We start from the raw sequence: 121,401 nt of genomic DNA, 5'->3' as shown, positions 1-121,401 counted from the left end.
GTGTTGATAAGATGATTGGAGGGATGATCATATAAAAATTATATTGTATGCGATAAAAAAATGTTTTCATGCTTAAGTCAGAATTAAAAATTAAGAGAGTTATTATTTTTTTATGATTCCCTTAATGCACCCAGTAGACTTTTTACAATATATCAGTTAAATCAAGATCAAGAATATTTATTTAAGTTATCCTATTATTATTGATCATGAAGTGTTTATTGAATCCATATTATAATCGTGAAGTAGTTGTTTGTGTTAATATTAGGGGACACTAATTACCATAACTTATAACATTCTACTCCTAGTTCTACTCATATTACATATACATAACTAAAGTAAAATATCTTATTTCAATTTTTATTAATACTATCCATATGAGTGTAACGAAAAGTAAATAATCTTAAAATTAAAATGTGCTAACTTAGTAAATAAAATAATAAGGTTTCCCTATACATAGTATTTTTAATACTTGTATATAATTATATCTAATCAAATAAAAATATAAACATTAAATGTTTAAAATTTATACACGTAAAATGCCCACATGTCATCATTTATATTTGTGTTGGCATGCAAGTACTTGCTCACTTCCCTACCCAATCACTTAGGTATGATACTAGTATCCTTACTAATAAAATAATATCTATAATGAGTAATCACTCAATAAACATAAGTCTTTATAACTTTATTCAAATAAGCTGCATGTCATGTATACAATATTTTAAAATTATGAGCATAAGACATTTAATGGTAAATACTTCATCATATAATTTTTTTAACAAACATAATCCTATAACATAGCATATACAAAATAAAGGGATAAAATTCTATGTCAAAAAATTGAAAAGTTTTTTGACAATACTTATCTACATATGTAAGAAATATACACTTCTATTTCTCATATCATAATAAGTACATACAACTTCACACCGAGTCATAATATATACATGTATATAAAATATTTTATCATAATTTATATAATTTATACTTACAAAATATATACAGTCATATTAGCTCGCGACAATCATACAAATATACTTTCTAAAATATATTATAAACATGATAACCTATATGACCACTATTTTACAGTAAATTAGACTTAAAATTATGTATTTAGACTTAAATATGAAGATGTTAATGAAAGATCACATTCCTTAATGATCAAATTACACCGGAGTGTTCGGTCATTTGATGTTTTAATTAAGAATCCTATCTTTTGAATTATTGATTCATAATAACTAATAGCAATGATTCATAGAAAATATTTGATAAAATCCATAATAAATTAGACTATATTCAACCAAAAAAATTATCTAAATTTCATCATTAAGAATTAATCAAATCATCTGAAGAAATTTTCCTTCACTATTTTAACTAATTAAATGATCTTGAATTATCATAAAATTTTATTAAAAAACTATTAGACATATAAAACTAAATACACGTCAAATTTTAGCTTAAGACAAAATCATTTAGAGGCTAAACTACTCTCCTGATCCATTATCAATACCTATTTTATTCTACTAGAACTAGGTTGGGACTATTTAAATTTATAAACCTATACAAATTCAATCAATTCTAATTCTTATAGGACACTAAAAGAAACTTTTAAAATATATCAAAGGGATAGAGCTTAATCATATCCATAAGAAGATCAATCAACTCGAATAATAATCCTTAAAAAACTAAGTGATTGTGAGTATCTTAGATTAGGATAGTAATAACTGATCTCAAATTAAAGTTATACCAAAGGCCTTAGAATCATAATAGATTTATATAAAATATATCTAAAAATTAAATATTAATTTAAAGTTTAGGTTACTCAAAAGTAGTTAAAAAAATTAGTCTACAATATATAAAACTAAAATTTTACATATAATGAGGTAAGAATTGGGTTTTTCTTACGTTAATCTTTCTTAGAGATGCGGTTTCCTAGTTTCTATGATAAAAAGTAAGAGAATGAGAAAAAGTAAGAGAATGACTTAAGATGTAGGATTCAATCCCATTATATTATTTTTTATTTTTATTTTATAATATAATTCTAATATTATAGTAACTTCAATTGAGTCAAATTTAGTTTAGCAAATATGTTTTTTTTTTTTTGTATAAACTCATTTTCCTTCTATCTCACTTATGTAAATCAATATTTTTAGTATAACACTCCTATTTGATTTATATTTTTATTTTTTTATTACTTTATTTATGCCTAAATAGCTTATTATTTTTCATATATATGAGGCCTACAATTTAAACTTCGTTACTTTAATCATATTCAAACTCATTAGGCTTTGAGATTCACTTATGATATATTACTTTGACTTTGTATAATGCTTAAAGTAAATAATAATACTTATGCATCTTCGACCAATATTTCATATAATATTAAGAAAACTACTTTTTGAAAGCATAAACTTTAATTTTAAAAGTTAAAAACATGAGTATGTCATTTATCATATTTATAAAGCATATATATCATAACTTATATTATTAAATGAGAATTATATATATATATATATATATATATATATTATTTGTGCTTCTTTTACTATACTAGTTATAATTAAATGTGCTAGTCATTAGTACCATGCAAACCAATCATGTGAGTGATGACACATCTAATATGATATGTACTCTTTTTACTTATTATTATTATTATGTCATTTTATCACTTTATATTGTTTGATGCATAAGTATGTTGTGATGTCCATAGATCTATGCAATGAGAATCGAATCATGATGAGATCATGATAATGAGACAAATTTACTTTTAAACACATACCCTAAATAATCCTGGTCATATATTACTGGAGAGGGACATCGAGATAATCGGACAAACTGATGTGTTATATATCCATCCATATGATGAAGGCGACTGATATCATAGCTGCTCGTGTAGGAACACTAGGACTATAATGTATGTACTCATTGGAGAATAAGTTCACTAATTGATCTGCTCACAGAATACTGGATGGTTGATGATACCTCATTGTCAAACAACGATTCCGTCATCCCAATGGTATACTTGGTCCTTAGACTTGAGACATTACTAATGTCATGTATGAGATAATCGGACAAACTGATGTGTTGCATATCTATCCAAATGATGAAGGCGATTGATATCATAGCTGCTCGTGTAGGAATACTAGGGCTATAATGTATGTACTCATTGGAGAATAAGTTCGCTAATTGATCTGCTCACAGAATACTGGATGGTTGATGATATCTCATTGTCAAACAATGATTTCGTCGTCCCAATGATATACTTGGTCCTTAGACTTGAGACATTATTGATGTCATGTATGAGTACTTCATTCTTTGATACTAGACTTATATGTTTAGAAGTTCCAAATCTAGCACAATCGATCATCGAGAGTGATAGCCAATCTTACGAGGGTTATTGAGTATTGATAGAGGATCATTCACTCTCGGTATTATAAAAATAATATCTCATATATTTTTTGCTTAGACAAATCCTTGGACAAAGTCATTCGGATTAAAAAAGAAAGAGTTATTCGGGAGAATTCGACTAGAGCGAGACTTTAAGAGAAATTATATTGGCTTGATAGCACCATGCCCAATATACGATTTCTTTGATATTAAATAGATGAAGGACTATATGTACACGGTAACTAAGGACAAATAAGTCCAAATGATTGGATTCCCTTGTATCATTTGGGGACTGTAGCATAGTGGCCTAGCATATCCGTAATTGATGAGTCAAGTGAATTATTATAAAGATACTATTTTATTGAGCCAGAATGAGTTCTAATAAGTATGACTCATGGCCAACTCAATATTGAGCATAGAGGGTCATGCACATATAGTAGGTGTTACGACGAGTAGAGGTTCGAATATGAGATATTCGCCGGAGTTCCTATCTTATTAGATATTCATTAAGCCCATGAATTATTGGATCCTATATATATGATCCAATAAGAGATTATTTAGTAAAGACTCACTAATCTAAGATATTTGAGTAATTAGATAAGATCAAATTCCTAATAGGATATGATCCATTATGGTTAAGTTGACATAGGGCCTTTGTAAATAGGAGGGAACCAAAGAGTTGAGTTCTTTTTGGCTGTCATATATTCTCCTCTCTCTCTCTTTCTCTCTCTCCTCCTTAACCTGCAGCCCCTATTTGAGGCATGTGGATAGTAAAAAGAGGTAGTCCCTTCTTAATTGCATAATGCACACTGCGAGGAGGATTATATAATAATTTGAGGAGCGTCTTCGTAGCCCCTATCATGTGGATCACCGCTAGAGATGAGGATAGTTAATCTCATTCATCCTCTCATATAGATATGTAGGAATTTAGTGATATACGATCTCCTTAGGTCTTATAATCTCCTATGTACGTGTAGTTTTTCGGTTTCATAGGTTTTTACGTACCAATCTTTGTACGTTGATAAGAAATCTTTTTCTATATGAAATTTAATTTTTTTTTTATTTCTGTTCTTTTGCTGCGCGTATGATGTTGTCCTATATTTCCCAACATAATATATGTGAAACTCGAGCATTACAATCCTCTCATTCTAATAAAAATTTCATCCTTGAAATTTTTTTTCTGAGTAACTCTGAATATTTCTCTCACATCTTTTTTTTTTCCCAAGTTACTTTCTCCGTTACGTGATTCTTTTATAGTACTTTGACTAAAGTGATCTTCTTATTATGAAGTTGTTTTTATTTTTTACATAAGAGTTATCTAAAATATCCTATTATGTACCTTCATAAATGCAAGAAGTAAGATTAGTTTGCAAGTCACATTATCAATTTTATCAAAAATTTATTTTGTATGATCCTATGTTGATGATTTAACATATCTTTCTTCCTAAACCTCATAACTTCTTTCATTGGAGCTCCTTAATAAAAGATTCATTCGCTTAACTTTTTACCATATGGTGCATAAGCCCTATTTGTAAAGAAAAAAGATGAAACCATGCGATTGTGCATAAATTACATAGAGTTAAATAAAGTGAATGTTAAGAATAAATACTGACTCTCCAAAATTGATGACTTATTTGATCAATTGTAAGGTGCATCGATATTTTTCAAAATTGATTTGAGAGTATGGTTTAAAAATTGATTTGAGGATATTCTCGAGATTGCTTTTAGGATTAGATATAGACACTTTGAATTTCTAGTGATATTATTTGGTACGACAAATGCACCGATCATCTTTATAAACTGAATGAACAAAGTATTTAAGGAGTATCTAAATAGATTTGTGATAATTTTTATTGATGATATTATGATATACTCACACATTAAGGAAGAACACAAAACATTTAAGAACGATCTTAAGTATCTTTAAAGAAAAATAATTATATTAAAAATTTAAGAAATATAAATTTTGACTAGAGAAAATAACATTCATTAGATATAATGTATACAATGAAGGAATCTCAATAGATCTAGCTAAGATGAAAACAATTAGTTACTAACCCAAGCCAACTATTATAATTAAGGTAAAGAGTATTTTTGGAATGACAAGTTATTATAGACATTTTATAAAACGATTCTCGAAGATAACATTACCTCTCACCCAATTAACAAGAAAAAAAATTAAATTTGAATAGAATGAGGCTTGTAAAAATAGTTTTTGAGAACTAAAAGGGAGATTGATTTCTGCTCCAATTCTTGTAATACCATTTAGATCAAGAGGATTCATGGCATTTAGTGATGCATCAAAAAAATGATCTAGAATGTGTTTTGATGTAAAATAACATAGTTATAGCTTATGCCTCAAGATAACTAAAATAAGATGAGAAGAAATATTTGACTCATGATTTAGAGTTGGCAATAGTGGTATTTGCCCTAAAAATTTGGTGACATTAACTATTGTGAAACTTGGGCAACATCATATGCGCTACGGAAGAACAGAAAAAATAAAACTGGTTTCCTAAAAATTTAATATTGTATTGTCATTTGAAGATTGGTGCGTAAAAATCGTAAAACTGAAAAAATTGTATAACACTTGTGAGATGATTTACTTAGGGGAGATCGTATCTCCCAAAAATATAGAACGAGTATAAATGAAGATGGTCATATGTCCTCCTCTCTAGCGGTGATCTACACGACAAATAGCGGAATAATGCTTCTCCTTTCGTAGCGTGATCTTTCCTCTTCTTGCGCACCACAAGACTACATCAAGACCCTTCTTGTTGTTCACATGCCTCAAATAGGGCTATCGGTTAAGGAGGAGAGGAAGGGAAAAGAATAGGAGGCGACAACCAAAAGTAATCTAGCATATAACCCCTTTGATTCTCTCATATTTAAAGAGATTCATATTAACTTAACCCTAATAGATCATGTCATATTGGGTACCCAATCTCTATCCAACGACCCAAGCCTCTTGGATTAATGGATCTTTATCTAATAATCACTAATCATTCTCATTGGGTCTCACCTAAAAAATCTAATAATTTATGGGCTTATTGGACATCTAATAAGAAAAGGGCTCGATAGATATTTTATATTTAAACCTCTACTCATCCTAATATCTACCACATGTATGTCACCCTCTAGGCCCAATACCGAGTTGATCGTGAGTCGCACCTATTAGAGCTCCTTCTAACTTAGTAAATTATTATATACATAATAATTCACTCGACTCATCGACCATAAACGTACTAGGCTACTACGCCATATTCCCTAGATGATATAGGGGTATCCAATCAATTGGACATGTCTACCCTCAGTTACCATGTATCTATAGTCCTTCATCTATCTAATATCCTAAAAATTGTGTTGGGAAATCATAAGGGGGCGACATCATATGCGCAGCGGAAGAACAAGAAAACAAAAATCCCCGATTCCCAAAAAGATGTTCATCGTCGTGCGAAGATTGGTGCGCAAAATCCGCAAAAACACAAAACTGCGTATAGAGATTGTGTTACCTAGGGAGATCGTATATCCCTGTTTCCTTGCAGATCCTTAGGAGAGGGTAAAGGAGGTCAAGCGTCCTCCTCTCTAGCGGTGATCCACACAGCAGGGTTGCGACGACGCTCCTCAAAACTCCAGGCCTACTCTGAGTGGAGAGGGAGAGGAGAATAGGAAGGGCAAGCAAAGACTCTAGCCTATGAGGCTGTGAATCCCTCCTATTTATAGAGATCCCGTGTCAAAACCCTAATGGGTCCTTTCCCTAGTGGGTATTGGATCTGCATCCAATAAGACAAGGGCTCCGTCGGATATCTCATATCCGAACCTCTACTCATCGCAATGCCTACCATATGTGTGTGACCCTCTAGGCCCAATATCGAGCTGGCCGTGAGTCATACCTGTCAGAACTCCTTCTAACTAAGTGAATTATTATCTCTGTAATAATTCACTCGACTCATCGACTACGGAAGTACTAGGCCACTACGCCGTAGTCCCCAGACGATACAGGGGAATCCAATCCATTGGACCTGTCTGTCCTCAGTTACCATGTACCTATAGTCCCTCATCCATCTAATATCCCAGAGACCGTATATCGAGCATGGTGCTGTCAGACCCATACGGTTTCTACTCGAGTCTCGCTCTAATCGGATTCTCCCGGAGAACTCTTTCTCTCTCAACCCGAATGACCCTGGCCAGGGATTTGTCTGAGCAAGAACACATGGGATATTCCTCTCATGATACCGAGAGTGGATGATCCTCTATCGACACTCAATAGCCCTCGTAAGGTCGACTACCACTCCCAATGACCAGTTGTACTAGATCTGGGAACAGCCAAACCTATAAGTCTGGTATCAAAGAGTGGAGCACTCATACAGGACATCCTTGGTGTCTCAAGTCTAAGAACCAGATACACCACTAGGACTACGGAATTGTTGTCTGACAATAAGGCATCATCAACCATCCAGCATTCCGTAAGCGGATCAATCAGTGAACTCATTCTCCAATGAGCACCTGTACTGTATCCCTAGTGTCCCTACACGAGCAGCTATGAGACCAGCTGCATCCATCATATGGACGGGTATACAGCACACCAGTCTATCCGGTTATCACGATGTCCCTCTCGAGTAACCTATGACCGGGATTATTTAGGATATGTGTTTAAAGGTGAATCGATCTCATTATCGTGATCTCATCACGATCCGATTCCCATTGCACAAATCCAAGGACATCACAATATATATGCATTTATGCAATAGTTATAAAGTGATATACGCCAAAATATAATAAGCAAAAAGATTCTGTATCAAGTCACACGTGCCATCACTCACGTGATTGGCTTGCTGGGCACTTATGACTAGCAATCTCCCATTTGACCTAAAGCCAATCACCTATGTGTCTGATCCCCATCAGACCCCTGTGACGCTCAAAGACAATCTGAGACAATGGCTTTGTTAGTGGATCTGCAATGTTATCTTCGGATGGAACTCTTTCCACTGCTACATCTCCTCGGGTCACGATCTCTCTGATAAGGTGGAACCTCCTCAGAACATGCTTAGATTTCTGATGAGACCTAGGTTCCTTCGCTTGAGCAATTGCCCCGTTGTTGTCGCAATATAGGGAAATCGGCTCCTCACTATCCGGCACGACTCCCAAATCTGTGATGAACTTCTTCAACCAGACTCCCTCCTTTGCTGCATCTGATGCAGCAATGTACTCCGCCTCTGTGGTCGAGTCAGCAGTGGTATCTTGCTTGGAACTCTTCCAGCACACTGCTCCTCCATTCAAGGTGTACACATACCCTGAATTCGACTTGCTATCATCGACATCAGACTGAAAACTTGAGTCAGTGTAGCCTTCAACCTTAAGGCTATTACCTCCATATACTAGTAAAAGATCCTTAGTCCTTCTCAAGTACTTAAGGATACACTTTACTGCTTTCCAGTGCTCCAAGCCTGGATCCGCCTGATACCTGCTCGTGACACTCAGAGCATGCGCTATATCAGGCCTAGTACATAGCATGGCATACATGATAGACCCTATTGCTGAGGCATAAGGTATCATATCCATGTTCGCCCTTTCTTCTGGAGTCTTTGGGGACATACTCGTAGAAAGCGATATCCCATGTCTCATCGGTATGAGACCTCTTTTGGAATTTTCCATGCCAAACCTTTTGACAATAGTTTCTATGTACCTGGACTGGGACAAGCCAAGCATCCTTTTGGATCTATCTCTATAGATTCTAATCCCCAAGATATAAGATGCTTCTCCTAAGTCCTTCATGGATAAGTGTCTAGATAACCAAGCCTTTATTGTGGATAGCATTCCTATGTCATTCCCAATGATGAGGATGTCATCCACATATAACACCAAAAAGCTAATAGCGCTCCCACTTACCTTTCTGTATACACAAGGCTCATCTTCGTTCTTAACGAAGTCATAAGATCTGATTGCCTCATCAAATCTTATGTTCCAACTTCGGGAAGCTTGCTTTAGTCCATAAATGGATCTAAGCAACCTACACACCTTATCTGGGCAGTTCTTGGACACGAATCCCTCAGGTTGCATCATATACACCTCCTCCTCCAAGTTCTCGTTGAGGAATGCGGTTTTCACATCCATCTGCCAGATCTCATAATCATAGTGTGCTGCAATAGCCAATAGAATTCTGATGGATTTTAGCATTGCTACGGGTGAGAAAGTTTCGTCGTAGTCAACACCTTGCCTTTGACGATACCCCTTAGCCACTAGCCTTGCTTTATAGATCTCTACCTTTCCATCTACTCCGATCTTTTTCTTAAAGATCCACTTGCAACCGATGGGTACAATACCTTCGGGTGCATCAACTAGGTTCCAAACCTTATTGGAGTACATAGAATCCATCTCAGAATTCATGGCTTCTTTCCACTTCCCGGAGTCTATACTCATAATAGCCTCCTCGTAGGTCTGAGGATCAATATCCTCTACATCCTCTGCTCTAATATGTCCCACATATCTCTCAGGAGGATGGGATACTCTATCAGACCTGCGTAAAGTTGAAACTTGTGTATTAGATACCTGAACAGACTCGGGCTGTAGAGTGGTGCTTGAGCTTGGTTCCCTAACTTCGCTCAACTCTATCATTCTCCCACTGTCTCCGCCAAGAATGTGTTCCTTCTCAAGGAACACTGCTCTCTTAGCTACAAAGACCTTTTGGTCCTCGAGATGATAGAAGTAATACCCACAAGTTTCCTTGGGGTATCCCACAAATTTACATCGCCCTGTCCTTGATTCTAACTTATCGGGGTTGTGTCTTTTAACATGGGCAGAGCAGCCCCAAATCTTAACAACCTTAAGATCAGGCTTCTTCCCTTTCCATATCTCATATGGTGTAGACACTACCGACTTAGTTAGAACTCTGTTCAGAAGGTAAGCTGCGGTTTCTAGGTCATATCCCTAGAATAAGATGGGTAGGTCAGCGAAACTCATCATGGACCGTACCATATCTAATAATGTACGATTTCTCCTTTCAGAGACACCATTGAGCTGAGGTGTATAAGGAGGTGTCCATTGGGATAATATCCCATGGTCCTTGAGGAAGTGAGTAAACTCTGTACTTAAGTACTCACCTCCTCGATCTGATCGAAGAGTTTTGATACTCTTTCCAGTCTGGTTCTCCACCTCATTCTTATACTCTCTGAATTTCTCAAAGGCCTCGGACTTGTACTTCATTAAGTACACATATCCATACCTTGAGAAATCATCAGTAAATGTAATGAAGTAGGAGTAACCTCCAATGGCATGAGTTGACATGGGTCCACATACATCACTATGTATGAGTTCCAACAACTCAGTGGCTCTCTCTCCAATTCCACTAAATGGAGAGTTGGTCAGTTTTCCACGAATGCAAGGCTCACAAGTTGCATATGACACATAGTCGAATGGATCTAGATATCCATCATTTAGCAACTTTTGAATCCTTCTTTCATGGATGTGACCTAGCCTACAATGCCACAGGTATGCACTGTTCAACTCATCTCGTTTCCTTTTGGACACATTTATATTCATGATATGTGGAGTGGTGTCTAACATAAATAAACCATCATGCAATGTTCCTTTCGTGATGATCTTATCATCTAATAATATCGAACAACCATTGTTCTCAAAAACAAATTTATATCCACTAACTGTTAAACATGAAATGGAGATAATGTTTTTGATAATAGAAGGAACAAAATAACATGCATCTAATGCAATAAAAGCTCCACTAGGCAGATATAGGGCGACCTCGCCAACAGCTAATACAGCAACTTTTGCTCCATTACCCATCTTGAGGTCCATCTCGCCTCTCTCTAGTCTCCTAGGCCTTGCCAGAACCTGCTAGTCATAAGTGCCCAGCAAGCCAATCACGTGAGTGATGGCACGTGTGACTTGATACAAAATCTTTTTGCTTATTATATTTTTGGCGTATATCACTTTATAACTATTACATAAATGCATATGTATTGTGATGTCCTTGGATTTGTGCAATGGGAATCGGATTGTGATGAGATCACGATAATGAGATCGATTCACCTTTAAACACATATCCTAAATAATCCCGGTCATAGGTTACTCGAGAGGGACATCGTGATAACCGGATAGACTGGTGTGCTGTATACCCGTCCATATGATGGATGCAGCTGGTCTCATAGCTGCTCGTGTAGGGACACTAGGGATACAGTACAGGTGCTCATTGAAGAATGAGTTCACTGATTGATCCGCTTACGGAATGCTGGATGGTTGATGATGCCTTATTGTCAGACAACGATTCCGTAGTCCTAGTGGTGTATCTGGTTCTTAGACTTGAGACACCAAGGATGTCCTGTATGAGTGCTCCACTCTTTGATACCAGACTTATAGATTTGGCTGTTCCCAGATCTAGTACAGCTGGTCATTGGGAGTGGTAGTCGACCTTACGAGGGCTATTGAGTGTCGATAGAGGATCATCCACTCTCGGTATCATGAGAGGAATATCCCATGTGTTCTTGCTTAGACAAATCCCTGGCCAGGGTCATTCGGGTTGAGAGAGAAAGAGTTCTCCGGGAGAATCCGATTAGAGCGAGACTCAAGTAGAAACCGTATGGGTCTGACAGCACCATGCTCGATATACGGTCTCTGGGATATTAGATGGATGAGGGACTATAGGTACATGGTAACTGAGGACAGACAGGTCCAATGGATTGGATTCCCCTGTATCGTCTGGGGACTACGGCGTAGTGGCCTAGTACTTCCGTAGTCGATGAGTCGAGTGAATTATTACAGAGATAATAATTCACTTAGTTAGAAGGAGTTCTGACAGGTATGACTCACGGCCAGCTCGATATTGGGCCTAGAGGGTCACACACATATGGTAGGCATTGCGATGAGTAGAGGTTCGGATATGAGATATCCGACGGAGCCCTTGTCTTATTGGATGCAGATCCAATACCCACTAGGGAAAGGACCCATTAGGGTTTTGACACGGGATCTCTATAAATAGGAGGGATTCGCAGCCTCATAGGCTAGAGTCTTTGCTTGCCCTTCCTATTCTCCTCTCCCTCTCCACCTCAGAGTAGGCCTGGAGTTTTGAGTAGCGTCGTCGCAACCCTACTGTGTGGATCACCGCTAGAGAGGAGGACGCTTGACCTCCTTCACCCTCTCCTGAGGATCTGCAAGGAAACAGGGATATACGATCTCCCTAGGTAACACAATCTCTATACGCAGTTTTGTGTTTTGCGGATTTTGCGCACCAATCTTCGCACGACGACGAACATCTTTTTGGGAATCGGGGATTTTTGTTTTCTTGTTCTTCCGCTGCGCATATGATGTCGCCCCCCATGTTTTCCCAACAGTGGTATCAGAGCCAGGTTGTTCGTGCGAATGATTGGTTTTGAACTGCGTGTGTTGTGTTGAGGAAGATTTTTGACGTCAAAATCATTGACGCAAAAGCGAGGAAGGGCAGCAACTGTTGCTGCCCTCGATCTGCATGCATGCAGCCACCTGCAGCGGCAGCCGCAGCCGCAGCCGCAGCCAGGCAGCACAGCGCCGGCGCATGCGCAAGCGCTGTGCCTGCAGCAGCCGGCCGGCGGCCTGCTTGCAGCAGGCTTGCTGCCGGCGGGGCTGGCAACCCACGGGCAGAGGCGCCGCAGGGCAGCGGCGCCTGCCGCCGAAAGGAAGCGGCGCCTGCCGCCGCAGGGCAGCGACGCGCGACGCCTGCCGCCGCTACTCCCGCGGGCGAAACCCCCCCCACAGGGGCGGCCGCCCGGCGGGACAGCACCGCCTGCGGAGGCAGCGACGCCCGAAGGGGGAGCCCACCTGCAGCGACGCCTGCCGCCGCTACTCCCGCGGGCGAAACCCCCCTCACAGGGGCGGCCGCCTGGCGGGACAGCACCGCCTGCGGAGGCAGCGGCGCCCGAAGGGGGCGCCCACCCGCAGCGGCGTCGCCGCCAGCGGGCGTGCCGCCTGCAGGCGAGGGCAGTGCCCTCGCCCCGCCGCACAGGCGCCGCCGGCAGGGTGGCGGCGGCGGCAGCAGCAGAGGGGGTATTAGGGTTTTCTGCGCAAAAGACAGTTTTGCCCCTCGGAATTTGAGAAATTCCAGTTTCTGTCTTTTGTCCAAATTACGAAAATACCCTTAGGAATTGAGAAATTCCCTATATATCCCTGATTTCAGAAAATATTAATTAATTAAAAGGTTTAGTTGATTATTATTTTTATTATTATCTAGTAGTCCTACATGATGATGATTATTTATACATGTGATGTATGATGAGTGGACGGATGATCATGGACCGTGTGATGTGTGTACTTGTGATTATTATTATTGAGGTCTGCGAACCTCCATTATATTTCTCGTTTATTATCGGGCCTGCGTGCCTATGATTAAGTTGTAATCACATGAGGAGGCGCAGCGGGAGCGTGGAAGCCATAGCGGGACCCACGAGACGGACGATCGTGATGCATGGAGATGCATCAAGATGTCGACGGAACCGACGAGGACGAGATGGACGATCACAAGGCATGGAGATGCACCGTTGCACACATAGATCTTGATGTGAGTGATTAGGCCTACTGGCTCGGGCCTAATCATATTAGGTTGTGGTCCATGATCATCTGGTGTGATTGCTTATACACATACTAGATATGTATATATATTTGCATGCGATGTAGATATATATTAAATATGTATATGTGTGACATGTCATATTAGGAGACCAAATCATAGAAACATCTCTCGATAATATTAAGTCGGTAAACGTGAGGCAATTAGATTGACCCACGTGGCCTTCCATCGTTATGAGTAGGAACCGAATCCCGGTGTAGGTTGAGTTGGTCGAGTCCCTCGAGACTCACCTATATCGCGATTCGCTATCTTGCTTACGACATAGAGATGTCACCGGTGACCTGAGGGCATGATATGCTTGGTCGAGTCCCTCGAGGGTATATCATCAAATCAGACTCATCTTGTAACGAAGGTGTTGACTTAACCGAGCATCATGGTTGGTCAAGTCCCTCGAGGCCATGGTGATTCGGAGGCCGAACAGGACGGGAATCACAAGGAGTTGTGATCGGCAAGAGTTGTCTACCTTTTAGGCTTAGTGTGATTGGTCGAGTCCCTCGAGGTTACACTAAGACGCTGATTGGATCCTGATCCCCACTAGAAGTCTGCCGGAGACTTCCGTTTCACGTGCTGAGGGTGTCGCGTGACTCGTTAGTAAAATAGTGGGAGCATATTAAGATAGAAGTCTATATCTTGATAGTTTATTTCTTGCAAAATCTGCATGTTATTCATTTTTGCTACATCTTTATTTTCAGAAAATGTCGCTTTCAAATCCCTTACGTGGCATACTTGATGTCAACCGCCTCACTGGTCCAAATTATACGGATTGGCTCCGTAACTTGAGAATTGTTCTCACAGCGGAGAAAATCGTGTACGTCCTTGATACAGTGATGCCTACGCCCGAAGAAGGGGCAAGCGAGGATGAGATCGCTCGCTACGTGAAGTACATTTATGACTCCACTCTTGCTCAGTGCTATATGTTGGGCTCTATGACTCCAGAGTTACAGAGACAACATGAAAAGATGGATGCCAGATCCATTCTCCTACATGTCCGTAAATTGTTTGAGGAACAGGGAAGGACTCAACGATATGAGATATCCAAGAGCCTTTTCCGCGCTAGGATGACTGAGGGGACACCGGTTCAGAACCATGTCCTAAAGATGATTGAGTGGATAGAGAAACTCACAGGTCTAGGAATGGTCCTAGAGGATAACTTGTGTGTGGACATTGTGCTTCAGTCCCTACCAGATTCCTTTTCACAGTTCATAATGAACTTTAATATGAACAAGCTTGAGGTGACTCTCCCAGAGCTCCTCAATATGTTGAGGGAGGCAGAGAGTACTATTAAGAAAGAGAAGCCAGTTCTCTACACTGGTGAGACCAGAAAGAAAAGGAAAGCAGAAAGGTCCCTTAAGAAGGGAAAGGGCAAGGGCAAATAAGGTAAAGCAAATGTTGCTAAGAAAGACCCAACAAAGGACAAAGGCCAGTGCTTCCACTGTGGTAAAGATGGGCACTGGAAGAGAAACTGCAAAGAGTACCTTGCAGAAAGGGCGAAACAAAAGCTTGATGAAGCTTCAGGTACATTCATGATCAGTCTCCATTTGTCAGACTCTTATGATAACACATGGGTATTAGATACCGGTAGTGCTTATCATATATGCAATTCGTTGCAGGTTCTGGCAAGGCCTAGGAGACTAGAGAGAGGCGAGATGGACCTCAAGATGGGTAATGGAGCAAAAGTTGCTGTATTAGCTGTTGGCGAGGTCGCCCTACATCTGCCTAGTGGAGCTTTTATTGCATTAGATGCATGTTATTTTGTTCCTTCTATTATCAAAAACATTATCTCCATTTCATGTTTAACAGTTAGTGGATATAAATTTGTTTTTGAGAACAATGGTTGTTCGATATTATTAGATGATAAGATCATCACGAAAGGAACATTGCATAATGGTTTATTTATGTTAGACACCACTCCACATATCATGAATATAAATGTGTCCAAAAGGAAACGAGATGAGTTGAACAGTGCATACCTGTGGCATTGTAGGCTAGGTCACATCCATGAAAGAAGGATTCAAAAGTTGCTAAATGATGGATATCTAGATCCATTCGACTATGTGTCATATGCAACTTGTGAGCCTTGCATTCGTGGAAAACTGACCAACTCTCCATTTAGTGGAACTGGAGAGAGAGCCACTGAGTTGTTGGAACTCATACATAGTGATGTATGTGGACCCATGTCAACTCATGCCATTGGAGGTTACTCCTACTTCATTACATTTACTGATGATTTCTCAAGGTATGGATATGTGTACTTAATGAAGTACAAGTCCGAGGCCTTTGAGAAATTCAGAGAGTATAAGAATGAGGTGGAGAACCAGACTGGAAAGAGTATCAAAACTCTTCGATCAGATCGAGGAGGTGAGTACTTAAGTACAGAGTTTACTCACTTCCTCAAGGACCATGGGATATTATCCCAATGGACACCTCCTTATACACCTCAGCTCAATGGTGTCTCTGAAAGGAGAAATCGTACATTATTAGATATGGTACGGTCCATGATGAGTTTCGCTGACCTACCCATCTTATTCTAGGGATATGACCTAGAAACCGCAGCTTACCTTCTGAACAGAGTTCTAACTAAGTCGGTAGTGTCTACACCATATGAGATATGGAAAGGGAAGAAGCCTGATCTTAAGGTTGTTAAGATTTGGGGCTGCTCTGCCCATGTTAAAAGACACAACCCCGATAAGTTAGAATCAAGGACAGGGCGATGTAAATTTGTGGGATACCCCAAGGAAACTTGTGGGTATTACTTCTATCATCTCGAGGACCAAAAGGTCTTTGTAGCTAAGAGAGCAGTGTTCCTTGAGAAGGAACACATTCTTGGCGGAGACAATGGGAGAATGATAGAGTTGAGCGAAGTTAGGGAACCAAGCTCAAGCACCACTCTACAGCCCGAGTCTGTTCAGGTATCTAATACACAAGTTTCAACTTTACGCAGGTCTGATAGAGTATCCCATCCTCCTGAGAGATATGTGGGACATATTAGAGCAGAGGATGTAGAGGATATTGATCCTCAGACCTACGAGGAGGCTATTATGAGTATAGACTCCGGGAAGTGGAAAGAAGCCATGAATTCTGAGATGGATTCTATGTACTCCAATAAGGTTTGAAACCTAGTTGATGCGCCCGAAGGTATTGTACCCATCGATTGCAAATGGATCTTTAAGAAAAAGATCGGAGTAGATGGAAAGGTAGAGACCTATAAAGTAAGGCTAGTGGCTAAGGGGTATCGTCAAAGGCAAGGTGTTGACTACGACGAAACTTTCTCACCCGTAGCAATGCTAAAATCCATCAGAATTCTATTGGCTATTGCAGCACACTATGATTATGAGATCTGGCAGATGGATGTGAAAACCGCATTCCTCAACGGGAACCTGGAGGAGGAGGTGTATATGATGCAACCTGAGGGATTCGTGTCCAAGAACTGCCCAGATAAGCTGTGTAGGTTGCTTAGATCCATTTATGGACTAAAGCAAGCTTCCCGAAGTTGGAACATAAGATTTGATGAGGCAATCAGATCTTATGACTTCGTTAAGAACGAAGATGAGCCTTGTGTATACAGAAAGGTAAGTGGGAGCGCTATCACCTTTTTGGTGTTATATGTGGATGATATCCTCATCATTGGGAATGACGTAGGAATGCTATCCACAATAAAGACTTAGTTATCTAGACACTTCTCCATAAAGGACTTAGGGGAAGCATCCTATATCTTGGGAATTAGAATCTATAGAGATAGATTCAAGAGGATGCTTGGCTTGTCCCAGTCCAGGTACATAGAAACCATTGTCAAAAGGTTTGACATGGAAAACTACCAGAAGAAAGGGCAAACATAAACATGATACCTTATGCCTCAGCAATAGGGTCTATCATGTATGTCATGCTATGTACTAGGCCTGATATAGCGCATGCTCTGAGTGTCACGAGCAGGTATCAGGCGGATCCAGGCTTGGAGCACTGGAAAGAAGTAAAGTGTATCCTTAAGTACTTGAGAAGGACTAAGGATCTTTTACTAGTATATGGAGGTAATAGCCTTAAGGTTGAAGGCTACACTGACTCAAGTTTTCAGTCTGATGTCGATGATAGCAAGTCAAATTCAGGGTATGTGTACACCTTGAATGGAGGAGCAGTGTGCTGGAAGAGTTCCAAGCAAGATACCACTGCTGACTCGACCATAGAGGCGGAGTACATTGCTGCATCAGATGCAGCAAAGGAGGGAGTCTGGTTGAAGAAGTTCATCACAGATTTGGGAGTCGTGCCGGATAGTGAGGAGCCGATTTCCCTATATTGCGACAACAACGGGGCAATTGCTCAAGCGAAGGAACCTAGGTCTCATCAGAAATCTAAGCATGTTCTGAGGAGGTTCCACCTTATCAGAGAGATCGTGACCCGAGGAGATGTAGCAGTGGAAAGAGTTCCATCCGAAGATAACATTGCAGATCCACTAACAAAGCCATTGTCTCAGATTGTCTTTGAGCGTCACAGGGGTCTGATGGGGATCAGACACATAGGTGATTGGCTTTAGGTCAAGTGGGAGATTGCTAGTCATAAGTGCCCAGCAAGCCAATCACGTGAGTGATGGCACGTGTGACTTGATACAGAATCTTTTTGCTTATTATATTTTTGGCGTATATCACTTTATAACTATTGCATAAATGCATATGTATTGTGATGTCCTTGGATTTGTGCAATGGGAATCGGATCGTGATGAGATCACGATAATGAGATCGATTCACCTTTAAACACATATCCTAAATAATCCCGGTCATAGGTTACTCGAGAGGGATATCGTGATAACCGGATAGACTGGTGTGCTGTATACCCGTCCATATGATGGATGCAGCTGGTCTCATAGCTGCTCGTGTAGGGACACTAGGGATACAGTACAGGTGCTCATTGAAGAATGAGTTCACTGATTGATCCGCTTACGGAATGCTGGATGGTTGATGATGCCTTATTGTCAGACAACGATTCCGTAGTCCTAGTGGTGTATCTGGTTCTTAGACTTGAGACACCAAGGATGTCCTGTATGAGTGCTCCACTATTTGATACCAGACTTATAGATTTGGTTGTTCCCAGATCTAGTACAGCTGGTCATTGGGAGTGGTAGTCGACCTTACGAGGGCTATTGAGTGTCGATAGAGGATCATCCACTCTCGGTATCATGAGAGGAATATCCCATGTGTTCTTGCTCAGACAAATCCCTGGCCAGGGTCATTCGGGTTGAGAGAGAAAGAGTTCTCCGGGAGAATCCGATTAGAGCGAGACTCAAGTAGAAACCGTATGGGTCTGACAGCACCATGCTCGATATACGGTCTCTGGGATATTAGATGGATGAGGGACTATAGGTACATGGTAACTGAGGACAGACAGGTCCAATGGATTGGATTCCCCTGTATCGTCTGGGGACTACGGCGTAGTGGCCTAGTACTTCCGTAGTCGATGAGTCGAGTGAATTATTACAGAGATAATAATTCACTTAGTTAGAAGGAGTTCTGACAGGTATGACTCACGGCCAGCTCGATATTGGGCCTAGAGGGTCACACACATATGGTAGGCATTGCGATGAGTAGAGGTTCGGATATGAGATATCCGACGGAGCCCTTGTCTTATTGGATGCAGATCCAATACCCACTAGGGAAAGGACCCATTAGGGTTTTGACACGGGATCTCTATAAATAGGAGGGATTCGTAGCCTCATAGGCTAGAGTCTTTGCTTGCCCTTCCTATTCTCCTCTCCCTCTCCACCTCAGAGTAGGCCTGGAGTTTTGAGGAGCGTCGTCGCAACCCTGCTGTGTGGATCACCGCTAGAGAGGAGGACGCTTGACCTCCTTCACCCTCTCCTGAGGATCTGCAAGGAAACAGGGATATACGATCTCCCTAGGTAACACAATCTCTATACGCAGTTTTGTGTTTTGCGGATTTTGCGCACCAATCTTCGCACGACGACGAACATCTTTTTGGGAATCGGGGATTTTTGTTTTCTTGTTCTTCCGCTGCGCATATGATGTCGCCCCCCATGATTTCCCAACAGAACCTGCAACGAATTACATATATGATAAGCACTACCGGTATCTAATATCCATGTGTTATCATAAGAGTCTGACAAATGGAGACTGATCATGAATGTACCTGAAGCTTCATCAAGCTTTTGTTTCGCCCTTTCTGCAAGGTACTCTTTGCAGTTTCTCTTCCAGTGCCCATCTTTACCACAGTGGAAGCACTGGTCTTTGTCCTTTGTTGGGTCTTTCTTAGCAACCTTTGCTTTACCTTGTTTGCCCTTGCCCTTTCCCTTCTTAAGGGACCTTTCTGCTTTCCTTTTCTTTCTGGTCTCACCAGTGTAGAGAACTGGCTTCTCTTTCTTAATAGTACTCTCTGCCTCCCTCAACATATTGAGGAGCTCTGGGAGAGTCACCTCAAGCTTGTTCATATTAAAGTTCATTATGAACTGTGAAAAGGAATCTGGTAGGGACTGAAGCACAATGTCCACACACAAGTTATCCTCTAGGACCATTCCTAGACCTGTGAGTTTCTCTATCCACTCAATCATCTTTAGGACATGGTTCTGAACCGGTGTCACCTCAGTCATCCTAGCGCGGAAAAGGCTCTTGGATATCTCATATCGTTGAGTCCTTCCCTGTTCCTCAAACAATTTACGGACATGTAGGAGAATGGATCTGGCATCCATCTTTTCATGTTGTCTCTGTAACTCTGGAGTCATAGAGCCCAACATATAGCACTGAGCAAGAGTGGAGTCATAAATGTACTTCACGTAGCGAGCGATCTCATCCTCGCTTGCCCCTTCTTCGGGCGTAGGCATCACTGTATCAAGGACGTACACGATTTTCTCCGCTGTGAGAACAATTCTCAAGTTACGGAGCCAATCCGTATAATTTGGACCAGTGAGGCGGTTGACATCAAGTATGCCACGTAAGGGATTTGAAAGCGACATTTTCTGAAAATAAAGATGTAGCAAAAATGAATAACATGCAGATTTTGCAAGAAATAAACTATCAAGATATGGACTTCTATCTTAATATGCTCCCACTATTTTACTAACGAGTCACGCGACACCCTCAGCACGTGAAACGGAAGTCTCCGGCAGACTTCTAGTGGGGATCAAGATCCAATCAGCGTCTTAGTGTAACCTCGAGGGACTCGACCAATCACACTAAGCCTAAAAGGTAGACAACTCTTGCCGATCACAACTCCTTGTGATTCCCGTCCTGTTCGGCCTCCGAATCACCATGGCCTCGAGGGACTCGACCAACCATGATGCTCGGTTAAGTCAACACCTTCGTTACAAGATGAGTCTGATTTGATGATATACCCTCGAGGGACTCGACCAAGCATATCATGCCCTCAGGTCACCGGTGACATCTCTATGTCGTAAGCAAGATAGCGAATCGCGATATAGGTGAGTCTCGAGGGACTCGACCAACTCAACATACACCGGGATTCGGTTCCTACTCATAACGATGGAAGGCCACGTGGGTCAATCTAATTGCCTCACGTTTACCGACTTAATATTATCGAGAGATGTTTCTATGATTTGGTCTCCTAATATGACATGTCACACATATACATATTTAATATATATCTACATCGCATGCAAATATATATACATATCTAGTATGTGTATAAGCAATCACACCAGATGATCATGGACCACAACCTAATATGATTAGGCCCGAGCCAGTAGGCCTAATCACTCACATCAAGATCTATGTGTGCAACGGTGCATCTCCATGCCTTGTGATCGTCCATCTCGTCCTCGTCGGTTCCGTCGACATCTTGATGCATCTCCATGCATCACGATCGTCCGTCTCGTGGGTCCCGCTATGGCTTCCACGCTCCCGCTGCGCCTCCTCATGTGATTACAACTTAATCATAGGCACGCAGGCCCGACAATAAACGAGAAATATAATGGAGGTTCGCAGACCTCAATAATAATAATCACAAGTACACACATCACACGGTCCATGATCATCCGTCCACTCATCATACATCACATGTATAAATAATCATCATCATGTAGGACTACTAGATAATAATAAAAATAATAATCAACTAAACCTTTTAATTAATTAATATTTTCTGAAATCAGGGATATATAGGGAATTTCTCAATTCCTAAGGGTATTTTCGTAATTTGGACAAAAGACAGAAACTGGAATTTCTCAAATTCCGAGGGGCAAAACTGTCTTTTGCGCAGAAAACCCTAATACCCTTTCCCCTTTTCGCTGCTGCCGTCGCCGCCGCCGCCACCCTGCTGGCGGCGGCCTGTGCGGCGAGGGCGAGGGCACTGCCCTCGCCTGCAGGTGGCACGCCCGCTGGGGTCGCTGCCGCTGCAGGTGGGCGCCCTCTTCGGGCGCCGCCGCCTCCGCGGGCGGTTCTGCCCGCGAGTCAGCGCCCGCAGGTGGTGCTGCCTCGCTGGCGGCCGCCCCTGCGGGGTTTTTGCCCGTGGGAGCAGCGGCCACAGGCGCCGCTGCCCTGCGGTGCCTCAGCCCGCGCTGCTCAGTGGCCGCAGGCGCTTCTACCGAGCGGGCTGCCAGCCCCGCCGGCCGCAAGCCTGCTGCAAGCAGACCGCCGGCCGGCTGCTGCAGGCACAGCGCTTGCGCATGCGCCGGCGCTGTGCTGCCTGGCTGCGGCTGCGGCTGGCTGCAGGCATGCAGATCGAGGGCAGCAACTGTTGCTGCCCTTCCTTGCTTTTGCGTCAACGATTTTGACGTCAATATTCTTCCTAAACACAACACACGCAGTTCAAAAACCAATCATTCGCACGAACAACCTGGCTCTGATACCACTGTTGGGAAATCATAAGGGGGTGACATCATATGCGCAGCGGAAGAACAAGAAAACAAAAATCCCCGATTCCCAAAAAGATGTTCATCGTCGTGCGGAGATTGGTGCGCAAAATCCGCAAAAACACAAAACTGCGTATAGAGATTGTGTTACCTAGGGAGATCGTATATCCCTGTTTCCTTGCAGATCCTTAGGAGAGGGTAAAGGAGGTCAAGCGTCCTCCTCTCTAGCGGTGATCCACACAGCAGGGTTACGACGACGCTCCTCAAAACTCCAGGCCTACTCTGAGGTGGAGAGGGAGAGGAGAATAGGAAGGGCAAGCAAAGACTCTAGCCTATGAGGCTGTGAATCCCTCCTATTTATAGAGATCCCGTGTCAAAACCCTAATGGGTCCTTTCCCTAGTGGGTATTGGATCTGCATCCAATAAGACAAGGGCTCCGTCGGATATCTCATATCCGAACCTCTACTCATCGCAATGCCTACCATATGTGTGTGACCCTCTAGGCCCAATATCGAGCTGGCCGTAAGTCATACCTGTCAGAACTCCTTCTAACTAAGTGAATTATTCTCTCTGTAATAATTCACTCGACTCATCGACTACGGAAGAACTAGGCCACTACGCCGTAGTCCCCAGACGATACAGGGGAATCCAATCCATTGGACCTGTCTGTCCTCAGTTACCATGTACCTATAGTCCCTCATTCATCTAATATCCCAGAGACCGTATATCGAGCATGGTGCTGTCAGACCCATACGGTTTCTACTCGAGTCTCGCTCTAATCGGATTCTCCCGGAGAACTCTTTCTCTCTCAACCCGAATGACCCTGGCCAGGGATTTGTCTGAGCAAGAACACATGGGATATTCCTCTCATGATACCGAGAGTGGATGATCCTCTATTGACATTCAATAGCCCTCGTAAGGTCGACTACCACTCCCAATGACCAGCTGTACTAGATCTGGGAACAGCCAAACCTATAAGTCTGGTATCAAAGAGTGGAGCACTCATACAGGACATCCTTGGTGTCTCAAGTCTAAGAACCAGATACACCACTAGGACTACGGAATTGTTGTCTGACAATAAGGCATCATCAACCATCCAGCATTCCGTAAGCGGATCAATCAGTGAACTCATTCTCCAATGAGCACCTGTACTGTATCCCTAGTGTCCCTACACGAGCAGCTATGAGACCAGCTGCATCCATCATATGGACGAGTATACAGCACACCAGTCTATCTGGTTATCACGATGTCCCTCTCGAGTAACCTATGACCGGGATTATTTAGGATATGTGTTTAAAGGTGAATCGATCTCATTATCGTGATCTCATCACGATCCGATTCCCATTGCACAAATCCAAGGACATCACAATATATATGCATTTATGCAATAGTTATAAAGTGATATACGCCAAAATATAATAAGCAAAAAGATTCTGTATCAAGTCACACGTGCCATCACTCACGTGATTGGCTTGCTGGGCACTTATGACTAGCAAATTGTATATCAGGTATAGTACTATCAGACCCATATAGAATCTATTAGAGTTTCACTCTAATCAAATTCTCTTGGAGAACTATTTTCTGTCTTAATCTGAATGACCTTGGCTAGGGATTTGTCTAAGCGAGAACATATGAGATATTCCTCTCATGACATCAAGAGTGGATGATCATTTATCAATATTCAATTGCCCTCATAAGGTTGGCTATCACTCCCCATAACTAGTTGTGTTAGATTTGAAACTTCTAGACCTATAAATATGATATCAAACAGTAGAGAACTCATACAAGACATCCTTAGAATATTAAGTATAAGGACCAGATACACAATTGAGACTACATAATTGTTGTATAATAATAAGGTATCATTAACCATCTAGTATTCCGTGAGTAGATCAATCAGTGAACTCATTCTCCAATGAGCATATGCATTATACCCCTAATGTCCCACACAAGTAACTATGAGACTAGTTGCCTCCATCATATGGACATGTATATAATATACTAGTTTGTCCAACTATCTCGATGTCCCTCTTAAGTAACCTATGACTAGGAATATTTATGATCTATATTTATAGGTAAATTGGTCTCATTATCATGATCTCATCATGATCCAATTCTCATCGCACACCTCAAAAAATATCATAATATATGTAACATGCAACTGAGAAAATATCAATAATAATAATAAAAAGATTGTGTAGCGTATCTCATATGTCATCACTCACGTGATTTATTTGTAAGACATCTATAACTAACATTAACTTTATGTAGATAAATGAGAAATATATAAAGATTACAAGAGTTTAAATTTTTTTCTTACTTAAAAGGAATTGAATATGAGATAAAAGAGATAATTGGAATTAGTAAAAGATTATAGTAATGTGATCAATTATTATCCTGGGAAAATAAATGTGGTTGCTTATGCATTAATTAAAAATTTAGTCAATTTTATCCATAATTCAAAGATCTCTTTATATAGAAATACAAAAGTTTGAATCTAAGATAATCCTTAAAAGTTTAATTATAGTTAAAGGTTGATGATCCTTATTTGAATCAATTGAAGTTTGAGATTGAAAGTAGGAAAAAAAATTTTCACATTAATGGAGGGGTAATTAGATTTTGAGATAGATTATGTATACTAAAGGAGCCTAGCATAAAATAAAAAATCTTAACAAAGGCACACTCTCCTTATAACTCTAGAACAACTAAAATATACATAAATTTAAAAGAACACTATTGGTGGTGAAGAGATATATAATTTAATTTATTTATGAAGTGTTTTACATGTCAGTAAATCAAAATATAATATCAGAGGCCAATAGGTACATTAAATCCATTATAAATATCTCAATTAAAATGAGAAGAGATTAATATAGATTTTATCGTTGGTTTACTTAGGATCAATAAGGGACATGATGAGATTTGAGTCATTATAAGTAGATTAACTAAGATAACTCACTTTCTATCTATTTATGCTAATTATTCTATGTATTAATATATTTAATTATATTAAAAAATAATTAGGTTCCAAAGTGTGTCAATATCTATCGTGTTAGAGACTCAGATTCATATCAAAATTTTTGAAGAGTCTTCAAGAAGCGCTATGGATAAAATTAGCATTTAACATTACTTTTTATCATTAAATAGATGATTAATAAAAAAAAATCATTCAAATATTATAGGATATACTAAGAGCATGTATCATTGATTTAAGCGATTATGATGTCAAATATATACATGCATACATACATATATATATATATATATATATATATATATATATATATATATATATATATATATATATATAAGTTAACTATTTATATAGATATCCATTCGCTATAGTATAAGTTAACTATTACCCAAATCTCTAATCATCGTTAATATCCTTCATGTTAAAAATTAAAAATATTATTTATATTTCATAATTATATATCTTTCAACTTAAATAAACTAATATTGGCAATAATTAACCTATTTTTTTGGAATGATACATGTTGTAGTAAAAATATGTGTAATTTTAATATTTTCAAACACATATATCACATGCTTTAAAAAAAACTTGAACAATTCCTAAAGAACTTTGTAAGTTCTGATTTATTCCTAGCACCTCTTATTTTCTAAATAATAAGATTTTCCTTTGTCTTTGCCCCATCGATCGCCCCTTCGCCTTCATCTCTTGTCTACTACTATCGTCCTGTTCTCTTGCTTCTACCCACTATCCTCATCTTACTTTGTTTGTGTCTCATCTCATTCGTTGGATCTCAACTCCAATAGCTCCCCGGAGAGTTGTTTGCTATAGATGGAGAGAAAAACAGAGACGAGGGTGGTGGTAATCATATAGATGAAGAGATAAGAAAGGTAAGGATAGTGGAATGGAAGCGACAATGGCAATAAGTGACGAAGAGAGATAGTGGTGATTGAGATGATAGAAAGGAAGAGGAGAGAGGAGACGAGGGCAACGTGACAAAGATGACGATCAACGATGAGGGGTGATATCAATCATAACGATAAAGATGAAGATATAAAAGGAAGATGAGATAAGAGGGGAGGTGAAAGAAGATAGAGGTGATAAGAGATAGAGTTTAAAGGCAATCATATTTTTTTTTAAAATAAGAGGCGATACATAAGAATAAAAAAAAGGTGTTATATGAGAAAAAGTGAAAATTTGAATTTTTTTTCTAAATTTACCCAAAAATATAACGATAAATATGTTATTATTATTATATATATATATATATATATATATATATATATATATATACATACGTATATTTATTATATATAATATTTAACTTCTAGAAACACAAATAGTATTTATCTTATATTTAATGAAAAAATAGTTTTTAATAGGATGTGCTACTAAATCACACTCTTTATAGTAATGATTATATTCTTGGTGGACTTTGGATTCAAGTCAACATTGGGCTTTCTTGACTATTTATGTTTTCATACTTTTAATCTTACCATTGATTTGAGTTCAATTATTGAATCTTGAGACCCGGGATAGTTTCGGCATCTAACCACATCTGTTTGGCTCGAATCGAAACCTCGAAACGAACCAACCGAACTTGACTTGACCCAACTCGACTTTGAACCACGAGTCTTCGGCGTAGGTCGCCCCATTACACGCCTCCCGCTGGGTCTCCAATAAACTTGGGGCGTCTCCGCCCCATTGTTGGGGTGACACAGATTAAAGAATGGGCTACGAGGTTTCATGGCTGGGAAACGCCGGCGCCCCTCTCGCCACGTCGGCCCGACGTCGGCCCTTCAGTCGCCGCTTCTCCTTGAAGTCGATCTCCGCTAGCAGCGTCGACGGAGCGCCCGGGTCGGCGGCGCCCGTGGATCGACGCTGGTATAATCCAGACAGGAGGAAGAGAGAGTTTTATTCCCCTCCGAAACCCGTTCGGCGTTGGGTCCAAGCCGAGCACACGACGCTTCACGATTGCCCAAGCAAAGGTACCATTTCAGACCTCATCCACTTCAAAGTAGTCTTTGAGGTCAAAGATGTGCTTCCGCGTTCTTTCTTTTTGTAGAAAGCGAGAAACCGATGCTTTAGTTTTTGGCAATTGGAAAACCAATCCTAATTCTGGAAGCTGAATTCTGACATGGGTTTGTTTTCCTATGGTTTTGGCTACGTACTCCTGCCGTTGATACTCTCAGTTCGGGGACTAATTTGATCTCTTCTATTCTATATTTATATAGGACAGAATATCCCCATTTTTGCTTGCATCTAATATAAATGTTTCTTTGAAGGTCATTGATGAAATAAAAAAAAATCAAATCACAATTATTGAAGTTCCAAGAGAAATATGTGTTACAACTTTTAACAGGAGGATTGCTTTTTCTGCATATCATGTAAGGAACTTAGCTATTTGCCTAAATTCTGTGGAAGTGACGCGAACCTACTTGAAGATGATAACTAAGTGGAAGAAGAATCGATGGGGCAAATTTTGTCGAGGAAAGACTCCAAAACCTTCAAAGTCTACAAGACGATGTTTGTTAAGGCTCCAACAAACATCCACCTAGTTCAAGCAACATAAGATATTTTAGAGATTGGCGCACAACAAGGAAGGTCTTTTATGATTGCTTCAGGCTTATAAACGTAGGTTGCATGTAGACGCCATGTAGAGGAAAAACTGTCCAGAAACAGACCATATAGGTAATCATTTTTGGGGTTTTCTAGCTTTACAGAGTGGTGCAGAGTGTTAGCCAGTATAGCACCTAGGAGCTTCCCAGGTGGCACATGGCTGGATGGGCCTTTGGGATAATGTCTAGGGTTGGTTTGCTACGTTGTTCTATTGTAGTGTCATGTGGACACTCGAGGGGACTTTGGTTTGTGGCGAACCATCTTGGATCTTTTGTTGCATGATCGTTCAAAATCCATGTTTGTAATTTGCATTGTCTATCAAGTGTTTGCTGAAATAGTTACTTGTGTATCCCAAGATAAACGATTTATCGAACCCATATTATCTTTTGTAGGTCCTTAAGGGGCTATAAGAGGTTTTGGGGAGGTTGACCCTTTGCGAACAGACACGCAAGGGTGCTGCACGACTTAGACAAAACCAGCTAAGTTCGTGATAATATGGTACTAATTTTTGGATGCTATATCGACAATGGGGTGCATTTTAGTGTGCTTTGATGCTTATCAATGTGCTTGTGGGATTACAAAAAAAAAAGATGTAAAATATGAAAGCATGTTAAATGAAAATTTAATGTAGTGTTAAATGCATAAATGTAAGTTGTGTCCATGATTCCTTGAGAATAAATTGAGGGGTTTGAAGCTCCTAGATTCATACTGGAGTGCACAAAAAAAGAGTGCACTACCTCTCCTCCATTTTCATCGACAAAAATGTGAAGTGGAAAGCTCTATCTAGGGATTCATGATTCGTAATGAAGATGAAATTTTCATATATAGTGTTACCCTTGCTGATTTTCACATAGTCTTATGGATGTTGGTACAAATGTCTCGCAGTTTGAAGACTAATAAAGATCAAAACAATAATAAACTCTATTTTTTAAAACAACATGAGATAAAATAAAATAATAAAGGTGTTTGAGACGTCTATTCAACGACACTTCTTTGAATGACTTAAATTCATCTCCATAATGTAAGTGTTCCTGATAAATTAGTTCCCTAGGATTCAACAAGCCATTGACCTTTCAATTGACACTTGCTTAGCTCCTATTAAGCACTAATAATAGTAAATCTTTTCCTACTACTTTCGCACTCTGTTGCAGTGTTAGGGGCCATTATACAATTCACCTAAAAGGGTTCATAAAATATAACTGGATCAAAATTTCAATACTAATGAGTCTTATTTAGTATAGAAGTTTATTTTGTGTTTTTCTTTTCCAGACAGTTTTGTGCTTCTTTCATACAATATCTTGGGGGAATATAATGCTTCTAAACATCATGAGCTTTATTGGAATATTCCTTCTGATTTTATGAACTGGAACTCAAGGAAGAGGCTCATCTGCCATGAAATCAGAAGGTGGAATGCTGATTTACTTTGCCTTCAGGTGAGTTTGTTTCCTACAGCTGTATTTTTTAAGATTGTGCTTTGTGGTTCTTTATCTCATGCTTGCCTACCAAATTATAACTTGCATTGTACTTTTTGTTGTTTTGGTGTTTTCTGATGTTTCTAGGAAGTCGATAGGTATGAAGATATCTCTATATGTATAAGGGGAAAAGGTTATGTTGGCGGTTATAAGGTAAATATTTTCTGTGTGCAGTGAGCATTGACTCAGTTTTAGGTTCATGTTGTCTTGTTAATAAGATGAGAAGCAAATATATCTACTAGGGACGCACTGGAGGGGTTAAGGATGGATGTGCTTTATTCTGGAAAAAAGAACGGTACTGTTTTTTTATTCTTTATTTTCTGCTTCTTATGAACCCATTATGATGATGGTTGGTTACGTAACTCCAGGTTCAAATTACTTGAGGTGGATAACATTGAGTTTAGGTCTTTCGGTCTGCGTAATAATGTTGCTCAGCTCTTTGTACTTGAGGTACTGATGTTCAAATTTGAAACTTAAGTCTCTTCTATCGCTTTAGCATATTGTTTTTGTCTTTAGTCCTTTCCTTTTAGAAATGAAATCACAAAAAAGGCATGGGACAATTTTGGAAACATTGTTTCTGTCTTTTGTTTTAAGAAAACATCCAGTCTTTCTACAACTTTTGGTAACAACCTTAAGTTTAAGAAACAAAGGTTGTAAACAAGGTTAGGGCAGTGATCCCAACAAAATACATAATGAATAACAACTATCATAGCACAACACCATGGTTGTTGCCACAACCAACCTGTGCATCCACCAACATTGCTGTCCACCACTACTGTACTACTACTTGGCCTCTACCACCGCTACCATCATTGTAGCACCTATCTGCTACTACAATCACCAATATGATCTCTAACACTATTGTCGCTGCTGCCACCACTCTTCATTGTTATCAACACCATCACTTTCACCATCATCACTATTATCACTGTGATTACTATCGCTGCTGCTACCATAGCACCACTATCATCACTATCACTACTGCCACCACCATTGTCCCACCACCACTATGATATAATTGTTCCATCACCATTTTCATTTCTAACTAGAGAGACTAGGATTTGAGTCTAAAAAATGACCTCTGTAAATATAGAGATAATGTTGCATATTATGATCCTCCCTAAACCACGGCATTTTCCAGAGCCTTGTGCAACCTTTTTATATAATTAAACATTTTTTTTTCATTTTTCCATGGAGAATGAAATAGAAACAAATGTTGAAAAACAATGATGAAAGTTGGAATATGTTTCCTAGAAGTAAACATGCACTTAATCTTGATACTGAGGTCTTCAATTTTGCAGCCATAAAAATAGTTTTTTACCTAAGTCTATATGTTGGATAGTGGAGGAAGAATCTTTTACATAAATTATGTGCTATATGCTATCTTAATTATAGCTATGTAAAACCATCATGCTTGTTATGCAACTTTGGACTTTACTTGCTATGCTCATTTTCTTTTCATGGAGAATGAATTAGAAACAAATAATGAGAAACAAGGATGAAAGTTGGAATATGTTTTCTAGAAGTAAACACGCCCTTAATCTCTATACTGAGGTCTTCAATTTTGCAGCCATAAAAATTGTTTTTTCCCCAAGTCTATATGTTGGATAGTGGAGGAAGAATAATTTACATAATTATGTGCCATATATTATCTTTATTATAGCTATGTAAAACCATCATGCTTGCTATGCAACTCCGGACTTTACTTGCTATAGGCAGTTATCTGAAGATGATCAAAGGAGGGTAGTAGTTGGAAATATTCATGTACTATTTAATCCAAAGCGTGGAGATGTCAAGTTTGGACAGGTATGCTATTAAAAACTTTGATTTCCACTTGGCACACTTTCCGGCATATGGTATTTGGAGTCAAGAGAATATTATTTTCCATTCTTTATTTGTCACCATTATGCAACTAAGCACCTGAGTCTGTAAAGTTTTTTGGTTGTTTCCTTACAGTTTGGCTTGTTAGTATTTCTTTAGAAGATATGTAAATCACTTCATTGTTCTATTGAAAGGTACAAGGAAGTGAAGAAATAAAAAAAGAAAGAGTTGTTTCCACTTTCTAGCATTTTGTTCTTTCCATATCACAATGTTGAACTATTATTTTCATGATGTATTTGATTATGTACATCCTGAATCGTGGTATGATGGGCATTGGGATGTTTCATGTTACAATAATTCAATAGTTGGTTTGCTATTTTGGGTTGTGATACATTGAACGTTTACTCGTCTCACTTGCAACAATAGGTTAGATAATTCAGCTTTTCCAACCCATTTAATCATTTATATGACGAACAAACAATAGATGCTAGAAAGCCATGAAGATATGGATCTGATGATAGATTATGATTGTTTTGTGTTGTTTTGAACTTTTCTTCAGCTAAATCTAGAATAAGAACACTTCATATAGACTTCATTGGCATTTACTTGGTCACATTTGCAAAACCAAGAAATGTTTGTGGTTATATCCCCAATTTGTTTGATCTAGATCATCCACTCTACATTTTCTTTTTATAACTTAAAAGTTACATACTGTCAAGACATTTGTTTCTGAAATTGAAATTAAATTAGACTATTGGGTGAAATTTGTTATCGTTGTGTATTATATGAATCAAACCATTTTGATATATATCAAAAATTTCTAACTAGAGAGACAAGCTATCCTAGTATTATAGCTTATGAGTAAGCTTATACACCATTTTATCTTCTAAGAGTCATGCTACTATAAAGATCAGATTTCATGTTTATGACTACTGCACATCAAAACAAACCTGAAGTTTTCTTGCCCCAAGTCCAAGTATGAGTGAGGAGTGATCTGATCATGACTTTATAAGGTGTAAACTACAAAATCATGAAGCCTATGGAAACTTGTACATTTATTAATAAGAAGAGGAATAAATAACAACTATTGAGGTTGTCATGTTAGAGCAACTTTTTGTCTGAGACACAAAATAAATTATACCAGTAGCAATTCCTTTACATTATTAAATGAATAAAACAAAGACAAATAATTGTATCTAGCAAAAAACTTACTATTACAGCCAAAAGATCACTTCCTATGGTCCTTAATTTGAGAATTTGGGCACCATTTGGGTGCTTCATGTACAAATTTAAGATGTCACATCTTCAAATCTTAATTATTCATGGTGTGAGACAGGTGATTGGACACTGCCATGAACTGAAGAGGATCTTAACTCTTCTAATTGTAGAGATGATTTAAAAAAAAAAATCAGATTTAAGTACCTGATTACTTGCCAAGATATAGTTTTGTTGTATGAAGTTCTATAGCAAGATTACAAGACCTAAGATTAGGCTTTATTAGTGGAGTAATCCATTTTTTTTTGTAAACTATGGATATGTTTTTGTATTGTTGCCACTTTGCATAAACTGTTAGCTAATATGATTGAGATTCTCATGTTGTGAACCTATTTTGATCTCCATGCAGGTAAATGTGTGTATATGTGTGTGTTTGTGGGTGTGTTAACTGCTGCCTGTTTTTGTGTTAATGAAACTGTTCCTCGCAACTTACAACCCTGCTCAGATTAGTGGATTTCCTTCCGTCTATGGTTCAGCACAGTAGTTGCTCTTGCATTTCCAAAATCTCTGGTTGACAAAACTTTTATGTTTCAGTTATTGTATTTGATTGAAAATTGTTTTGTGCAACAGTAGTAAGTGATGATTTGGCATCATCTTCCTGATTTTTTTCTGAAACTCATTGCTGGCCACTTCTTGTTAAGTAGTGTCACTATATATCTGATACTAGATCAAATGGTTTATTTTTCCATTTTTTTCATGCGTGCAAATTCATAATATTAGCATGTACATTATTAGACTTAATTCTTCCTAAAGGTTTTGATTTTCCTCTTTAAGTTGCTCGAGCTTCTCTTCGTTTTCTCAGGTTCATAGACTATTGCTGAAGGCAAATGAGCTTTCAGAAAAATGGGGTGGAATTCCTGTTGTGCTTGCTGGTGATTTTAATAGTACACCGGAGGTATACCGGATCCCTTCACATATATATGGCATTCTGATGTTCCTTTTTGTTTAAGTATCTCTTTATTTTTTTTATTATATTCTCTTCATTAGAGCTAATGATATACTCAATATCGGTTGCAAGAAGAATTTAAGTAAATTCCATAAAAGTTGTTCCTAGCCCTGAGCTTTCCTCTTTCTGGTTCAGATCACCAATGGTACTTTCAATTACCAAACTGTTTGTGTAGTTTGTGTGAAATATGTGGCCATTATTCTGATTGGTGCTGACCTCCTTTAATTTATCATATGTACAGAGTGCAATCTATGAGTTTTTGTCAACATCTAAGGTGAATGAATCTGTTATCATGTTAGTTACATCTAATTTTCATCTTTGATAATTCTAATTGAGAAAATACATGATATTGTTTCTTACAGCTGAACATTGCTTTGCACGGCAGAAAAAAAGTATTTAGGCAGGATAAATGTCAGTTTGTCCTAGATGATCTGCCTTGGTAATTACAAAGCTCTGTTGTTTGGTAAAAGTGTGCTTGTTATCCTGTAGCTACAGTAGATTTCATCCTGATTTTTGTTCACTATCTGTGTTCCCTTGCAGTTTAATCAATGATTGGAATGGTGAAAATTTGACAAGGGCAATTGTGAATTCACACGATTCACTAATTACACATCCATTGCAGCTGAAAAGCTCTTATGCTAGTGTTCAGGTTTTTATTTCTTTTTAACCTCTGCAACATTTCCTGGATAATATCCAAAAGTAGTGCATGACTGGCAACGTCTTTGCAGAGAAATGCAAGTACAAGAAATTCTCAGGGTGAACCACTAGCAACCAGCTGCCACTCCAAGTTTCTTGGGACTGTTGACTATATCTGGTGATCTCCTCTCATTGTAGGCATTACTAGATCAATGGCTGCATATTTCTGACTTAGATGCTCTTATTGAAGGTACTCAACTGGACTTGCTTGTATCAGAGTTCTGGATACACTGCCCTTGGACACGCTAAGGAAGCTAGGTGGCCTACCTTGCAAGGTAAAACATTTTTGTCAATAGTGAATCACTTAATGGCTAATAACCTGCCAAACTGTATTATTGAGATTCTTGACTAGTGAAAGGGCTTTCGGAAAATAATACACTGATGACGATTATAATTTAGGTAAAGTGTTCCATAGTATACTAATACGGTGAATGTGTGATCGATCGAATTCTGCATGTATTGACATTATATCAATCATTTCTTCTTCTTTCAGGTTATTGGAAGTGATCACTTGGCTCTAGTAGCTGAGTTCAAATTCACAAGAGGCAATGAGTTACAACAGGATGGGAACTAAATTGATAAGAGCTAGAAGAGGAGGAATTGATACAAGAGCAGAAGCATTTCGATGTTGTCTTTGGATTAATTTAGCATCGTCATCCTTTTTTCATTGGACATTGCACTCCCAGATCAAGCATCTTTATGTGAAGGTCAGGATTGTGGCAAAAGCCACCATATTCCTCTGCAACATGGGAACAATTGAAAAAAATTGATGTACTCTATACTTGTTACACTAATATAATGTAAAGAGCTGTCTTGTACACACAACCAGGCGCCCTTAATTTCCTTGATCAATAAGCTCCCATGAAAAACTGCCAAAGATGAAAATAATTTGAACTTCTCAGGAACATTTTTTATTTAATTTTACTCTTTCCATTCAGGTAATGCATAATAATGTGTCTTATGACAGCTCTCCAACTCTTGATCTCATAACTCTGCAGCAGTAGTCTTCTCGAAGACAGAGGCAGCTTAATGAGTGTTGAAGTTTTTCACGTTGAAGGTGTAGTTAAATGATTGTTCAGTGGAGGCCAAACAATTAAAATAGGATGATTTTGATCACAGCCATCCGTTGCTTCATTGATTCATGTATTCTATGTGTTGACTCTGCATGGCAACATGGATGACATAGGGCTTTAGCCCAACACCTCAAGATCCCATCACCCAAATTCTTTTTATGTTTTATACTGATGTGACATGTTTAGTATACGTGATATGTTTTAGTAGACACTTAAGTTATGCAAGTGGGGACCCTTATAATATATGTTTAAAGATGATAGTATTATATTTTTGTCTTGAGCGAATGTATAGAATATATGTATTTTTTTGTCATAGGCAGATATATCATAAAAGGAAACTCTTTAGTTGCGTCCAGTGTTTTGAATTTTTTTTCCCAAACATATCATGTGTAACAGTGACGTTTTGATCATATTTGATGTTTCGGATACACACACACACACACACACATATATATATATATATATATATATATATATATATATATATATATATATATATATATATATATATATATATATATATATATATATATATATGCTTTTGGTCATATCATGCACTCGGAATGATTTATTATTTGATTTGAATGTATCATATAAAAGGGATATTTTGATCATATGCACATCAAATATTTTTTTAATACATAACACGTAAACGAGACATTTCACTCGCATGAGGTGCTTTGGATGGACAGGCACAACATGATATTATGGTTCTATCGAATGCTTTAAATATAAATATAAATATTACATGTATATATAAAAATATAATATAATATCACGGAGACATCACAGACTTTTTTTTTAATTTTTTTTCATCCGAACCATCTTACGTAAAGGTACGTTTTTTATTTTTATGTCCATCTATTACAAGTGGCCATTATAATCAGCTAAGCAGTCATCCAGAAAAATCGAAGTAACTCCCAGGGTGTAATAATCGATACCTCATTATACTAGGGGAAGAACACCTTTCACAAAAATTCATTGAATAGATCAATACACTCCGGTGATCGTTGTAATTGTTGTTTGTTTTTGTTCCCTTTTTTAGTTCCCCTCCATACTGTACTTTCCAGATTTATCGCACTTTTAAATGTCCTCCTCTCAAATTTAATCTAAATTTTTTACGAATAAAAAATTCATAATTTCGACATGCTAATCATTTTTATTGAATTTTTTTTAGTTTAAAGTAATATATGAATACAAATATGGCTGGGTCATAAAAAAGCTAATTTATAATTTCGAGCAATATATCAATCATGGAAGAATTGAACCAAAAATGCTATCGGCAAATAGTACGTATGGGTTAACGGTTATACGAAGCATTGACGTACATCGGTACTTCTATCATCAATTTATACTTGCAGTGTTATGATTTTATTTTTCAATAAGAAGTAGAAGATTTGGCGTGGAAGAAAGTATGTGCTTTAAGATTGGTGCACTTGCATCAGGTGTCATCCATTTGGCCTCCATCGTATCCTTCACGAAAGGGGTCGTATAGACTTTTTATCCAACATACCAGTCCATCTTTGTACCGCTTTCCTGATCCGCCGTTCAGTGGGGAACGGGTTCGCGTGTACTCGTAGAGGCCCCGTTACGCTTACAGATATATCGATCTGGAGCTCTCCTACTCGGGAACCTTGCCTTCTCCCCGTTTCCACCGCTTGCGGTCCGTCCCGTTGTCGCCGGCGGGCTCCAGCTCCACCTCTCCGCTGCCCATCGGGGAACGACGCTGCCCTACCTCCCTCCTCTTCTCCCCGAGCTTGTTCCAAGCGGATCCTTCAAACCCTAATTCTTGATCTGTCACCGGGGCGTCAGCGGCTTCGACACGACGTCGGAGGTCTATCCTTCCTTCGAACGTCGCAGCTGACGGATCTTCCCGACCCTCCACCGCAGGCTCGTCCTGTACCTCTGCAGGTAATCCTTGCCTTGTCTCTTCTTGTTGACTAAAAATGATCGAAGGAACATTCTTCATAGCATTTTTCGCATTCTATCATTATACGACATATACTTGTGTTTTATGTGTTTTTTGGTTTGCCATGTCTTAATTTTTTTGGTAGAAGAATTTTTTTTGTTCTAAGCACTATTTTAGTTACTTGGTGTCTAATCTTGTGGTCAATAAAAGTAAAAACCTACATGGACTTTTGTAATCAAAGTAGTCAATTCTTTTCTCATACTTGAATCATACTTATGGTTGGACTGTATTCCTTGATCAGTAATTTCTTTTGATAAGATAGTAAAATGGGTGATAATTGCACTCGAAATGATTTAAATTATTAAGGAAAGTATTTCTTGATACAATCTCTTGTTCTCAGTTTTATTTAGTTTCATGTATGGATAGATCAAAGCATAGCAAAGTCAGCGGGCTTCGAAGAAACCGTATTATTACTGTTATATAGGAGAGACGTTGCAAGTGTTGGCAAAAGTCCAACTTCCTCACATTGAACTTGTTATTTTGATTTATTTGTTTGGTTCACTTCTGTTCAACGGCAGGCATTTCAAGTGTTGGCTAACACATGATATGAGTGATGATTATGCTGAAGGTCTTGTTCAGATGTCATGACCCTAATGTATCCATTTGTTAGGCGTCACAGTGTTTTAGTTTTTTTTTCTTGCACAATTCTTTGTTTTCTACCCTTATTTGCACTGTTTCTGCAGTCTTTTTTTTTGGTTTAACTAAAGAATTTATACTTAGTAATTTTTTTTTGGATATCTTGTGTTGGTCCCGTCACTTATAAGCTTCTTGCTATTTTCTTGTAGTGGGCATCAATATGTGCAAATATATCATAGGCACGTTGAAATAGAAGCAGTGGAAAAATTTCCAAATTGAAGATTGCGATCACTAGGATATGTGGACAAATGTATTTAGAATCGTAAGTCCTCCACTTGTTGCTCTAAATCTGATTTCTTATGCACCTTTTGTCACCATGCAATTCAAATAAGGCCTTCAAGACTGTTCTAGAAAACTGTTTCTAAGGTCAGGATTTTATATGCACCTTTTGTCACTCATGCAATTTAAATTAGACATATTTTAGTCATTGCTTTAGTATTTAACACTTGGCAAGAGTTAACCTTCTATGTGGTGCATTCTCACATATCTGTATACCACCTGTCTGTTTTGACCTTGGAGCAATTCCTGATGTTGGGTGTTAGTGCTAGAAATTGAAGTGCTGCAGTTTGCGAAGGTTTGAACCATGGGATTGATTAGTAAAGCCAACCTGGGTATACCTTGGAGCAATCCTAGAGGATATACCACGTGTCTCTCTCTTCTTTTTCTTCTCCTTTTTTACCGTATGCCTACATCAGTATGATGGAAAACTATATCATGTCTCTGCACTTTCATTTTCTTTTCAAGTGCCTGATAATCGATGCACAATTATAGGTTCTCGTATTGTTTCTTCTGCATGAACACATGGGTGAAAAGGTCTAGATGATAGGTTGCACACTGGATGATGCAAATCTTTCATCTTCTTGCATCACTCCTGGATGTAAGGGACAATTATATAGAGTGCCAGGGCTGATTGCTTGACCCAAGAATAGACTCCATCTCTAAGTCTACCTTCTCTGGAGGCCACTTCTTTGGCACCTCAAAGCACTGACATGCATAACCAACAAATATCCTGCACCTTTTACACTATATTAATTATTTAGATAAACTAACTATATCTTCAAGGCTCTTTGATCATATGGTTGAAGGAACCCTGTAACATTCCATGCTTACCTTGTTAGGTGTTGTGTTTACCTTTATTGCATATGCCTTACTTTTTCTCAGCTAACATTGTTCAGGAATTTTTTTCGTCCATGTGGTAACATAAGAACAAAGAATTACAACCAAAGGATTTTAGAATAATATGCCATCTCTAGAATGAACACAGTGCTTGCACTGCCTATGCACTTTAAGTCAAGGACTTGAGTTTTACTTGGAAATGTTAATAATATGCCAATGCCATATCACAATAGCTTCATGATGGCTGACACACACTAAAAATGCAGGACAAGGCTTGTTAGCACATTTTCTCAATAGACATGTATCCTTCCACTGTTACCACTCTGATGTGACATGCCATTGCCGTCCCGATGCCCAATGCCTGGATCCTACTATCCTCATGATGCAACCATGAAGGCCTAGTTCAAGATGCTTGGTTATGGTTCAGGAAATGCTTGGAGTCAAGGACAAGATGGCCATACCATTAACTAAGCCAGAATTTGCAGGGACAGTCTTCTTAGTTGTTGGTTGAACATACTTCTGTTTTATGTGTTAGAAAAGATTTTTTGTCCAACCATACCAGCCTTACCGCGAATCAGTGTGGTATTGTACTAACTGTCCCAAGACATACCATACTGGTCTCTGTAGGTACATGTACATGGCCATGTGCTTTGTTGAAGGAACTTGCACTAATACCACAAACTTTCTTTCTTTTTTGCATCTTAGTTGGGCCTATATATAAGATAGATTATCATGTAATTTAAATGTAAGACACCTTGTCTAATATTTATCTTTTCTTTGCTAGCTTTTCTTTGGGTAAAACCTTGTCTAATGTTTATTTTCCATTTGTTAGCTTTGCTTTCTGCATCCAGAAGCTGGTTAATGTGATTCAATTGATTGATTGGATTCTCATGTTTTTAGATTGCTAATTCTAGTTTTTCTAGTGTAACACTCAGTATTTACTTTGTGCCTGGTCCCTTTGTTTTTTCTTTTCTCAAAGTTATGCTTCATTCTTTGTCCACCTATCGGGTCTTGAGTATACATGCTTCGGAGTTGGCATAGAACAAAGGTTTCAAATATTTGTTTGCTTATTTATTCAAGAGGAATTTCTCCTATATTGCAAAGATCGATAGGGTGCCAAGAAGATGCATTGAAGGGGAAGGTTCTTGTTTTATGCTTAATCGTGCTCTAGCTCTACACAGAATGGATATAGCTGAGCAACATATTATTTGTTGATTTATGACCCAGGAGGAGGTCAAGACATGCATTTTACTGGTAGAGCTAGGATACTAATGTGTTGAGTGACATGAAGTAGTTATCCACTTATATTGATAATGCTTAAGATTTTATATAACTTAGTAGCCAAATTGAAATCCATTTCTATGATAATGCTTTAGATTTTATAAAATTTGAATCCAAAATGATATCCTTGGATTATTTCATAATATGGTGGAGAATTCTAGATTATATTTTTGCATTAGTTACTCTGATTGCCTTTTCCCTTCTTCTCTGCAGGGAGAACTTCAAGCTGTCTCGTGGTTTCAGTTTTTCCCTTGTGAAGCTGATTCGAACTCTCTATCTGAGAAGAGGTATAACTTATGATGAAGTTGTTATTTCATTAACAGACTCCTCTAAATGGTTGTTCTAGTAACTGATGCGTATCTCCTTTTGCTGCTTTACATTACTTTTTCCAGATTGAAAGCAGAACAGAAAGATGCTGCGACTCATTTGGTACTTTCGGCTCACCTGCAGCTCCAGAATGAAGGCTTTCTCAGCACATGGACTAATTCCTTTGTTGGTCCATGGGATCCATCTCAGGGTGCACACAATCCTGGTGGGTGTCTAACCATCGTCTCACTTTTCATGTATACATCCTGGATTGCGTTTTAAGGTTTTATGATGGTTTACAAAGGAGTTACTTGTGAACAGATGAGAAAATAAAACTCTGGCTTTTCCTTCCGGGTCGCCATTCTTCAGTAGTTGAAACTGCTCATGCTGCAATATCCAGATTGAGAGGTTTTGCAATTTATAGAAACTTCCTCATGTTTTTCCAAGTATCTTTATTTATTTTTGTGAGGTAGAGGAATGCATCATCCTTTATTTTTATGGAACTGATCAGTTTCTTTTTTTTGTAATATGTTCCTGTTTTGCTTGATAGTTGTTGGAAGTGGGATTTGGTTGGCACCTGGAGATTCAGAAGAGGTTGGAGTAGCATTAGCTCAGGCTTTAAGGAACTCCTTAGAAAGGTTCTTTTTCATTCTTGCTAGTTTTGTTTATTAAGCAGATATGCTTGTCAATATCATCTGATCTGTATTTTATTGGATTTAATAGATCTCTGAGGGAGCTTTCTTATGTGAGGTTTGGAGATGTTTTCACAAGATGCCATCCTTTGACATCAAATGTTAGGTATGTTATCCAAATGGCTGTTCTCTTTGGTATTATGAAATGATGATGAATCCACCTGCTAATCCATTTGCAATTGAACTTCTACCATGTTGGAAAATTTCTGGAATACATGCAAAATTCTTTTACGAGGCTAATTATAAGAAAGAAGACTACTTTCCTCTGAAATGCATAAGTATCATTGTTCTTATCGGGAATCCTAATGGGTTTTGGTGCGTAACATGATCTTTCAAGAAAGAAGACTACTCACCCAAATTTTGTTTGGTCTGGTTGATGGCACCTATATGCTAATTTGAAGGCTTTTAAAGATAGCGAATCTTTTAAATACATGCTAATTTGGCCTATGAACTATGATTAATACTGAGATTGAAGCTTAAAGCACATGAACAAAGTGGGCTATATGATTTTTGGAGCATGTTTTGACTTTTGATGTTTTCAGATTTTCTTAAAAATGAGTGTACTCACAGCAAGTTTCTGTGGACTACTTTTACTTTATTTGTTTATATGTGAGCATTTCTGTTCTAAAAGGAGTAGAAGGTTACAAAGCAATTGATCAGATAGATCTTAGAAATGTAAAGTACTGTTTCATACCTTTTTTTTATCATTTAAGGTGGGTTTATCTTGTATAAGTATGTCCTGTGAGCTTCATGTAACATCATATGTTTTTAGCTTGTGATTTGTTTATAAGAACACTGAAAGAGCTGGAAGTTTGTTTAGGCTGGATATAATGCTGGTTTCTAATGCTGTATTCTCTCTAAGAATTTTTTTTCTTACAACTAACTTCTATATTAAGATGTTCATTACTTTTGTAGGAGACCACAGCCGACAATTGAGTTCACCTTTGCTGCTACTGAAGAAGCAATTTATGTTCATGCAGTAGTATCTGCAAAGTCTGTGAAATTCACAATATTATCATTTTGATTGATGATTTCCAGATTTCCTTTTTAGTTCTTATAAAGTTGGCGAAGGAACTTGTTTAATTTTTATCTGACGTGTTCTACAGGCATATTCGGGGGCTTTGCAGTAGTGACATGGAAAAATTGTTATGGCATTGCTCCTCTCACTCGATTAGAGATGGAATTCCAGGTACAATGTTTCTTCTGATGTGAAGCTTATGTGCTGTACCATCCCTATTTTATGAAATTGGCTGACCATGGATTTTATCATTTGATGGCTGATATCTTTTGAAAATCAACTCATCTTGGTGTGTAGGAAAAAAAGTTATACTAGAATTTTTTATGATTTTCACTATCATGTATGTGTCAGAGTCAACTGATCTTGGTCTGACGGTCAGACCATTATTATTATTAGTTTATGCATTTTAATTCTTGACTAATTATTTATTTATTTTGTGTTATTGATGGTCTTGCCATATCTACTTTTGCATTTTCTTTGAACGTAATGAAACATAAAAGACCATCTTAAACTTTTCCATGAAGAGTTGAAGACTACTTTTACCTAAGGACATCTCAATTATTTTGAGTTTTATGTTGTAGTTTTCTGAGTTGGGTTCAGCAAATCTTCGTCTGTTTTACCTTTGGCTAGGAGCTTTTATTAAAAGACAACTCTTGTGCAGATGAAAATATACTGATAGGTTAAAATTCATTTGTATTGGAAAGCTGTCCTGTCTAGTCCCGGGGTTTTTGTTTCAGCTTTTATGGTCAAGACAATAGAAGTGGTAGCCACATTATATCTGACCAATTGTCAAATATATTTTTTCCCCAAAAAGGAAGCTGTATATTACTGCAAATCTCTAGTAACAGTTACACCATGCTCCTCGTAGAACAAAAATGGGCCAACTCAGGTGGCTAATCTGACCTCCACAAACTAGAGGATTTAGAGCAAGGAGCAAAATGTGCTAACCATTTAGCACTATTGTTTCCCTCCCTAAACACATGGCAAAACACACATACTTGAAGTCTCAAAATAAGTCCAAATACATTTTAAACAGTTTAATAATCTCCATGGAGGAGGTTCATCCTTGTTAAGGAACTTGATAATCAACTCAGCATCAGATTCAATCACCATTTTGGAGTCCCCCTCCTCAATCACAAGCTCTATCTCACGCTTGATTGCAATCAACTCAGATTTCCAATATGTGCTTTCTGATAGATATTCTAGCCTACCATCATGCATGTCCCCACCCTCTTTCTAAGAAGGAACCCCTGCTCCACTATTGCCATCCTGCACATTAAATGCACCATCCAAATTAAGCTTAACCCATCCACACTTGGGTTTAGCCCAGGTTACAAGTAATTGATTTTGCCCCAAACATCCCTCAAACATAATTAAAGGCTTACATCATGACATAAGCACGAAAGCTTTGCACATGATGGAGAAAGATGATCCCTTAAGTCTATTGAAGGTGGCCTCACTGCAGGCCTTCCAAATCAACCAAATGCAATAGGCATCAAGGCTCTCAATAGCCAACGACTGGTTTTAGTATGGCTCTCCTGGTGGTAGGGAGCCTGCAATGAAGCAGCTTCCAAAAAAAACCTTGACTCTAGAGAGGATGGGAACCCTCCATAACCTCACCCAACACACCTCACTCTAACCAATGTCACTAGATGAACCCCTCAGAAACCTATAAGAAGATGTAACTGATGGTTGCCCTTTGAGGTTAGCCTTCCATATCCTTCTATCATCACAGGACTAAAAGAAATATTAATCCTTGTAACCAAAGGTCCAGTCCCTGACCCAAACAAGTGCAGTATCATATCCTTATCGCACGAGTAGTTTTTAGTCAAACTAGAAACCACAACATTTTCAAAATTGAAATCCATGTTTAAAAACGTTGGCTTCAATGAAATAGGAACATCAAACAACCAGTTATCATGCATCACATTAGTAGAAACACTGTCACAGATGATAAAAGAGTAACCCTCACGGAGAAAATGAACAGCTCGGAGAAACAGGCACCAACACTAACTAACGTGAGAAGAATTAACATGCTTCCAAGGGGAGATAATGCCGTATTTAGCAGGAACAACTTTGACCCAAAGATTGGACCCCCACCATAGAAACTCTTTTAATTTGAAGAGCAAGGCTAGTAGTGGCCAAATCATGAATACCTAAACCACCATCTTGTTTGGGGAGAGTAGCAGTGTCCCATGAAATCAGATGAAGGCCCTTAGTATTATCAAATTTCTGCCATAAGAGTCCTTAATACGCTGTTCCTCGCGGTGAAACACTTTCTTGGGCATCCAAGACACATTTAAAACATGAGAAGGGGTGACATTTAAAACAGAGTTTATGAAGGTGATCCTACCAGCCTGGGATAATTTAGAACCATTCCAAGAACCAATCTTACCATTAAGGCTTTGAGACTTACCATCAAAGGTCGATATGGGAATTCTACGAGGACTGATTATAGTATCAAGGTATTTGAAAGGAAAATTCCCCTCTTTGACATTAAAGAAAGAGTAGATATCATGTCTCATATTGGCTCTCATGCTGTGAGGAATGAAACATCTCAGTTTTACCAAGATTAATGCGCTGATTCGTAAGAGTCTCATAAACCTTGAAAATATCCTTAATGGTTTTACAAGATCTTCTATTAACCCTAAAGTACACCAAAATATCATCCGCATACATAAGATGTGAGATAGAGATCCGATTTTTAAATTTGAATAGGGTTAACAACTTATCATCGACAACCTTATGAAACTGACAAGAAAGGATTTGGGCCACAATGATATAAAGATATGGGGATAATGGGTCCCCTTGACAGATACCTCTATTGCTCCTGAGATATCTAGAGTCCTCACCATTAATAAGACACGAAAATATAGGAGTAGAAATACAAGCTTTGATCCAAGACACAAATTGCATCGGCAATTTCAAAAGAGTAAAGAGTGCGAAGGATGGTATCCCAAGAAAGGTGGTCGTAGGCTTTTTGAAGTTCAATCTTAAACATAACAAAAAGATTCTTGCCCTTCGAATCAAACATAGAATGAGCCACTTCTTGAGCAATCAAAATATTGTCATAAACACTCCTCATGAGGAAACCCGATTGCTCAATACCAATCAAATTATTTAGGAGAGGTTTGATACAAGAAGCCAAAAGCTTAGACAGAATCCTATACACCACATTATATAGAGAAATGGGCCAAAAATCCAAAATTCTCCTTGGATTGGAACATTTAGGGATGAAGACAAGGAAGGTTTGAACCCAATCAATTGACAAAAAGGCATGAATATGGAACTGGTCGAAAGCCTCAACAAGATGATCTCCTATAGTATCCCGATGTTACCTATAAAACTCAACCATGTACCCATCAGAAACATATTCATAAGAAATAATCTCAGGTTGATAAATGCACTGTTGGTCAGTCGGAATACTATGAATAAAATTCCTCCTATGCCTAACAGTAATCTAATTGTGGTAATACCTCATATTCCTATTCCCGTGCTGAATTCATTTACACTTGAGCCTTGACCCAGCTCATCAGGTTAATCTGCCTCATGACTGGAGCAGGAAACAAATCTTGTTGCTACTTGACCTCATGGAAAAACAACCAGATATACTCAGTGCTGGAGATTGGAGCAACACTAGATAGGCATCCCCCTTTCTTGTTCTCTTTTGTGTTTCTTTTCTTGTTTCTGAATTAGATCTATTGGCATTCTTGTGTTGGAAAGTTATCAGCATGGCAGGCTTTGGTGGACACAATGCACAAAGCAGCGGTTGACAAAGGGGATTTGCTGCTGAAGTGAAAAAACCTTTATTTCACATATTAATACAAATTAACCCAAACTATCAGAGCTGAAGTTGCCTAACCATTCATGTGATAATGTATATGTACGGAAGTACAGCTGTGTAAGTACGTGTAGTCACACATGAATAAATTTGTGTCTAACGCCCTCTATCTCTGGACTAAGATTGATAGAGAGGCCCCATTCTTGAATAAGTTGGGTGAGTGCTGCAACATTTGTTTGTTTCTTGGATTCAAAATACTTTTGATTACCCCGATATAAGAACTTCAGGTATCAGGTACTTCATGTTTTCATTATTCATTTATTTTTGTTTAAACATGTGAATCATAAACAGTGTTGCAGGATTGTGTTCAATGTTATTTCTGATGATCTGATAAGCTCAAAATATTCTTCCATCTTTTACTGTTTCCTATGATTTATACTATTGTCTCCTATTCTACAAGTTTAAACTTGTTAATTGTGGCAGCTATTGTTGCCCCTACTGGCATGCGGGGTAGGCTTACTGGTTGTTGTCCTAGTGATCTTGTGAAGCAAGTTTACAGCAGGTATTAGGTTCTTGCTTCCTTTCTGATGTGTCTTTATTGCTTTCATGTTTATGGAAGATGAAGACTTATATGGTAGTGGTCCAAAGATTTCCTTTCAGTGTAATAGTTCCTTTTGTTCTCTCTTTTTTTTCTTTCCGCCTCTTCCTTCGCCACTTTAAGCTCAAGTAATGTGTTAATTGTTATGCTAAGCAAGTGAAACCGTTGCTCCATTTCTCGTACACTTTATAATATTAAGTTTACCCCTAGAGTATAGACCAATGTTTTCATCCTCTTTCCCTAGTATTGTGGCATGTCATCTGGCCAACTCTCTGCAGCTTATTTTAAAAGCATCAATCACCAATATGTACGAGTTACTTGAACATGTTATATTGATATTCTTAAAAATAGGCTGATATTCTTAAAATTAAGTTGATAACTAATGCAAGATCTTTGTCTATCTCTCCTCATGTGACTAATACCCATTGCCTCAGTTTCTAACTTCTGTTCTTATATGTACAAAATAATTAAATAAGCAGACCCCATTATTATAATGCAAATATTGGTAAAAAGCAGAAGTCTAAAATTTGTAAACATGGTTGTCCTAGAAAATTGAAAATATTTTTAACTATATAAACCTTTAAAACTAGAATTTATTAACTAATTAACTAATAAAATTTGAAATGCTTTTGTTTTATTTTTTTAAACATGCAGAATTTCATGATTATAGAATATTTAATTATATAGGTAAAATCAGATATGGATTAAAAAATTATAGTAATATTATGTATACTATTTATTTGGAAATTTGAATATTTTCTAATTTTCTTTTTGCTATTAATACTTTTATTTTTTTTACCAAAAATAATTATCTGTTTCAATGTTTCCTTTTTTATTAATAATGATTGATGCCTGTCTCTTTATTTTTTTAAAACATTGATATGCATTGAAGTTCAAATATTTGCCTAGTTTGACAAGGCCTCATATAGTATACCACTGATCAAGGACAAGCCATATCACGAGTGGCTGTTGTTAATGACCAGTTGGGTGTTTTTGCCGCAGATATTTATATGTGGTTTTGACTTTTGACATGATGCTACACCTTGTGACAAGACCTTGTTTTGTTGGCATATTTATATGCAATGCATGGTTAACATGAGGAGAGTTAAAATTAATATGGGCTTGCCCTTCATCGATTCTAGGACTGAAGATATTAAATACATGTGTAAAAGGTTTGGAGATTCCTATGCAAAATGTGTAGGCCAGCGTATTGTGATTGACCATACTCAGTGGTGCATGATGTTTTGCTACCACCACACGGGCACTCGATTAATTGTCTGATATGGTCTTCCAAATTTAAACCGTGAAGCTTGATCCAACTTAAATACATAGCTAAGTTGTATTTTTAATATTTGTCATAACAAGGTATCATAACCTCAATTTCAGATAACAGGAAATTGTCAGAGCCAAAATATTTTGTTAGTAACTTAAGCCCTTGGACGATAGTCATTAAGAGTCAGAAAGTCCCCATCTTTGTCATAGACAAGCAAAAATTTGAGCAAGTATGATGAAAACCTTTTCAAGTTTTGTCTAAGATGGGGAGCTTTTGGTAGAAAAGATGGATTATGGAGTTTTTATTTTAACTTCTAGTTAGCTATGTGAATTTTCTACCAATGGATGGAATTGTGTAATGAAAAAAAAGTTTGAACATAATGCACCCCTCTTCGAGCCCTTTTCTAAGGATGGAAAGTAATAAATTTCATAACACCTTGATTATCCAGTATTCGCCAATTAATATGTGATTTAGTATTAAAACCCTATTACCTTGGTAATAGAATTATGACCAAGTATTTATTTGTGGTTTCTGAAAGTATGGCTTATCTTCTTTGTCAGCAAGCTGAAGGGGTCAAATGGGATCGCAATTGGAATGCCATCCCATATGGTTCAATCTTCTAATTGCCAACTGAGAGGGCAAAGATGTTATGTTGAAGTCACTTTTGACTGCCATTCTGACATTGTTATGGGATCGAATAATAAGCAAAATACCAATGAATCCCATGTGCACAATGAAGAGCCCCATCTTATAGCAGTTGGGAAAGTCCAGAAGAAGCATGGGGTTGATCACCTTCCAGTTCTTGAAAGAACATTCATATATCCAGCAGAAGCTGTGGTGATCCCTATGATGCATAGAGCCTTTGCTAGATCTTTCAACAAGAGGTTCTTCTTTTAAAAATACATTTTATCTATATGAAGTTCGCTTTTGTTTTTTGTCATCTTCTTCATTTTGCAGTCTCTGGTTACAAAATTGGGTGGGAACATCACTATCTGAGATGTGGCCTTTATGGAACTTCTCTGATTCCTCTCAACCTGAGCTCTGGTTAGTTTTATGTTCCAGTGGTCTCTTTTGAACCTGTTTAGCACATTAATTCATGTGCTCAAGCATATCTGCAAAATTTTTACTCCCAAATTGTTCTAATGAATTTCTTGTTCTTAGTATTCTAATAAATTTCTTTTTCATTGTTTTTCTAAATTATTTTTGTGTTAGTATGGCAAGGTTTTATGTATTTGGATGACATAAAGGTGGCCTATTGTAGTATGTTTATGCTATTTTTACAATCATAGTATCCACCTCTTCTTAATATGATTAGATTTGACTTCTTTTTGCAAAGCAGAGCTGAGTGACTAGAACTAGTAAATGTCAGGTAGGTTAAATAAATTTCAAAAATGCTAGTTGAACCTTTTTTAAGATCATTGGAGATTGTAAGATTTCCCTTTTGCTTTGCATGAATTTTAGGTTAATATATATTACATTGTCTCAAAAGCTAAACCTTTTTAGATCTTCTGGTTCAGTTTTTACATTGATTCTGATAGTAATGTAATTGTTTTTCCACTCTTTTGTGGCTTCACATGTCATCAAGCATATCCATTTTTTTTGGCAGTACCAGAATTTAAAGATGATAAAAATCTTGCTAGGCTTGTTGAATCGGTGATTCCTTTACATATGTTCAAATCACCCAAATGTTTCAGGAGTATATAGTCTTTGGATGTCATATCTGTTCATGATGTTAGTATTGGTCTTTGACAGATGAAATGGTTAATGTAATCACAAAGATGAATAAGATGGATGATATAACAAGTTCAATATACAGAGAAGAGTAGACTAGTGAGAACTAAAAGGTTTCTGACAGTAGTTGCAGGCTTCAATTCTTGACCCATGTCCAACAATATCGTGTTACATTCTACAACTTAGAAAGTTTGGTAATATAATTAAATAATAGAAAGGAAATCAAGACCTTGAGGATTGCAAAAGTATGGAACTAACAGATAGTGACCAGCAATGTTGCCTGGCTGCTGCTCTTTCAATGTTATAGATTTTCATGGTGATTAATATTGAAGAGAGCACTTGTTTTAGGTAACACCATTGGGATTCTCAAGTACATTTATATGGTTTTAGTGAGAGGAAAATTTAGCTTTTTTTTTAAACTCCAAATGTTTTTTGTTAAAACAAGGTGGATCTAGGTTTTAACACATAATATGGTTTTCTTTCTGGTCAGGCCTGCAGTGTCATGCTTTAATAGTTTCAACAAGTGTTCAAGTTTAGGTTATGAATTTAAAGAAAAAAGTAGAAAATGATAAACAAATGAAGTAAGTTGGCCAACAAATTTATTGCACATCAAGGAATGAAATTCTGGGTATTGGATAGTGTGGAGAGGAGTACAGGCTCACAACTCCTTGCACATCCTAAAAGGCACTGGCCAAATATGTTAAAAAGTTGGTTCTTGTCCAGACCGATAAATACCTGTCGGGTATGAACCAGTCCAGGTGAAATTGAGGTTCTTGCTGCACATAATTATTATTTGTGATAGGATATTTTCTTCCTATCGGTATCCTTTTCTCTAGGTAGGAAGATATCCAGAATGGTGAAAAGAGAGATGATAAAGTAGAGAGGGGAGAGAGATGATGTAGAAGAAAAGAAGGTACAGAAGAACTCTTGAAGATGGAATTCTGTTGAGAATAATATTATAGCTTTCATAACATAGTATTTTAATTTTGAACATGTGCTTTTCTAGGTCATTTGACATAATATATGCTTGTCCTAGGTATATAGCTTGTTAATATGCTATCAAGTTTTTATACTTGTGCTTTAGATACTTATGTATTCTTATATTATTGTTTTTTGGTACATCCTTTGCTACCTAGTTTGGCGCTTGGAGATGCCTTTATTTCTGATCCTTTTAATGGACTGGGAGTTGAGTTCAATGGCATGAGACTTCAAAAACAATATAATAGTAGCAGCAATAGTATAAGTAGTAGCATCAGCAGCATAAGTAGAACTTCTAGTGAAAGTGAGCATGCAACGGCTGTTGGGGCTGGTGATCTTGAAGCAGATGCTGACTCTCTCACATGTAGACAATCTGGTTTATCTTCCAATGATCAGTTTGAGAATGATGGCCCCAGAAAGGTACTGTTGATGCCATTTGGTTTTTTATTTTTTCATTTAAATATAAGAACTGGCAATCTTTGTATAATTTATCTTGATACTTTTGCTGAAATGGCTCAATTATTATTAGTCTATTTTTCCTGATTTTTACCTAGATACTCATGTTCAGATAAAATTGGCATCCTCATTATCTGTCTTCTTCATCGAATTGTTAAGTTCCTGTTTCTTGACCGAGTCAATGCTTTGGAAGTTCTGGTTCACCCTTGTGTTTACCACTCAAATCTAGTAATCAAAATTTGCCTGGATCTGTATGTTCCAAGTGATGTTTACTGATCCAGATATTGACACTTGGCACAGGGCTTTTCACCCGGTCATTCTACGAAGCAGGTTGCTGCCTGTTGCTGGACCTGTATCGCCAATTAAGATTTTCAGCTACTTGGTTTAGACTCTCAAATATTAAACTCTTTTTTTTTCACTGAAATGCTGCTCACAATTTGAAAAGGTTGGGATAAATGCAATAAAAGTGAAGAAAATGAAAAACAACTTTAGTCTTTAGATGTTAGAACATTTAACATCTTCAGAACTTTAAAGACATTACTTCTATATTAAAATATGTGTTGGAAGAATAGAATAATATAAAATTTTGATTCCTTCAAATTAGGCTAAGATGATAATACTAAAAAAGAATCATCTCAAATTTAGATTGAATTATTTAAGAAGTATTGGTAGTGAAAAACCTATTGTTGGAGAATATTTAAATGAATATTTGAAGATGTCAAGTTAGTGCATTGCTGATAGTAAGGTCCTGCGATTGAATCCCATTTCATCGCTTACCTTTATGCAATATATATTTGAAGGACATTGATAATCTAAAGAAATTCATGGGATTATGGATGCAATGAGAGGAGCAAAGAGAGATATGATTTCAGATTGTTTTCATCTTATGTCCTCATAATTGTCAGTTATTACCGTAGTATATGAAATGAGAATTATTGCTTGTACAGTTATCCTTTATAGGAGTGGGCAAAATTACTGAGATAAGCATTAGAAACTAATTTTTAGGATGAATAGAGTAAGACTAAATATGTGATGTAATTTTTGCAACACTAATAAAATAATCGAAGGTTTAGTTAAGGTAAATGGACAAGAAATTTCTGTAACAAAGCTTAGTGATTTTGGATGACTGATAAAGGCATTCTTCATAAGTTTAAGTCAGATAATCAAAGTGGAGAGAGTTAAAGTTCTTGTGTGATCTTTGTGAGCCCTTTAGAAAAAAAAAAAGGTGAAATAATTGTAAGGCCAGTCTAGCTATATTATTGAGAATGTTGAAATGGATGTTTTGGGTTAGCAGAAAATATAGAACAAATATTTTCATTTGTGAATAACTAGGTCTAAAGAATATATATAATGGGAAATCATTTAAGGTGGTATGATGTGTTCAAAGGAGATTGTATATCCTAGTCAGATGAGATAATTTGGTTGGAATTAGCAATGCAAGGAGAGAGAGAAGCTACCAAAGGAGATGTAAGAATGGTTTACTTGAAACAACAAAGAGATTCTACTAATTAGTTTGAGTAGTGATATTCCCTATTTAGAGCTAAATGGTGGGAGAAAGATCCATGTGGCTAGCCTTAAATAGTTTCAACATTATGGCCTGTTGTTTTGTTGTTGATGATGATGTTGTTATTTGTATTTTGATGCTTGATCTCTAACTTGAATGTCAACATAAGGAGGATCTTATGCCATTTTTTTTTCGTTTGGTGATTTCTCCTGTATGACTGGCTACTTATTTCTGGTTGGTTAACTGCATCGGAGTTTTAAAGTAATCCTCCTTAAATTAAATCATCCACGCTAAAAATTGGTCTTATGTAAAATAAGGCATTTTTTGGCATTTATTTTTTTACCAGTTCTCTGGTAAGATAATTGATGCTTTTGATATTCTAACTATGGTTAGACTTTCCATTGTTTGCTTGAAGTTGCCATGGTAAATCTAACGATGAGCAGTTGTATTAATGTTTATATTTGTTCTTTAAATCATTGCTTTAGAAACAAGCACATGTTTTGAACATCCAGGGACATATAAAACATCTTATAGTGTGTGCTGAAATTCATTTAATTAAGTTCATGCAGCTTATGTCTGTAGAAGTTCTTTCTCACAGAACTTCTGTTCTAACACTTTTGTGGCTGCCTCCATTTCTGGACTATCTTAGGAAATTGGATCTTGGATCTTTAGATCTTTAATTTAGCTGTTAGTATTAGTAATGGCTTCGGCAAGGCCTTCTGTCAAAGTTAAATGAGAAAGGATTGTTCAACCCAAGGCAAACTGTTACATGCTTTTTAAATTCCTGTCATGACAATTCAAAGAAACAACATGAGTTATTCTTAATGAACTTGTCAACAAATGTAGGTTTCTAAACGTCCCCGCACAGGTGCAACTGATACATGTGTTCAAACCGGAACAGTTTTGAGTGCGACAATCCAGGATACTTTCATGTCTGACTATAGCATTGCTGAAGTAGACAACTCAGGTGCTGCTGGGGCACAAAATGCTCAGGTTGGATCTCACTGGGATTGGGATGGTGATGACAGAGGCATTGGCATGGATATCCAAACTCTTCTTTCTGAATTTGGAGGTTTTGGTGACTTTTTTGAGGATGATATTTTGGCTTTTGGTGAGGTATGATCTTATAATTTCCTTTTTTTAATTCTTTCCTTTATGGGGGACACAATTGGTAACTACCTACATCTGAGCTGCTAAATTATGTTTCTTTTATATCCATTTGTCATTGTGCTACATCTTTGTCCTGTTTGCTTTTAGTCAGCAACTTCAGATACTAGAGTCACAAACTCATAATTTGTTACTGATTGTTGGCTAATTTTTATTGTTCTCACTGGTGGCTACTTTCTTAGGAGACATTTTTTCCACCAGACATACTGCTGATTCTTATGTATGCAATTCCTTTTCTCGTGTGAATCTAATTTGTTCGTAAAACATAAATGCTTATGATAAGTATGTTTAGACAAATAGCAACTTTATTGATCCTCTTTTTGAACTTTACGTTGCATTGTTAATGTTCTAAAAAATTGTTGGCCACAAATGATCAGCTGAGATGCTTCCCATTGTCATGGAGTTTGTAAAGAAAAAAAAAAAGAAGTGACTACAAAAGTTGTCCATGCATTTCATCAAATGAATAAAATATTAAAAAAAATGTAAATGTTATAACTTATATATATACTTTCTATTTGATTAGGAGAATACACTGGTTATTCAGACCTGATAGCAAGATGTTCAAATAAAAAGGAAAAGGTCAGATTGTTTTAGTAGCTTTGACTGCCTAGGTATAATTGGAGTATTGGACCTTAGAAGATTGTTTTCTTTCTTCTTTATTTTCCCTTATATTTTGGAAGGGGGTTGAGGAAAGGAAAAGAAGGGGCAAAAGGAAGTATTGCTTTCCTCTGGTTCGTTTTGGTAATGACTGTCTCATGCTTGCCTGATGTTAACGCAGTTTCCTTTCTCTTCTTCTCACTTTCTTGGAAGATGGACCTCCATCTTGGTTGCCTCAAGGAGCAAGCCACAGAACTTGATCTTTTTTTTTTCAGTTATCATTTTGTGCACTCTGGAAGAGTTTGCTCCCCTGTCTTTTGGGGTTAAGTGACCAAATTAAATAAGGAGTTGGATAGTGCCTAAATGCTCTTGTAGGTGTTGGTCACAGGATGGACCATTGAGTGCTGTAGTGAGGCCTGCAGAATTAAAAAACAGTGCATCAAACTCAAAGTTAAGACAATGCTGTGGCTTGGTTTGGTAAAAACACTTTTCCACCTGTTGATTGCATCGATCATTTACTATAGCATTGGCTTGGTTTGGTAAAAAAAAAAAGTGATTTATCTTGGATTTGTGGGGATATTTTCTAAGACACTAATACAGTAGATGCCTTCTATTTAGTAATAGTTATAAGTGAGTAGCTGCATGTGACGTTAAGAATGTGAAAATAATTAATCCTTGGTTGGAGCGAGTGACTAGAAGAAATGGACGATCTGCTATAAGAGTGGTAGCTAGCTGTTAAGTAATATAAATGAAAAAAAAAATGCACACTTGCACAAATATTTTCAGAAAAAAATTCATTTGAATGAGGAAAATAGAATGCATTTTAGATATGTTATTATGTACTAATATCTGAAATCAAAATGTGGCTTTTATTTATCAGCTCAAATTATGGAGCACTTTGTAAAAATGATTAATTAATTTTGTTGAAATATGAAAATTAATGTATTAAAACTGTCATATGAATTAGTGAATGAATTAAAGACATGGATCTAAGCATGATCAATTTTTGGGTGATTCTTGGATTATATGTACATTGAACTGAAACGGCACCCAAGATTCTAAGACTCGATTAGAAAACCCCATATAGCAGCATGATCTGATGTTGACATTCTTATTTTCGTTCCAGCTTAACCATTGGATTTCTTGCACTGGACTTTATGCTAGAGTAATGCAATGCCATCTGCATGCACTGTGATTCAGTCTAATACAGACTTCGAGATGTTGCATCACAAGAACATTCAATAATTACAACTTGAAAGAGAATCAATCATGTCTGTATGGTACATGCAACATGAAAGGGAATCAGTCACTAGTTACCACACTTGAAACCCTGTAAACTAGGTGAGGTTGTGTATCAGGAAATTTTATGGTTTACAGATAAACTCCTTGAAACTTTGTATTGTTTCTCTCTTGTCAATTTCTCTACTAATGAAGGATTGTACTGAGGTTCTAAAAAGCAGATGCTGTGTGCAGTGGGCAAGGTACTACATAAAACGTGGCATGATAAGCCATATGCTGCTGCATGTGTAGTTTAATTAAATTATTTAAGAGAATATTTAATTAAATATAAGCAAAATATACAGTCAAGTCTAAATTACCAATAAATAAATATATCTATCAAGATCAGATCAGAAGAGTTTTTTGGATGACAGTTGTACTGACTTGAGAACTAATTTGAATGAAGTTATAAGGAATGATCAAGGATCAAAGTGATCTATGCCATATTATCAATGGACAATATACAAGATAATAGTAATGGTTGAAACAATAGTAATGAGGAAGAAATGTAAGCTAAATATATAATGACATTTCAGGCTTACGTGAATCAAATATTTATGTATATTTCACATATCTGACAATTTGCGGAGTGACCCTATGACTGTACACACGGAGCATTATAGGTGATTTTTTGGAACACTGGATCAAACCATCTCCATCTTAGAGAGAAACATATCTTCCATTAGGCCTCTATATTAGAGAAATAAAAGCATGTAGAGGTGCAAGTATAAAAGCTCTAATTAGGGGTCCCAAACTAGGGAGCCAAGAAACAACACAGGAGAATATGATCAACAGATTCAATTTGAGCCTCACAAACAGGGAAGACTCATACTAGATCCATCTCCTTTTGGGCGGCAGCTCTTACAAATTGAACTTTGTGGTTGGCAGTGAGCCACTTGAAACATTTGGCTTCGAAAGAAGAGGGAGATGACAGAAGTGATCACTTAAATGGAGTTAACAGAAATCTGTACTCAAGACTTCTTTATAACCAAACTTGCACAAGATTGTCTGGTCAAAAGGAAGTCTCAAATAGTAGCAGGAAATTGGGTAGGGCACTTTATCAATTTTGCAAGACTTCTATCCTTTTCTATGGTCATATAGATAAGTTTTGTACAAGTATAATGGCTTTTCATAAATCATAAAGCTTATCATTTGGCATGTATTATGTACAGCTGATTCCATATTTAAAATTTTGGAGCTTGTCATGTTGAATATTTATGTGTGAATTTGTAATTGGTTGCATACACCGCTGCATAGGCAATAGATGGAATGCACTTTCGTGATTGCCAGTACATCATTTCTTCTTTTTAAATATTAGTTAGTCAGTTTCTTTCTTTTTTTCAAATGACCTCTCTTTACCAATTGTATATCTTTCAATTTTGTAACTTCAAAATATTCATTTGTAATGCTCTAGGTGATGGAATCAGCGAGGATATACATGTTAACAATTTAGGGGCTTGTCTGTTTGTACTTTAAGGATTTTTAATAGGTTCACTAGGCATTTGCTTGAGGATTGACTCAGCGAAGCCTGTGAACCTTTAGCTGAGGCAAGGTTTAAAATGTAAGCTTTGGTGAACCTTGTCCATATGTGTCGCTAAAGTGCACCTTTGATAACATTGCTTGTGACACTTTTTGTATTTTCTTTGGCCTGGGCCTGATTTAGAAGCAGCAGTTTTAATAGATCAATTTTATCTTCTTGTTGTGTGATTTTGAACTCAATTTTTTCCCCAACCAAAGATAAGAACTGGGTGTTTTTATTATAATTTATTAAGCCCATTGACAAAATTTTCTAATTTTCTATTTATTTTCCAACCAAAGATATTAACTAGGCATGATTTCTCAATTTTTTTAAACCTGTAGCAATGCTCTCTCTTCTCTCTGTACTTTAAAATTAAAGTTAGCTTGACTAGAGTAGGTTTTTTTGGTTGATTGTAACAATGATCTTGATAGTATATAACTTACTCGAACTTCTTCTGATAGCCGCCAGGTACTGCCGAGTCTCAAGCCCTTATATTTCCGGCTGCTGAATTTGGAGATGTCACTAGCAGTCCATGTAATGGGGTCATGGAAGTATCTGAGCAGAATATTTGTCATGCTGGTCTTGCATCTCTAGAAGGCTTTAACCACCAGACGGTGATCCATACAGAGGAGACAACAGAAACAAAATCAGATATTCCAAAGGATACCAGGTTGTCATCTCATGCTGAGTCAGGTCACTCAACTGGTAAGTTTGATTATCTGACAAAAGCAGAAGCTATGATGACGTTTGCTCCAGAATATGCTCCTGTGGAGACCCCTAATAGTGAGTTTTCTACAACTATTTTTAGAAGCCCATATGTTCCTCGATCTAAAATGGTTGAGAGCTCCAGTTCTAGTTCTAGTGCTTATATGTATAATGCCATGCCACCCCCTTGTATCGATTCATCAGAAGAAAAGTCTGACAAACCAACAAAACTCACATTGTGTGAACTGGGCCACGAAGGAATTTCTTCTGTCAAATCTTCTAAATTATATACACATGTAGCTTGTGGAATAGAAAAGAAAAACAATAGATCAGTTAATAGTGATGTGACTTCAAACAATGGGGAAGGATTGTCTTCTATATGTGGCGTGAAATCAATGAATGCTGCCTTGACATTCCAAAAGAAAAGTGAGCACATGTTGGAATCTGCTGGTTTCTTGATGCCTGTTAAGACTGTGCTTGCAACAGATATCGAGTGCATGATGTACCAAACTGCCATGTGTAAGGTAAGGCATACGCTATTATCTCTTAGGAATAAAGTCTCTATGGGGTTGAGAAATGCCATGTCAGATTTGGTCCAAAGTGACTCAAGTGTTAAATCAGATATAATGACAGTCAAGCATGAGTTAAGGAAGAAGGATAGTATACCAGTCAGATTAGCTGGTGATATTGATGGTGGAATGCAAGATGGTACATTTACCACACCAGTGGGTGTATGGCGTTCAGTAGGAGCACCTAAGGCCACAAAACCTACACGTGTTTGTGAGAATTTGCCTTCGATGCCACTCAATAATTTGAGTGATGAAGGCATAAACTTCCATGGACAAAGGCAACCACTTCAGGATCTTCTTGATGCCATAGCCTTCTTAGTACAGCAATCTACTTCCTTTGTTGACTTCTCCCTTGATACCAATGATGGTTATGGTGCATATTATTGGCTTGGTATACAAGAACAGAGGAGGCGCGAATTTGCATGTGGTCCGTCAATGATTCATGCAGGGTGTGGTGGACTTATTTCCACATGTCATTCCTTGGATATTGCTGGTGTCGACCTAATTGATCCGCTTTCTGCTGATGTGAGCTTCCACTTAACCTCTGCTTGTGTGCTCAGAGTCTTTTTTGCTGCTTTATTATTTTGCATTTAGTTACTCATATAGGTAAAGATAATCCAGATGAACACAATTTGTTTTCCCTTTCCGTAGGGCACCAATATCTTTTCTTGTGAATTTATATCAATTCTAAGAACCAAAGTTGCCGTTTTCTGCGTGACATTCTGATCCATTTATTGATTCTGTTGCTCAAGACATAAGCCAATCTCAGTATACCCCTATATCATTTGTCTAAGTTTATTCTAATGTTTATCTCATATGTCATAATACTGTTTCAGAGCTCTGTATCTTAGATAAGCAGCAAAGGTCCTGAAGATGGTGCTAATGACTCCATGTAGGGATAAGATTCAAGTATAGTTTTTTGCTGAAAAACTGATAAACAACAAATAACATAAAATTTCTTTTACAAATTTTGTTAGCAAGATGCGGAGAGTGGTGCTGCATATGGCTGTTTAATAAACTACATTAAATATGTCCAAGTTTAACTTTTAAAGAGGAAAATAAGGGCCTCATGCTTATCTCAAATTGTTGAATTCCAAATAGGTTGAATCCACGGTGGTTAATTACTCAAAGGAATAGCTCAGCAGTGACTATGCAGCAAAGTATTTGCTGCTGCTATGTAGGAAACTATGAAGTATGGACTACAGTAAAATGGATGCTATTACACTGTGTTTAACAGAAAGGTACATAAGGGGGAGTGATAAGCAGAAGAGAGAAAAATATAGAAGAGAGAGAGAAGATGGGTGAGAGAGATGCCCAGCAGAGTGTTAAGGCACACTGGCCCCAGGAAAAGCATGAATTTTGAATCTCAGGTTATCAGACTACCTACAAATGTTGAATGCCCACTCATTTGATGTATTATTGGATTAATCAGCCAATTTAAAATCTTTCTAATATGAACATAGCTAATGTGGTTCTACTTTCTAGACTGGAACTAACCAAGATTATTAAATTTTGTCAGTTGTGATGTTTAAATAGAAGACAAAAATCATTCTCAATTAAGTGGAAAAATAGAGAACTGATATGTAGACAGAACAGGAAACAACTAAGTTGATTCAAAGAATGAACCTAAGCTATTCTAAATCCAAGGTTTTAGTTCATTTTCACGTTTGATTATCTTATTCAAAGGGTCAGTATATTGTTTCATATACTGGTATCATTTCAATCTGATAGATTACCAAACCTGTATTTTGATATTTAAATTGTTGCCTAAATGTGTGCCAGTTCCAACTGTATCAATTTCTGTTGTATGTTGTTGACATATAACCATTTAAATATCATGATCAAGGACATATGTTAAGGATCATATTTGCTTATCCATGGAAATCAAAATTTGGCATATTTTGTTTATGGTGAAACTAATGTGAAAGGAGGGGTTGTGGTTAAATATTTTGCAATATAGGTACAGAAAAACATTTTGAGATTTGAATTATGGAAGCTACCCAAAGATGGTAGAGAATTTACTCAAAATTTGAAATATGTTGATTATGGCGAAACTAAATTGGAAAGAGGGGCTACTATTTACCTTTTTGCAAAAATGGTGCAGAAAGATTATGTAACTTGAACTACGGAAAATGCTAAAGGATTATCGAGAATGATTGCCAACCAGTTTATTGTTTTGTCTAATTGCTGACTGAAAGGAGCTCTCTTTTTGAAAGATGGTGTTAGTTTGCAGATAAATAAAAAAAAGATAGTAACTATATCAAAAGCATTGCATCTACTCTCATGATGCTTGCCCTATATAGAAAAAGGCGAAGAATTTGTAATTTAAAAATAGTCAATTAAGAAACTTAAAAGAATAGATTGTAGTCTCTATGAATCTTTAGTTAAGGGCTCTAGCATGCAGAATTGCATTTGCTTTTGTTCATTCTTTTGCTTATATCAAAATTTTGAAGTACAAAGGTTAATATTTGGTGGACCAAAATTAAATGCATTCTTCATTCAATAGGTGAAGTCCTTGGATTCTCTTATTAAATCACTATGTACCGGCAGATGAATTAACATGTTCCACATCTTGTGGTTCATTTTGTAGGCTGAGTATATATAATTTCCTTTGAGATCTTCTACCATTATGAAAATTAAATGAGTTCATGATTGATAATTGAAGTTTAAAAGAGCTCTAATTGGAAACTTGATTATATTGCGTAAGGACTATTGTTAAAGAAGAAAATCACAAAATCTTTTTCACTTTGTTTACATCAACACTTGGTGATGAGTAATTACGTATTGAAGTGGTGTCATCACTTAGCATTCCAGCCATTTTGCAGTAAATGCCACCATGATATCCCATGTTGTCTCTGTAGGGCGCATTCCCTGGTATTTTATTGATGCATGATCGTCTGTAAACAACTGTTCCATTTGTTTTTGACCATTTGATATTTTGGTGAAACTATGTTGTAACATGAATAACCAGCACCTTAATTCTTTTGGTCCTAACGATTGATAAATGCAAATGCCCTTATCGCAACTAAAAATTGATCAAGGTGAAGGTCACTTGTTTCCTTCTGAGCTATATTGCTCAGTTTTGACAGTTCCTGTGATACTTGTGTCGACACCACATGATGTAATGTTTCAATGGTGAATTAAGATGTCAACTCAGACAAAGATCGGTTGGACTTGGTTCAGGGTGGAATTGTTGGAGGATCTTAGTGAAGTTTCATGATGTTCATTGAGTTTGATTGATGACTCAATGAACTATTTGAATTGTTTAATCAACTTTTCTAATATGAAGATTGACATGTTATAGTATGCAGTCGTTAATATATCTTTTTTGAACTGTTTACAGGTTCAAGCATCATCAGTCATGAGTTTGTTGCAGTCAGATATAAAAGTAGCTTTGAAATCTGCATTCGGAAATTTGGATGGTCCATTATCTGTAATTGATTGGTGCAGAGGTTGCAGCCATTTTGTTGATTCGGGAACCCCGGGAGATGGGAATGAGCCTAGAGATTCATCTGGTGCATTTTCTCTGGTTGGTGAACCAATAAGCCCGCCCCAATCAACTGGTGGTTCATCTAGCACAAGAGGTACATCTGGCTACCCCTACAAGGTAACTTTTCCTTAACATGTCAACTGACTTAAAATCCATGACAATAGATAGAGCAAGAATTGATGAATCATCACAACAGCGATTAAATCAAGAGACATGCAACTTGGAAGCAGAGCAGCAAAAGGGCTTTTCACGGTTCAGGCCGACAATTATGGTGCTTCCTCTGCCTGCCATACTTGTTGGGTATGCTTTTTTGTCTGTTCTCTATGTATTCCAAAGTGATTTTATCTTGAGCATACTGGTTAAATATCCATCTAAGGAAACATAACTTTCTGTTTTTCAGGTACCAGGATGATTGGCTGAAAACATCAGTTAATTCACTGCGTCTATGGGAGAAGGCTCCTTTAGAACCATATGCTTCACCAAAGCCGGTAAGTCTGTTGCTAGTTATCATATATACACATTTGTCTTCTTCTCTGGTGGGCGTTCTAAAGCACTTTGTATTATGCTAATGTTGATGGGTGATGACTATTGCAGGTCACTTACTATGCTCTATGTCCAGATATTGAACTTCTGACTTCTGCAGCTGTGGATTTTTTTCAGCAGTTAGGGACTGGTAAGTTTCTGGTCTACTTTCAGTATATATTGATTTGGTTCATTAGTCATGTTAAATGCATAATTTGATTTGATGAGACCCTTTCTTTTTCTGTTATTATGAAGCATAATTTTTATTGATGTGAGATCAAACATGATTAGGATTCGACAACTAAGCCAATATTAGTTGCCTGTAGTTTAGACTGAACTGCTTCTAGCATGTGCAAGTTTTGGTAATGAATTCATAACAGGGGTAATCCTGATTGAATATTACTTTTTGGTAATACTACTACAACTTCAGGTTTTTGAATTTCTGAAAATTTGAAGTTCATGGTGGTTATTTTAGCAATATCCTGCATTTTCTCAGTATCTATATAATATCCTAAATTCCTAATTACAACACGAAGGTTTACAGATCCTTTGCTTTTGTCAAGAATTTTGAATTAAGCCTTAAAACCTATTTTCATTTGACTATTCCTGGGGCTTATAATATCTTGAAGAGCGAAGGATGAAGGTGTATTTAAACACTCAAAAATGTCCAATGACCGATCGGATGGGTTGAAGAGACTGAAATCTGATTTTTATCGATTGGTACACATGTACTGCTTGTTACACATAAAATACCGTGTTGTCACGAATTTTGCTGGTTTTACCTAAGTCATGTGAACCCTTTGTGTGTTCGTCTGCAAAGGGTTAGTCTTCTTGAAACCTCTTATGGTCTCTTAAGGACACGCAAAAGAGAAGACAGGTTAGAGGAAGCGTTTAGCTCGAGATCCCATAGTCAAATATTTTAGTAAATACTCGATAGGCAATGCAAATTACAAATATAGATTTCGCAAGCTTTGAACGATCACATGACAAAGGGTTTAAAATGATTCGTCATGATAAAAAATCCTCACAAGTGCTCAAATGATACTGCTATGGAATAAGATATCAAATTAGCCCCAAACACTACTCCAAAGGCCTATCCAGCTATGTGCTACTTGTGTAGCTCCAATGTGCTTTGTTGGCTGACAGTTTGTAACACTCTACGGAGCTAGAAAACCCCCAAAATAGTTGCCTAGATAATCTTTTTTGAGCAATCTTGCCTCTATGCTACGACTGCACACAACCTGCATTGGTAGGACTAAGACGGCCATGAAAGCCAACAAAAATAGGGTTGTTAAGTCTACTGCAAGCCCTCTACATGTCGTGCAGAGCATGTACAAAACCGAAAGATATGAACATACACAAATATTACATCAAACACCCTTTGTATAGATTTGTCCGCGACATTGCGGTACACTTATACAGAGCTTGGGCCATTGTGAGCCAATCACTAGTGAAATTGCGAACCTTGCTTTAGATACAACCTGTGATTATTTTCTGATATATGTTTCAATGCAGTATTTATTGTTTTTTAGACTGAAAACACTTTAACTTTGTGAATCTTGTTTATATTTATCAAGAAATTATGGAAGACAACCCTAAAATGGGGCTCTTTAGGGTTTTGGCTAGCTGAAATCAGCTGTTCACTGTTCTGCAGTGTGTGCTGACATACTGTGCATTAGTACACCAACACTTCCTGGACCCATGCCAATCTGGCCATGGACCCCCCATGGGTTTGGTACCTGAAATGTAGAACCTTACTTATGACCATATTAGATATATCCAGTGAAGTGGGCATAGTTTGGTCAGTGTAGGTGCTATTTAATATGGTGCTTTGTCACGGTATGACAAGCCATTATTCCTACACTCAGAGAAGTATGTTGATGTTTGCCCCTCAAAGTTGATAGTGGTGTTAAAGTAGAAGCCACTGTAGTAGCTAAATATATTTTGAAGCTAAGTAATTTTCTTGAACATAATTTTTACCTTTAAATGACAATATATCAGCAATATTTTGGGACAAAAAAGCATATGCTATACTGTTTTCAGAGTATTAAGTGATCATGTTATTAAGTAATTAGTCACTTTATAGTACAAAGTACAAACAATTACAATTTTATGTGGGCACTTTGTTACATGTTTTTAATGTTTGTTACTCATATATCTTTGTTCTGTAATATCCTCCTTTCTTAATTTGATCCTAGCTTTTGTAGATTTCTTTGCTTGTGTTACCTTTGAGAGATTATTCTTCGTACAGAGATTTTACTCTCTTTTCATTATTAGTGTGATTTAATATTTATCTATGATGTCTTATGATCTTTATCAGAGTTGACATTTTGACATAGTGACTTCCTAACTGGACTTTTTTGGCCTCCTTTTCTCTCACAGTTTACGAGATATGTAAATTAGGGTCACATACACCTCATTATAGTGGAGGACAAATGGAACAGCCCACTGGGGCTTGTATGTCTTCTGGGCTTGTTCTTGTTGATTGCCCCCAACAAGTGAAGGTATCTAGAAATCATGTGAACATTGTCAGCTCAATCAGGGATTTCTTTTTATCTCTTTCAAAGACTTGGAGTCCAAAGAGTTTCATCAGGTCGCTTACAAAGGTTATCAAAGATCTAAAGCTTGCTTCGAGTTTCTCAGTAAATCAAAAAGAATGCAGCAGTGGGCCTTGCACTGTATGTATTTCTAGTCTTCTACTTTTTTAAATTTTACATATTTAAATTTAAATTTTAAATTTCACTCTAGTGGCTGAAATGATAGGACCCGATTTGAAGCATAGGGTTGCGTTTTTGTGATGATAGTGAATTTAGGTTTGGGTTTGGGTCATTTAGACCTGATAACACATGGGGTTCAGTTCTTACCTCTTAGGAATCTGTCAGTGATGCATATTGCCATATTAAGTAGCAATAGCCAAATTCCTGCCTCTTAGTGCTTTTTGATCTAGTGCCAAAAATTTTTTGTTTTTGAAGAAATATTTGACTTGTATCATGTATCATCTGGACCTTCAAATTTTGCATGCTAATCAATGTAGTAGCCAAGCATTTTGATACCTGAAGAGTTTTCCCTCGTTTGATTCCTCAGTAATTTGTAAAAATACAGACGAGATAAAGTATATTATTGGTTTTTAATAAATGCAAGGGGAAATTATTAGTATTGGTTGAAAGCAAGGAGTGAAATGAACTGACCAAGAGAAAGATAAAATGGTGTAAACAGATACATATGCAGAGGAAAAAAGGCATATATTGTCAGTTTTGGTTGCAATCACTGAGTGAACAGAACTGACCTAGAGAATGGAATATTAGTATTTAAAGATGAACTCATTCTTGCAAGGTCACACCCAAAATAGCCCGACGCATAGGTAAAATCGGCCTCATACTAGTTCAGAGAGTTTTCATCTAGCATTTCATAGCTTAAGCTTTCAGTATTTTATAGCACTATTTTAATTTCCTCTGTCAGTGAGGTTCTTCATTCTCTTTCATTTTCTGCACCATGTATGAAATGTATTCATGAGCACAAGAAAAAAAAAACCCATGCCTTTATTGTGGATAAGCCTTGTGTGATATGCTTTCGCAGTATTTATACAGATTAGTCAAGGTGATATTTGATATTTGCCTCTAGAAAAAGGAGGATATTTGGCAAATTGCTTACACACATCTAGTAAAATTAACTTTAAAATCTGACATAATTGGATCCAGTCGTTGTTGATCTGATGTTAAACTTTATGTGCTTTGAAATATAACCACAGAGAATTTTCATCTTCAATCATTCATGTTCTTTTTTTTTGTGATGGTTGTATATGACTTATATGTCAATGGAATTCACAGTTGATTACAGCTCAAATGCCTTTCTTATCTATGTAGGTAGTGTACGTTGTTTGTCCTTTTCCTGAGCCCAAGGCAATTCTGCAAACATTGGTTGAATGCTCTTCTGCTCTTGGGTCAGTTGTTCTCTCGCAAGATAAGGAGAGACGATCTTTGTTATACTCTCAGGTTGCTAAGGCCTTGAACTGTACTGCTGCTGTAGATGAAGCATCAGCATCAAATGTCCTAATGCTCTCAGGGTTTAGTGTTCCGAAACTTGTTTTGCAGATTATTACTGTGGAAACTTTACTGAGAATTTATAGGCCAAGCAGTGAACTTGCAATTCTGAAGGATATAGCTTTCACTGTATACAACAAGGCTCGAAGAATCCCACGGGCTGTTTCAAGCAGTGATATGTTTCAAAATTCTTCTTTCTCAGGGAGATCTCAATCTGGTCTGATGCATATGACTTCTTCGATACCAGGACTTTCAAAGGATTGCCTTGTTCCTCGAATGTCTGGTCCATCTCTTTCAAGAGAGGGTGAGATTGATGCTGCCTTGAGGCCCGGCCCATGGGATAGTTCATGGCAAACATCAAGGATTGGAGGATTAAGTTGTGAGCAGAATAGATCTGCAGATTTGTGTGGTCTAGATGATGCTAGGTTCATGTTTGAGCCACTTTTTATTTTGGCTGAACCTGGCTCTCTTGAGCATGGAAGTTCCCCTATTGTGTTTGGCAGTTCAGTTTTAGAGTCCTCAAGTTTGAAATTTGTTGATGATACTGGTGGGATTTACATGCAAAGTTCAACTTCAGGAGGGGCTGCAGAGATTGGAACAGCCTCTGTTGTTGATGGTTCAGAACATGACATTAAAGCACCTAGCCTTCATTGCACTTATGGGTGGACCGAGGATTGGCGCTGGCTCGTCTGCATATGGACAGACTCTCGAGGAGAGCTTCTTGACAGCTGCATCTTTCCATTCGGTGGTATTAGTAGTCGCCAGGACACAAAGGTTCTCCAGACAATTTTTGTTCAAATTCTGCAACAAGGTTGTCAGATATCATCTTCTTGTTCTGATGCTGGTCTTGTTAGGCCAAGGGATATGATAATTACACGTTTTGGATGCTTCTTTGAGCTTGAGTGTCAAGGTATTCAAATAATTAACACTTACGTTACTTTACTGATTCTTAACAAAATTCACAACATTATTTTTTCAGCCACCAATAAGTTTCTTATGAACAGAGTGGCAGAATGCTATTTACTCGTTTGGTGGTAATGACATCAAGAAGTGGCCTCTGCAACTTCGACGGTCTACACCTGATGGTGTTACATCAAGCAACAATGGGTCATCTCTGCAGCAGCATGATTTGGTCATGATTCAAGAAAGAAACCTACCTTCTTCACCTAGCCCTTCTTTGTACAGCCCGCATTCTAAGTCTAGCTTTACAAAAAGTGGTATGGGACAACCTAATTCGAAAAAACAGATCCTGGTAGGGCAAACAGGTGTGGATAGCTCAAGGAGTTCCCTGCAACTAGTTCAGAGCATCAGCTTAGTTGGCGTTTCTATTGACCACTCATTACATCTAATCCGTCAGGCAGATATGTCTTCATCTGGTAAGATATGCATAACTGCACGTTGTTAAAGATATATGCAATCTAATTGCATTGGTAGAAATGTGTTCTATGTTTTCTTTTGTGTTGCATTTGTAGTTGATGTTATTTATCAAGAGAATTTTGTTCTGCAGTGAAAATGCATCTTTGCTGTAACTGTCTTAAATAATAAAGCATGAATGTTAAAACTTAAAACACAAAATTGTATAGAAGGTATTTGGGTAGTTCTTTAACTTATATCATTTTGATAATAGCTGCTGATTCTTAGTGTAAATTCCTGTCTTAGCTGGGGCTTTTCTGGGTAGGTGTATATTTCATGTAACCTGGAACATCACTCCATTATTGGGATTGCTATTTAAGTTCATAGATTCCTTTGTAGGAGTCTGAAGTGGGAGAAATCTGCAGAGATTTGGCCTTATGTTCTTTGTGCCTAAACTAAGGGAGCAACATTTTGGAGTTTCTGAATAAGTCTATCTTGAAGTCATTAATAAGTAAAGATGTGAACTGTTGACCTATTTCTATTATTGGTTAGTTCTTTAATTCCTTCACTCATCAGCTTAGGTATCAAAACTATGCAAACCTTCATTCAGTCTGCTTGACTTGCAAATATCTCGAAGTGGCCGCACTATCCTCTCTGGGTCAATTATTGGCCCTGAAAAACAGAGAAAATGGCCAACCGGGATTAAGCATTTCCAACTCTCCTGAATGAAGCATCATTGAGAGACAAAGATGCCAAGCAGGAAATGGGAAAGAGAGATGTTAATGATGGAGGCATTGGGATCAGGCTTGGCAGCCTCTTGTCTTGCTAGTGGACTCTTGCGCTCAGTGATATTGTGTTGGTGGTCTTCGGTTAGGGCAGTTAGCCTTGAGCAGGATGGTGAGGGTTCTAATAATTGCCGATCGTGTAAGCCAAACTGGTATCGAGATTGGGGGTTCAACATTTGAAGTTCTAGCTCTCGACCCTGCACTTCCCTTTGTGGGTGGCATGAGGATTGCTCATCCTGCCGAGGCTCCTCCCTCGCTTGAGGTATATTGCAAAGGTAACAGGCCCGCGCCCTATTCATTTCAAACATAATTCAGCCACCATTATCTGGCTAACATGAAACCTTGGGGGTTTAAAGTTGCTTTAATTACCAAAATGGAACTCGACATTAAGGCTTAGGCACTAATAAAAAACAGATGCAACAAAGCCTTTGAATCCAAATTTTTTAGGGGATAGACTCCTTGGGGGATAAAAGCTTATGTTTCCTGGAAGCCAAGAGTTTCAACAGTAATTACTTAACACAGGAGCCACAGGAAGCTTTTTCACAAGTTATAGGGTTACTCCGGAAGCATGATCTGATATCTTGTCCCAATTGACAACACTGTTCTTGTCCAGAATTGCATACTGCAGCAGTATAAAGATGCTGAAATAGAAGAGCTACTCTTATATATTTTTTTATTCTATAGGTATTAACAGGTAAGTTCCATATCAATCATTTGTACCTGATAGTTCTTTCATGATAAAGTTTACCAATTGGCAACTAGTCATATTGGCATCCTAAACTGCAGTATTGGCCAAATTTCATGCTACATGCCTGAGTCATATTGGCATCCTAAACTGTATGACACAGTCCTGTTCAAACGTAAACATAAGATTGATATCTCTATGGCTCTTGTTGAAAGATAATTCAATTGGCAACTAGTCTTGAGGAACAGATGGGGTGCAACTTTGAGTAACACACTTATCTGTCCTTGCGTTAGCATCTTGGTTGGTTACTGACTATTGAACTTGAAATGAGGTTTCCTCTTTTTAAGTCTGGGATTGCCCCAAGCGGGTGCATATTTTGCTTCTATTGATCTTTGACTTGTGACACATTAATTTTTCTCAGTAAAATGTTAAATATCATCAACATCATAATGTGGAAAGTCTTACACCTAATACCAGGTTGGAAGTCACATATGAGAATGGAGGACTAGTCTTGGGAAACAATATAACTATTTCAATTGTCAAAGATCTCCTTGGTTTGTTGGCATCATCCATTAATAATGAGGGTATAGCTGGGAGAATAGACAAAAGCAAATATTGAAACATTTTGAACCATCAAAGAGTTTATTTGGAAGCTCAGGTTGATATTTTATTCCATGCAAGCTTAATCTTATACAGTTACATATCAATTTTAAGTATCATCATACGATCTCTAACCAATGATCTTGAGATGTGCTCTCTTTTGTGACTAAGATATTAAATAGTTTCTGTGCTTGACTAGATGCTAGCTTGTTATGCCAATGACAGACTTGCCGAGAACATTTGCAGCATATATTGCAAATCTTACATATAGATATGAATTTTGAAGTGAGATTTTTTTTCTAGGGAACTGCAACAACATTCAAATCCTTCATGTTGGCATCTGCAATGCCATGAGGTTTTTATGTATCATACAGTGATAAAGTTTTAGGCTTTGAAGTCAATTTTTTTCATTAAGCTATAGGTACAAATGTTTTATCAACATACTATTGGTCAATGTATATATGAGTGTGTCCTTGGATTATGATTTTGTGCTATCTTGTATCCCATATACAATTTTCATAGTTGTTTTATTGATAGAAATAAACTGTTCTTTATCTATCAAGAACTTTGATTATGTCTGCTTGTGTATCGTTAAGCTTGAAGCTTGCTGCAAACTGCTGGTCACACATTAGTTGTTTGTACAGGTGGGACTCAAAGTAGCAGCAGCTCAAGTGTCACCAGCTATGTAGAAGGATTCAGTCCACTCAAGTCATTGGGGTTGATGCAAGCCTCGTATCTCCTGATTCCATCACCTAATATGCGCTGCCTGCCTCCGCTACCTTTGCATCTACCTACATGCCTCACATCAGAATCTCCACCTCTTGCCCATCTCTTGCATAGTAAAGGTTCTGCAATTCCTTTGGCCACAGGGTACATTGTGTCTAAAACAGTTCCACCCATGGGACAAGATTTGGGAGAGCCAACAAGAGAAGATTGGCCCTCTGTTCTTTCTGTGAGCCTCATTGATCACTATGGAGGCAACAACAGCAACATCCAGGAGAGAATGATCCGGGGGGCTGGTAGCAGTAATGCTGTTAAGCAAGTTAGAAATGTGAACCCGGAGTCGGTTAATAAAGATTATGAACTGGAGACTCATATAGTTTTGGAGTCTATAGCAGCTGAGCTTCACTCTCTTTCTTGGATGACAGTTAGTCCAGTTTACCTTGAGAGGCGCACAGCATTGCCTGTACACTGTGACATGCTTCTCAGACTAAGAAGGCTCCTCCATTATGCTGATAAAGAACTCATTAGGCTGCCAGAAAACGTGCTGTAAGTTTAGATGGCATTGTGGTTCCTACTTCCGATAGCAGTTCCACACCAAGATGTCACAAGATGGCATACCTCTTGATTGCACAAATTTGCAAGTTTTAATGCAGATGTAAAGTGGTTGAAAGCAGTAACTAGTCAATCGGAAAGCTATGTAATGTATATTAACCATGTTCAATGGCCATCCTTAGGTAGTAAGTATTTTTACCAGACAATGTTCTCGCTTTTTCATGCCTCTGTTGTAATCTTTGGTTCAAGGGTCTAGTTGATTCCGTCAAAGCTGTTCAAGTTGATCGGATTGCAATGAAGCTGCATTATCGGTAGACCAAATGTTCGTGCTTGCTTTTTTGTTGGTCCTTTATAACTGCAGCCACGTACAACAAGGTGGCTGGATGCCAAATTGTAACAAGCCCTGTTTACGAAATGAACAAGAAAACACTATTGTACCCGAGTTACTCCGAGCTTAAAAGAGGGGAGGGCAGACGTGATCCATGTGGCTATTTAGGCCTTAAAGCTGTTTTCGATAGGCAAGGCAGAAGACACCAGGGAGTGAGGGTTTTTTAGATTGAAGTTGACAGCTACTGAAGCTAATGGTGGGACTAACATTTCTTTTGGCAGATGTAACAAATGATACATATAATTTGATTATCATATGCATAAACATCTGAATGCTGTAAATGGCCGTGTCAACATGGACTGATTGCAGAACTCATCTTGAAACGGGCATCTTTCGTGTTAGGGCTTAATGCGTGATGCAATGCAGCTCTTATTCTACAATTTCAAGTTCATGCTGGTTGGTGTTAAGGTGATACTGCTTCCGTCTTTAAGCTGCGAATAGGGACATACTCTTTGCAACCCATTTTTGTCTGTTTGCATTAGGACTCTTTTTATCATCTGCCAGAATGGAAACAAATGTAACTTCTCGCATGTACCACCAGTACCAAACAATGATCTTAAATATGTCATTTCCGACTATTGATACGTTTTTTGTTGTAACTTAGTGAGATCTAAGCTCCTTAAAATTGCTCTCCTGCTTACCATCGAATATATGCTTTTGACAATTATTGATCATGAACCCTTGAATTATAGCGGGCTAATTTATGTCTAATTCTGTTCTTATTTTGACGATTTTGCAAGAGACTGTTATTGTACCATCAATGGATTTTCTACATTATTTCTGGACCATTTGGTTACGGTAAATGAACAATTTTCATTTAATCAACGTGAGATTGTTCATCGCAGAATTGTTTCCCAGATGCATACAAACGAAGCGTTGAGTACATTTCGCATGATCCATTGTAGCGCATTTTGGACAATCATAGTTCATAATTAAGGCTGCATAATTGAGGATTGTTCCCATCATAAGCTACAAATCAACACCTATGAAGCCTATATTCTAATTTTCTTTCTAGAAAAACACAAAATGATGAGAAATTGTACAAAAGAAGAAGAAGAAGAAGAAGAAGAAGAAGAAAAGGCCGTGTGCAGAGTCGAGCACTTAGCCGTGGCCACAGGCCACTGCAGGCGTTCGCTTCACAAAGCGGCCCTTCATCCTCGGCCGCTTCTCGGCGTTCAGCTTCCTCACCTCGTACCGTATTTTCTTCGAGAACAACCTCGTCCTCCGCTTCTCCCGGTACCTCGTCACCCTCGCCTCCCTCTTTCCATCCCCGAGGTAAACCCCTATCTCGCCTCCGTGACATGCCCGCTCTGTCTCCATTCGTCTTCCTGTCCACATATCCTGCATAAATTAACCTTCCAACTTACTGAAGAATCAATCATAGTGTATATAAGAACAATGTTTAGTTCAGTGCTCAAGAACTTACCATGTAATCGGGCCAGCAATTGTCTACATTAATTTGAGGCCGCTCGCCGTCAGTCCATGGGGAAGAGCCTTGGCTCGACCATGCCATGATAATTGACTCATAGTCAAGCCTTAGCTTGGCTTTCTTCTCCGCTCCTTGCTCCACCTTCACTGCCGTACCTGCCACTTCGTCTTCTTCGGATTCTTCTTCTCCTCTGGTGAATGGAAAACTACATTCCAAATTCAGCTCCAATTCACCCTGGCTTTCATCCTCGTCACGATCAGGCTGCTCCTTCTTCACGTGCCTGGCATCGTCCTCTATGCTAAAGCCAGTGTTCTCAGCCACTGGCTCCGCCAGCTCGAGATTTGCCATGCAAAACGTGTCATCACCGCCGACGAGGTCGCCACCAAGGAGGCTTTTTATTCTCGCCGCGAACTCGGAAATCTCCAAATCCATCGCAAGGAACCCGTCCATCTTGTTGATTGTAGAAGGGGAGGCCGGAGTGTTATCCGACAACTCCACCGAAGTCTTGGCGGCGGCGTCGTCACCGGAAGAAGTAGCGTTCGAATTGTCGAGAGCCGGTGGTGGGGAGCAGAAACTGGCAAAGAGAGGATTGCGGATCGGGACGCAGTATGAAAGCTCTTCTTCCTGCTCTCCATCATCATCCTCATCCACTGACGCATCAACGAGCTGCTCCGGCAAATCTCCGGCAGCCATCATATTGGTGCGGTGCTGAGGCCGAGAGGTGCGTGCCTTGCGCTCGAATCCCTCGAGCCAACTCGGGGACGACTCGCCCGGCTCACCAACCAGACTCGTCGTAGTGAGTCGGACACGCTGGTGGCGGCGCACGAGGGGGTTGGCGGAATGCACGGAGGAGTCGCAGATCTGGCAAAGGAAAGCGTGATGAGCGGTGCAATACCACCGCGCCCGGTGGCGGAGGCAACCGTAACATGCGCGGGCCGCCTTGCCGCCCACCGCATCCGGTGAAGGTCGCTGCTGCTTCTCGGAGTCATCCATCGCTGCGGCGCTAAACTGGAAGAGATCAAGAGTGGGAGAGTTGCCGATAAGAAATATCTAAGCTGGGAAATATCTCAGAGACCTTTATAGTAAGTATCAGAAAATATCTCATTGATCCTTACCGCACCTATATAAAACCCTGCATCGGCACGCAACGTCGTAAATATACCAAGCCAATGATGGATCGTTTCCGTGGGGCCCGAGACATTATATTCAACGTTGCTGTTTGGTAGGTCGTTGGGTCGTTGAACAGATGTAGTTTATTGCTACAATCGAGCACGCTTTTTGGGTCAACCAGTGATGAGTGTCAGGTCTTTCACGCTTTTGCCGGACGGAAGAGGGGATAGGAATGAGCTTTTGGGGCGGCACTAGCGGGGCCTTATCTCGAAGGTGATTGGCTAATGGAATGGAAGGCATCCGCTTCTCTGGATTCGTATTGGCTTGGAGGTACACGGGCGGAGATTTCGTGGGGGCCCGCCGAGTGGGTTTGATGGACGCAGGGCGCTGGAAACTGTACTCACCGGTCGTTCTCGGTATCGTATTTAATGAAAAGCTATTATTATTAGTCTTTCCACATCCTTAATGGATTCGCACGGTTTTACCCATTTGCGAAATCTTTGCATAGGATAAAACAAAAGCAAAATATCTGATAATATATTATGATTTAAGATTTTTATAAACTAATAACCCAAAGCATAAAAGACTTCTGTAGCGATTAGTTAATGAACATCTATAACCAATGAAGGGGATTAGTTAGCTATCTTTGACTTGAAGTCTTCCAAAATTAGTCAATATCTTCACAATCTTTAAGCCTTGGAATCTTCCTATGTCCTACATATATATATAATTGAATTCTTAGGCATCCACATCATTTTAGTCCAAAATACTGATAGAATCTTTTTAGTTGAATAACGAACAAGTAACATGATTACATGCCAGAATGAGTATAAACAATCTTTGGCTCCACATTAGTGTTATAAACATTTGAAGCTTGATATATTAGCTTTCATGGATCTAGTTGTCACAATCTTGCAGGACCTTACCAAATATTTTTGTTTATTTTGAAATAATCATATCAAATATATTATTTGTCTCCATCATCAATCAAGCTTATACAAAGGAATTTCTATCTCCTATGCGCTCAAAGGTAATTGGATACTCTTTCTCAAAAGTTTGTGCTTCTTACTTGATAATTAGAGAAGATCCAATTCTTGACACTCTAGTGGTACCTATTTCACATGTCATAAAAAAATTTGTGCGTTATAGGTTATTTAAGTCAACACATTCTAAGCCAACCCATCAAAGATTTATGAAGATAACTATTGGAGGTCGATCATATGGAAGATAATTGCATCATTGGTCAAGATTGGCTCAACAAAGATTAGTCTTTGAAAGTCATCATAATGAAGATTTTTTTCATATAGTATTCTAGTTACATTCATTTAAAGATAATAATGTCAATTACAGAACTTAAGTAGCAAAGTCAAATGATAACTACAAACCAAAATAATATATATATATATATATATATATATATATATTCATTCCAAAATAATAAAAAAAACTTAATTAAGTAAAACAAATGTCATTATAATCATTGGCAGTCCAAATGAACCAAAACATAAGATGAGGTCCTCTTGACGAAGGAGAATGCCGGTTAAGAATATAGCTTTAGTTTTTACATTATCTTAAAAAATATATATGTATATAAGTCATGATTATACTTTATGAAAAATTTAATATCAAAAATTAAAATAAAATAATACTAAATCAAATATATAATGCATACCTTTTATGCTACTCAAAAAGTCTATCTGATTTATACGTGCACCGTCGTTAAATTCGAAAGTCGTAACAATACCAATATACCGATATATATAAAAAAAATCTATAATCTCTCAATAACTGGTTCACATGAATAAAGAGAGATACGGAAAATCTGTAATCACTACATTTCTTTATTTAATCTTTAGAAGGTCCTATATTTTTAAAGAGCAAAGGATCTATGATAAGTAATTAGGAGATTTAATCCTATCAAGATCATCTTTTAAGAAATTCTATCATAATTTGACTTCTTTTCTATTGATTGATAATTGTAATCAGAATTCAATCATATCTATAATATATCTTATTTAATTAGATATAACATTCTCCTACTTAGCCCAGTAATTAGTAAGATATAAAAAATTTAAAATCAAAATAAATAAAATAAAATTTTATTTGAAAATAATTTTACATGTGCATGTGAATTTTATAAAATAAGCCAATAAGTCAAAATCATGATGAGTCATTAATATCATGATGATTCTTAATAAGTTTATTTAAAAAATTAAAAAAAAATCTCATTGTGATCCATGCATTATGAGTAAGACTTTGGACTATAGTCTGATCATTATATCATTTGATATTATCATTTGAATTATGTTTATATAACGGACTCTTTTATAATTATTGAAAAATTCAACAAGTTTGATTCTTGTGTCATAATATGATTTTTGTAAATATACAACACAATACTAAGAATGACAGGTCTCCTTTCATTTTAAGATATTATCAAAATTGTTAGTTATGGTTGTTCTATAAGATGATGACATCAATATTATATAAGAGTTTCTCAATCTTCTTTTATTATTCACTCTCATCATTTCTTTTAAAGAATCGAGGAACAATAATCTCATGAAAATAATAAAGGAATATCAACATAAATTTCCTAAATATCAAGATTAAATTTTAAGATTTTTAGTCCTATTAATTCATTATGTTTTAAGAAATCTTATATTATCAAATTCAGCTATCCTTGTTCTATGATTAGGATAATAAATTTTGTATCCCTTTAAATTTTTTTGATAAATAATAAAATATTCAAAAATAATCTTTGAATCTAATTTTTTATATAAATTAAAGTCCTTATCACAAAACGTACTAAGCACAAATACCTCGCTTTTCTAAAATTTAGTAAAAGAACCATAATTATGATCGGACTTATTATAACTAACACAAAACTTATCATCCCTATCACATTTGATAATTTTTTATTTTTCTATCTATATATATATAAGGGTGATAAAATATCTCTCTCCACTAAAACTAAAAACATATAGTGACCCATAGATGTAAGCAAATATAATTACAAGAAGTTTATAAAACTATATTTCATAATAATACTTGATTATAAGATCATTGCAAACTCAAGTTTTACACTAATTCAATATAGATTATCATACAAAAAAAATTAACTTTTATTTAATCATGATGAGTTTACCTTTATAAAAAAAAAATATCCTAGCAATTTTAGATAAAGAATTCAACTTTCCAGAAATGTAGGAACATAATATCAAATGAATCATTTCTAGATATAAACGATGAATACCGACTACTATCGCTTTCGCTTTAAGATAATTTTTTAATAATAAATATTATATCCTCTTTTGGATCTCATATTAAAATGAATCTTTATTATTAGTAATATAAGTTGAAGTGTCGGAATCTATTAAATATAACGTTTGATTTGAAGCATATCAAGATCAAACTTATATATTTTCTTTTTGAATCAAATTTTATAGCCCATCTTCACAGGATCTTTCTTACCATAGTAGTAGCATTTTATTGTGAAAATTTTTCTTTTATGAGTTTATATAGTATTTATAAACTTAGGTTATTTATATTTTAATTTTTTATTATTACCTACTTCTTGAGTAATGACCAAAATATTATGAGTTTTTTTTTATATTTTAATATTAATTCTTTCTAAATACATATACTAGTCAATTAATTTAAGTTTCATTTATCCTTAATTTAATTATAATAAATTTTAAATAAATTAAACTAAAAAATAAAATTAAGAATAAATTATACAAGAAAAGACCCAACTACATTTATGCCCAAAGTTCTTGAGGTTACAACTTTGTTAGGCATATTGAGTTCTTAAATTCTTTAAATACTATTGTACTAAATTTTATTTAATTCTTTTATTAAGGTGTTAACTAATGACTTATTAGTAAATTTAAATTGATCTTTAAATATTTTAGCATGCTAGTTATAAACTGTAATGAAGTTCAAATATTATTAGTAATTATTATAAAATTGAGTCTTTTATTTATTTTTCAATCATTTATCTTAATTATTTATTCTATAAAACTTTTAATAGTTATGCCTATGATCCTATCAACTAGTCTGATTAAGGTCTAACATGCTTAATATAAATTACATATGTTCAAATTATTTATAATAATTTAATTTAAAAAATATAGAGACATTTACAAGATTATAACGAAGAAAGAACTAGTACAATAAAATGATATAATATTAATACTTTGAATTTTTAAATAAATATTGAACTATTTATATCATCTCTATTTCACTTTTGGGTGAAATATTGATATATCTAGTTTTTATATAAAATTATTTATAAAAGACTGATATCATCCTTGTGGAATAGTGTTGTTATCTTTGAATGTACAACTTTAAATTGTAAGGTTATCTAAAACAATATCAACTTATCCAATCATATAATTATTCAAAGTATATTCTCCTTTTGGGTTATCTAAATCTCATAATTATATGCATCATTATAAATATTATTTTTCTTAATTTTATTTATGATTAATTCCTAAATATTAATCAGCATAAGGAAAAACTGATACGATAATTGTAATCATGATAAAACATAAATTATATATTTTATATGAAAATAAATATTATTTTATAATTTTAAATATATGCATGTGAATAACCAAACAAATATCAAAGAATAATAATTAATTTTTTATTTATCATATATAAAATTTTATTAATATGTCATGTGGGAAATCTATAAAAAAAAGTTATAATTTATAATTTTTTTAATTTCATATGAAACCCTGATACTGGTCAACCCTATTTAATTGGGTAGGCTCATAATTGGGCTACTCAAATTTTGCTAATAGATTTAGATCAACCATTCGTCTAATTAGGTCTATCAAAATTAAAATTAATTAAGGTAAAATATTAATCAAAATTTAACTTCTTCGAATTGAATTAAAACTTGATTGATCGAATCTAAATCTAATCAGATAGTCAAAATATATTCATGATTAAGTCTGATCAAAATATTTGATTGAAATAAATTAAATTACATAATTTTATAATTAAGGACAGAAAATTTTAACTTTTAAAGGGTAAAACTATAATTTAATTAGGATATTATATATATATATATATATATATATATATATATATATATATATATATATATATATATATATATATATATATATATATATATATATATTAAAAGGTAGAACTGTGAAAAGGATATCAGTTAAAATTAAAAGACTTATAAAGGTAAAACTATACTTTAAATAAATGAAATCCTAACTTTGGCAACCACAACTATCATTGTGTTCCAAGGTGCCCATGCGCATAAATCAGTGGTGTAGTGATCGTCTGCTACCTGTGGGTCTCACTAGTCGTCGTGCCTCTTCTCATGTGTTCAACCGACGACCTCACTAGTCATCGCGCCATGCTACCACATCTTGTTGTCATATTCTTTATCAGTGGAACACCTCCATTGTGCATCATTGACCAAGTGTCATCGATGGACCATCCTTCTGTGTGGTCATGCATACATGTTGATTGACGACCCCTATGGTCGCCATAGCGCAAAACTATGCGCACACATCCATTGTGCAACTGTTGGGTACCGCGACCTTCAACATCAATCGCAATTAACAAATATAATTGCAATCGCTTACAACCAAGGTAAGCCAATCGTCATAAGGTTATTACACCTTTCAACACTTCCAATACTTATGCAATCGTTGCTCACGATTGAACTTACGACTATCAGAGATTATCACCCTCAATAATATTATCACCGACAATAAGTTGTCAATAGTGGTCCATCAATCAAACATGAGAAACCTTGTATCGCCTATAAGCAAGCAAGAGGACGAACTAGATAAAAAAGTAGATTAATAATACAAATAGATCGTTTAAGCATTATAAATCAAAATCGAAAGGTGCAAAAGAAGGGTGCTTAATCTAAATATGATCTGAAATACTTTTATGATTTGAAGTATTTGATTTCAAAATATGGCTTTGATACAAATTATATATATATAAACTATGATTATATTACTGTTATATGAAAAACTTTAATCTAGAAATTGAAATCAAATAATAATAGATAAAATATATACTACTCAGAAATCTTTTATCTAATATGTAGGCGTATCGTTGTCAGATTCGAAAGCCACAATGATGTCGATATGTAAGAAAAACTAAACTCGCCTTCTCCTTTCTTCCTATCAGGACCACTATGAGTGATGGAATAAGAATAAAGGAGATATGAGAGAAGATTTATAATCTCTTAAAAATTGATTCACGTGACTAAAGGAAGATAATAGAACATATGTAATCTCTCAATAATATTAATTATCTATAGTCCCTTATTTAGTAATCCCTAGTAAATTCTATATTTTTATTGACGAAAGAAAAGAATATATAATAAGTAATTAGGAGAGTCTCTTCTATCAAAATCATCTTATATAAAATCCTATCATAATTAGACTTTATTTCCATTGATCGATAATTATAATAAAAATCTAATCATATCTATAATATATCTTACATCTACAATAATTATAGTTATATATATATATACATCATTTTTCTACTGATAAAATTAATACTATCATCAAAATCATGATTCCAAAAACTTTACAATAGCAATCCATATATATTATACCAAATTTTAGAGGAATAAATATATATGCGCATGTATATATATCTAAGCCAAAAACATACACTTATTTTAATGAGACACAACGAGGCCAAACCCGGGACAACGAAGAGAAGCCTTCATCTCTGATCTAATTACGTGACACTCCATGTGTGAGTATCCTCTTCAATTTCTATGAGCGACATGAAGCTTCATGTGCCTCATATTTTAATCATAGTCCAAGCCATTCACACATCTTAACCGTCCATTCCATCCATATAAGGTGACAAAAGGACAGAGTCTATAAAATAAGACAAGTCGATCCCACAAATGCGAGTGAGAGTCTTGTCAATAAATGTTTGGGATGCAAGAAATGAGTTTCCATGATGACTGAGACGTGACACTTACATGCTATTGCTCCTTAGATGTTGAGGAGGATCCATACTCACCCATACTTGTGTTTGCATCACCATAACGTCATATTTCAACACTATATATATATATATATATATATCCAATCATGGATACTTATCTAATTAATACTGAACTATTTCACATGGAAGTTAATATTTATATGTATCTTGCACTTTGAAGGCCTCGCGAGCACATGAACGAATCACTACTACAATACAATATATAACTTCCTTCCGCAGGGAAAGGATGGAGAAGAAGTGCGACCGAATTTGTTGGTTGCATTCCCCTCTATTTAATTCACTCCTCCTTCCTTTTTATCTGCTTCCTCCTCCCTTTCCCATCTTTTCCCCCATCTCTTCCAAGCCAAAAGACACAGAAACAAGAGAAGAGACAACATGGGCAACGCATTGGGTGCAAAGAAGAAGACTGCAAAGGTCATGAAGATAGACGGCACCACGTTCAAGGTGAAGCCCCCTGCGCGGGCCATCAATGTGCTCCGGGACCATCGAGGCCATGACCTCCTCGAGTCGGGAGAGGTCAGTCGCCTCGGCCTCCGGGCGAGGCCACTCGACCCGGACGCGCCGCTCAAGCCGGGGAAGCTCTACTTTCTCGTGGAGCTGCCCACCCAGCGAGCCCCGAGAAGGGCCTGGTCAGGGAAGCTCCAGGTGAGTGCCAAAGAGCGGCTGGAGAGCCTCAGGCTCACCCGCCGTTCCATGTCGGATCTCTCGCTCGCAGGTAGGTCCTTCGCCGCTGATGTCGAGGAGGCCAAGGACGGAGCGGTCCGCCTCCGGATGAGGCTACCCAAGGTGCAAGTGGAGAGGCTCATGCAGGAGAGCCGGGACGCCGCCGAGGCCGCCCAGAAGATCATGCGGCTGTGTGTGGAGAAGGACGGTGCTGCTGCTGCTACAGCGAGGGTGCTGCAGCCGATGATACCCGCTGTTCAAACCGATCGGCAAAAGGAGGTCCGTGATCTCGATCTCTCTCGCTAGCTCTGCTTGTGGTGCTGGTCGGCGAGTTAGCTCGCTAAGTTTAAAGTTAATGGGATCAGAGTTGGTCATTTCGGTTCAATTTTAAGTCCATTAGTAGCAGCTTTCTTCCTAAAAACTCCATCCATTACTTCACATGCCAAATCTAAAGCACAATAGAACTAGTCTTTAACTGTTACCACTTATAATACTGGGAAGTTGAACACTTAAAGAAGCAGAATTTGCAATCTTCTGGTATTGGATCAAGCTCACCTTTTTATCTGCAGATCCATTCGACATTGTCATGCTCTTTGCGCTCTCTTTTTCTCTTTGATGTTGTTCGATACATTGTTTCTGATGATTGGATGCTGTAACTGCAAAACCATGGACATCTGGCACAATTTGCTGATTGATCTTAATCAAACATTTTAGTGATCTCCACTGGCTTGATCTCTTCTCATTGTCCTCACAGAATCATAGGACAGCGAGCTTTAGTTAATGTTAGTCAACTTCATTAGGAAATTAGAGAATGACTCACTCCACATGATCTCAAGGATCATAATCCAATTATTTGATAGTTTGTCCAATACTTTTACTTCTCTGTATGGCCTTTGTATATATATTTGCTATCAGAATATTATCTTCACCTTGTTGCTAGTTGGCCAAACCCACAGCAAATTTTCTTGAGGGTTAGTCTCAATGACCAACTCCCTCTCCCTCAAGTACCAAAGATCCTTACTCCATTGATTCGGTACAACTTTCCCGCAAACACTGACATTGGCTTCATATAAAACTCCTCCGCTTCCATCGACAAATCAGGTCTACCTGTACCTCCTACATATGGTTCTTGAAGATGACCAACCTTCTATGAATGTATTCTTTTGTATAGGCTACACCATATTAATTTTTACGACAATGAAAAGATAAACTTCTTAAGTAGCTTGGTGCAGCATTAGATTGTTATCTATGAATTGGTCCAAGGCTCTGCTGATTTGTGTTTCCATACATCACTGTTACAGAGGCAAACGAGGTTCGCTGTCACTCCAGACGAGATTATTGCGTATGTTTAGTAGGCCAGGAGAAGAGAGTGTTACTTGCGGGTCGAACATGAGAAGCTGCTCATGGCTTCCTATTACCTGCCACAGTAGCTTCTGTTATGTTCTTTCTTCTTGCCTGGACTCAATCATGTGATGGAGAAGATGGGTTCCCATGTGATGGAGTCAGGGCTTTGTTTCCGCCAGCAAATGTGCTCTGTCATGCACGTATGCGGTTCCCTCTTTTCTGTTGTTCATGATCGTGATCTCTCCTCTTCTTCCTTGGGGGCAAAAGATAAAAGAAGCTTCAGAAAGGTAAGCATCAGCTGAAACTTCATGTTATGAGTCGATATGGAGCATGCTATTCTCTTCACATGGACAGCAAATCATACTGGTAAAATGAGGTGTCTGGTGACAGAAAATATCAACAATACCAGAATAAAATTATCTTGCAGACAACGAAGGTTCATAATATAAGATCTATCCAATCCAACTGCCTCAATATCTATATTGTAACACTTAACTTAGTCCCACGGTGGAAGTGGTAATCTTCGAGTGATGGACGAATTTTGGCTAACTTATATTAATATTTTAGGTTAATGATTTAAAGATAATAAAATTAGTGTTTTGGAGATCGAATAGGTAAATTATTCCATTAGATTGGTCTCTTTCGCATAGCATTTTTCTTAGGGGGGTGTGACGACTAAGAAATGATACATTTTTTTTACTTGATCGAAAAAAATCATCTTATACCAATAAGATGTTATTCTTATTATTATTAGGTGAGCAAATAATTATCCATTGTGCGTTGAGGATAACACATACCGACCACCATATAATGCCCTTTAACTCGAAGACTTGAAAGATGGGCATAATGAACGTCAACTTGATCGATGGATTGTGTGCGAAAAGACCGATCCGTGTGATGTCCATCTCCCACCGCTCGCCGCGATCCGATGATCCCCGCCGTCATCTCTCATCGAGCCGTTCGTCATCACTTCCCGACGAGCACATCCCCCTTCTTTCACCTTGCATTTCGTCGTCCTCGTCATTTAATTATGTTTTTCTGGTATTTCTTTGTATTTGTTTAATCTTTTGTGTTCTTCCTTGCCCATTTCTCCCCTCAATTCAGTCCTGCAGATCCGTCCGTCTTCCCCCTTTAAAAGCCCTCTCAATCCTCTGTAACCCAAGCCCCATAACATTCCATCCCCTAACCCAAATCCTTTTCTTCTTCCTCTTCTCTTCTCTTCTCTTCTCATACAGACTCGATACAAAACGCATATATTCCATGGCTAGCGGTACTGAAGAAGGCAGCAAAAGCATACCCTGACGTACGTTAAGAATCTTCCGGTTCATGTTGTCCATTATAATAGATTCTTTGTCATAAATTCTCCACTATGCGGTAACGAAAGATGATACTGGAGGCGATCTCGGCGCTGAACGACAAGAACGGGTGTAATAAGTCTGCCATATCGAAGTACACGGAGACCAAGTATGGCAACCTACTGCCGTCACACTGGTCGCTGCTGACGGCCCACTTGGCCGGCATGAAGGACACCGGCAGCCTGCTGTTCATCAAGAACAACTACTTCAAGCCCGGTTCCGACGCGCCACGGAAGCCCAAGCTGCTTCCCCGAGGCACCATCCTCCCGCCGCCGCGCCCCCGCGGGCGGCCCCCCAAGCCCAAGGACCCCCTCGCCGCCGCCGTCGCCAAGTTCGCCGCTGGATTCTCCCGGCCCCACTTGGGCGCCCGCCCACGGCCGTTAATCCCACTCATTCTGCTACTACTGGTGGTGGGTCTCGGCCTCTCTAGGCGAAGCCTGAGCTGGTGAACGATGCGGTCTGACGGCGGCAAACAGGGAACAAGTGTTGAGGTCGACCGCTGACCTCTTAACTTCCTGCTGTTTCTTGCCGTAATTGTTGCGCGTAACGATGCACATACATGGTCAGGATTGTGGTGAGCTTTTTTCATTTAGGATTATTCTCTCTGGGATGTGAATTTTGTAGTGCTCTTTTTCTTTTATTTTTAACTGTTAAATATCCCCTCCTATTAGAACTGTTTGTGTTAATTGTGTGCTCTTTGGTGGCTCAATGAAATCTAGCAAGCATTAATTATCTAATAAAAAAAAAAAAGATGCAACAATCACCTTCAAACAAGTATCAGCTGCAATTACTTACTTCCTTTCCTCTTCACTCTAAATCTGCAACATATGCATGCTGTATTCAGTCATCCTCTACCTCCTGTAATAATGACATGGAAAGCCAATGGGAGACAAGTACAGGTGACGAAGTAGACTTAAGAGAGGACTACTCTACAGGATAGTCTATGCATGTAGTTCGACTTTACAGTAGCAGCACATGGGTTCTAATGAGTCGGTGTCTTTGTCCCGACAAACCTCTTCCGCTGGCCTCTTCAGATCCTGGAGATGTCGTCTTCAACCTGATTGGCCAGCATGGTGCCATTGGAGCTCGGTTGCCAGGGAACAAAAGGAAGCGCAGTGATTGGTTGCATGTTCTGGTGGCATTTGCCCGTGCTCTTGTCATCACCACGTATAACTAAGACAGGGAATGGTGTGTTCATCAGGACATGAGTTTCGTCATGTTCACCATATGCATGGGAGATTGCCAATATCAGATGGAAAACTGAGAAGCATTCACATTGTAATAGTTAACATTGAGGTAAAAAGTAAGATTGTAGCGAGTCCAATATAACCCTTAGCTAGACTAACACATGAAGAACTTGTTAATATCAAGGAGAATACAGTCTTTCATATAGCTGGTATCATCATAGTTCATGTGTCGTGTGTGAAAACATTTTCATGCGATGCTGCATGCACACTCTCTTTGCCACATCGTTTGCATTCCAAATGAGATGACTATGCACTAAAATGAATGTGCGTCCAATCATGGATATAACTCTGGTAATCCTATCACATCCATCTCATGTAATTCCAACTCAATATAGCGTATCGTATCATTTAGTGCTACTTAAATTAACTCGCATTCGTTGCAGCAAATATAATCAAATCATTCAGGTGTTAAGGGAAGTATTACTCAGACCTGTGCCTTGTAGCATAATTGAAACCATAAACCCTTCGGAATTAGCATGCTTATTACCAAACACTAATAGGATTATATATCTTCGTCAATAAAAATTCTCTAACTTTTTTTGTTAAACAAAAAGGTTATTAAGGAAAATGAGCCAAATATTGCTGTTCGACATCGAGTAAAAGAGATTTTGATCAGAAAGAAGAGAGAACGACTTAAGAGAAGGCAGCAAATGGATGATATTGATCGTTTAATTTATTGCTCCTGATAAATGACACTTGGTTGCCAAGAGATTAAATCAACAATACTTATGCACATCAAGAGAAGCTCACATACTGCTGTAAATGACCATCCAATTCTTCTCAAAAGGCTTTCTTTAGTGCAAATGAATGGTTAAGTGATCGATCTATGCTCGTTGAGTAATAGAACAGCAGTAGTAAACTTGGCTACGTTGTCTATGTTCTCAACTGATATTAATTTGACTAGAATTATTGATAGTCTTGCCGCATATTGTTTCTGTTCTCCAATAAACAATTGAAGATTTCACTCAATCCTCATTTATCATTTTTTTTATTGCTTCCTTTATGAGGAACAAAACACCAAAACTAAGAGACCAAACAAACATAAAGTAGACCTAAAAGCATATATGTATGCAATTACGATCTTAGAAAATATTATGTTTGAAATTCTAATGATTCTTTCATATAAACCCAATGATTTGTACTTTTTGCGTGACTGGTTATTAATAGGGTTGGGTAAATTTAGGTTATTATTTGGGTCGACTCCTTTCTAAGAAGGATATGGGTAGAAAAATAGATATTAAATTTATAATTTAAATTATTATAAATACATGAATCTTGAATCGAAACAAGTAAAATAAATTTATGGGTGTTATACGTATTGCTATTCTTAGCAATAATTCATCTAATATATTCTTTTTCTCGTATACCTAAGCTTGTTTGACTTAATAATAAATAATATACTCGTCAATTGAGCTTGGAACAAATACGAATAAAAGATAAATATTTGGGATGGATTCAATTATCTAAATAATTAATCAAGTTTATTAAAAGTAGAATAAAAGTCATGGGTATCCTATGTTGTGGAGAAAGTGGGCTTCTTGCAATTGCAATTATAGTGACATTTATTCACCTAGCAAGATGTTGTCACCACGCTTCCCTAATAATTTGCAATATATCCATGCACTAGATGGTTACATTTAGATATTGGAAAGCATGTTAGCAAGTCTAAATTTAGCTTAAGAAAATTGCTTCATTAAGGAAATTTCTTTCATTACCAAATAGTCCTCGAAAGGATATCAGTTAGAAGTTCATATATTACTTTTTAAGTGACATATGTGATAAATAAGACTTAAATGGGCGAAATAAATCCTCTAACGATGAAGAAATATTTAGCAGCATGCATTATAATAATGATAAAGATGATGGTGCGCATCTCTCTCTCTCTCTCTCTCTCTCTCTCTCTCCGTAGCTATTTTTGACCATCTAAAAAAGGATTGAACACGCAATAAATGAGATTCAACCTGACTGAGAGGCCAAGTGGGGGACATGATTAGTGCTAATTATTAATTAGATAAGCCACAAGTCAAATGACGTTTTGTATATCTTAATCATCAACCCAATTCATTTTGCCCGAGAACAGCAGAGCACATTGTCTAATCACTAATGGCAGACACAAAGTCTAATAGACCCAACTCATTCAACCCATATAGCTTTTCACGTCGGCAGACCTCGTGCCTTACAAGCCTCCGGTTTGGTGACTTCTCTGGATTTTTCCTTACGTGTGGTTACAAAGGATATTGAGTTTGACTAAGAATTTCTTGTATTTTTCCCTTTTTATTTGTCCATATTATTTTGGATTTTTTTTCTTAGAGTTTTAAAAAAAATAATAATAATAATCCCGATCTTTCATCACTTGACAAATACATACCAATTTCATTCTCTCGTGAGAGTCCTCCTCATGTCTCTTTTTCTCTTTTCCTTTTTATTATCATGATTATTATCGCACTTGCTTTCTCTCTCCTTTATTAAAATTAGTATATTATTAGTTTGATTAAGACTTAATAATATTAAAATTTAATAAAAAATATATATTAAGAGAGTAGAAAATAAGGATAATAAGATAGAAATGATAGGATCGAGACAAAGATATTGGTACGAAAGATTCGAAATAATTTTATATTTTAAAAATATAAAAATATTATGTGAAAATAAATCAAAAGTGAGCGCTCTAAAAGAAAGGGGTAAAAACATGATATTTTAAAGGAAATTTATCTTATTATTTTTTTCATTCTCGAATTTTTAGGAAGAACTAAAAAATCTTTGAATAAAAAAGATGGTTTCTGAAGTCTTCAAATGTGCAAAAGGGACACGTGTTGCTGTGCGGTGAGCGGCTTTAAGACAATTCCCCTGCAGCCAATCGTGGTTGGTCGTTCGCTCACAATATTCCTCGGCGATTGCCACTGACCACGACGAAACCTCGGCCACTTAAAAGGCAACTCGCGGTCCCCACCGGACAGAGCTCCAACCTGGCACTTCCCATTAATGGAAGTCCCCTGGCGCCGGGGAACGTATAAGTCGGCATCTCCTCGCCGAATATATCGGCCAAGGAAAGGACGGACACCTGTGACTGCTAATCAAACTTTGCCACATTAATTATTATTCCAAGACAACCAGGTTAGCTGTTAATCCTCTTCTCTAATCAAGTTGGGTGCATTGTCTCGAGGCCTAATTACGTACCTCTCGTGTCCAAAATATGGCATTAGGTGACTGAGCCACTTGTCCTTTACAAAAGGACAAGTCTCCACAACGACAAATCTTGTGCATATGATAATATTCCACTTGCAATTTGGATAGGTTGTGGAGAAGACCATGGTGGTGCGCATATAAGTGGAGGATTACATAAATGAGAGGACCACGAACACCACATCTTAAGAAATTAGTCTCTTTGGAGGCATAAAATAATAAGATAATGGTAGCCATTGGGTTAAGAAAATGGCACACATGTAGTGTCCCCAATGCAGGTAGTAAAAAAAGACTTGAGATGCATGTTAAGAATAGATAACGTAATAAATTATGTTTTGTGCAGGTGCACCTAATGCAGGTTTTTTCTTTCACCCATGTGATATAGAATAAAAATAAGAGATGATCAACTAGTTGAAAAATCAAAAAAGTAACAATGATACTAAGTTCATGACACAAAAATAATCCTTTTATTTGAAAGAGTAAAATACTTTAAAAAATGTAGATCATTACCATACCATGAAAATAGGAAACTTATGTCTATTGTTTTATTCACAACATATTCTCTAGTCTGCGTGCAGGAGACGAATTAATAGCACACGAAGCATATGGTTTATATTATCATAAAGTTCAAGAGTCAGCAGCAACTTGATGTGATCTAATGCTTAGATCTTACATGATGGAGATGTGATAAGAGGATTCATTCAACTGGGAATGCAATATACTATTGCATGTGGAAGAAGTGAAAGGATGGAGAGGGTGTGTGAGCAGTGCGTAGCTTTATGCAATTAAAGTTAGCTTTTATTGCTTTTAATAAACTTAAAGGGAGTTTGAAAGCACCTCATGCTCACCCACTTCCCCCAAGTCCCGTCTCATTCATCTCTTTGTTTAATGGGTGGTATTCTGCATTCCATGATTGCACAAATAGAATGTGGATGCCAGTACATGTTGCATGACATCATGAGCTATCCATGCCCAATAAAAAGCATACTGAAGTGAGAGAATAAAGGAGATGGTAATCAACGTGCATGCTCTCGTGTGGTTACCACACATGTAAGAAACATGGTTGGCTGTGGGGAGTTTGTCTACGAACGAGGGATAGCCACATGGGCTCATCGAAAGAGTTAAATTAACTCATCATGCGTTACCATGTGCAAATATATTATGATAAGATCTATGAACATGAAGTGGGCAATAGGACATCTGTATCAACTATTGATTCTTTGATGTGATGACTTAAGATATAGAAGACAATGCATCAATATGGGGTTTACTTATGCAAAAGCAAATGCATCAAATTAAACAAAACAAAACACGAAAGGAAGTATATATATATATATATATATATATATATATATATATATATATATATATATATATATATATATATATATATATATATATATATATATATATATATAACATATTACCTTTAAGAACACATTGTGATGCTAAAATTATTAAAACTATTGCAAGGTTTTTGATATTCTTTATTTACCTAAACAAACTAATAGTATATGTATGCTATACCAAAACAAATAGGCTATATCCAAACTATACAAAAAAAAAAAATTTAAAATCACTATAAGGTCATTGACTCAAGTTTTGCACAAGTCTCAAAAACTAGGTTTTCAAACAGAGATAGAGAGCTGCTTGGGCATAATGTACGCAATGAATTTGGTTATTACGAATTGATATTATAAAGTGCATCAAATGCAATTTGCCCTAAACTTCAATTTTTGGATTGACATGTTGTAATACAATGAGTATAGAATTGGTGATTCATTACATAGATTTAAATTCTGATAGGGCATATTTTGATATTGCCTATGTGGACTCAAGTAAGCAGATATGACGATGCATATGTGGAACCTTAAGTACAATATGGCGCACAGTACACACGTGACGGGTAATCGCTTGTCGCCCCCTCCATACGAACAATATCATCACGATACAATCGTCTTGGAAAGCTCGGGGCGATGCCGCGCGATGCCAATCTATCCAGGTTGGTTGACGATCGCACAAAAGCTTAAGCCGACTACTTAAGGAGCCAACCGTAGTTAATTGATCCCGTATGATCAACTCATCCTCGTATGTATAAAAGCTAACCCTCCTTAATCAAGAGGAGGAGGACTTTTCATATATTTAACTCACTCTTATTCCACTAAATGCTAACTTAAGCTTTGGAAAGATTGAGTCGAAAAATTTTCCTCTCGACCTCGACCTATGTGTAGGTCCGATGAGAAAAAGCAGGCAACAAGACTCGTAGCTTAACCTGACCCGACACACATGTATGCTCCCAAGTCTCCACATGGATAACCTTGCACATCTGAGATCGGATTGAGCCGTGCTAACTCCTCGACCATGACATAGAGATTTAGTAACAAACTCCACAAATTATACAACGACAAAAAGTAGGCCTAACCTTAAATCTTATTTGCGATATGATCAATTAAACCTTTTATTTCTTATTTCTTGCTTTCTTAAATTAAGTTCTACTACTTACATTTGTCACCAAAAAAAAAAACTCTTTATCCTGTAATTTCGTTGATGGCCACCTACCATGTAGCAGCTGATCATGATCCAAGAAATAGACAGAGGTTTTGACCAGAAAATTACAGTGCCCAATATGGCCAGATTCGGAGGGGTGCCGCATTTGTCAAAGTATATCCATCCATCGTGACACAAATTTAGGCCAGTCATGGGACCATGTGATGATGATGTTAATGGATGATTTGAAAAGAACGAGGTTTACTTTTCTTTTCGAAAAAGATATATATATATATATATATATATATATATATATATATATATATATTTGTCGAAATTGAGTGTGTTATATAAATGAGAAACGATAACAAAGTCAAACAATTTGGTAAATAAGAAAGAGAAATATAATAAATAGTTGAGGGTGACCGAGCGATCCGCTTCCGGTTCGGCCCGAGGCGTCGAATTAACCACCCCGTCGAAACGGCTCCCCACCCCACGATTTCTTATCCGCCCTCGTGATCGCCTCCCGAGACGCGCACACAAATCTAAAAAAGAAAAAAAACGTGTCGAGCACGTGTCGATCTCGGGCCGCCCGCTTCGCAGGTTGGGACCGCCGCGGAAGTCGAAGAAGAAGCATAATTTACTTATTTAAATCTACTCGGAAGACGTACCTGCCTTTGATTGGAGAAAAATAATATGCAAGCGGGCCCGACGCTGGCTTTTAGTGATAAGACAGGTGTGTCTCTGCGGAGAAAAGCAGAAAAGGGGCGAAAGTATGGCTCTTCCGGGAATCTCTTTGGCGGGCCGAACACGTGGGGGGAGGTGACCGGCACCAGCCGGTCACCCCAACCGGATGGCCCGGCATCCCCCGCCCACCCCTGTAATCCTTGTTTGTATTAACCACCGCATGCCAATTCCTCCTCTAAATTGCCTTGTTATTTAAAAGTGTTTTTGTTTTTATAAAGCCTTTGGTCCTTCTCGGAAGGGAGCGTCAGGGAGGAGAGAGAGACAGAGCGAGGAAGGGAGAGGCGAGGAGAGACGTTTAGGAACGGTAAGGGGGACGAGGAGGCGGTACGAAGTGATCCAGATCTGTCGGCGTGTTCCAGGAAGTGATCCTTTGGATTTATGATGGAGAGAGACTTCTTGGGCATGAGTATAGGGAAGGAGGACACCAAAGGGAGCCGGCATGATGCAGGTGTACCTTTTAGGCGCAATAGGTTTAAATTTTGTTCTTTTTTATCTTGTTTTCATTGATCTACCGAGCTCTGCCTCATAGGCTTCATGTTTAATATTTTTAGAGTTGTTATACATGCGTTGCTATTTTGTTGATCTTGTGGATTTATCTATTTTTGGTTGTCAACAAAGCCCCTACTTGTAAACAAAGCCTAACTAGGAGAAATGATGTTCTTATGGTGGTAGGATTAATCCAAGGTTTTGATTACCTTCTGTTTCTTGTGGTGTTAGCTAGATAAGGTTAGCCTTAATTCCTGAATAATCCTTTTGGATTTTGGATGCTGCGTCTTTCGTTTCCATTGCTTAAAACTAGATTTGCAATTTATCTTATGAACGAGCCACTCAGTTTTATGTTCTTGGTAAAATATTGAGGCCTGTGGCTCAATTTATAAGGAAATAAATAGTGTAATTTACAGATTAATTTCCTTATTCTCCTTTATGTTGAACACAGAGTGAGTTCCACAGGTTGTCTTTTTATTTTTTTTAATATATAAAAAAGAAAGTTGAAGATGTCAGCTAACTTAGAAAAGAAAAAAATGTTAGGAGTATTTTCCTACATGATTATGAAAATTGGACTTTGAAATGGGTATTATTCTTTAAAAGCTGAGATTAATGGTGAATGGCCGCAATCTCATTCTAGACTTGGTGCCTCTGTAGGCTCGGCCGTTCGGTGGCCTTTCACCAACAAGGCCTCTGCTATGCAGCAATTCATGCTCCACAAGGCTGCACAAGAGGAGAGGGCAAACAAGTACAGATTTGATCGATTGTCCTCTCCCACGTTTCATCCTGTTTCGGTTGTTGATGCCTTCGAGGCCGATCGCAGTGACTTCTCTGCATTGGCACAGCAGGTGTGTGTACATCTTCGGGTCGTTAACCTCGTTACGCAACACTGGAATTGTTTTTATCAAACTGACACATTCTTGTATCTTCTAGAGATCATTCAGCCTGCAGGATTACCAGCCTCAGGCCACTACGACCTTTAGTTCTTCCACACGCCAGTCGAGTGAAGCCGGAACATTCCCTGTGGTTTCACATCATTCCCTTCCCATCACAACTAATAGCCCTTACTTCAAGATTCATGGCACCCAGAGTGCTCCGAATATCATGATAACCAATTTAAATCAGCAGCCTTTCGCAGGAGTTGCATTGAACACCCCTGTTGTTAATACTTGTGTTGGAGCCCTTCCATCATGGTAAGAAATGTGTCGTTATCGTTAATGGGCATGCCAGTATTGTTGTTGTCTTTGTCTCTTATAATGGATTCCTTCATACAGGAACATGCCCAAACCGGCCCCGACGAGTGCACAGCTAACTATATTTTATGCTGGCACAGTTAATGTATATGATGATGTCTCTTTTGATAAGGTATGGTGGGTATGATCTACCGGAGGTTGAAATGTTGATTTCATAATGGTGAAGCTGTTTTCCTAACATCTGTTCTTTCAGGCTCAAGCAATCTTGATGCTGGCAAGTAACGGATCCAATGGGGCTTCAAATGCTTCGAGATCTGAAGCACCTTTGTCGGTCACACCTCCGGTTCCACCTAAAATTTCTGGATCTGATGGGTTAAATGCAAAGCAGATCTTGAACCCGACTCCAATTCGTGTGGCATCACCCTGCTCAGTCTTCTCGAACCCGATACCGGTGACCTTGCACACGGTGGCTAACTCAAGTAGTGTAAGTAGCACCAAAAATGATTCAGTAGGTGCGAAGGTTGTTGGTACCTTGTCCCCCTCAACGCAGCAAGGGCCACCCAGAACATCTTCCGCTGCTGTAGGCTCTATAACTAGTGCAGCTATCATGCCCCGAGGTATATTTTGTTTTAAGGATGATCAGGTGTGCATAATTGAATAGGTGGATTGCATGGAAATTAATTGCACAAGAAATATGTCACAATCATTCTCTTCTTCTTCTTCTTCTTCTTCTACAATCAAGCCATACACAGGCTTTTTTATTTTTTGGTAGTGGTTTCATCTAATTAGATTGGTGATATATGTATGCAGCTGTACCTCAAGCTCGGAAGGCATCATTAGCACGATTTCTTGAAAAACGTAAGGAAAGGTAGGTTTATCATGTTCATATATGTCTTTGTTGCTCATTAGAATGCTTATATCTTCAAGAAATATGCTTACAATCGACCCGAGTTTTTTTTGCACTAAGCTGTTGATTTTCTTTCGATGCCGTATTACTTTTACAGGGTGAACGATGCGATGCCCTATTCTTGCATCAAGAAAACCTCTGAGATTGGTAGCGGACTTGAGAGTGCCAGTGCATCGAGCATATCTTCATTAGCTGATGTCAATGTTTCAAGTAACCGAGAGGACTCGTCGGATTTAAGGAACCAAAAGAGTGGTATCAGCTATGGGGATTCCCTAAGTACTAAATTAAGGATATAGAGAATGTTATGTATTTGAGCCCCCGATACCGCGACTGCAGTGTTTTCAAAATCAAATTGGAGGACTTATCATATGTTCTGTCAAATAGAATGGCTTTCATAAGTAAATGTGATTGGAGCTGTTCAAACATTAATGAGAGAACTCAGTGTAAAACTTTCCTGTCAATGTATTCTACAACTAAATTTCATTTACGGAGCATCAGATACTCAAGTCGCAATTTTGTTAGTTGGCTTTCATGATGCTCAGTATGTGACTAGATTTTACATTTCCATCTTTTCCTATTGTACTTGTAAATACATACGGGGATTCTTGTAAAGTTGGGAAGACTAACATTAAATACAAGATTCACTCGGGTAGATTTGCATATATTGATTGTCATCACAGGACATCTTCTTCTCCATGACAAAAAAGAATGTTTCAAGTGCGAAATATTAAAACAAGGATGAAACATAGTCTCGAAGATTACTTAAAAGGTTCATGGCAAGTTGATAAAAAGAAAAGGAAGGATGCACGCATCATCATCTCAAGATTCACTTGTTAGCTTATGACAAGTTGGTATTGTATATTTCTTGTGTTTTCCCTAGGAATATGGAGTGGAGTGGAGGGCTGCAAAAGAACCTTCGACTAGTTTGGTCCTAGTTGTAGAGAAGTTAGGAAATGTGAAGCGTATTAAGATACATGTAAGTTGTACGCATTCTAAGGTCATGATACATGTAAGTTTAGAATCTAATACATGTATTCTCATACAAGTTTTTGAAAAGTATTGAGAGTTTAATTCCCTTATAACTTAGTATCTTAGATAGACGCCCAAGTTGTTCTTTGGCTCTTCAAGCTTGTTTCTTTGGATATATATATCACTTATTTTGATGAGACAATTGTAACCATCATCACCAAGAAATACAAAAACAAGAGAATTAGGCTAAAGATAAGAGAAAAAAAAAGAAGATCATATTTGAAGTCGACTTACAATTAATAATATCTTTAGAAAGATTATGAGACATAATATCTCATTAGCATAAAATCATTTTTCATCTCTTCAATCTTTCACATGTTTTGATTTGTGAGAAAAGATTCCATACAAGTCTTTTAATTTTTATTTATTTTTATTGACAATGATAAAAAGAGTTTCACACTAAAACTATTAATATATTTACTAAAAGACATCTGAAAAGAGAGTTATTGTTTTGCCTTAAACTTAAATCTATGGAATCTTTTAAAGAACATCTTCACATCATTGTCCCTTTGGTACCATACAAAGAAAAATAAACTTGAAATAGAAAAAAAAAATTATATAACCAAGATAGGATGAACTTCTTTCAACTAACAATCCATGTGTGTTTCTGGAGGAAGAACGATAATTTTATATTATCTTATGCTTTCAAAATCTTCCATGAATTGTCTTATCTTCAATTATATCATCTAATCAAATATTCTAGAATTATATTTTACTTTCCACTTGTCTCGTACAGTCTCGATGACAAAAACATACACTTCAGATTGCAAGTAGTATGATCACGAGAGTTGCACACAAATCATACAAAGGGAGACATAAAGATAAAAGAATCTTTGTCAACACTGATTGGAAGTGGCAAAATGCTTGCAGACGTAAGGGAGGAGAAAGAAAAATGAGACGTGAAATATCATTGATAACGATGGACAGGGAGGAAATAAAGAATTGTTTTTGGTTTGGAAAGGAGAGAAACTTACCACGCATGCATAGATGGAATCTGCACTTCTTTGCGATGGATCTTCGAGTCATTACTCGTGTTGTCCTTCTATGGTGGCGTTGTTTCCTCCAACGCCATGGTTCGGTGCCTCACAATATCCCCAACCACACCCGTCTTCCCTATCCTTGATCCTCTCACCATTGCTAATGATGGGGGCAGGAAAAGAGGACGAGTTGGAAGCAGGCAGGAATAGAAATTTGGGGATGAGCCTGCGTTGTGTGGGGTGAGTCATCACCATAGTTATCAAACCCCGACCGGACCGATTGATCAGACCGGCAAATTCGTGAACCGGACTTCCAACCGGTTTGACCCTTAAAACTCCATAAAGAAGATTTCTGTTCTACTAAACTCACCAACACATATATCAAAGAAGAGTAACGAGTTACGTCCTCTGATGTGCTAATGTTAGTGCCTGCCAAAATAAGTTTATTGGTTTCTCTCAAACTATAATATCTTAAATTTTGTATGCTAATACATTTTTTTTTATGGATTTATCATAATTTATATTGTGCTAATACGCTTCTACGATTCTAAAAGACATCTTTTCTAAACATAAGCCATTACCTCTTAGAAATTAAGACAAAAAAAAAGGGCTTGACCTTCACATTTTTATTATGATGATGAATTCAATTGATGATTAGTTATTTTAGTTGTTTCGCCGAAAAGAAGTTGTTATAGCTCATCTTCATTCTCCAAGGAGCTTACAATCATAGTCGATCGTAATAGGCACTATGTCTTAAATATGTTGTGCGTAGTACTCACATAATCTCTAGAATTCTACTTCGTTTCATACTTGAATTCAAAATCTAATAAAAGTCTTTCACATTTAATTCCAACGGGGGAGAAACTGGCCTTAAATATTGTTGGCCTAAGCACGACTTGAAGTTAGCTTTTCCCCGTCAGTAAGGCCATTAGATCTTGTGGAGGCCCTATAGTTAGTTAGGTATTGGATCCTCATGATCCGGTTTATGAGTCATCTATCCTTGGATTTAGAATTTTATCTTCTAAATTTTTTCTATTAATAGTAATCAATATAGGCTATATAATGATGTATCTTTGAGAGAAAATGTGGAACTCGAGCTTTCCTTTCCATCCGAGCTTTCAATTCCTCATTCAAGAATGATATCAATAATCACTGGATCCCAATTACCAAAAAATTGCTTAGTTTTCACTAAATCTCCTCGTTTATTCCATTTGTCCGAAACAAAATGATACATTAAGTATTGACATTAGCTTATGCGAGTGCACCAACATTCGAGTTTTTACGATGATTTATTTACTTCATACCAATAGCTATGAAAAGATATTAAAGACTTATTAGCAAATATTCATGTGTTAGGAGTGAATAAAAAAAAATAATCTCACATCAAAAAAATTGAAAAAGACATATACTCAGCTTGCTCATAACATAACAAGTTTAAGTGTTTCTTTTAGTTAAATTGGTCTTTGACCTGATATATGTTAACCCTAGTTAACTTGAAAAACTCATCATTGATTTATAACATGGTATCAGAGTTAAGATTTATAAAAAGATTAAATAATAAAATTAAATATTAATCGTGATTTGATGAAAAAATAGGTTCAAATATTCATCTATGAGAAGAGGTTGAATAAAGAATTAAAAGAATAATCCCACCTAAAGAATACATATATTGGATTGACTTATAATTTAACAAGCTTAAACTTTTGGATTAAAATAATATTTGACTTGATATATGTTAATATGATCGATTTAACTAAGGCTCATCGATATTATTTTATAAGAAACTAATTAAGGTTATCATGAAATATAATTGAATCTAATACTCTTGGATTTGCTAGGTGGGTAGCACAAGAACTTATAGGGGTAAAAACAGATTTGATGCGACACACCGGACTTGACATAACACACCGGGTTTGACGTGACATACCACGACGTCAGCCACTCCTGGACGGCACACTGCCTCAGGGGACGAGCATTAAACACCAACATAATGTGCACCCTCACTCATCGTACCCAAAGGATCTCATCGTCTGACCCCCCACGATCGACCGAGGCAGGGGAAGGCGTCAACCGAGGCTCGCCATGCCCTGAGGCAGCTCGGCCGGTCAGGCAACGCCCACGACGACGACAGACGCCATCAGAGGTACGACCCTGCTCTGACAGGAGGGCACATCAGGTAACATCAAACTCACCTATAAAGGCCCCCGGGCTCCCAACGGAAAAAAGGGACTAAATCCAAAAACTCCTCTCAGAATCACTAACTAGATCGTCGGAGGGGTCGGGCCGAACCATCGACCCAACCTGTGTGCAGGTACTTGACCGAAGCTGACCCTGCCCGACGTCGCGGACTTTTCCAGCCAAATCTCTCGCAGTCGGCCGCCTCAAGATCTCGGGAGGAGCTACGTTTGATCCCAGCCATTCGGACCCCTGAACCGACCGCGTCGACCCCAAGGTCACGGCTAAAAAAGTTATTTACCATAACAGATTGGCGGTAGAAGGAGAGCCCGAATGTCGAGCCACCAGCGAATCCACTTTGGCGAGCCTGCGGCCGTCGTGCCGCCCACAATCGACACCCCGGCAAAAAATCCCGCGCACGAGGAATCTCACGACGAACACCTCGCCGCAACGTCAGAGCGTTACTGGCGGCTGTTTAACGACCCAGGCTTGTCACCTCCCGACGGCGCACCCGCCGGCCCGTCGACGATATCAGCCGAGGCCTTTCACAACCTCGCCCACCAGGTCCGAGCCCTTATGGGCATGGTGCAAACTATCATCCCGATCGTCTCCCAACGGACCCCCCCGCGTCCGGCTCAACCTTCGCGGCAGCAGGACACCCCTGCCCGGACTCACATACCACTTCCCGAGCTCCCCACCTCGCATCGAAACCTGACAATCCGGCCCGGGAGCCGGGATACGGAAGACGCGGCGAGCCGCCCCGAGCCCGAGGCCCCGTCTGCCGACTCAACAAACGCCTTACGAGCTCAATTGCGCCTCGTCAGTCAACGACTCGACGAAGTGTAACAAGAAGTTCGTAAGTCAAAAGGAGAACTCGGGGCACACAGACAGCAAGGACCCTCGTTCACCTTCGAGATACAGGATCAAGCGATCCCGCCACACTTCCGCCTCCCCTCGCTAGACGCGTATGACGGCGCCACTGACCCTGCAGACCATGTGGCCGCTTTTCGTGCCTAGTTGGCGCTATACGGGACTTCTGACGCCCTGATGTGCAGGGCATTCCCGACCACTCTGCGGGGATCGGCCCGCGCGTGGTATAGCGGTCTGAAGGCCGGCACAGTCGCTTCCTTCGACCAACTCGCCACGGATTTCGAGCTTCACTTCCTGGCTTACGCTCGCCCAAAGCCATCAATGGCGTTGCTCCTCGGGCTCAACCAAAGGGAAGACGAGCTCCTCTCCCATTTTGTGAACCGCTTTACGGCACAAATTCGGGGACTGGCGGACGCTCACCCTTCTTTATTAATGCAGGCGTTCATGATGGGCCTGCGGCCTTCCAGGTTCTTTTGGTCTCTCGTGGAGCGACCCCCCACTGCGGTCCCTGAAATGCTTCAGCGCGCCAGCCAATTCATCGCCGCAGAAACGTGGATGGCCGGGAAGCGGGAGGAACACAAGAAGGTCAAGTCGGAGCCGCCCCGACAGCAGCAACCCTCCACATCCCGGTGTAAGTTGGATAGATCCGACCCGAGGACTCCTCTCCCCACCTTAAATTTGTCCCGAACAGAAATATTTCTCCATGAGAAGGAGAAGGGACTATTGAAGGATCCTCACCCAATGAGGAACCCGCAAGAGCTCGCGGACCATTCTAAATATTACCGTTTCCATCGGCAGCATGGGCACGACACCGAACAGTGCCGTGAATTGAAAAAGCAGATCAAGGAGCTCATTCGCAGAGGGCACCTCGGCCATTACCTCCGGCCGGAAAAAGAGCTGTCACCGCGCCCGGAAGGCCCTATCGAGCGGCACATCAATGTGATAGCTGGCGGCCCCGCATCGGGTGGGGGCTCCATGTTAGGAAGAAAGGCGTACGCTCGAGCCGCCCCAAACGAAGCTTCCAGACACGGGCCCGAGCCCAAAATTACTTTCCCAACCGGAGCATCCGAACAGCCCGAGCACGACGACGCTCTCATAATATCGGCCAAGGTGGCCAACGCGTAGATGAGGAGGATCATGGTCGACACTGGGAGCTCGGCCGACATACTTTATCTCGACGCCTTCCAGAAGCTCGGCTTGGTTAAGGGGAACATGAGCCCGATGTGCTCAGCGCTCATCGGGTTCACAGGAGACTCAATTTCACCACTGGGAGCTATCACCCTGCCCTTAACCTTAGGGGTCCCGCCAAGGTCGAAGACGGTAATGACCATTTTTCTAGTGATCGACCTTCCCACTGCTTACAACGCCATACTCGGCCGACCAACCCTCAACAAGGTCAGAGCCGTCGTCTCGACCTACTACCAAACCATCAAATTCCCGACTTACGCTGGGGTTGGGGAAGTTACGGGAAGCCCCCGAGAGTCCAGGATTGAGCCACCATTGGAAGACCCGCGGGAAACAAAAAAACCGGCCCCTCATCCCGAGCCAAGTGGATCCACCATTGACATACCACTGCAAGAAGCTCGGCCAGACCAGACGGTCAGGGTCGGTTCGGAACTGCCCGAGTGGGAACGGGAGCAACTCGTTGGTCTACTACGGGAGAACACCGACATCTTCGCCTGGTCACCTTCTGACATGACGGGCGTCGATCCAGAGGTCGCACAGCATCACCTCAACATCCCACCTGATGCTCGCCCGGTGAAGCAAAAGCCTAAGCGGCAGGCCCCTGACCGGCAACGCGCCATACGAGAAGAAGTGGGCCGACTTTTAGCGGCAAGCTTCATAGAAGAAGCCAGATATCCTCAATGGCTATCCAATGTAGTTCTCGTGAAAAAACACAATGGAAGCTGGAGGATGTGCGTTGATTACACCAGTCTCAACAATGCATGGCCGAAAGACTGCTACCCCCTCCCGAAGATCGACCAACTAGTCGACGCAATAGTCGGACACGCACGCCTCTCTTTTATGGACGCCTATTCGGGATACAACCAGATCAGGATGGCGCCCGAAGACGAAAAGCATACGACCTTCCTCACCGATCAAGGGGTGTACTTCTATAAGGTCATGCCGTTCGGGTTGAAGAACGCCGGGGCCACGTATCAAAGAACGGTGAATAAGATGTTCGCCCATCAGATTGGGAGGAACATGGATGTTTACGTAGATGACATGATCGTGAAAAGCCAAGAGGCCAGAACGCACCTAGCCGACCTGACCGAGGCGTTCGCCACGCTGCGCAAGTTCGGTATGCGACTTAACCCCACAAAATGCGCCTTCGGCGTCACCTCCGGAAAATTCCTCGGGTTCATCATACACGAAAGAGGAATTGACGCCAACTCGGAGAAGGTTCAGGCCATCATCGACATGCAGTCACCCCGGACGGTCAAAGACCTGCAGCGACTTAACGGAAGGCTTGTCGCCCTCTCTTGCTTCCTCGCCCGGTCGGGCGATCGCTGCCTCCTCTTCTTCAGGGCGCTCAAGAGCCTGAAAAACTTCCAGTGGACGACGGAGTGCGAAGAGGCCTTCATACAAATAAAGCAGCGCTTGGCCAGCCTCCCCCGACTCGCCTCTGTTTCTCCCGGGGAGAAGCTGGGCCTCTACCTAGCGGCTTCCCCACATGTAGTCAGTTCTGTCTTGATCAAAGAAAGCTCTGGCGAGCAACTTCTTATCTACTACATCAGCCATGCCCTGAGCAGACCCGAGGGGCGTTACCCGCCAATAGAGAAGCTCGCACTCGCCCTAGTGCTGTCAGCTCGGAAGTTGCACCCCTACTTCCAGGCCCACCCGGTGGAGGTCATCACCGACCAACCTCTTCAACAGGTCTTATCTAAATTTGATGTTGCAGGTCGGCTCCTCAAATGGGCAGTGGAGCTCGACGAGCATGATATAAGATATGTGCCCAGGACCGCCATCAAGGCCCAGGCGGTAGCCGACTTCATCGCGGAGTTAACCCAGATGGAAGAAAGGGACCTCGAGCAACCTCCCGAAGCTTGGCTCTTACATGTGGACGACTCGGCCAGCTCAAAGGGTGCCGGCGTAGGGCTGGTGCTGCTCGCCCCCGACGGACGCTCGTTCGAGCACTTCCTCCGCTTTGGTTTTAATGCCACTAACAACGAAGCGGAGTACGAGGCACTCGTAGCAGGACTCAGGTTGGCCCTCGAGATGCAAGTGGCTGCGATACACGTCCTCACCGACTCACAGCTTGTCGCCGAGCAGCTCAGCGGTGGATACGAAGCTCGGGACCCGACCATGGCGAAATACCTGGCACGGGTAAGGGACCTCATTGCCAAGTTTCCATATTTCGCGCTATCTAAAGTTCCGAGGGAGGAGAACGAGCGAGCCGACGCGCTAGCTAAGTTGGCGTCAAAGCCGACCTTCGAAGCGTGGACGAAGGTCGAGGAACTTCCTGCCCGCGCCATCGAAATAGCGGCTACGGCCCCTAGCAGCGCGCCGATCACATGGGTACAGGAGCTGCTACGCTTCAAAAGAGACGGGACCCTTCCCCACGACGAAGTCACGGCCCGACGTGTGCGTCGTACACATGCATGGTACACCGAGGAGAGTGGGCAGCTTTATAGGCGGTCCTTCACCTACCCCCTCCTACGATGCTTGGAGCCTGACGAAACCCGGACGGTCTTGGCCGAGATCCACGAGGGAGTCTACGGAGAACACGTCGACGGGCGAACCCTGGCACACAAAATACTCCGCCAAGGTTACTACTGGCCGACTATGTGCGGGGACACGAAGGCTTACGTACAACGGTGTGATTCGTGCCAAGAACACGCCCGCACACCCCGACAGCCTGCGGTCCTGCTCAGCCCCATCGATAGCGCATGGCCCTTCGCGCAGTGGGGTTTGGACCTGCTTGGACCTTTCCCACCGGCTTTGGGGCAGCGGAAGTACATCATCATGGGAGTGGACTATTTCACAAAGTGGGTCGAGGCCGAGCCGTTGGCGACGATCACGGAACATCAAATAGAGAAGTTCGTGTGGAGGAACCTAGTAACTCGTTTCGGGTTGCCCAAAGCCATTATTACGGATAATGGACCCCAGTTCGCCGGTAGAAGGTTCCGAGAGTTCTGTGCTAGCCATGGCATCCAACTGAGGTTCAGCTCGGTGGCCCACCCTTAGACGAACGGGCTGGCGGAGGTCACCAATCGGTCCATCTTGGATGGACTCAAAAGAAGGGTGTCCGCAGCCCGATCGGCCTTGACGAACGAACTCTCTAGCGTCCTATGGTCACTGCGCACCACGCCCAAGACCGCGACGGGAGAGTCCCCGTACAGTCTGACATTCAGAACCGAAGCTATCTTGCCGCTTGAGGTTGCAATCGCCACCCTTCGGACCAGGAGCTATGACGTGGAAGCCTCGAACGAGGGACTTCGTGCCAGCCTCGACATGCTCGAGGAGCGACGCGCCGACGCACACCTGAAGGCCCTCTCTTACCAGAGAGCCGCCGCAAGGGTCTACAACAGAAGGGTACAACCCCGATCGATTAAACTGGGTGACCTGGTCCTGCGAAGGGTCGAGGTTAGCGACCCAACCAGGGCAAGGGGGAAGCTGGCCCCCAAATGGGAGGGGCCTTATCGGGTTGTCGAGATAGTCCGACTGGGTACGTACCGGCTCACGACAGTAAGCGGTTCTCCTTTGCCGAGAACATAGAACGTACAGAACCTTAAGAAATTTTTCGTTTGAATGAAGAGTTTCTTCGTCTAGAGGAAAAGGTACCCTCAGGACTTTGAGGAAGAAGTCGGGCAAGAAAAGTCCTTCCTTGTTTTTTTTGCCGAAATAAAACGACCAGAGCCTTAGAGTTTTTCGAGGAGGAAGAAACCTTTCGCTTAGGGAAAGGAAGAGATGAGTAGGGAAAGGAAAAGACGAGCAAATACAAGAGTAACAACAGTTCTCTTTTATTCAAAGCAAAAGCCGACTTACAGGACTCGACTCCGACTTACAAAATTTACTAATACCCTAGAAAACGAAATACAGGACCCGTCCTTATTACGATGAGGCGTCCAGGCGGTCATCAAAAGGGACATCCTTGGGCATGGCAACGTCTAGGTCCTTTGGGTGGGAAGTAAAAGGATCCTCTTCCACCTCGAGACCGGGGTGCCGAACGCGGAAGCGGGACGTGGCGATCCGGTATCCTTATTCAAAGTACACCCGCCCCGTCCGCGTTAGGCCGAGCTCGAACCCCTCAGACTTTTTGTATGCCTCGAGGAGCTCCCTCTCCTTATCGGGTCGGAGACGGACCTCCTCTACCAACGCTCCCGAGGCCGCACTCGCCTCGGCCTTCGCTTCCTCCAGCCTCTTGCTGAGGGTGCTCGCCTCCGTCCTCAGCAGGCGGAGCTCAGTCTGCCCCACCCTTACTGCCTTCTGGAGCTCCTCGTTCGACTTCTTGGAAGCCTCGAGTACCGACCTAAGGCGGGCCGACTCCGCCTTAGACCTTGCTGCACGCCTCTCGGCGGCCGCCACAGCCTCTGGACCGACCCCAGCTCGGACCTCCTCGACTTGGCGGCGGAGCTCGGTGTTACGACTAATGAGGCCCCCGATGACCCGGCCAACGTCGTGCACCCTGTCCATCAGGGCCGTCGCATAGTGAAGACCCTGTAGAAGGGAAGACAGGTCAGCATAAGACAAACAGCCCCGAACAAAAAGAGAAGAGTACTTACCTAGGTCAAAGATTTGGCCAACTTGTTGAGCAAAGCCTCCGAAGGCAAGGTGTACAAATCCCGAGCCATATCGGGATGCAGCACACCTCGAAGGAACGCTGCGGAGGCATCCCCTCCGGCCCACACTCTGTCCCCCTAGGACAGGCCCCCCCAGCGAGCTACCAAGGTATCACTGGGCTCCCCGGGTGAGATCTCGCCCACCAGCCGCATCAGGAATGGCTCCTCATCCCCGATCGGCAAGCGGCACAGATCACGAACAGAGGGAGGGAGCAGACCTTTCCCAGTCGTCCGCCGACTAGGCCCGGCCTCACCCCGACGAGGGCCCGCCTTAGCCCCCTTCGAAGGTCCCAGCTTCGCCTTCTTCCGAGGGCGCTCGGCCTCGATCTCTAATGGGGCATCCTTCGTACCGGGCCGTGAGTCGGCTGGCGACGCAGGAAGGGGAGCTTGCGACGCATTCCCTCCAAGGAGCAACCTGAGCTTCACCATTTCTACGAAAGACAAGAAAGGTGTCAGTACCAAAGATGAACCACGCGGACACTCGAACCAAACATTACTAACGTACCCAGTGGCATCGGGCTGAGACCCGCTTCTACCAACCACTGCTCTGTCATGCCCCGAAGAGCCTGGGAGCCGGGAAGAATCTCCCGTAGCGTCCCCAGGTCATGGCGCTCTGATTCGCTCAAACTTGGGACAGTATTGTCGACCGCCCTCGCAGACCACCGGACCCCAAAACCCCAATCCTTCGCACAACTAATATAGAAGAACCTCTCCTTCCACCCTTTATTACTGGAAGGAGCCCCCCCGACTCGAAAGCCCGTCTGGGCAGATAGAAAGTAGCCCCCCGAACCTTTAGAAAGGCGATAGCAAGAGAGGAATAGGTTGAGGGAAGGGGCGATGTTGGCCTGGTAGCATTCCCCCAGGAATACCACTAGGTAACGCCTGGAATTTGGTGCCACCTGGGACGGCGAAATTCGCCAGAAAGAGATACAGGCTACGATAAGGGGGTGAAGGGGAAAACGCAGACCCGCCTCTAGGGCGTCCATGGTCAGTGCGAAACCCTTCGAGACCGGGTCGTAGGCTCGCTGTCCCGATTCGGGGGCACTAAGGACATAGTCCTTCGGGATGCTGTAACGCTCCTGGAGCCCCTCGAACAATGACCCACTCACGGTGGAGTCATTGTCGTGCGGCCACATCAAGGCCTCTAAGGCCCGCGCCGCTTCCCCGTCGAAGGATTCCACGGGAGATGGCGGAGGGCATTCCCCTCCAGCTACGTAGGAAGGGCGAGAAGAGGAAGAAGAAGGGGACGACATCTTGACTGACCTTGACGGAAGACGCTACGGGGAGGAAGAAGACGACGTGAGAGGCGAAGGAGAAGACTGGTGAGGAGATGGCAAGACTCGGAAAAGGAAACTCAGCGGCGAAAGATAGAAGTGAAGCGGGGCGGCCGCTATTTAAAGAAGATATCCCGCCAGAACCAGCACCTCTTCACCTCCTGAAGGTCGGCGCCAGCCCACCCGCACACGTGCGTAACCATCACGCCGCATCGAAAATGACAAAAGGCGTCCCGCCTTCATAAAAACCTGACGTAGCAATTCCTCCGAAGTGGCAGTGGACTGACGCCTCGATCTCGATGTCCGGAAACGTACGGCAATAGCAATCAGCTCCCCCTCAGAAAGGAGGCTTCCGGTCCCCACGACCGTTGAACGGACAAGGGGGGACAAAATGGCACAAACAGCTCCCCAGGCTAGCCCGCCTGTGTTGTGCTTCTCGGCCCTCGGCTTCGCGCCACCCGAGACCACACCTGCACGGCCAGCCCGCCTGCGTTGTGCTCCTCAGCCCTCGGCTTCGCACCACCCGAGACCACACCTGCGCGGCCAGCCCGCCTGCGTTGTGCTCCTCAGCCCTCAGCTTCGCGCCACCCGAGACCACACCTGCACGGCCAGCCCGCCTGTGTTGTGCTCCTCGGCCCTCGGCTTCGCGCCACCCGAGATCACACCTGCGCGGCCAGCCCGCCTGCGTTGCGCTCCTCGGCCCTCGGCTTCGCGCCACCCGAGACCACACCTGCGTAGCCAACCCGCCTGCGTTGTGCTCCTCGGTCCTCGGTTTTGCGCCACCCGAGACCACACCTGCGTAGCCAACCCGCATACGTTGTGCTCCTCGGTCCTCGACTTCGTGCCACCCGAGACCACACCTGCACGGCCAGCCCGCCTACGTTGTACTCCTCGGCCCTCGGCTTCACGCCACCCGAGACCACACCTGCGCGGCCAGCTCGCCTGTGTTGTGCTCCTCGGCCCTCGGCTTCGCGCCACCCGAGACCACACCTGCGCGGCCAGCCCGCCCGCGTTGTGCTCCTCGGTCCTCATCGGCTCCATAAACCCCGAGTCCAACTCTGCTCGGCCAACCCACCTGCGTCACACCCCTCGGATCCGCGTGGCAGCCCACCAGAAGTCAGAAGCCATGCATCGGACCCTTTGCACGCAAAAATCGACGCATAGCTCTTTTTCGGGGGGGGGGGGGGGAATATGATAGGGGTAAAAATAGATTTGATGCGACACACCGGACTTGACCTTGACGTAACACATCGGGTTTGACGTGATATACCACGACGTCAGCCACCCCTAGACGGCACACTGCCCCAGGGGACGAGCATTAAACACCAACATAATGTGCACCCTCACTCATCGTACCCAGAGGGTCTCATCGTCTGACCCCCCACGACCGGCCGAGGCAGGGGAAGGCGTCAACCGAGGCTCGCCATGTCCTGAGGCAGCTCGGCCGGTCAGGCAACGCCCACGACGACGACAGACGCCATCAGAGGTACGACCCTGCTCCGACAGGAGGGTACATCAGGTAACATCAAACTCACCTATAAAGCCCCCCGGGCTCCCAACGGAAAAAAGGGACTAAATCCAAAAACTCCTCTTGGAATCACTGACTAGATCGTCGGAGGGGTCGGGCCGAACCACCGACCCGACCTGTGTGCAGGTACTCGACCGAAGCTGATCCTGCCCGGCGTCGCGGACTTTTCTAGCCAAATCTCCCACAGTCGGCCACCTCAAGATCTCGGGAGAAGCTACGTCTGATCCCAGCCATTCGGACCCCAGAAGTTTTATCTTTTATCAGAGTCAAGAGCCTAAGATCCATGTCGAATGAATGAAACAAAAGGAGAAACACAAGTGTTATTCTTGAAAGCTGTTGTGCCAAACTGCATTAATTTAAAAGAGAGATTTTCCAAATTCTGCATTGAAATTTGCTTTCACCAATCTTCCTAAAATTGATGTTCCAAATCAACAAGAGAACTAAGCACAAAAGTGCCACTTCTTTGTACTCTTTTGCTTGTGTTTCAGTTGAATATTACTAATTAAGCTCCTAATCATTGTGACAGTACCCCCCCCATTATCTTTGTGAAAAGATTATGATAATACATGTGGCCTTCAATTCACACCAACACCACCACCACCACCACCACCGGGTGTCTTCTTGAACACCTCTCAGAAACACGCAAGAACATTGTAGAAGGGACAGTGGGAAGTAAAGAAGGCACCAGAAATGGAAGGACATCCTTTCACCGATAAGAGCACCCACATGCAATTATAACTGACGTGGGGGTGTGGCCTCAGGATGGTGAAAGACACTCGAGGAAGGAGATGCAGTCTCCCTCTTTGTCTCCTCGCCTTGAGAAGATTTGAGGCTTCGATAGAGTCCAGTTGGACGACGCGCATTCGGCAGGCAAGCACGTGGAGATCGGGGACCGGCCACTATAACTCTATAATTATGCTGTGTCCATTCTCTTCTTAGGTGAAAGCAACATAAAGGGAGGATTGATGTTGAACTGTTTTGTTGGAAGAAGCAGTACTGGTGCTGGAATAGATGTATAGATGGCTTCACTCAATCCATGACAGGTGCAATTTCTCTACGCCTTCATAGTTTGTAAAGATTTATTGCTCATTGGAAGCATTAGAAGCTTGAAAGTGGTGGATATCAATCATCATGGTTTGACATTTGGTGATCGCTATCCGGGCATTGCAACTTCAGCAGCCCCCACTAAGTTCCAACCCAAACTTCCAACATAAAAAAGGAAAGAGAGGGTGAAAGAGAACGTACGTTTCAGTGTTTCAGTGGTTCAATCTTCCTATGAATGGTACGTTCTCTTTGGTCCGCCGCGGAGGGGACGGCGAGCGGCCCACATGTCAGCCGACCACCCTTTCTCTTTGCTTAAAGTCTGCGCAGATTTGATTCATGGTTAGATATCATGATTTAGTGATTATAATTTTAATAATCACCTCAATCATGATCTAGTAGTTATAGAGTGGTTTCAATAACTACCTCAATCTAGTAGTTATAGGATGGTTATCACTAGATCCTATAAATAGGACCGTAGTTCATGAAGCAAGAAGAGAGAGTTTATACATTTGGTATCTTATAAGTGTTCTTATCAATCCTCTTGTTTTTTAATACTACATCAATTTTCTTGAGTCAAAAGGCTTTTTTTTACTTGAGCATTATGACTTTTAACGACAATTTCATGTCTCATCCCCTTATCCCCATCTTCTCGGTCAAAAGCTATGAATTTTGGAGTATCAAGATGAAGACTCTATTCAAGTCTCAAGATCTTTGAGACTTAATAAAGAATGAATATGCGGATCCAGATAACGAAATCAGGCTGAGGGAGAATAGAAAGAAGGACTCAAAGGCATTGTTCTTCATTCAACAAGCTGTACATGAGACGATCTTATCAAGAATTGCAACAGCAACAACCTCAAAGCAAGCTTGGTTGATATTTCAAAATGAATTTCAAGGTTCATCAAGGGTGATTACGGTAAAACTTCAAACCCTCCGTCGTGAGTTTGAAATTTTGTTCATGAAAAGCAATGAGTCGGTGCAAGATTTTCTTTCTCGAGTGACTGAAATTGTTAGTCAAATGAAATCTTATAGTAAACTTCTTCCTGATCATATAATTATTGCAAAAGTTTTGAGAAGTTTAATTCCGAAATTTGATCATGTTATTGCCGCAATTGAGGAGTCAAAAGATTTATCTACTTATTCGTTTGATGAACTAATAGGTTCCTTGCAAGCACATGAAGTAAGGTTGAACAGACCACTTGAAAAAAGTGAAGAAAAAGCATTTCAGGTTAAGGAGGAGTCTTCTATTTCAAAAGAAGATAAAAAATCAACAGGAAGAGGATGTTGCAGAGGAGGATTTCGTGGTAGAGGAAATGGAAGAGGAAGAGGATGTGGCAGAGGAGGATTTCGTGGTAGAGGAAATGGAAGAGGAAGAGGACACTTTGATGGGCATGAATAAGGGCAATCAAATTATGATAAAAAAAATTACAAGAGTAGAATTCAATATCACTATTGTAAAAAGTTTGGTCATATGAAGACAGATTGTTGGAAAAGAGAAAAGCAAGCAAGCTATGTGGAGAAAAATGAAGAAAATAGTAAGTTGTTTATGACTCATTCACAAGTTCATAATATCTCAAATGATATTTGGTTTCTGGATAGTGGATGTTCTAATCATATGTCAAGCATAAAATCAAAATTTAGAGATATTGATGAGACTCACAAGTTGAATGTTAGACTTGAGACAACAAGCAAATCCAAGTGGAAGGGAAAGGAACAATTGAGGTGAAGACAAATCAAGGGAACGTAAAATACCTTGATAATGTTTTCTTTGTTCCTACTTTATCATATAACTTGTTGAGTGTTGGACAATTAGTAGATGATGGATATTCAGTAATATTTGATGATGGTTCATACACTATTAGAGATAAAAAATCTGGTTTGATTATAGTAAATATTTACATGATACAAAACAAGATGTTTCCACTTGATGTGTCAAATATTGAAAGACATGCGCTTATCACAACTCAAAAGAATGAGTCTAGTTTATGACATTTAAGATATGGACACATTAACATTAAAGGTTTAAGGTTGTTAAGTTAAAAAGAAATGGTTTTCGGATTGCCCAAGATTAATACACTTAATGTATGTGAAGGATGTATTTATGGCAAACAAAGTAAAAAACTATTTTCTATTGAAAAAGCATGGAGAGCATCCAATTTTCTTGAATTAATTCATGCTGACTTATATGGACCTATGAATATAAAATCATTTGGTGGAATTCAATATTTTCTATTGTTTACGGATGATTATAGTCGTATGAGTTGAGTATATTTTTTGAAATTGAAATCTGAAACATTTGATAATTTTTGAAAGTTTAAGGCACTTGTAGACAGGCAAAGTGGTAGATATATAAAGACACTTTAAACAGATAGAGGTGGTGAATTTTTATCTAATGAGTTTAAAGAAAATGATATTCACAAAGAATTGATAGCACCATATACACCGGAGCAAAATGGTGTAGCTGAACGTAAGAATCAGACTGTTGTTGAAATGACAAGAAGTTTGCTTAAAGAAAAACATCTTCCAAATCAGTTATGGGCAGAAGCAGTTGCAACAATAGTTTATTTGTTGAATATTTCACCAACAAAGGCTATTATGAATCGAACTCCTTTTGAGGCTTGGTATGGTATGAAACTAAGTCTTAGACATCTAAGAATTTTTTGTTGTATTGCTTATGCTTTGGTGAATTCACAAAATCATCACAAGCTTGATGAAAAATCTGAAAATTATATTTTAATTGGTTATTCTTTACAATCGAAAGCATATCGATTATATAACCCTATTACTAACAGAAATGTTATGTTTGATGAAAGAGCAAGTTGGAATTGGGAGACTAATAAAGGTGAAACACAAATGCAGATTCCAGCAGAACTAGACACCGCAGAATCAAGTGACAGATCCTACTCCAATAAGTTCATCGTCAACCTCACCCAATAGTAGTTCAAATTCGGATTCCTCAGTTGAAACCCCTCCAAGAAATTTCATATCATTAACATAAATTTATAACTCAATATTTGCTTTGTTTATTTCAAATCCAACAACCTTTGAGGAAATAGTTAAAAAAGAGGAATGGAGAAAAGCAATGAAGGAGGAAATCAAGTCAATTGAGAAGAATGAAACTTGGGAGCTAATGGATCTACCGAAAGAAAAGAAAGTGATTAGGTTAAAATGGATGTTCAAAACAAAATTTAAATGTAAATTATTTGGTTTCACTGATAGTGATTGTGTAGGAGCTTTAGATGATCGAAAGAGTACTTCAGGTAAGTGGAGCCATAAAGTATTATGGAACGGATGAACAAGTTGCAGATATCCTCACCAAATCACTTCCAGTTCGAAAGCATGTTTATTTTATGTCGTAAATTGGTATATGCAACTATGAATCAGGAGGAGTGTTGAGATTTGATTCATAGTTATCTATCTAGATAGTTATCATGATTTAGTGATTATAGGATGATTTCAATAACCACCTCAATCATGATCTAGTAGTTATAGGGTGGTTGTTACTAGTAGTTTATGAAGCAAGAAGAGAGAGTCTGTGTGCATTTGGTATCTTGTAAGTGTTTTTATCAATCCTCCTGTTTTTTAATATTACATCAGTTTTCTTGAGTCAAAAGGCTTCTTTTTTTTTCCTTGCTCTTCCATCCCTAACACCTTCTCCTCCACCGTGCATAGGTTACCCAAGTCCTTGTGGCATTGGATAACAAACATATCGTCCGGTTCGATTACTTGAAGCTCTGTTCAAGAAAGGAATAAGGAAAAGCCACCACCCTCCACCGTGCATAGGTTACCCAAGTCCTTGTGGCATTGGATAACAAACATATCGTCCGGTTCAATTACTTGAAGCTCTGTTCAAGAAAGGAATAAGGAAAAGCCACCACCAGTGTACGCAAAATCCTTTTGATAGGGGGTTATATTCTTGGAAGGTGAGATGTGAGGCTTCTCTTCCTATATGCTATCCTCGAGTTGTCTCACTTGAAACATCCGGAGTTGACGTGAAATTCCTTTTTTTCAAAAAAAAAAAGAGAGTAAAACTAAACTTTATATACGTCCTTTTGCATCTTTGTAAATCAAATAATTAACCTCTAAAGATTAATTTTTAATCTAAAAATTAAAAATTATAAGATTTGATTGTGTTAAAATTTGAATGGTACTAAGAGAGGGATGAATTAGTGTAATAATATTTTTAATCGATCTTAAAACTCTGATCAATAAATCAATATATTTCAAAAACTTTTGATCATGTTAAAGTTGTAAGCAAAGAAAATAAACCTAAGTAATAAGTAAATAGTAAGTAAAAGAGACAAATAATTTATAATAGTTCGATCTTCTTAACATATGTCTACTCTCGATTTTTTTTGGCTTCAGATCATCAGCTTTCACTATTGATTTTCTTTATAACGAGCGAAGATCAAGTACTCTTATTACAACTTTCTCATTTTTCAAGCTAAGTAGATAATCTTTATACTCTATTTTTACACAAGATCGTTCACTTTCGATAACTTCAAATTAAGAGTTTAAAATACTTTTTAGCTCAAAAATAGATAATCCATCAACCAAGTTTGAGTAGGGTATTTATAGGTTTAAAAAACTTCAAGAATAGAGTCAAAAATTTAAATTCTCGAAATTTCAAGACACTGAGTGATACTACTATCGTAATTATACTATAAATCTAGACTCTAGAGTTTCTACTATCGACCTAAGCAATACTATTGTCGGCATAAGCGATACTACCACTATCGTAAGCTGACAAAGCATGAATAGTGCTTATAAATTGATTTAGATGGTACTATCACCTAAGCCTAGTGGTACCATCACCTAGGCCTAGTTTAAACTATCAGTTTAAATTTCTAATGGGCTTAATTCGATCCAGATTCAAGCCCAATGGTTTTCTTGACAAGTTGGCATGATTTCAACCCAATATCAACTCAAATTGACCTATAATAACCTCGATCAAGACTCTGATAAATCAACTATATATACGATATATTCACAAAGCTTCCGTTGTACACTATTCCAACATATCATCCAATCTTCCAATACTTCATCCAAACCTTTTACATATCGTTGTTTCCTTCGGTGTATCACTAATTCCATTAGTATATCGATTTTTCTACGATATCTAATCTTTTGTCACAATATCTGATCCTTCCAATATAATGCCTAGTCTTTAGCGAGAGGTTCGATTTTTAATATATTAGCTAATCCTCTAACTCGGCATGATAATTTTTTGACACAATGTAACGGTCTGACTCTCTTACTAAATATATGACCATCCAAGTTTATGATCAAAACATTTTTTATGTCACTTGTATCAAAAGCATATTAGTCTAATAAACTCATAAATTAGTTTCATCGTCAAGAGATAAATCATTTAGTCTTTGTTGTTAAGGCCAAAATACTCCAAAACATCCAAAATGATTCTTGAATCAATTTCAACGTGCACACTAAGTACAACATGTTGCACTGCAACATGCATCGTACCAAAAATAATGGCAACCTCACAACAATCTAAGACCACCATTGGGACCATGGTCCCAAGCCCATCATTATTTATCTTGATCCACCCAACTCCAAGTGGTTCCTACCATAACAAAAAGTAAAAAAAATTATTATTTTTAATTATCTCCTTAGACAAGTTTGAATTCAGCATAAGGAGTATATAGTAGGACACGGTCTTATACAAGAAGCTACCAGCATCGAGAATAATTTTATTAAAAATATCATCATTCCTATCTCGCCACAATCCAGAAAGCAACAACAATAATAGTAATATATGTAAGTGTAGATCTATCCCTAATCCAATCCAAGACCCATCATGCTATTGCAAAAAGGATTCTAAACTCATTCCCCATCGAGTACAAAAATATTCTTAAAAGCTAATAATGAAGGGGCAATCAAACTATAAGTGCCTATAAGACTCTTGCTGTAAATGACAGAAAACACATGAACCTTCATTTGTAACACCAATGGAAGCCAACCTGTCTACAATTGGGAGGCGACCATACAGTCCCTTCCAATAAAAATACCATGGCACGAGGTAAAATGGGAAGTTGCCAAAGACATTACCACCTATCCCAAACATGATGGGACAAAGTATAACTAACTTGATTGCAAGATCCGATAAGCCGATTTGCATGATGCAATGTAATGTGTATCATATCTCTAAAACTAATCATCATATAAGGGATTAGAAATATCAATTCTACAAACCTTATGATGGGGATATAAACAAGAATAATCTTTGTATATGAACAAATACTAGAAGACCATAATACGTAGTGGAATTAAATGAAACCACAATAAAATAGAACACCAAGATATACGTGGAAAACCCCTTCAATGTGAAGGGTAAAAACTACGAGACAAACTAGAGATACTCCACTATGAGAATAATAAATATACAAATCTTAATCTCTTGCTCTAAATCCTAGCAATAATCACAAGAGAATAACTGGGATACAATGATCACATCACTACCTACAATATCTAAAACCTCTCAAAGTAATCACAGCAAGAGTCTACTATAGATTTGATAGATGAAAACAAGATATTGAGAACAGCCTTTCTGTGTTCTCCTTGTCTTCTTTCCTTTTTTGCTCTTCCTTTTCTACCTTATTTTCCTCTTTTTCCTTTTCTTTGAAATATTCGTTTTCTTCTCCCACGTTGCTGTCCTATTTATGTATTTTTTTGCCTCTAAAAGGCAGTCACCACACCCATCCTAATATTAATTAGGGTTAGGTTAAGAGGGAGTATGGACTATAGGCTACCTAAACCCACTATGGGCTGAATATATGGGCTGTCAGCCCAATAATAAACTAAGCAACTCCGATTTCCATCCAAATAAAAATATTAGATTAATATAAAGAGGCATATCATAAACCTAGTAAAACCATTCCGTAAAGAAAAAGTTACTTAAAAAAACGAAAAAAAGAGACTATCATAGCATATAATAAATGTGATAAAGTGAAAGCTCTTCCAAAAGAAGAGAGGAATCAACTTCTCTACACATGCCTTGTCATCGCCATAGCATTCTAATTAGAAAGGGACTTTTTACTTTGAAAAATCAATTTCTCCATATAATATACTTTTTACTTTGAAAAAATTAGAAAGGGACCATACACTTTTTACTTTTAAAAAAATTAGAAAAGGACCGTTCACAAGACATTCCAAAGTGGGAGTGGATAAGAGTCATCGCGATAGCATTCTAATTAATCTTATCATAATTTTTTTTTATTAATTTTAACAAAAGACAAAAGTCCTAGAACACTTTTTACATTGAAAAAATTCGAAAGGGATCATTCATAGGACATTCCAAAGTGGGATTGAATAAGAGTCATCGCAATAGTATTCTAATTAATCTTATCATAAAATTTTCTATATCAATTTTAACAAGGACGAAAGGCCTATAGCACTTTTTACTTTGAAAATTTTAGAAAGGGACCATTCACAAAACATTCCAAAGTGGGAGTGGATAAGAGTCATCGCCATAGCATTCTAATTAATCTTATCATAAATTTTTCAATATCAATTTTAACAAGGACAAAGATTAATTATGATAATTAATCTTATCATAATTAAGCTTTTAGAACTGCAATAGACAACTTCCTGGGTAATCAATATGTTATCATGAATATTGTGCCTAGAGATAAAGACAACTTATTCCCTAGAAATTAGATTGAGAAGCAAAGGCTTAATTTTATTGGCTAGAACTACTAATATAAGGTAATTAACATTGCATAAAGAAATGGATTTGAAATTCTTAATCATGTAGGGAGATCCAATTTTGGGAATGAAAAGAATATGGTTTCTAAACCAATCAAAAGGCAACGTAGGATGATCATAAAAATAGATAAAAAGACTCTAGACATAGAGTCCTCAAGGATGTCCCAAAATATTTTATAAAGTTCTACAATAAAACCATCCGGACCTCAACTCTTGTAAGGCCAAAAGAACCAAGTACATCAAGTCTCTCTTTTTCATTAGGAACCAAGACTGACTTATCAAAAAGCATCACTAGTAATGTGACTATAATCAAATCATAAAATACTGTAATAAGTCTAAATTATTATGAAAGTATCAATTAATTTAATTGATAAAAGTTTTGACATTTTATTATAAGATTCTGGACTTGAATTTTATCTTTACTATTTATAAATGAAACCAACACCTCCTACAAAACCAGAGTCAATAGAATCGTAGTTTTTAACTTGTACCAATCTACCATAAATCCTCATGTTCAAATTTATTATGAATGTGGCCAATTCTATTTAACTTGTACTAATTCCATTTAAGAATAAGTTGGGAAAAATATTTAAGCCCCTAAGATAATAGAATTCGAGTAAAATTTGTATGACCGAGACTTACATTTCTATACACATCGACATTGTTCTCATGACAACTCATGTTTCCCATTGACAAAGAGTGACCTGTGCTCGCTTGTCATATTATGGATGTCGCACTTGACGATCCACTATAGGTTCGTTATGGGACTTTGTAGTCTTCGAGTGCGATTCGGATGCCCAAGGAAGTGTAATATGGCATGGCGTTCCTATATATATTGACATGTATTTTTTATAATAATTAATGTAATTAATGTGTCAAACTGATGAGTTACTCAAGATAATGATATTATGATTCGAGCTAAATAAACGATCACGATGAACTATGAAAGCTACTCGATTTAAGAATCTTGAGGATTAGTGAGCATGATCGTAACTCAAGATAGATTGTGGAATGTTCAGAGATATCAAAGACAAGTGAGAGATTAAGCATGACAAATTGAAGACATTGTTACGGTAAGTAACTTTTTAAGCCGTGGCCTCGGGGCCGACGCGGCTTGGTTCTAGGGTCCGGATGTCGGGGATCTCGGGCGACGTCCCTCGGGGTCTCCCTGCGGTCGGGATCGGTCGTTCGGGGTGGTAGATCGGGTCGACAGCTCCGCAGCAGCGCCAGGAAGAGACCACCTCGTCTTCGTTCCTGCACACAGGTCGGGTCGGGGGCTCGGCCCAACCCCTCTGACGATCAAGTTAGCGATGATGTGGAGAGAGTTTTGGAGGAAGAGAAACCTCCATGTGTTGAGTGTGTGTTTTTCCCTCTGCTCAGGATTCAGGGGTATTTATAGAGGAGGTTGGATGTTACCTGACGTAGCTGTCTGTAGGGCAGGACTGTACCTTCGATGGCGTCTGACATTGCCACTGGGGCTGTGTGGGAGGCCGAGCTACTGCAGGGTATGGCGAGCCTCGGGGATCGTGTCGTTCAAGGGGATGCTGTCATGGCGTGTCACATCACCATTTTTACCCCTATCATATCCCCCCCCCCCCCCGAAAGGAGCTATGCGTCGGTTTTTGCATGCGGGGAGCCCGATGCATGGCTTCTTACTTCAGGTGGGCTGTTCATGCGGATCCGAGGGGCACGACGCAGGCGGGCCGACCACGCGAACGTGTCTCGAGCAGTACGAGGTCGAGGTGCGCAGCCTAGTCAGGAAGCCGACCAGGGTTGGACTCGGGGGTAATGGAGCCGATGAGGGCAGAGGAGCGCAGCGCAGGCGGGCTGGCCGCGCGGGTGTGTCTCAGGTGGCGTAAAGCCGAAATGCTGAGGAGCACAACGTAAGCGGGGTGACCATGCAGGTGTGGTCTCGGGATGGCGTAGAGCCGAGGGCCGAGAAGCACAACACAGGCGGGGTGACCGCGCAGGTGTCTCGGGATGGCGTAGAGCCGAGGGCCGAGGAGCACAACACAAGCGGGGTGACCGCGCAGGTGTGGTCTCGGGTGGCGTAAAGCCAAAGAGCCGAGGAGCACAACACAGGCGGGGTGACCGCGCAGGTGTCTCGGGATGGCGTAGAGCCGAGGGCCGAGGAGCACAACACAGGCGGGGTGACCGCGCAGGTGTGGCGGGATGGCGTAGAGCCGAGGGCCGAGGAGCACAACACAAGCGGGGTGACCACGCAGGTGTCTCGGGATGGCGTAGAGTCGAGGGCCGAGGAGCACAACACAGGCGGGGTGACCGCGCAGGTGTCTCGGGATGGCGTAGAGCCGAGGGCCGAGGAGGTGCTTGGCTTTTGGCCAGCGATTGGTTGCGGCCGGGGATCGGCTGTTCAAACGTGCGCGGGCGCGGGAGGCCGGGTCGCCTTTCTTCTGGGGAAAGTAAAGGGTTTCCCCCTTTTGGGGCTGTCGGTTTTCGAGGCTGACATGATTGGGCGCCTTCGCACCGCGCTGCTGCTGGCAGCCATGTCATACTGCATTTATGGCGAGGTGATGCTCTCTGTTTTTCGAAGCGTATTTGGGAGACGAGGGGTTGCGTTTCGGCGGGACGCGGCCCGCTTATAGGTAGCCTGAGGTTAGCCGCTAGGGTTTCGTTCATCCGTTTTCATCGCGCTACTTTATATACCTACGCTTGTCTCGCATCAATCGTTCCCTCTTTCCCTACTAAAGGTCAGTGAGAATGGTGTCTTCCTCCTCCCTTTCGTCCTCTTTGAAGACCGTGGAGACGGCGACTTCGTCGAATCCCGCCTCGTCGTCCGATGAGAAGAAAGCCCAGGCCCTTGAGGCCCTGATGTGGTCGTACGACCATGACTCTACCGTGGGCGAGTCGTTGTTGTGCCTCCTCCGGGATCGTTATGGTATCCCGGAGGAGTTCGTCCTTCGTGCTCCTGAGCCCGGTCAACGGGCATATGACCCAATCCCTAGGGGCTTCGCCCTCACCCTAGATGCTTTCGAGGCCGGGCTACGCCTCCCCTTCCACCCCGTCATAACTTCATGTGTTTCCTGGTGGCGTATCTCCCCGTCTCAGAAGGCGCCGAACTCGTTGCGCTATCTGGCAGCGTTTCTGGGGGAGTGTCACTATGCCCGCATAACCCCGACCCGTGACCTCTTCCTTTCTTGCTTCCGCCTTACTAAGGGATCGGGGGCTACTATCTGTCCGCCCGAGCGGGCTTTCGGGTGAGCGGGGCCCCTTCCAGCAACAAGGGGTGGAAGGAGCGTTTCTTTTTCGTCAGCCGCCCGGGAGATTGGGGTTTTGGGGTTCGCTGGGGCGCGCGTGTGATAGACAACACCATCCCAGTTTTGGACGACGAGGGGCGCCGAGGGCTCCAGAGGCTTAGAGAGATCCTCCCGGCCTCCCGAGCTATCCGAAATATGTCCAAGCGGTGGTTGGCGGAGGCGGGTCTCAACCCAGTGCCTCTAGGTATGCACCTCGGGGCGGTTTTAGGGGTTCTCTTTTCGCTCATGGGTTGCCCGCCTAACTGATTGTTGTTTTGGCTTTTCCTCGCAGAGATGGTGCATCTCGAGGCCCTTCGAGGGGTAGAAACTCCTACGGCTGTGTCGGACCGTTCGCCTTCTGTCGCCAGGGCGGGAACAAGGGAGGCCCCCGTGGACGTCGAGGCCGGTCGGCCTCGGAAGAAGGCACGGGTGCTTTCGAGCGACGATCCTGAGGTGGTCACGGCCTCAGCGGAAGGTGTCATGGCACCGACGGCGGGGGCTGCCGCAGCACCGGTGGCTGAGGGCGTGGTGGTGCCAGCGGACCATGCCGCGGGGAGTCAGGCGGAGGGCGAGGCTGGCCCGAGTGG

At 39.3% G+C, this 121,401-nt stretch overlaps 8 protein-coding genes across 14 annotated transcripts; 7 read left to right on the top strand and 1 right to left on the bottom strand.

Moving 5' to 3' along the window:
- Positions 1-27,457: 27,457 nt before the first annotated feature.
- Positions 27,458-35,542, top strand: LOC135586790 (carbon catabolite repressor protein 4 homolog 3-like). Of its 3 annotated transcripts, none has more exons than XR_010488614.1 (13): positions 27,458-27,764; positions 29,665-29,828; positions 29,955-30,020; positions 30,110-30,162; positions 30,236-30,317; positions 31,587-31,673; positions 33,766-33,858; positions 34,151-34,183; positions 34,272-34,348; positions 34,450-34,558; positions 34,638-34,723; positions 34,796-35,004; positions 35,099-35,542. XR_010488614.1 is itself a non-coding variant. In XM_065117025.1 (13 exons), exons 1-13 carry the CDS (start codon positions 27,506-27,508, stop codon positions 35,177-35,179), a joined length of 1,275 nt encoding a protein of 424 aa, XP_064973097.1. In that variant the 5' UTR covers positions 27,459-27,505; the 3' UTR covers positions 35,180-35,542. The 3 variants fall into 3 exon arrangements, 2 of the variants coding, with proteins under 2 accessions (XP_064973097.1, XP_064973098.1); XM_065117025.1 differs by having other exon boundaries at positions 27,459-27,764; positions 34,796-34,880; XM_065117026.1 differs by lacking the exon at positions 31,587-31,673 and having other exon boundaries at positions 27,459-27,764; positions 34,796-34,880.
- Positions 35,543-37,448: 1,906 nt separating this feature from the next.
- Positions 37,449-72,054, top strand: LOC135617104 (mediator of RNA polymerase II transcription subunit 13-like). 3 transcript variants are annotated; one of them, XM_065117021.1, is made up of 23 exons: positions 37,449-37,589; positions 38,433-38,545; positions 40,894-40,967; positions 41,073-41,212; positions 41,308-41,394; positions 41,537-41,624; positions 41,710-41,784; positions 42,594-42,671; positions 42,785-42,867; positions 46,961-47,039; positions 48,909-49,232; positions 49,306-49,392; positions 51,216-51,477; positions 53,864-54,133; positions 58,040-59,377; positions 62,196-62,436; positions 62,507-62,642; positions 62,743-62,830; positions 62,937-63,015; positions 65,247-65,542; positions 66,728-67,814; positions 67,909-68,280; positions 70,972-72,054. In XM_065117021.1, exons 2-23 carry the CDS (start codon positions 38,522-38,524, stop codon positions 71,598-71,600), a joined length of 5,937 nt encoding a protein of 1,978 aa, XP_064973093.1. In that variant the 5' UTR covers positions 37,449-37,589; positions 38,433-38,521; the 3' UTR covers positions 71,601-72,054. The 3 variants fall into 3 exon arrangements, with proteins under 3 accessions (XP_064973093.1, XP_064973094.1, XP_064973095.1); XM_065117022.1 differs by having other exon boundaries at positions 65,247-65,546; positions 66,732-67,814; XM_065117023.1 differs by having other exon boundaries at positions 62,196-62,459; positions 62,539-62,642.
- An 858-nt stretch (positions 72,055-72,912) lies between these two features.
- Positions 72,913-74,476, bottom strand: LOC103991501 (zinc finger protein CONSTANS-LIKE 6-like). 2 transcript variants are annotated; one of them, XM_009410982.3, is made up of 2 exons: positions 73,417-74,476; positions 72,913-73,331 (listed from the first exon to the last, which is right to left on the bottom strand). In XM_009410982.3, the coding sequence occupies exons 1-2, from the start codon at positions 74,410-74,412 to the stop codon at positions 73,092-73,094; spliced, it is 1,236 nt and encodes a 411-aa protein (XP_009409257.2). In that variant the 5' UTR covers positions 74,413-74,476; the 3' UTR covers positions 72,913-73,091. The 2 variants fall into 2 exon arrangements, with proteins under 2 accessions (XP_009409257.2, XP_064973096.1); XM_065117024.1 differs by having other exon boundaries at positions 73,179-73,318.
- A 7,320-nt stretch (positions 74,477-81,796) lies between these two features.
- Positions 81,797-83,977, top strand: LOC103991500 (uncharacterized protein At1g66480-like). Its single transcript, XM_009410981.3, has 2 exons — positions 81,797-82,488; positions 83,511-83,977. Exons 1-2 carry the CDS (start codon positions 81,922-81,924, stop codon positions 83,559-83,561), a joined length of 618 nt encoding a protein of 205 aa, XP_009409256.2. The 5' UTR covers positions 81,797-81,921; the 3' UTR covers positions 83,562-83,977.
- A 960-nt stretch (positions 83,978-84,937) lies between these two features.
- LOC135618073 (HMG-Y-related protein A-like) lies at positions 84,938-85,357 on the top strand. Its single transcript, XM_065118975.1, has one exon. It carries the CDS (start codon positions 84,938-84,940, stop codon positions 85,355-85,357), a length of 420 nt encoding a protein of 139 aa, XP_064975047.1.
- Positions 85,358-92,774: 7,417 nt separating this feature from the next.
- On the top strand, positions 92,775-95,645 carry LOC103991499 (protein TIFY 6b). Of its 2 annotated transcripts, none has more exons than XM_009410980.3 (7): positions 92,775-93,020; positions 93,716-93,906; positions 93,992-94,251; positions 94,333-94,423; positions 94,505-94,868; positions 95,062-95,119; positions 95,256-95,645. In XM_009410980.3, the coding sequence occupies exons 1-7, from the start codon at positions 92,951-92,953 to the stop codon at positions 95,452-95,454; spliced, it is 1,233 nt and encodes a 410-aa protein (XP_009409255.2). In that variant the 5' UTR covers positions 92,775-92,950; the 3' UTR covers positions 95,455-95,645. The 2 variants fall into 2 exon arrangements, with proteins under 2 accessions (XP_009409255.2, XP_064973092.1); XM_065117020.1 differs by having other exon boundaries at positions 92,776-93,020; positions 93,748-93,906.
- A 4,741-nt stretch (positions 95,646-100,386) lies between these two features.
- Positions 100,387-101,334, top strand: LOC135618072 (uncharacterized). The gene has a single exon (XM_065118974.1). The coding sequence runs from the start codon at positions 100,387-100,389 to the stop codon at positions 101,332-101,334; it is 948 nt and encodes a 315-aa protein (XP_064975046.1).
- Positions 101,335-104,397, top strand: LOC135618071 (uncharacterized). The gene is made up of 2 exons (XM_065118973.1): positions 101,335-102,087; positions 102,262-104,397. The coding sequence occupies exons 1-2, from the start codon at positions 101,335-101,337 to the stop codon at positions 104,395-104,397; spliced, it is 2,889 nt and encodes a 962-aa protein (XP_064975045.1).
- The last annotated feature ends 17,004 nt before the right edge of the window (positions 104,398-121,401 follow it).

The sequence above is a fragment of the Musa acuminata genome, chromosome BXJ2-7, assembly GCF_036884655.1.
Source record: "Musa acuminata AAA Group cultivar baxijiao chromosome BXJ2-7, Cavendish_Baxijiao_AAA, whole genome shotgun sequence".
Taxonomy (NCBI): domain Eukaryota; kingdom Viridiplantae; phylum Streptophyta; class Magnoliopsida; order Zingiberales; family Musaceae; genus Musa; species Musa acuminata.
Note: the sequence above shows the minus strand (reverse complement) of the source record. Positions and strands in the feature narration are given on the sequence as shown.

Coding starts and splice junctions, on each gene's coding strand:
- LOC135618071 (XM_065118973.1), top strand. CDS start 101,335: ATGAGGAGGATCATGGTCGACACTGGGAGCTCGGCCGACATACTTTAT. Junction 102,088..102,261: donor ATCCTCAATGGCTATCCAAT/GTAGTTCTCGTG, acceptor GGATACAACCAG/ATCAGGATGGCGCCCGAAGA.
- LOC135618072 (XM_065118974.1), top strand. CDS start 100,387: ATGTGCAGGGCATTCCCGACCACTCTGCGGGGATCGGCCCGCGCGTGG.
- LOC135617104 (XM_065117021.1), top strand. CDS start 38,522: ATGTGGACAAATGTATTTAGAATC. Junction 59,378..62,195: donor TTGATCCGCTTTCTGCTGAT/GTGAGCTTCCAC, acceptor AACTGTTTACAG/GTTCAAGCATCATCAGTCAT. Junction 62,831..62,936: donor CATATGCTTCACCAAAGCCG/GTAAGTCTGTTG, acceptor TGACTATTGCAG/GTCACTTACTATGCTCTATG.
- LOC103991501 (XM_009410982.3), bottom strand. CDS start 74,412: ATGGATGACTCCGAGAAGCAGCAGCGACCTTCACCGGATGCGGTGGGC. Junction 73,332..73,416: donor ATTGCTGGCCCGATTACATG/GTAAGTTCTTGA, acceptor TAATTTATGCAG/GATATGTGGACAGGAAGACG.
- LOC135618073 (XM_065118975.1), top strand. CDS start 84,938: ATGATACTGGAGGCGATCTCGGCGCTGAACGACAAGAACGGGTGTAAT.
- LOC135586790 (XM_065117025.1), top strand. CDS start 27,506: ATGGGCTACGAGGTTTCATGGCTGGGAAACGCCGGCGCCCCTCTCGCC. Junction 30,318..31,586: donor CTCAGCTCTTTGTACTTGAG/GTACTGATGTTC, acceptor TGCTATAGGCAG/TTATCTGAAGATGATCAAAG. Junction 34,184..34,271: donor AGTTTTTGTCAACATCTAAG/GTGAATGAATCT, acceptor TGTTTCTTACAG/CTGAACATTGCTTTGCACGG.
- LOC103991500 (XM_009410981.3), top strand. CDS start 81,922: ATGGGCAACGCATTGGGTGCAAAGAAGAAGACTGCAAAGGTCATGAAG. Junction 82,489..83,510: donor AAACCGATCGGCAAAAGGAG/GTCCGTGATCTC, acceptor TCACTGTTACAG/AGGCAAACGAGGTTCGCTGT.
- LOC103991499 (XM_009410980.3), top strand. CDS start 92,951: ATGATGGAGAGAGACTTCTTGGGCATGAGTATAGGGAAGGAGGACACC. Junction 93,021..93,715: donor AGGGAGCCGGCATGATGCAG/GTGTACCTTTTA, acceptor GTGCCTCTGTAG/GCTCGGCCGTTCGGTGGCCT. Junction 95,120..95,255: donor CTTGAAAAACGTAAGGAAAG/GTAGGTTTATCA, acceptor TTACTTTTACAG/GGTGAACGATGCGATGCCCT.